The sequence below is a fragment of the Sciurus carolinensis genome, chromosome 9 (assembly GCF_902686445.1).
Source record: "Sciurus carolinensis chromosome 9, mSciCar1.2, whole genome shotgun sequence".
Taxonomy (NCBI): domain Eukaryota; kingdom Metazoa; phylum Chordata; class Mammalia; order Rodentia; family Sciuridae; genus Sciurus; species Sciurus carolinensis.
Genome location: NC_062221.1, coordinates 69,841,550 through 69,969,718, shown reverse-complemented (window position 1 = coordinate 69,969,718; position 128,169 = coordinate 69,841,550). Strand labels below are relative to the sequence as shown.

Sequence of the window (128,169 nt, the reverse complement as noted above, 5' to 3'; positions counted from 1 at the left end):
CACAAAACAAAACAAAACAAAAGCAAAATGGTAAAAAACTATCATAAATTTTATGATTAAAATGGATTAATAATTTGCCACGCCCAGTAATATCTGCATGTTTGAAAAGTAGTCCTTTATTTTTGAAGCCGCAGGTTCTTTATGCCTACAGACAGGGCTTGGTGACCCTTGTTCATGGCCTCCTTGATCCCTAGGGGTCCTTAAGTCCATAGGTTGGCCCACAGTCCACCAAGGTGTTTGGTTCAGCTTCTTGGTCAAGCAGATGCTGCTGATGAGCAGAAAATCCAATACCCTCCTCCACCCCAGCCAGAATATTTCTACCTCTTCAAGCTGCTCAGTCAAAATGGCACCCTTCTCCTCCCAAATCAAATGGGCTTTGCTGAGAGCAGACCCAAGCAAGGAAGCCAGCCAGAGCCATGCCGGTTGGCAGACACTTGTCTCTAGCAAATGTAATTAAAGGCAGCAGCAAGTAAGTGCCTATTAATTTTTGATTAGGAAAGTCAAAGGCAACCTTTGTGGACAGCAGTATCATGAAACTTCAAGTCGGTGGTGAAAACCTGGTTGTCCCCCACCATGCACACACACCTGCCATGAGTGCACGCATGCACCTGCACACACACACAAACCCAGTGAAACCACAGACCCTTCGTTGAGCGTGAGAGAGAGTCAGAGACCAGCACCCCATCCTCTGCAGGGATCATTTGGTCCCCTTCTGGTCTGTTCTGCCCATCTCCATTTACCCCAATGACTGTCTACACTTGTAATCTACTCTTATATGGACCTCAAACCGTGTACGAATGTCTCCCTAGCCCGGCTCTTCCCACACACACCAAAGTATGCTTACAAGTCACTTTTAAGATTTGAGCCCCCATGGGAAGATTAATATTCAAAACTCTCTATGGTCAATCCTTTTGAAAGGAACATACAGTGCCTCCTCCCTATATGTTTGTTTTGTAAGCCCGGGGCAACATCACCAGGTAAGAAGAGGGAAGTGGCCAGGCGCAGTGGCGCACACCTATAATCCCAACGACTCTGGAGGCTGAGGCAGGAGAATCGCGAGTTCAAAGTCAACTTCAGCAAAAATGAGGCACTAAGCAACCCGGTGAGACCCTGTCTCTAAATAATATACTGAATAGGGCTGGGGATGTGGCTCAGTGGTCAAGTGTCCCTGAGTTCAATCCCCGGTACCGAAAACAAACAAGCAAAAGAAGAGGGAAGTGGGGGCAGAGGGAGGTTGGCCCTAAGAGCTGTCCTCCCTCAGGAGACAGGGCCCACTGGCTGGTGCCCTCCTCAGCGCATCTCTCTCTCCCTCCTTGAGCCTTCTTCCTAGACTTCCCACTTTCCAATCCACACCCGGGAGCCTTCAGGGGAAGAGCACCAAGCTTGGAGTCACAGGAGCTGGAGCTTCCACAGCAGCCCTATCACTTCCAGGCTGTGTGGTCTCTGACAAGTCACCTCACCTCTCTGAACTACAGACCCATCCAGGACAGTGCTGCTTTCCTATCACCCCTGATGATTTGTTATGCAGGACCATGATGTGAGAATCCTTTTCACATGATTCACCTTCATGTAAAATGGGAGGTATTCTTAATAATAGTGAACAAATAAATTCATTCTTTCATGGATCCAAATGTTCATTTCCAAGGCTGGCATGGAATGAGATGCAGCTCTGGATCTCTAGCTCTTGCATACATTTATAGAGGACGGTGATAAATATTTTCATGTCTGTGCTGCGTGTGTGCCAGTTCCTCTAGTTGTCTGGAGATCTGCTCTTTGATCTCTGCTGTGTTCAAAGCACGGCCCCCGGGGCCACACAGATGAGGTCTCTGGTTTGCAAAGACATTGCCTCTTTCAGGATTCTGACAGACTGCAGCCTGCCTGCCTCTCAGGCTGGGCCTTCTGCAGGCGTGGGTGGTGATGAGAGTGGCCTGGAGGGGCCCGAGTGGGGCTAAGTGCTGTTCTCCCAGTGCCCACTCTGTTTGGCCTTAGAGTGGTCCTGCCCAGGAACTGTGTCGCTGACTCTGAAGCTGACTGGGGATGGCAAGCCAAGCTGTGTTGGAGATCGTGCTGGGGCTGGCTGACCTTCCCCAAACCCGGATAATCTCTCTCCCTGGCAACAGGCTGGGGCACCAAGGGCCAGTGACAGATTGTGAAATCCTGGGGCTAGGCTTTCTAGAATTACTTAAAAAGAGAAAATAGTAACAACACCTTGCATTTGTATAGTGCTTTTAAAAGAAAGAAAAAGAAAAAGAAAGAAAGAAGAAAGAAAGAAAGAAAGAAAGAAAGAAAGAAAGAAAGAAAGAAAGAAAGAAAGAAAGAAAGAAAGAAAGAAAGTCTTTAAAAATTGTTCAAGGAGAAGGCAGTTCTGGAATTGTCTGGTAAGAGTGGACCAGGTGGGTAAGGAACGTCTTGCCTTATTCTTGTCTGCTCAATGACATGGAGACAGTGTTAGGAAAAATAATAACTTTTCCCCCCACGGATGAGAATTCAGAGGAAGGGAAAACTGGAGTGATTTAATCAAGATCACAGAGCATTAGAAGCAGAATCCGACCTAACCTTCTTTACTGTTTTTTTTTTTTTTTTTCTGCCCAAATAGGCAGAGATGAAATCGAATGACCCAGCAGTTTGCTTTGTGCACCTGAGATCCTGGCGTGTAGGCAGCTCTGCACCCAATTATATACTTGGTCTAAGGCACACAGGTATCCCCCTACTTATGGGGCTGATAATAATGAGGAGGAGGAAGGTGGAACGTGAGAAAACGGAGCAGCCTCTTGCAGGGTTCTTTGTACTAAGGATCTTTGGGCAAAGCAGGAGCTGATTCAACAGATAGAGGTGGTGAGCTCACATCTGCTGCCTGGAGAGGCTCAGTTAGGGTTTGCACATTCAAAGATGGAATCCCCAAATTCTGGTCTGTGGGCTGAATGCCGCTCACACCTCTTTTTGTAAATAAAGTTTTATTGAAACACAGCCACTCACTGTTATTTGTCTCAGCCTGCTTTGCACTACAATGATAGATTTGTATATCTGTGAGGGAGATCACCTAATCCACAAAGACTAAGATCTTTACTGTCTGGCCCTGTAAGACAAAGTTTGCCGATCCCTGTTTCACATCAAAAAACTAACTCAAAACTTATCATAGACCTAAATGTAAAACCTGAAAGCATTAAGATTTCTAGAACAGAACAAAGAGGAAATCTTTGACCTTGGGCTAGGCAAATATTTATTTGTTAGAACACTAAAAACACAGTTTGTGATTTTTCAAAATATTTAAAAATGTTTTGAGAAGTTAGACTTTGTTAAAATTAATGCCAGGTATGGTGTTACATGCCTGTAATTCCCAACTACTGTATCAAAACAAAAAATAAAAAAGCGTCTTGGGACATAGCTCAATGGTAGAGCGCTTGCTTAACTTGCACAAGGCCCTGAATTCAATACGAAGTAACACACACACACACACACACACACACACACACACACACACACACAGAAGGAGGAGGAGGAGGAAAGGAGGGAGAAAATTAAAAATTACTCTTCACAAGGCATTGTTGAATGAATGAAAAGACAAACCATAGGCTATTATGAGTAGGTCACATATCTGACAAACCCTTTGTATACAGCATCTATAAACAACTCTCTAAACTCAAAAATGAGAAGACAACACAGTAAAAAATGAGCACAATATTTGAACAGACAGTTTACCAAAAATAGGTGAAGATATATGAATAACAAAAGTGTGAAAAGATGCTCTACGTCACTCAATATTAAGGAAAAGCAAAGGAAAATCTCAATGAGATGCACTATACACTGTTAGAGCTAAAATTAAAGAGTGACCAGACCAAGTGTTGGACAGGATGTGAAGCAACTAGAACTCTCACACATGCTGGTGGGAATGTGAAGTGTCACAACCACTTGGGGAAACAATTTGGCAGTTTATTAAAAAGTTAAATATACACATACCATTTCACTCCCAAGTATTTAGCTAAGAAAAATAAAAGCATATAAGCAATATGTCCATATAAAGACCTTTATGGGATGTGGGGGAAAAGGTACACTCATATGTTTGCTATTGAGACTGCAAATTGGTGCAGCCACTCTGGAAAACAGTATGGAGATTCCTCAGAAAACTTGGAATAAACCCACCATTTGACCCAGTTATTCCACACCTCAGTGTACACCCAAAGGACTTAAAATAAGCATACTACAGTGACAGCCACATCAATGCTTTTAGCTGCACAAGTCATAATAGCTAAGCTATGGAACCAACCTAGGTGCCCTTCAACAGATGAATGGATACAGAAAATGTGGTATATAGACACAATGAAATATTACTCAGCCATAAAAAAGAATGAAATTATGGCATTTGCCAGTAAATAGATGGAACTGGAGACTATCATGCTAAGTGAAAAAAAGTCAGTCCCCCAAAACCAAAGACCAAATGTTCTCTCTGATATGCAGATGCTAGCACACAATAAGCGGGGCAGAATAGAAGTTCATTGTATTAGACAAAGGGGAGTGAAGGGAAGGGAGAGGGAATGGGAATACAAAAGACAGTAGAATGAATGGGACATCACTTTCAGATATGCGTACACGACCAGTGAAACTTCATATCATTTACAACTACAAGAATGGGAAGTTAGGGCTGAGGTTGTAGCTCAGTGGTAGAGCACTTGCTTGGCATGTGTGAGGCACTGGGTTTGATTCTCAGCACCACATATAAATAAATAAACAAAATAAAGGTCCAATGACAACTAAAAAGGTATTTTAAAAAAAGAATGGTCGGTAGAGTGCTTGCCTTGTAAGCACAAGGCCCTGGGTTCGATCCCCAGCACCCAAAAAAAAAAAAAAAAAAAAGAATGGGAAGTTATGCTCCATGTATATTTAACATGTCCAAATACATTCTACTGTTACGTATATTCAAAAACAACAACAGAAACCAAAGACCTTTATGTTAATATTTTTACCAGTTTTATTCATAATTGGAAACAACCTGACTATCCATCCAATAAGGGAATAGAAAAACAAATTGTAGCATATTCATGTAATGGATTCATACTCAGCAATAATATAGGATGATAAAGTCACTTACCTGCAATACCAGGACTCACCAGGAGGCTGAGGCAAGAAGATTGCAAGTTCAAGGAGAGCCTGGGGAACTGAACAAGACCCTGTCTCAAAATAAAAACCTAAAAAAGGGCGAGGGCTATGTAGCTCAGTGGAAGAGTGACTCTGAGTTCAAACCCCAGGAGTGCACACACACACACACACACACACACAAAAATTGTAATTGTCCCAAGTGGAAGAAACCAGACTAAAAAAAAGAAAATATACACTGTATGATTTCATTTATTTAAAAAAAAATCTAGAAACTACAAATCAATCTATGGTGATAGAAAGCAGATCAGTGATTGTCTGGACATGGTGGGAGACATGGAAGAACAGGAGGAATTGATTGCAAAGGGATGCAAGGAAATTTGGGGGTGGTAATGGATATTTGTTACCTTGATTTCCGTGATGGTTCTGTAGGTGTGGCGGGGAACTGTCATGTATGTGTAGTTGGTCTTTGGATCTGTGGCTTCCACATCCACAGATTCAACCAACTAAGCACTGAAAATAGTTTTTAAAATTGCATCTGTGCTGAACATGTACAGACTTTTTTTGGTCATTACTCTCTAAATAACTGTGTAACAACTACTTACATAGCATTTGCATTGTTAGGTATTATAATGTAGAGACGACTTAAGGTATATAAGAGGATGTAAATAGATTATATGCAAATAGTAGGCCTTTTTATATAAGTGACTTGAGCATCTGTAGATTTTAGTAACCTCAGAAGATCCTGGAACCCAAACCCCATGGATATGAAATATGTCAAAACATATCAAATGGCATACTTAAGCATGTCACTTAATACCTTGATAAAGAGGTTTTTTGCTTAATTGTTTTTCTTTTGGGTACTGGGGGTTGAATCCCAGGGTATTTTTACCACTGAACCACATCCCCAGTCCTTTTTCATTCTGAGACAGGGTCTCACTAAATTGCTGAGGCTGACTTTGAACTTTCAATCCTCCTGCCTCAGCATCCCGATTACAGGCATGAGCCACCTTGTGCGGCTAATAAAGCTATTTTTTAAAAAGAAAGAAAAATCCTGAGCTTGCCCTCTCTTCTTTGAGCACTCTGGGTATTTGGAAGCAACCGGACTTTATAGTCCTTCTTCTTCCACGGTGGGCAGTGGCAGCCCCTGTCTTCTAAAGCCTTTTCTTCACCCTAGCTGATCACAGGTGACCGTCCTGTTGCTGTTGTGTGACAGGCACTACTGGAATGCCAGCTGCTAGTGTTGGAGGATCCCTGTGGCCTCCCCAGCCCACTAGGTCTGATATCCCATCTCAGAGTCTAATTTCTTTGAGCAGCAGGTGGTTGTCACCAACCCAGTGTCCATCATTCTACTGATTAGTGACAGAGAACAGAGTCTACTCCCATCAGTTGAAACAGGGAAGTATTAAAAGGTGCTGGAGACAAGTTCAAGGAGGAAGGTCTCTGCCATTTCTGCAAAGGGAACCCCTTCAGTGTGGCAAAGTGATCTAACTTTTAATAATGAAATTGCAATTATAGAAGTCCCTGTTTAGTGGGATTTCCCCCCAACTCATCATAATTTCCCAAATCCTCTTTTCATCAAGCGGCTGCTAAAACTAAACATAGAATGAGAGCCCCTTAGATAAGTTTCTCATTCCGGATTGGGGTTGGGCAAGGACAAGGTGAACCTGGAAGGCCTCCTTGGGGTAAAAAGCCATGACATCCTGTAAGACAGATGGGGATGTGTCAGAAAAGCAGAGGACAACAAACAGTTATTAGAACAACTAAAACAAAACAACAAAGACCTGACAAGGTCCAAGATGTGACTCCAGGCCCACCCTGGGGCAGCTCAGGAGACCAGCTGTCTGGTGTGCAATGAGACATCTCCTGGATGAGACCACGCTCTGCATCAAAGACACAGCATCAGCCTCCCTGGAAAATCTTCAAGAAAGCCCCAGGAGTCCTGAGTTCTAGTCTGGAGCTACTGCTAAACTCCTGTGCCTGCCAAGGGCAAGACCTTTCCTCTTCTCAGTTCCATGTTACAGCGATTCAATAAATGTGGGTGCAAGTATGATGGGGGAGTGGACCCTAAGTTTTTCAAATTGAGTTCCCCAATGGCTGGGATGTAGCTTGGTGGTACAAGGTCCTGGGTCTGATCCCCAATACTGCAAAAACACAACAAATTGAGTTCCCTGGAGCCCTGGACTCCCTGGAAATGCCTTGGGATACTGCAAGGGCCAAGGGGAGCCAGGCTAGGGGAAGCTCCACACTGAATGGTTCTGCTTGCCAACCTATTTTGTGTTTGGCAAGAAAAATGCTCTGTTGGTAAGTTCAGGGGTTGCAAAAAATTATCAGTTTGTTAGTTTTCCAATTTTCTAAATCCATTTTGGTCTCCCAGGACCCATTCCTAGAAGCTAGATTAAATGATCACATCACAGATTCTTGGAGCTCATGTCTCAGGTAGAGCCTCCTTCTGGGACCAGAACACCAATGACAAGCCATGTCTCTGTCCAGGGGCCCCTGTGGGCCCAGCAGCCTCTGCTGATTCTGTACCTTTCCCAGCACCTGGCTGCTTTTTGGAAGGTGACCCATATCCCCTCTCTCTCTCCTCATCCAACAGACCCTTCTCTCTAGCCCACCTCCCACCTGAGAAAACCCTTCCAAGTCCAGAGGAATCTTCTCCCTTTGGTTTCTTCAAGACATTCATTCATTCCATCTATGCCAGGGCACCTGTCATGGGCTGGATTGTGTCCCCCAAATGTCCTATGTTGAAATCCCAACCCCCGGTACCTCAAAAGATAACCTTGTCTGGAGATAGGATCTTTGTGGACACAGTCAAGTTAAAATAAGGTCGGTAGGTGCTGTCATAATCCAGTATAAGCAGTACCTTATAAGAAGAGGACATTTGGAGCCAGGTATAGTGGCACATGCCTATAATTCTCAGCTGGAGGCAGGAGGATCACAAGTTCAAGACCAGGGTGGGCAACTGAATGAGACCTCTCAAAAGAAAATAAGAAAAGGGCTGGGAATGTAGCTCAGTGATGGAGCATTTATTTATCTAGCTTGTGTGAGCTCCTGAGTTTAATTCCTAGTGTGGCCCCAAAAAAGAGTAGATTTGTCTCTAGGTATACCCAGAGACAAGGCCATCTGCAAGCCAAGGAGGAAGGCCTGGGGAAAGTCCCTCCCGCATGGTCCTCAGCAGGAACCCACTCGAACTTCTCGCCTCCAGAGCTGTGAGACACTAGGCTTTCTGTTGTCTCCTCACCAGTCTGTGGGACTTTGTGTGCAGCCCTAGCAAACCATACAAATTCTTTCCCTCTCCCTACCTCGCTCGCAAACCATTGAAGCTCTCCCAGGGATCGCAGGCTGGTCTCCTAACCGCTGCTTGAATGGGAGAAGGGGAAGAAAGAATGACATAAGTTAACACTTCATAATCTCAGGCAGCTACGCATACATAAGGTTGTATTTGAACAGAGGATCAGAGGCTTAAAACCATTTTGGACATCCCTGGGTGACGAGCTGATGAGCATTGTCATGGGTGGTAGTCTTTGGAGGTTTGTATCTTTTTCTCTCTTTTTGTGCATATTTGAAATTTCCCATGATAAACTGTTAAAAGGGAAGGACAGGGAGAGAGACCATCACGTCACAGCACGCGTCTAGAGGATGCCTCAGGTGCTTCCCGTCTCTGGAATTCTGTCATGGTATCATTAAGCCCCTTCTGTCCCTACACCAGGTTCTGCAGTAAGAGGCCCCTGGCCCCCACAGAAGCCATGGCCAACCTTGAGCCTGGAACTTTCCTTCCCTAGCCAGGCTTTGGCACCAAGGCTTCTGCAGCATTGAGGCAGCCACAGGCGAGCTGAGCCAGGGTGCAGAGACCCTGCTGGCCCCGAGGCCAGCGGACCTTCCGAAGCAAGGCTCATCACAACTCCGCTGCTTCGAGTCCCCCTGGATGACTCCTTTCTCAGCTGTTCTCTCTCTTCTCAGAGTTGTTTTCCCAGAATCCTTATATCTCTACCTAAAATACCAAACTTGGGCTGGGGACGTAGCTCAATAGTAGAGCACTCGCCTAGCGTGTGTGACACACTGGGTTTGATCCTTAATGCCACATTAAAAAAAAAAAAAAAAAAGAAAAAAGAAAGGTATTGTGTCCGTCTACAACTAAAAACAATATTTTAAAAAATTTAAAGTACCAAACTCTAGCTGGGGGGCGTAGCTCAGTGGTAGAGTGCACACCACAAACAAAATTAACTACTCGAATGTTATTGTTAACCACTTAAATTATTTTTCTGGGAAAGCTACTCTTGCCCACCACTCCTTCTCATCAAAAGCTCTCATTGACCCCCAACCCCAGGGTCAGAGCAAAAGAACCCATGGAAACATTACTCGTGCCATTTGAAATGTGCTCTGGATACTGTGGGGACCAGGGTGATACTCTTCCTGGTACTAAGTCGTCAGTAAATGGCAATCCCATCCTTCTCTACCTCCTGTTCCATTTGGGGGCTTCTCTTTATCTTTTCCTTTTGATTTCTCCTCTAAACTCACTCTTCCTTTAGAGTCAACACAAGAATGAAATTTCCACTGGCAAATGAGAGAAGGAAAATGGGCCTTTCATGGGACTGATTTAATAAACTCTGAAACTGTCCTTTAATTTTAGGATTATGTTCTTCTAATTTTTGGTGTTAAAAGATCTTTTAAAGAGGTTTCAAGATGGCGGACTAGAGGGTGGCTGCATTTCACGTTGCTCCAGGACGCAAGATTCAAAAGAGGAGATAGTGAGAGACTTGGGACCAACTCAAAGCCGACGGGTGAGTCTCTCCCATTGGGGAGGCGTCCCTGATGGGGCGGTAGCCCCGGAACGCAGGGAATTTGTGAAGTGGAGTTGCCCGGCGAGACGCCCCTCCCCCCGCTGGAGAGGTAAACACTGACAACTGGGATCATCGTAGAGGAGGCGGCTCAGCACAGCGCTTGGACTCAGAGCATCCACTGGGGCTCTGGGCGGCTGCCTGAGGAGGAGCTGCGTGGCGAGCTGTTTGGACTCAGAACGAGCGCTTCTGAACACTGGGGGGTTGCCCAGAGGAAAAGGAGAAGTGCAGCGGGTCACTTGGTCTAGGAGTGACTGCATCAAAAAATCTTTTATTTCCTGAAATGGTGGTATCAATGTATCACAGTGTATCTGTTAGGGTTAAACTGAAGGCATAGCAATCACCAAGTTATTAGCAAAACAGTATTTAATGCAAGTATTTACAAAAATTTATGGGAAGTGCTAAGTGCACAGACTTAGGCTGGGCTTCCAGGAATGCCTCCTGTATTAGTCAATGTTTTGTCACTATACCAAACTACCTGAGATAATTAACTTAGAGGAGTGTTTTGTGTGTGTTTTGTTTTGTTTTGTTTTGTTCAAGTATGGGGAACTGAGTCCAGGACTGCTCTACAAATGAGTTACATCCCCAGCCCTTTTCGAAATTTTTTATTTTGAGACAGGGTCTCACTAAGTTACTGAGGCTAGCCTTGGGCATTGGACCCTCCTGTCTTCGCTTCTTGTTCCACGGTGCCCAGATAGAGAAAATATTTCTTTTGGCTCATGGTTTTATAGGTTCCAGTTCATAATCATGTAGATCCAATGCTTTTAGGCCCCTGGTAGAGATGCCATTTTTGTACTGTGATTTGGATAAGTGTCCTCCAAAGGCCCCCACATTAAAGGCTTAGTCCCCAGTGCAGCACTGTTTGGGAAGTGGTGGGCCCTTTAAAAGGTGGAGCCTAGTGAGAGGTCTGGTCATTGGAGGTGTGCTCTTAAAGAACGTGTTAGGAACCCAGCTCCTTCCTCTTCCTTTCTTTTGCTTCCCAGATGCCATGAGGTGAGCAGCTCTGCGCCCACACACTCCTGCTGATTAGTTGACCATGATTAGTTGACCTCATCACATTAGTTGGCCTCATCACAGGCCCCAAAACAACATGGTCAACTAATCATGGACTGAAAACATTAGTCAAAATAAAACTTTCATCTCAGGTTTATTGTTAGAGTAATGGAAAGCTTATCTAAGGATGTAGCTCCATGGTGTAGTACTTGCCTAGCATACATGAGACCCTGGGTTCAATTTCCAGTACCACAAACAACAGCAACAACCAGTAACTGAAAACTGATGTACACAGGTGACAATGCAGGGTAGGACATGGTGGAGCAAAGTGCTCATCTCATGACCAGGAAGCAAAAGAGAAAGAGGAAGGAGGCAGAGTTCTACAATCCCAGTGGCCTAAAGGCCTCCCACAAGGCCCCACCTATTAAAGGTTCTACCACCTCTTGACAGTGGCACCCAGGGACATGGATCTTCAGGAAACATCCAACGTTGTACATCCAAACAACAGCACCTCCCAAACATGGTAGGACCAGCCAGCCTAGAGTGCTGTCGTGCCTGCCATGACCAGGAATCTAGAGAGTCAGAAAATCACCTCCACCGGCCTCCATGTCAGCAAAATGCACACCATGGACTCTGCCTCTTTCCACACACAAAACCAGAGAATGCACCCGGGGAAGGGGGACCAAGTGTCTAATCCCCTGGCTTGCCAGGAGAAGCAGCAGAAGCAGCAAATGCCCAGGTCTGGCCACAGTGCTGCCTTGCAAATCTCATGCCCATGTACCTGCAAAGCAGAGACCAGTCGAGCATAGACCAGAGCTGTGACTTGCTGCAGGGGTGGCGTGGAGTTGTATGAACCAGTCTCAGCGTCTGTCGCTGATGGTGGTTTGTTTTCACTGGCAATTCTGTGACTGATCCCCCACATTTTCCTCGTTTGTGAAATCTCAAATCCTGGGGGCAGGGAGTGGGGGTGGACTCAGTCCTCTGGAGCAGCCTGATCACAGACAGAAATTAAATTACCTAGGTTCATATGTGGATGTCCAAAAAAACATGTGAAAAGGTGCTCCTATGATCCTCAAGGGAATGCAAATTAAAGTCACAATGAAATCATGATTAAAACCACAGTTGCTCACCTGCTGGACTGACTAAAATGAGAAACAGTCACAATACCAAGTCTGCATGAAGACTTGGAGCAACTAGAACTTGCAGTCTCTGCTGTTGGGAGTGTATGTTAGGACAAAAATTTTGGAAAACTGCCTGACAGAACCTATGAAGGCTGTAAGTATGGATGGTGTCTGACATAGCAATTCAGTGTTGAATCCATCAAAAAGCATGTACAGAATGTTCACTGCACCACTGTATTTAAGAGCCCAAACCTGAATACCCAGAAGTCCATCAACATAGAATGAATAAATAAACTGGGGTATATTCACACAATGAACCCTACACAGAAATGAGAGCCAACAGACTACAACTACATGCAAAACACAAGTGACTGTCACACGCCGTGCTGAGCCCAAAAGGCCAGCCACAAAAGAAGGCAGCCACTCTATTTCTTCCATTTATAAACCACGGAGGCAGAGTCTTAGAAGTTGGCCAACCAGCTCCCTGCGCAGGCAGGTAGGAAATGGAAGGGAAGACCAGGGGCCTCTCTGGTGTTGATGATATTGTTTCTTCGATGCTGGTTACTCATGTGTGTTCACTTGGAGATTTCATCTTGCTGGACACTTACAACTCATGTACTTCAAAAAAATTTTTTTTTAACTTTTTGGTACTGGGAATTTAACCCAGAGGTGCTTTACCACTTAGCCACATCCCCAAGCCTTTTTATTTTTTATTTTGAGACAGAGTCTACTAAGTTGCTAAGGCTGGCCTCAGACTTGTGATCCTCCTGCCTCAGCCTCCCAAGTTGCTAGGATTACAGAACTGCACCACTGCAGCTGACAATATATGTGCTTTTAAATAAGTATGTTTATTTACAAAAATAAAACTGAACACTTGGCTTTAATCTTTCTCTTTTTCTCCCCTCTACCCACTCCAGACTAAGAGTCATGGTGGTTGCATTTACATAGCACCTGCAGTGTGCCAGACACAGTGTCCCCCACACTGCTGGTTCTCACAGCCTCTGTGCAGGCAGCAGGATGCTCACCCCATCTGATGGAGGGGCACCATCCAAAAATGAATGGAGAGCGGGCAAGCAGCCGAGCCCTGAATCCAGCCCAGGTCCATGGCAGCTCACGCTTCACGGTGCTTCTCCACGGTGCTTAGTCTCTTCTCCTGTCTGCAGCCTGGGTAAGTGGTCCTTTGCCAAGAATTTGGCTACCTCCCCCTCCCCACCTCCACAAGCTCCAGGTCAGTAGTGCTGAGCAGCTGCCACCATTGCCGAGCCCCCGGAGGGCAGCTTGCTGTTCCCTGATGACAAGCCTCAGGAGGCCACACAGTTACTGTCAGCCACATGTGGGTGGTAGAGAATTCCAGAGCGTGTCCTTGTCCTTGATAAGGTAATGTTTGGGGGATCCATCACTCCAGGGTCCACAGCAGCAGGGTGAGATGACTGGACCCAGGACCAGCTCCCTGGGGTGTCCTGCACTGCTGAGCTGGGTCTGTGTAGAGGAGGCTGGGAGCCAGCCCGGGTGAGAGTCCTGGGTACTCTTGACTTCCGTCCCTGGATGGCTCCTTGAGGACCTTCCTGATGTCCCCAGGAGGCCTGTCCCACAGGTTAGGGGAATCCTGTGACTGGCTGTCAGGCATGCCCCATGAGTAGTCATGCCTCACCCTTGAGAAACCCCATCCGAGCACTGTCAGCGCCTGCTATCAATGGCAGGGAGGAAGTGCAGGCATGGAGCTAGGTAGGCCTCAAAGGGGCAGATGTGATCAAGGAAGACCGTGTCCAGCCCTCCAGCAGCTGTAGCCTTGGTGACAATAGAGACCAACATTTAGTGAGCACTCGCTTGCATGGCACTGGTCCAATTTCTCTATGGCACTGTCTCACTGAGGCAGACTAGAACAACTGTGTGGTAGGTGCTGTAATGATTCTCACTTCACAGATAGGGAAACTGAGGTTCAGAAGTTCAAGTGAGATGAGTCTGGTGGTGCACGCCTGGTAAGTTCAGGAGTCTGAGGCAGGAGGGTCACAAGTTCTGAGGCCAGCCTCAACCATTTAGCAAGGCCCCAAGCAACTTAGCAAAACCTTGTCTCAAAATAAAAAAAATAAAAAGGGGTGGGGATGTGCCTCAGTGGTAAAGGACCCCTTGGTTTAATCCCCACTTCCAATCAATCAATCAATCAATCAATCAAGTGGCAGGCGCCCCCTAAGGTAGCTCACTCTTCCCACCTCTTTGCTTCATGCTCTTGTGTAACCTCCTACCATTTTGGCGTGGGCTGGGTTTATTGACTCTCTTCTAACAAGTAGAATAGGGCAAAGGTAAAGGAATGTCACTTCTGATGTTGGGTTATAAAGAGTCCATCGCCTCCACTTGCGTTCTCTCTCTCTCTGGCCACTGGCCTGGGGAAGCCAGGTGTCATGTGGTGAGGCGGTCTTGTTTAGAGATCCATACCAGTGAACTTGGAAGGTGTTCCTCTCCAGCTGAGCCTGGAGATGAGCATCACCTTGAGAGAGACCCTGAGCCAGACCACCCAGCTAAGCTGCTCCGCAGATTCCATGAGATGGTAAAGGCGATTACTTTAAGCACCCAATTGCTGGGGTCATTCGTTAGGTAGCTAGAGATAGCTAACGCACTTGTCCATGACCACACAGGCTGTCTGTAATAGGCTGGGATTGGAACCTGGGTTCACCTGACTCCAAAATCCTGGGTGATTTTAGTCGTTGTTCTTTGGTGCTGGGTATGGAACCCAGGGCTTCTTGAATGCAAAGCACATGCTTGTCCTCAAAGTCCCAGCCTCGAAGTCCCTGTCTCAAGTCATTCCACCATACTGCTCCACCCGACACCACAGAAGAAACACTGTGCACCCTGAACTGATGGTACAGCTGAGAGCTGAGCAAGCCTGGGAGATTGTTAACAGGGTTCTGTGCCTCAGTAGTCTCACATAAAATGGGATGACAATAATGCTTGATTTCACAGGGACCTTGTGAGGATGAAGCTCTCAGAACATAGTAAACACTCTGTAAGAATTAACAATTATTAGTATCAGACAAAATAATACATGTAACCATCAAGTGAAATATTTGGCTCAAGCTCCCATGAAAAATTAGAGTTCTCGTTTGTTCAATGGAGATGCGCTACTGTCCTACCTTGTCAGGATTAGATGAACGAGCCCCATGCCTGGCACATACCGGAAGCTTAATAAATGGCATCCATAGTACCTGACCCAGTCAATATTTACATATATTGGCTTTTTTTTTTTTTTTTTTTTGCAGTACTGGAGATCACCTCATGCATGATAGGCCAACAAACACTCTACCACTGAGCTACATCCCCAGCCCTATTGACTAATTCCTGAGGGCAACGCATCATGGAGAATGAGTGGCCAGTAAGTGCTGTCAGACCACCGTTAACATGTTCCACCTGAGACAGTCCACATTCCCTGCTCTGGGATCTGGGGACCAGTTGGAAGGGGAGGTCAGGGGGTGTGTGGGTTGGAGAGCGGGGAGTTCATGGGGAATTTGAGAAGAGGCCTGGATCTTCATCCTGGTCCTTGGGAACTTGCTCCTGCAGAGGCACTGGCCGCTAACAGGACCCTCGAAGCTCCAATTAAGGGATCATGTTAACAATCCCAAGAAGGAAATTGGTTCCATGAATATCCCAAGATCCCTGGGGCTGGGAGACTTAATGAGTCCCAGCACAAAGGGCACTGCCATTTCTCGTTCCAATTGGATCTTTCTGTCAATCGCATGGTTTGTGCTCCAGATGCACTCCAAAAGAAACAAACGAGTAAATAACACAAAAAAGATGGGCCTTCCTCGGCAGCCCTATGTGGAAATGCCTGGGAAAATGTGATGACCATCTTGATTAGAAGATTTGGAGATTTGTGAAATATGTTTGTACAAGTTCCTTTGCCAAATTCCTGTTGAGCTTTTTGGCATATTTGAAGCACCAAATAACATAAAGAAAAAAAAAAAAGCCACATAATCCCCAAATGATACTGGAACATACTTATAAAAAGCACATCTTCAACTTGGGCGTGGTGTTGTGCCTGTAACCCCAGTCACTTGGGAGGCTGAGTGGGGAGGATCACTTGAGTCCAGGAGTTCGAGGCCTGCTTGGAAACAGTGAGACCATCCCAATATAAGTAAATAGATAAATAAAAAACAAAAAGTACATTTTCAGAACATCCCAAACTTGATTATTTTCATTGAGGCTCAATGAAGTTGACTGTGAACTTCAGGTCAGGAAAGACTTGGGTTGAGGTCCTGGCTAGAGCAAATCACTTCTCTAGGTCTTTTTAACCACAAAGATGAAAAGATTAGGCTTGGATCTGCTCATTGAATTTCTTTCTTTTTTATTTACTCTTTTTAGCTACACATGACAGTAGAGTGTATTTTGACATATTATACATACATGGAGTATAACTTCCCATTCTTGCGGTTGTACATGATGTAGAGTTTCACTGGTCATGTATTCCTGTATGAACATAGGAAAGTTATGTCCGATTCATTCTCCTGGCTGATCTTTGGTTTTCAAATTAGGTTCCTGGAGATCCAGAGAGGTTTCCACCTCTTACATCAGCCAGAGTTACTCCCCTTTTGTCAGCCTCCCATTTTAAAGTTCAGATTCTGATATTTTGGAAAAGGGATTTTCCTACTTAGATTTAAAGGGGAAAAAAAAAAAACCTCTTGAAAGTCACTCTTAGATCATCTCTAAGCTCTTGTCTAGTTCCAACATTGCTAGAGTCTGTTCAAGAGGAATGGAAAGGGCGTTAAAAATGACATACAAAATACAGGAATCAGACTCAAAGAAGAACTTCCCTGATAGCAAAAAGCATAAATCACTGTCCCAAGTAACAGGAAAGGATAGTGGAAGAGTTTTCCCTCATGAGGCTCTTTGAGAAGAGCAACAAAAGTGTTTGGATGGTGGGAGAAACTGTCCAACCCAGGGCGAGGGGCAGATGGGCTGATTCCATGGCTGGAGGATTCCACGGTCCTGTGAAATTCCTACGTGTCCTGAGCAATTCCTGAATGGGGAAAGGCCCTGAAACACAAGGCAAAGTCCATTTCTCACATTTCCTTCTACCTACATTTACTCCTGCCAGCTAAGGGTCTACTACCTGACAGACGCAGCGGGGTATGCAGCTGTGAATGTGGTCAGACCCCTGTCCTCTGGGAGCTTCCGCTCTAGGGAAGGGAGGCACAGAGCCCAGCCTGCAAGCTTGACCGTTCAGTGGCCTTGCACTGCTGCTCCCAGGGAGAAATATGAGCCAGGGAGTCAGCCCCGAGGGTCCCGGGGTTGGCTTCTTTCATGTTTTAGTCAGCTATGACCAAAAGACCCGACAAACAATTAGAAGAGGGAAAGTTTATTTGGGGCTCACAGTTTCAGAGGTCTCAATCCATAGACAGCCGACTCCATGGCTCTGGACTGGAGATGAGGCAGAACATCATGGTGGAAAGGCATGGAGGAGGAAAGCAGCTCAGGATGCCGCAACAAGGAGCAGAGAGAGAGTTCCCTCACCGGGGACAAACCGTAACCCCCCGAGTTCACCCCAGCCATCCTCTTCCTCCAGCCGCACCCTACCTGCCTACAGTCACCACCCAGTTAATCCCTATCAGCAGTGGACGGCACTGATTGGGTTAAAGCTCTCCTAACCCCTCGTTTCAGCATTGCCTCACTCATGAGCTTCTGGGGGACACCGCGTACATGAACCGTAACACCTGACAAGTGATGTTCAAGAGCAAACCTGAAAGAGAAGAGAACTAACCAGGTGGAGAGGGAAGCTCCCTGCAGCAACTGAGGACCCCTGTGGGCTGGAGCCCCAGGAGGGTCATTTCTTCTGGTGCGCATTGTGTGGTTTCAGCTCGTTTCCAAGTTCTGAGTTGACGAATCCACCTCTGGGCGGTCTCTCCGTCCGGATCAGCCTGCCCCCAGTCCTGAGTGTGCTTTACGGCTAAGTGCACGTCAGAATCACCTGGGGCTTGTTCCTGTACAGGTCCTGGGTCCCACCCCAGAAGTCCTGAAGCAGTGATGCCGAGCGGTCCCCTAAGCAACACTCCAGGACACTTCTCTGGGCCCGTATTTACCTGCCATGGTCAACTCCCCTTAGAGCCATGCCAGTCGCTGGAGAAACAAATGGCTCCTGGCCTGGCTGGGAGGTCAGGCCAGGGGTCCCTGTCATCCTGGGACTGTGGTCTGGGGGAGAACTGCCTAGAGAGCAGAGCAGCCCCCGAGCCAGGGGCATTGGGAAGTGGGGGAAGGACACAGGCGTGAGCCATGAGCCGAAGCCCTCCACCCACCCTCGGGGCTCTTCTTGCCGGGAGCACACTTCTGAGGCCCTTGGGAGAGGGGCAGCCGGGGTGGTTGGAGTGGTGCTGTGAGTGACAGGTTCCTGGAGCCAGACACATTTGGTTTGTTGTTTAACTTTTCTCTGAGGAGTCAGGAGTCCCCTGGAAATTGTGTTCTCTGATTCTAAAGGAGACTACGTGGCGTGGTGAGAAGGGCACTGAGTTTGCAGTTGGCCAAGTCCTCACCTGGGCTGGGCTAGGCTCCCTCGCCCCTCCTCAGTGGATCTTCAGATGTGGGCTCAGTGGAGGGAGGGTCTCCTGCCTTCCCACACCCCTCACCACCTGGCAGCTCCACTGGGCAACTCCCCAGGGTGTGTGGCATTCCTTCTTAGGGGCTGCAGCCAGCCCTGCTCGGACCCCAGCCCTCTCCGCTGGGGCTGCAGGGAGGAGGTCTGGCTGCCTGGACAACTTCTGGGGAGGGGGGGGAGCTGCTCAGCTTCGGGGCCCATTTTCCAGAGAGAATAGTGTTTGGTTTGGTTGAAGAAGTCAAAGGGAAGGAAGCTGAGGGGAGGCTGGTCCCCAACAGGAGGAAGCCCCTGCTGAAGTCAAGCTCAGGGTGAGGGAGAGCATGAGGGAGGCCTGAGCCCAGCCCAGAGCCTTGCATGGGGTGGGGTGCCGGTCATCCCAGAGGATGTGCCTCTTGGCTGGGAGCAGAGTCTGTGCCGCTGACCCCCGCTGCCAGCCCACCTCAGCCACCCCAAACTACATGGGACAAAGCTCACCCAAGGAGCCCACTGGGCCTGCAGCGTGGGTGCCCAAGGGCTCCTTGGTCACTTGCCAGAGCTCTGTCCTCAGCATGCAGCACAGGGTCTGGTTTCAAAGCAATGCCCAGTAAGTCCCTCTGGTGTGGCTGACGGGACAGGGGTGCTGCGAGGCCGAGGTTAAGCGCCTGCTGCAGAGCAGGGCAACGGGGTTCAGACCTGGCTCTGCAGCTTGCTGTCTTTGGTGGTTTCCCCAGCTCACCAGGGTTTGCTCTCTCCACCTATGGAAGAGAGGTAATGCCAGCACCAGCCTGGAGGGCCCCAGAGAGAGCCAACGAGGCAGGGTATCAGAGTGTGGGCCTAGAAAGGCTGGAGTCCCCACTCATGAATGACAGGCATCTGTCACTGAAGGAGGCTGGAGAAGGTTCTGGAGCAAGGGCACCTGGGGAACTCACCTGCAACACCCAGTAGATCAAGGCCCTTTGGCCTCCCAAGGGGCTTCCTCCTCAAAGGAGGCTGAGCCATTGTGGTTTCACCTCACTGGGGGCAGACAGCACCTGTCACACAGTGTGAGCAGACGGTAGAGAAAGGACCCCCCAGCGAGAGTGCACCGAAAGGTGGGCTGGCCCCACAGGCGTCTGAGGGCCCCAGAGGGGTCTTCTCTGCCTGCTGGAAATGTCAGAGTCACCACATCTCTGCAGAGCTTGTCTGGCTTTTCTCTCTGTGGCTCCCGCCTCCTCTCGATTCTTCTCTCTGGCCGGAACCGAAGAGCCCATCAGCACTTCCACGGTGCAGAAACCGGGACAGGAGAGGCAGAGGGCAAGAGCATGCGGAAGGTGGGGAGAACAGGCGGGCTAGTGGCCACGCCACCAGCGCCTAGAGCTTTGGGTGGGCAGGACGGACCACCAGAGTGGAGGAACAACACGTGGTGGTGCCCGACGGTATTCCAGCCATCTTCCAGCTTCGGAGCCAGACGACCCCGCCCCCAGCCCAGGGAATTAGAGGCAACGACCCCATGGGAGACTCTTAGCGGCGTGAGCACAGAGTGCGCATGTTCAGTGAATATTAGCAGCGTGCTGGGCTGGGAGGGACGAGGTGCCACACTCAGCCGGTGCTGCGAGGATTGGGGACAAGAAGGTTCTCAATGGCAGAAGCAGCAGTCACTCCGGCTGCGGACAGCTCCCCCTGTGGAGGCCAGGCCAGGGTCTTAACTGGGGAAGCAGAGGCCAGCATGGGACTTGTGTGCTTGTGCTGCTTTGTTTGGGTTTGGGTAGTGGAGGGTTGAGCAGCCTAATTAAATGAAGCTAATAACAAAATTAATCTGCCACATAATTATACACATGACTGCTTTTATGCTGTTGGTAATTGATCAGAAATAGCCAACAGTCCACAAACACAAAGGTAAAGGAGGTGCCTTTCACCAAGCCAGGCCAACAGGCCCAGCGTTTCTCTCTGTCTTGTTAGCTCTCCAGGACTGTCACTGATGCGGGGGAAGTGCACCTTGGGATCAGGTTAATTGCTGCCACTTATCTGTTGTGCCTCAGTTGCCCTGTGCCCCAGAGCCTTCCTTTCATTCTTCTGGAAGCCCCCTTATCTTCTGCTCCATCCCCTTATCCCTAGTGAGGAGTCGTTGGACACTACATTCAGCCACTCCTTCGTTGTTTTTTTTTTTTTGGGGACCAGGGATTGAACTCAGGGGTGCTTAACCACGGAGCCACATCCCCCACTTTTTAAAATATTTTATTTAGAGACAGGGACTCATTGAGTTGCTTAGGGCCTTGCTTTTGCTTAGGTTGGCTTTGAACTTGTGATCCTCCTGCCTCAGCCTCCCCAACCACTGGAATTATAGGTGTGCGATATTGTGCCTGACTTGCTCCTTTGTTTCTGTTCTGACCTTCAGGCTGCCTCCCTCATGCAATTTATCAATTAACACTTACCCCCACCCCCTCCATGTGCCAGGCTTCTTACCAGGTACTGGGAAGACAGAAGTGAAGACCAGTCAAACTGTCAGGAGAAAGCTGAGAAACATCTGGGCTTATGAGGACGAAGTATTTTTGCTCCATGATGTCTCCATACACATATTATTATTTGTGACCAAGATATTTTTGTAGGACTTAAAAAGAATTTTTAAAATGTTTAAATTTAATTTTTTTTTTTTTTAAGAGAAAGATGAGTAAGATTCAGTTGTTGATGTAGATGTCAATAGCCAGGTGGAGAAAACCAGCCTCACTGTAGCTCATGTGGCAGCCTGCAATAATGCAGGAGGGCTCCACTACATTACCTACAAAGGCCATGGAAGCAGAGGAGCAGACAGTTGGCTTTTCTGGGTGAGATGAAAGGGAAACAGCTTACAGTCATTTTCATCAGGTTTCATCTTGAAGGGTGGGGAGGAGTCAGGGAAGAGGTGGGGAGAAGGGATAGGAATGATGATGGCAGCTAACATTTATTGAGCATTTACTATGTGCCAGGCACTGTTGTAAGTGCTGCATGTGCAATAGCATATGTAATCCTCACAATGTTACGGTATGATTCCCATTTTATAGAGGAATAAATTGGAGATGGTGGGTTTCTGGTGTGTTCTTCCCCCTCCCCCAAGAGATATGTGTAAATCTTAACCACCAGCACCTGTGTTTTACTTTCCATGGTTTCAGTCACCTGTGATTAAATGGAAAATTCTAGAAATGAACAATTTGTAAGTTTTAAATTGCACACCATTCTGAATATCATGATGAAATCTTGCACTTTCTTGCTCTGTCCTGCCCAGGACATGAATCATCCTTTTATCCAGTGTATCCTCCCTGTAGGGACTACCATTCTGTTAGTCACTTAGTAGACATCTCAGTTATTAGATTGACTTTCCAGATATAGCAGTGCAAAAAAAGTAACCCTTATTTAATAATGACTCCAGAGCACAAAAATGGTGATGTTGGCATTATGGTATGTTGTTCTATTTCATTATTTTTGTTAATTTCTTAAAGTGCCTAATTTATAAATTAAACTTTATCATAGGTATGTATCAAAAGGATTGGGGAGCAATCCAACCCTTAAGCAGTACATTTAAGGTTAGGTACTATCCAGTTTCAGTCATACACTGGAGGTCTTGGAATGTATTATAAACAGAAAAGAGAGGACTGCATTTGGAAATAAGGTTTATAAATATAATTATAAACCTTAAATATTTCATTTTAACCTCTTAAAACTTAAAATCAGATTTTAATTTTGGTTCCAGATGAGATAATTTTGGATTTAGGGTAGCCCCTAAATCCAGTGACCGATATTCCTATGAGAGAAAGGAAAGGAAAAGGAGATTTAAGACTCACAGGGACGCAGGGAGAGACCACGTGAAGACAGAGGCAGCGAATGGACTACTGCTGTCACAGTGGGGGAAACCTAGAGCCGACCGAAGCTGCAAGAAGCAAGCAAGGATTCTTCCCTAGAGCCTTCTGGAGGGCATGGCCCTGCCCATAGCTCAATTTCCAACTGCAGTATAACAAGCTCTCCTCTGGAGAACAGTTGACTGGTGATCACCCCATTTCCTGCCTCTCCTTCACCCCTGAAGGTCCCTCTGATCACACTAAGGGTCAGGCTACCCCTCCTTCACTGGGGTGCCCATCAGCCCCGTGAGCTCATGACCCTTTCCCTGAATTGTATGCTGTGTGGTGTGTGCCCCATCCACCAGGAATTGCTGGGCCCCAACAGGGATTGTGCTCATAGTGAGGGGAGACCTATAGGATAAGGCAGCCTCCTAAATGGAAAAATTGGGTTTCTGCTTGGATAAGGTGTCTTAGTCTGTTTTCTGTTGCTGTAACAATGTACCTGAGATTGGGAAATTTAAAAAGAATACTTTATTTTGGCTCACAGGTCTGGAGGCTGGGAAGTCTAAGAGCTTGGCCTTGGCATCTGCTCAGCTTCTGGTGAAGGCCTGCTGCTGCTTCAACTCATGGTGGGAAGCAGAGGGCACAGGCAGAGGAGAGAGGAGACTAAAACCCTGAGCTAAGGGATCCACTCCTTGAGAATGGCATGACTGTTCATGAGGGCTCTTCCCTCTGCCCCCAACACCTCCCACAAGGCCCCACCTCCCAACACTGCCCATTAGGGAACTAAGTTTCCAATACGTGAAACTCTGGAGGACACACCCAAACTACAGCTGGGGGTCTCAGTGCTTTCCCCGCCGGCAGCAAGCTGGACAGTCATGTTCAGACCTCCAGTGTCAGTGGACCATTCAGATGGACAGGGCTTCTGGTGTGGCAGGCAGAGCTTTCTGGGGTGGATAATGGGCACAATTCTGTGTGTCCACCATGTTTGGAAATTGGCTCCTTTATCCTCATCCTCAGGGAGGGCTGGGGGGCCTCGCTTCTCTAGGGAGGTCAGTTCTTCCCGCAGCAGGAAAAGCACTTGGTGCCATCCCTGCAGGTGAGAGCAGCAACTAAGGCCTGGGGAACTCAAAAGATGAGGGGGGCAGGTTTAGCGGAGGCTTGGGAAAAAGAAGTCTGGTCTGTGTTCCCCGGGTCCCTAAGGGTCCAGGCTCAGGAGCTCACCAGGCCACAGGGGCCACAGCGCCACTAACTGCCCAGCAGAAATTACTCCCACGGGAATGTGACAGCCGGCAGGCTCTGCAGGGCTGAGGAGGACTGGACTCCTGGCAAGGCACACCCAAGCAGACTGATTCTTTCTACTCTCCACCTCCTGGCCCCTGCCTGACGTGCCTTCCCCTCCCAGGGTAACCACTAAATCTCTGCAGGGCCTAACTAAGCAAGAAAGCAATGTGGCTGCATTGCGTCGGGTTCTGGAAATGTTCTTTTTGTGAGTTTGGGGCTGGTGTCAGCGCCCCCAGGTGAGGGGTCTAAAGGAGCCCACCAGCCCCAAGGGAAGGGGACCCAGACTGCAGCTGCAGAAGGAGCTGAATCCAGCACTCAAGTGACATGATTTGGGCTAGGACTGAGCAGAATGACAAAAATGGGGACAAGGTTGTAGGGCTTTGTCCTTTCGTGGGCATTTGAATGGGTTGCTCTGTGTTTCTCCAAGGCAACAAAGGCAAGAGGGTCTCACCGTGGAGCTCTCTGGTGCTGTAGAGGTCAACTTGAAGAGCAGGGGCTGCCTCGTGATGGTCAGACGAGGTGCCGACCTGTTGCCTGTGTGGTTTGGGCTATGCCATCAGTGATGCCCATGAGTGACCAGCTCAGGACCAGGCTGGGCTGCTGCAGCCGGAGGTGATTCAAAATGGCAACATGGGGCTGAGTGCCCACCTCAGGGCACCAGGTGGCCCTGGAGCTGAAGTTAAGGCAGCATAGTATACTCAAAGGGTGAAGGTTCTGGAACCCCATTGGCTCTGCCACTCAGTTTCCACATTTGTAAAATGGGAATTTAATAGTATTGACTTTGGGAAAATCAGATTAGTTAATATCCGTGAAGAATATGAGCAGGGCTGGACACAGTAAATGCTCAAAGCAGCAGGTACTACTCTGACTTGTGGGCTCCTCTTTGCATCCGGGTCTGTTCTTGGGATAGTCACTCTGCTTTTGGAGCAGAGGCCCACGGGGCAGTCTCTCTGTTCTTCCAGTCCATGCAGCTAGCTCTATCAGCTGATCAGGGGTCCTGGGGTGGGATAGGCTGACCTGTCCTTTAAAAAAAAAAAAAAAAAATATATATATATATATATATATATATATATTTAAAATAAAGGTCAATGGACCACATATTTATATGTGGTGCCGAGAATTGAATCCAGTGCATCGCACATGCTAGGCAAGTGCTGTACCACTGAGCCACAACCCCAGCCCTCTATCTGTCCTTCTTGGACTCCTTTTCTCTTTCATTCTGCCAGGATCCTCCCAGACATCTAGTCCTTTTGCTGTAAGGCCTTTTTTTTTGTACCAGAGATAGAACGCAGGGGCATTCAACCACTGAGCCACGTCCCCAGACCTTTTATTTTTCATTTTGAGACAGGGTCTTGCCCAGTTTCTTAGTACCTTTCTAAATTTCTGAGGCTGGCTTTGAACTCACAGTCCTCCTGCCTCAGCCCCCGGAGCTGCTGAGATTACAGGCATGTACCACCATACTGAGCTTACTTTAGGCGTTGTTAGGTTGGTTGTAGGATTCAAGTCCAGGTTTAACGGTTGGAGGTGCGAAGGAGCCCTTGGACAGGGAGACTTGCCTAAGTCCAGCCTGGTTTACAGAGCTCTGATGGTGACCTGGTCCTTTGTCTCTCACTGGCCAGGGCCATCTGTGCTACAACTCCTCTAGCCCCACTCCCCAGGGGAGGGGTAGCTTTGACCTAGGGAGGTTCCCATACTCTTGGACCCTCTGGTAACATTGTCATTATCATAATGCCATCAAAACCCACCCGGAGTCATGTTGCCAAAGGGGAGATGACATAGGGGTGTGGGGGTGGCTAAGCATGAACCAAATCGCTTCTTATCTCACCCTAAAGCCTCAGTTCAGCCTTTCTGGCTTTATGCTTTTGATTCCATACTGCTGGCTTTTACTCCTGCTCATGTGGGCTTGCGAGCCCCTGAGCATGCTCAAAGCTGTGGCTCACACCTCTCAAAATACCTCCTCTCCTCTCAGTCACCGGGTGTCAGGGCCAGAACTTGCCTGAGAGGTTCTCATCATTGCTCAGAGGAGGAAATGGGGATCCTGTGAGTGGCAGGTAGACAGGAGGGGACACAGGAGACTTGATACCCCAGTGGGAGGAGAGAAGGTTGCCTTCACTACTGGTACAGGGCAACCAAGGCTCTCCTGCTGGTGATCTGGGGCATGTGTGCCCAAGTCCCTGGGCTGGGCAGGCAAATGGAGGGAGGAGGAAGCATGGCCTGAGGTCCTTGCTCTTCGACACACCTGGTCCCGACACCATATCAGCCCAGTGAGCCTTGTTCCTCAAAGGAGTTTTGCCTTCAAGGGTCAGAGGCACTGCATCTCTGACTTTTGGGGGTGTCCTGTGCACACGTGCCATTCCCTGGATCCTGGAGTGGGAAAGGGTAGAGTCATGTAAGGCCTGAATGGGAGACCGTGGCCTCTGCTCTGATCTCTCCTGAAGCAAGTGCAAGCATCTTGGACCCTTCATGAGCCAGGCAAAAGTGCATTGACCCTCACAGTGACCTTGCAGACAGAAGTAGTATTCTGTCCTTATTTTATATGTAAAACAGGCTCAGGAAAGTGGTGAAGGCAGAAAGTGGAGTAGGAATCAATCTCAGGCCTGATTCCAAAGTGTCACAAAGCTCTGTTTCCAAGGAACCAGGCAGGGTTTGGGGAGGTTGGTGCTGGACAAAGATAGAACTGCACGAGCAATAAGATAGGGCACTGCAGAGGGGAGCTGGGGGGAAAGGAAGGGAGCTAAACCCAGAAGACTTGGGAACAAAGAGAGTGAGAAATTAAGGGAGGAATGAAAAAATCAGGCGCTTCCTCACATTCCTTCGCCACTGGGCAGGTACACGTCGATGCCTGCTGTAATAGAAGGCCCTAGAAGTGTGTGGCTGTCAATCTAGAAACCCCAGGGCCAGCTAGGGCACACAGATGAGCAAGCAGGCTGGTGAGGAGGTCTGGGGACCCTCCTTCAAGGGGGCAGTTCTGCCCAGTCCCCGTGATTGTGTGAAGACCTGAAGAAGGGATGAGGCCCAGGGTTGCTGGAACTCTTCATCTTTTTTCAAGAGAAGCAGGAAATTAATTTTTTAAAATGTGGACTCTCTTAATTTTAAAAGGCTGGTAACCAGAACAATGTAAAGATCCTTTTAGAAACAAATAAACCTTCCAGCCACCTGTGTGCACCCGCTGGTTTATGGCTCCTGTTTATGTGAGGGTCTCACCACTGGATGGAAATTTGGTGCAGGACGTCTACAGATTGAGGAGGAAGAGCGTGTGTTGGTGTGGGGGCGAGAACTGAGGTCTGGAGGAAGAAAACATCCAGATTTTCAGAGAGAAAGGGAAGAGGCTAGGATCAAATCATTGCTATCCAAAATGTAAAAGGGACGTTTTGCCCTTGGCCATGGAGACACTCTGCCAGCTCTCTGTTCTCTCCGGGGGCCCTCAGCTCCCCACAGAGGGACATAAAACAAGATAGGAGGATAGGGATGCAGACAGGGCCCGGGAGGCAGGGCGAAGCGCTCAGCCTCTCTGCTGGGAAGTGAATCACATTTCCATGTGATGGGTGCAGTTCACACTTTCTAAGGGAGCAAGGAGCAACCAGAGCCTGACTTTTCTAAATATACCAGCCAAGCCAAACAGCTGCCTAGCTCGGAGTTGAGATTTATGGCGGGAGGCTGGGCAAGCCCTTGGATTTGAAACTTGTGGGCTGCCTCCCATGCTCTGCTTCCCTGCGGGGTGGGGAGGTGGATGGGTGTGGGGTGCTGGTGCAGGGAGCTTGGCTTTATTCCACTCCTGGGTAAATACTTGTAGGAACCCAGGGAAACCTTCACAGGTCCAGGCTCAGCTGCACAAGCTCAGGACTTCCAGAGGGACCTGCTGGAGCCCATGGCAGACATCCCCTTCCCATTCCCCTCAGCACCCCTACCCCAGGACTGCCTGGCCAAGAGACCCCATGTTGTATTCTCCAAGCTTCCAGGTATAGGCAGTATCTACATCCTCCTCCTCAGGGCCTGGATGGGTCCCCAATTCCATAATCAGTTTGAAAATGCACAGCTGCAGTTCTGCTGTCCCTGGGTGAAGCTCAGGTCCCTGGAGGAGCAGAACATTTCCTACTTGGAACCCCCAGAAGTGCCCTGCATGCTGTCCCACAGGCTGTGGGGCAGGGGTATGATGAGTGGTCCCATTCTGCCAATTGCCAGCCATGGCCCTCTTCCTTCTTGGTGCCAGTTTTTGACTCTGTAATGGAGGTTGGAGGTGTTAACGCCTGCCCTAGGCCCCTGCTAGCTCAGATATGTTGGGTTTCCCTTGAGCATGAGGAGGGATGGGGCTTGGGACTTGGTGGCAGGGACAGCGTCCCATGGGGCTGGTGGGGCTGCTCATGTTCTCCCTGCTTTGGGCCAGAGGTGAAGCCCCGGCTGCAGTGCTCAGTGCCTGCTGCAAGGCTCAGAACAGCTGGGGAGAGGAGGCAGAGGAGACCCAAAGAACATGGGCTGCAGCTATTCTCTGAGATGCCCTGGCACCTGCACACACCTCTGCAACCCTGGCTGGGCCTCCTGTCCCGCCAGCCCTGAGCAGGGGGCTCTGCTCCTGGGTTGTGGCAGATAAGCAACCTGCAGGCCTGTAAGAACCGTGTGTAAGCAGAGCCCAGCCGCCAGCAGCTTTGCTAATGACAATGCCTGGGGACAAAGCTGGGTCTGGGGAAAGCCTGGAGCTCAGCCCACCTGCTTCATGCTCAGACCAGAGGCAGTCATGCAGGGGGCTGTAATCTAGAACCCAGGAGGTGGAGCCGCCAGGATCTTGTCCTCCCTCAGCATTCACTGTGCTGCTGGGGAAACTCTGTCCCAAAGGTTCAGGGAGTGCTAAAAATCTCTCAGGAGCCAGCTTCTAGGAGACTTATTTATTTATATTATTTATGTTTTGAGACAAGGTCTCTTGCTAAGTTACTCATGGCCTTGAACTTGCAATCCTCCTGCCTCAGCCGCCCAAGTAGTAGGGATTACAGGTGTGTGCCACCAGCCCAGGCCAGAACAAACACGTGAATCTGGTGTTCCCGTTTGCAAGCCTTCAGAATCTGTCGATTCTGCTGTGAAGCCCAGACTCTGGAACATGACCCACGATCCAAAGACCTTCTTTGAGCTGTGCCAGTTTATGTCTCCAGCCCCTCTGCTGCCCCCACCCTGAAAGTCTAGCAGGTCCTTAGGTGCTTGGTTCTGACCTGCTGGCCTTCATCGGCACAGTCCCTCCACCTCAAGGAGGCTCGTTCTCCCCGCACCTGGCTAACTCCTTCTCGTCCTTCGTTCTGCTGTGGCTGCAGCCTCACCGCCCTGTCGTGCCTGCCCAAGATCCAAGCCTGGCTCTGGTGCTCTTCCTGGATGTCTCCACGGTGCCAGGGTTGCACAGAAAATAAATAAATAAAGCAGGAGGCCAGTTAAATTTGAATTTCAGATAAATAGTGAAAAATGTTTTAGTAGGTCCTTGCAGTTTAATCATTTGCCACATCACTCTGTGACCTTGCCACCTTTCTCCATCAGAGTCCTTCATCACGTCTTTTCTTACCTGCTTCCCTGTCAAGATTGTGAGCACCCCCAGGGAGGACTTTTTCAAGCTTATGTACCACTGAAGCTCAATGCCAGAATCCCAGCTACTTGGGAGGTTGGGGTAGGAGGATCACAAGTTGAAGGCCAGACGGGGGAATTTATCAAGCCCCTGTCTCAAAATTTAAAAAAAGAAATAAAAAGGACTGGGGGTGTAACTCGACGGCCTTTTTTTTTTCTTTCTTTCTTTCTTTTTTCTTTTTTTCTTTTTTTTTTTTTTTTTTTTGCCTTGTGTGGAGACTGGGGAAGAGGGGCAGCTGAGAGGCAGGTTAGGAGGAGGGCTCTGCTGTCTTCCCACCCAGACGGTGGCTTGGACGGGAGGCAGGAGAGCGCTGGAGGAAGCAGGTAGACTCAATCTGTGCTCAGGAGATAGGATCAGCACTACTTAGCAACCGACTACAGCGCAGAGAGGGTACTTAAAGGATAGAGTGGCTGGTGATGAGGGGCATTCAGAGAAGAGGAAGAGGAAGAAAAGGAGGATTTGTGGCGGGGGAGGGGGAGGGGGAGTTTCATCCCGGATGGACTGAGCTCAGGGCGCGGAGGACTCCCTGGTGGAGATGGCGAGGGAGCTCTGGAGGAGACACAGGCTGTGGCGCAGGCGGGTCTGAGCGCACCTCCGCCTAGCACTCCATCCAGGGCAGGCAGCACCCGCTGGTTGTTGCCAGGGCCTTACGGGGCGTGGGCGCCTGCCGCCTCACCTTCTGAATTTTCTTAGATGGTAGGCAGAAGAGACTGAGAAAAGTTGGCCTAGGAGGTAGGAGAAATCCCGAAGAGCAGGCTAGCGAGAAAAAAGAACACGTCAAGAAGGACGGCTGCGTTGGCAAGGAAGGATCGCTGGCTTCCTGGGAAGGAATCCGAGGTCCTCTCCATTTCCCCAGCACGTCTTTGCTCCTCCCTGAGGAAGAGCAATGCTGATCTTATTGTTCAGAGTCAGATGCTGATGGAGCTCCATTTGCTAGTGGGATGAGGTGAGTCGATGGAATTAAGAGGCTGCATCCACGGGTGTGCGCTCTCTAACGTCTCTTCCAGTCCTAAGTGGTGAGTGCAGCAGGGCTGCTCTCCTTGTCCCTGGATGCTCTCCTGTCCCCCCTAGTGCAGGCCTCTGCCAGCCAAGGCCAGTTTTGTGCCAAGCGTGGTGGCACAGACACTCCATCTGTGTCTCCTTCCTGGGGGCGGGGTGGGTGGGGGGGTGGGGGGTGTTGGACTAGCCCTTCTCGCCATCACAGGTGTTAAGACCTGAGCGCTGGGATGGAGGGGCTCAGGGTGGATGGAGCAAGGTGGGGTGAGTTGAGCAGGACCCAGCTTCCTTCAGTCACTACCCCTCACTGGCTCATGAAATCGTTGGTTCTGGGTTTCTTCTCAGTTAACCAGAACTCTACCCTGGGCTCAAGACACAGTCAACCATAACACTTTTTCTTGTCTTCCACTGATTCTGTGTACCTTCACTGGGGATGCACAGAGGTATTGAGAATCCTGGGCCAGGATTGTGTATTGCCCCATCCCAGATGACTCTAAAACCATGCCACTATTTCTATATCCAGCAAGACTGCCCCCTTTTCAACCATAAGACAAGGACTAAAAAGTATGCATTGAATTTCATAAAAAGGAAGTCACTAGTGACCTGGAACAGTACAGTCAGTCAGGCTGGAGTGAGAGGAAGAGAAGGGCAGGTGATGGAAGTGCTTACAGCCAACTCTTCCAGAGCACAGGAGAAAGGTGGGAGTGGTGGGGGACAAGGGTCAAGGTCAAGATGGGCAGAACCGGCAAAGAGGAAGTATAGAGAAAGAACTGCAGTGATAGAGGGAGATCTCGAGGAGAGGGCAGATAAAGGATCACCTCTTCCATTGTAAAAGGAGGCAAAGGTTGAGTCCGGGACAGGCAAGTTGATAGATTTGGTAGCAAAACACTGAAGGGGATGGCTATTTTCTGTAAAACAGGAAACAGTATTCTGAGAATACTGAGAATAAGTCAGACCTAAAGGAGGATGGCATTTAAAGGGTCTCATGAACAAGGTGCCAGGCAGCCCCATGATGAGGTACAGGGAGTTGATCCTGGTTTGGGCTCTAATGGCACCATAGGGGCTGCTGGTCCCAGTCTGGTTTGCTCATATGGACAATTTCACAGGTGGTCACATTTTGCAGCCATTGGAAAGCAGCAAATGGCACACTCTATCCGGGGATGCTGACACCTGTTTTGCTTGTTTGTTGGACTGAGGACTGAATCCAACTCTGCCACTTTTTTCCTCTTTCTAAAAAATTTGTTCTAATTAGTCATACATGACAGTAAGGACTCTTTTATTCTGATACTGGCTCTTGCTAAGTTGTCCAGGCTGGCCTTGAACTTTTGATCCTTCTGCCTTTTACCTGGGATCACAGGCGCAGGCCATGTGCCTGGCTGATACTTAGGTTCTTAACTTAGCAATACATTTACATTTTGACGATGGTGGTATATACAAAACCCTTAGAAGCGAGGGGCACTCTTCCTGGATCCCAGGCTGAGCCTGCATCTCTCATTCTTCCCTTGGATGGTCAACATCGCCTGATGGGAAAGCTGCCGCCCAACAGAAAAGTATTTTTCAAGGTGAGTTCAAGGAGCCTTAGCCCCACAGATGTATTTCAAGGATAAAAGTGAAAAAGAGATTTGGAAAATACTGCACAGCACCCCCTCTTTTGGAGATTCAAGCTGCATTCATGTATTTAAAAATTGTAAAGTTAGCAGGAGAAGAACTTTGTTTCAGTGTTTAAATCACAGATCTCTCGCTAACATTCCCATATGCCCATCATCACTGAGAGCTGGCTGTGATTGATGGACATTATCTGTTTCCATAGCCCCTTGGTTATCTATTTGATAGGTTCAACATGGCTGTCATTTAAACAGCTATCTCTAGAGGAAGACTCTTCGTCTGTTAAAGAGAATAACCCAAGGCATGGAGAGAAGCATTTAAATCTGTGAGAAAACCCACAGTCCAAGAGCTAAGTTAACTCAAGTCCAGAGTGTCCTGAACACGCTGCAGACAGACATTCTCCGGGCCAGACACCGCCTTATAAGGTGGCCTGACATTTTCTCATGGCCCAAGGCGGCCCTCCAAAAATATCCAGAGACAGAATAAGAGTGGGAACTGACCTCCCTGGACATTTTAAATATTAACAAGCCCGCTCTCCACTAAAGAAGAGAACTAACACCTGCTTTGTGAGCCTGCTCCAAAAGCTCTCAGCTTTTCAAAACCTAGTAGGCTGCAGGCTCTGCATTGGGGAGGGTGCTACAGCGAGAAAACTGGGCTCAACGCATGTACTGAGGCTGCTTCGCTCTAAAAAAAAGTGTTATTTCCTGTACTCCTCCAGAATGTGCTTTAAAACTTACCTTTGCTGTATATGGACACTGCAGATTCGTGGTTAATTATCACTAGTGTGCCTTTCTGCCCCTGTGCGTCCTTGGGCTGACGCTGTTTTCCAAACTCTTTCAGCTTCCAAAGTCCAGATCACTTGGGAGGTGCTTCCCCCTAGTGGGAAGGCCCAGCTATAACAACGCAGAGACAGAAATGGCGTTCCTGGCTTTAACCGAGCGGGGCTGGAAAAGCATCTGAATTGCATCCATCCAAGGCCACAGACAGATGTGAAAGCAATGTCTTGGTAATAAGTGCATGCTCTGGAGTTAGGGGGTACAAAATGTGGACTTCCCAGCATAAGATGACTTGTGAAATTTCTGGGAAAGATTTTTTTTTTTTTTTTTTTTTTGTACTGGGGATTGCACCCAGGGGTGCTCTACCACTGAGCTATGCACCCAGCCTCTGTTTTTTATTTCAAGACAGGGTCTTGTTAAGTTGCTGAAGCTGACCTGGAATTTGTGATCCTCCTGCCTCAGCCTCCTGAGTCACTGGGATTACTGTGTGTGCCACAGTAACTGGCAGGAAAAGATTATTTTTGGTGATAAGGCTTGCCCCCATAACACTAAGGATATGTCCCAAAATAAAAAAAAGTAACTAATCCCTCACACGTTTTAAGAGAAAGTGTTGTTTGAGAAACTACATAGCTCTCTCTTCTGACTCTGGTTCTCAGTGCAGGCAGGGAAATGTTAATAGGTATGGCTATTTTTGGTAATAGTTGCTTAGAACAGTTTCTTCACTACTAAACTGTATGACAATGAGCTAGCCTATTTGTGAGGCCGGGATTTAAAAAAAATAATATGAGGAATTGCAAAGCTAGTTTTCATTCTTGTTAAAAGGAACAGAACAACATAGTGGTATTTTTGGAATGCTGTGTGTAACAGTGGGTCTCTTAATTATACCAATGGTAGTTCCTCCAGGCTAAGGCTTATGTTAACATAGTACGCATAATTGCCACAAAATAGGACAATGACAAATCCAAAAGCCCTGGTTTCTCATTACCACCCTAAGATGGTAAAGGTTGTATTTGTTGGGTAGCCTTGATTCTGAATGTGACCATCTGTTACTCAGTTTCAGTTGCAGTAATCCTACTTCTCATATATGAGAAGGCTACCTGTGAAAGGGAACCGACCGCACATGGAGAGAGGGGTACTGACTGCCGCGCGGGGAGGCCTAGGCTGTGAGCAGAGCGTTTAGGATGACGGCAGATGTTCCCACACTCTTGGGCAATGGTAACAAAAGCTCTGAGAAAGCCTGGGAACATGCAGGTGGAGCCTGGTGCTGCTGTAAAGGCGGTTCACCCAGAGAAGTAACTAGAAAGTGCCCACCACATGAAAACATTGTGAGGGGAAGAAAATGGCTCTAGAGCTGGAGGGTCAGAAGTGACCCGGCTGTGAATAACCTACCAGGGACCTTCCACCACCTCTGTGAGCTTGGCAGTGAGTTAGCATCTAGAAACATTCTGGATTAGGAGGCATTTTGAGGGTGAGGTACTGGAACTTGACTACATCTAGTTTTCATAAAAGATGAATACTGCTGGACAACAGTATCTCCCCACTCAACTCATATTTAAAAGGTTATGCAAAACAAACCCCCTCCCCCAGCCAGGCATGGTGTTGAACACTTGTAACCCTGGTTGCTCAAGAGGCTGAGGCAGGAGGATTCCAAGTTCAAAGCCAGCCTTGGCAACTTAGCGAGACCCTAAGCAATATTGCAAGAACCTGTCTCAAAATAATAAATAAAAAAGGGCTAGTGATGTGGTTCAGTTGTTAAACACCCACAGGTTCAATTCCTGGTACCAAGAACAACAACAGCAACAAAACAAAACAAAAAATAAAAAAACCCCAAAACTAACAAAACAAAAAACCTCATTCTAAGACAAGGGCTCTCCACCCTTTGCTGATTAGTTACTTACAGGAGGAATACCTTTTATCCCTCTGCAGAAAGCTTTCAGACTGACTTGGTAAGCTTGCAGACTGGCAGGGAAGGATGACTTTCTGGAAATCTCTTATGTCTATTTTTCCTGTAAGCTCAGAACCATTACAAATAGCAGAAATAGATTTCAAATTGTCAAAGAAAGAGTTGGTGTCCGTAACAGAACTGAAACTTCCACATTCTTGAAACACTGCATTCAGGTCAAATCCAGGCAGAGCACACACCAATTTATTTTGAAATGCAACACAGTTCAGTATTTTATGAATACAACTTATTACTACATTAACATTATCAGATAAAAACAGCTTTCAAATGCATGCATAGAAAGTTTAAGCATAGTCTTTGAACTCCTTATTTCTAAATATACAAAAAATACATTTAAATTATATAATTTTAGTGAATCAAAGACTTATAAAATTACAATTTTGGTTTTCACAACATAGAAAAAATACAAAATGATTATATCTGGTTGTATAATTTTTTTTTACCCAAATTTCAAAGGAGCACTGTATGTTGAATTTGATGTTTTATAATGATTTATCTGAAACTCAGAACTGAAAACAATGCTCAGTTTGGACCACATCGACACCAGCCTTTTATTAGAAACGCATAACCAACACAGCAGGGGAAACAGGAGGGCCCGTTCCTCATATGCCTCTTGGGCTCTGCACCTTCCTTCCCGTCTGAAGCTTCCTTCAGAGGCACATCCTCACCTAGGAGGACAGCGCTTCATTCCCTATGGAGCCTCTGACAGTGGAGGGGACATGTGATCCCAACCCTAGCAAATGGAACACAGCAAGATACAGATCAGCAGCTTGTGTCCATAAAGCTGCCGTGCACCTCAAAGAGTTCTCTGGGCCAGAGGAGGCCCCAGAGGGGGGTCTGCAACAGCAACGGAGGGGGGCACTGGGAAGATGGTGTCTTTGACTATGCACTGAAATGAAACCGTTAAGTCTGACAGAGTATCCCCCAAACATCACCGTCCTTGTTCACACTTCATAAGAAGATGTGACATCTAGTGGGGTTGGATGTGCTCAATTTATAAAAGAACAGCACTTCAAAGGAGAAATTAACTCGTGTTAGGAGAAAAAGAAAGTTACTGAGAGAGGTCACTGAAGGACACAACGAAGCGCCTTACTTATCTGCCTAACTATTTGAAATGCTGATGCACAAAACACACGCAGGGCTTGAGACCCTTTTTGAAAAGGGAGTTGTTTGCTGCATCCTCATTGCCAAGGTTCAGTTTGATGTGATACCACTGTATGTAACACAATATTTTCCATAAATTATGACAAATGATAATAGACCTGAATGAAACTCCCGTCCTGCAATGCTGGAAAACCTGTACTTTCCACCCCACCTTCTGCAACCACCCCCAAAACAACTGAAAAAATCCAGTTATGAGCTTGATATAATACCCAGGTTGATGCTATTTTTACAGTAGAAATACATTTTGGAAAAGTAAGAAGAGAGAAAAAGCACTAAAAAAAAAATCTTTCCCACATGTACAAGAGTAGATCTAATTTCAACACACTCAAAAGTGTTGACTTGAAGCAGAATTTTAATGTTTGATTAAAAAATAATTTATTACACACCTGCCCACATGAGATCTTTAAGCTTTTATGAAAAAAAGCATTTAAAAATTTAGTTTTAAATTATGACATTTTTCTGATATTAACAATTCTATTTTAAGTGACACTTATTCACCTAAGCTAAACTTTTAAAGATCAACAATTAAAAAAAGAAGAAAAAATGAAGAAGAAAAAACAGTTTCATAAAGATATCATGTTTATAATCTAAGCTGTGTTTACAATCTAATCTTGGGCTTTACATTTTCATTCATAAATGTGACAAACCCTTTCTTAAGTTTTAATGCATGGTTGAACAATTAAATAGCATGAAGACACAGCACTGTCTACAGGACCAAACTATTCTGTGGATGCTCCAACCCGAGGAGATTATCTGCTTTTAGCTCAGGACTGCCCACGGAGAACATGAGCCGCTTCTGAATTGACAACTTGTTGGGAATTAACACAGGACCATAGTTAGGCAAATTATCTAAACAGAATAGTGAATAAAACTTTTAAAAATAAAATAACAGGATAAAAAGCCATTCCTGAACACTTTTCCAAACTACATTTCCAGAGCAACACCTTCCATGTGCTTTTAAAAACAGACTCCCTGCTCCGATGTGACGAGATGGGCTTCGAATCCATAAATGAGAACAACTATTGGCAGATACATTACTCAGAGGTGCTCTGCAAACAGTACCGGGAAGGGTACTTGTCACTTACTAGCTATTGAGTTTTACCTCTCAGAGAACTCATTTATTAAAACAAGATTGAGGCCGAGCTCCAGGTAAGTTAGGTTCTTTACAATATACACATACTTATTAAATTCAAGCACATTTCTTAGTGGCAGGCAGTAATGACTCAATTGAAAACAAACGAAAGGGCTCTAGTGATTTTCTGATTATGGGCACTATCCCAAAGCTTCACAGGCATATACGTTTTATAATTCATTCACTAGATATGAGGAGCTAGGTCCCAGCCATAACTTCAGAGCATTCCAGAGAACAAAGTTTGCCGCTTCAAAAATACAAATAGTTTTCCAGCATGCAGTCAAGCACTTTGAGAAGGGAATGTGAAACACTGCAGACTGCAACTGAACTCCACCGCCAGCTGGGCAGTCAGCTGGTGCAACTTCTATGCTCAGACTGTAACTCTCAAGTAGTTAGTGTTACAGACCTTTATTTACCAGATACAGGAAGGACATAGAGGAGATAAAATGCCAAATCTCTTTCTAGCGCCATCATGACTATTGGGATCTTCTGGTTGGAAGAGCATGCTGAATCCAGCCAGGACATTTTATGTAACAGCCTTTTTTTTTTCTTTTCTTTTCTTTTTTTCTTTTTTTTTTTTTTTTTTTTTTTATAAAATCCCAGGCCCATGTGACACTGGATTTTGGTTTTTGTTTTGTTTTAGTATTTTAAAAATAGTTCTTACTTATATTCTATGAAACGTACTGGGAACTCAAAAAGTCTGCAGCATTTTTTGATCATTGAAAAGTTTGGTTGGGGGGGTGCAGAAAGCAGGAACTATTCAAATTTCTTGTGTTCTTCAGTATGACACAGGATCTTTCTTCTCTGGTGTATCATGTGGAAGTATAACTGGGGAAAAACTGAAAGAAAAGAAGAACTGGTTAGGGAGATCGTTTAAGACTGCAAAGACTGCATGCCCTACTTCAAGTGCACAGATGTGTGCTCCTGTCTGATCTCCTCTGACTTTCTGTCCAGCAACCAAGGAAGGTTATGAAGGAGGCAGGGGGAAGGGGAGAAAAACACTGACTTATCTTTTCCTTCTTTAGCTGAGAGGAAGCAAGAATGGTACAGAAGAACGACAGACACTACAGTCACTGCATTAATCGAGATGCCACAGAGTTGCCAAGCACACTTTTTTTTTTTTTTTTTAATTGTGTTGCTGGGGATGGAACCCAGGGCCTGGAGCATGCTAGGCAAGTACTCTGCCACTAAGCTGTACCCCCAGGCCTGCCAAATAACATTCTTTACAATCTTTTCTATCCTCTTCACATTTATTCTGATTAATTTCACAACTGGGTGAAAAATACTACTGATTTGAGTTATTCCTACTTCAAAGAGGAGGAATCTAAGCCACAGAGAAGGTAAGCAAATTGCCCAGGGTCTCACAGGAATTCACCGACAGGGTCAGGATCAGGCTCTAGCCTCCTGAACCTGAGTCTAGCCCAGACTGTTTCAGGGGTTGCGGAGGTGGGATCTCAGAAGCACTTCCTGAGAAAGGCTATTCTTTTAATGTAACGACTGACGAGGGGGAGTGGCTATAACATTTGATCTGAACACAATTCAGCCAGGTTTGGATGTAGAAAATGTCCTTATCAAAAGTGAGCCAGATGGGGCTGGGGAGATAGCTCCGTCGGTAGAGTGCTTGCCTTGCAAAGCACTCTGGGTTCAATAGCCAGCACCAAAAAAAAAAAAAAAAAAAAAAAAAAGTGAGCCAGAGGGGCTAGGATTGTGGTTCAGTTGGTAGAACACTCGCCTGGAATACGTGAGGCACTGGGTTCGATCCTCAGCACCACATAAAAATAAAATAAAGGTATTGTATCCACCTACAACTAAAAATATATATTAGAAAAAAAAAAAAAAAGCAAGTCAGAGCTAGGTACAGTGGCACATGCCTGTAATCCTAGCTACTGAGGAGGCTAAGACAGAAGATCACAATTCAAGGTCTTATTTCAAATGAGAAAATTTAAAGAGAGGGGCTGGAGATGTAGCTCAATGGTAGAGCATTCCTGGGTTCAATTCCCAGGACTGGGAAGGCTGGGGGTGGGGGAAAAAAGGGAGGGGGAGGGGGAAAGGGAAGGGGGAAGGGAGAGGGGGAGGGGGAGAAAAGAAGTCAGTATCTTAGTTACTAGACCTTCTGTTCTTGGTCATCTCATAGAATATGTGAAAAAAGTACTGGTTTTCAAATGAACAGAGTGGTCTTCTTAGAGACTGTATGGAAATGGCGGGGGTGTTGTTAGCATCTAGCATGTGGGTCAGGGATGCAACAGGGAACAGTCCCCAACTAAGACCAGCCCACTCCACAGGTCTAGTGTCCTAGGTGTGAAATGCCCGTTGGAGCACCCTGACCTTTTCAGTAACTATAAACTGGGGTTCGGTAACTGAGCAACTCCAGCTGAGATGGCTTCCCCTTCCCAACGGCTTCAGTATCTACTTTTTAGATAGTAACCTATATTCTGGGAGGGAGGTACTTTCTACTACTGCTAACTCTCCCTGGGCAGTTTCTTCCTTCTTAAGTGGATTCCAACTTGGCCAAATTTCAAACGATCCTCCCAGAGTACTCTAGGACATCAGTGGGCGTGTCAGCGCTGATGAGCTGCAGGGCAGCCGGGGTGCTGGCAGGGCTGCCATCCACTCCCCTCCCCTCCCCTCCCTATTCCCAGGCAGGAAGTTATTCAAGAAAAGACAGAACATGCAGATAATTTAACAGTGATAGGCCTATTTTGGTACAAAAGCCAGAAAACTTGACAAGCTCTATAATCTAAAAACTGCAAGTAAAGATATAATTAAACCATAAAGGATGTTAATTGTAATCATTTAAAAATGTGGGTCCAGTCACATTTCTAGATTTCCTTTAGTAGAGGAAATCGCTGTGAGCTGGGCATGCTGCGGAATCCTTCACTGCTCATGTTGGTGATCACAATACCCTCAAGAGGGTGGCTGCAGCCTCACAGCTAGTTCAGTGTCCAGGGGAGGGGGATGACCTGCAAACCCTTCACTAGGTCCTCAGGGGCACTTACAGTGAGACGATGAATACCTCATTCCCAAAGCAAGGACAGCAGCTGTCTGCAGGGTCAGATGGCATAGTGGGGGTAGCTGTGGTTCCTTCTTCCTTTTACAACTCCTGAGGCTTCCTTGGGGCCCGAGGGAAAGGAGTGTGTGCAAGAGGCCGGGGGCTGGGGTACCTGGGCTCTCTCTAGCCCTCTACTGGTGATTTCTTGGGTGGGCAGAGCTTTGACACCACCTCCACAATACTGTCTGGAAACACGTTCAGACACACAGCCACTACCTTTAACTACATTTGGCTATGCCGAGGACCACTGGAAAATCTTAATCCAGCAACAAGCTACTGAGAATTTACCTTTTGCTCTCCAAATTTGGGACGCACAGAAGGGGACAGTTGCTGTGTGTGTGTGTGCGCCTGTTTCTGTGTGCTGTGGGCGAGGCATGGTTATGGTCACTGGCAACCTGGAGAATGCCAGCTTCTTGGTGTCTCCACCTTGCTCAGTGTTTCTCAACCATTTTCGTCCATTTCTGTAACCAATTTTTACCAATGTGGGGGCAAAATGTCGACAGGACTTCGATATCAGCGGAGTCTGGCACATGCTGTACTGTACTGCAACCGAAGCAGAGCAGGCAGAAGCACCTTGCCAGGGACTCCAGGGAACACCAGTGCAAGAACACTCCTGGGGCCAGGCTCCTGGGCCACAATTTGAGGTACATGTGCAAAAATGAATCAGGACCATGCAGGAAAAGTGTTATTGATATAATACATGCACACCATCTACTTCCAATCAGAAAAGATTAAAGAACCATAAGTTGTAGAAAGAAAACCAATTTTGCTAAAGGAAATTGCATGTGAACAGCAACCTTGCTCTGCACTTTCTTCTGAGAGATACAAAGCACCGGAAAGTTAGAAATGTGTAGTTGGCAGGGATGGACTGTACAAACCAGCCTCAATACGTACAACCTGAACTACTGAAAACAGTGAGTGCCAACATACATGAGTGGGGATCTGCTGCACAAGAGGCATCTGGGCTGTCATCTTGTCCCTAGGTGGGAGTCAGGGATTTGGAGGGAATCTTTAAATCTGTATTTGAAATCCACCTTTTTTTCCTGGTCTTTAAGAATTAAGCTGCTTTTTAAAAAATTATGTTAGACTTTAACCAAGTCAAGTTTTCTTAACAAAAGGAGGCTGAGACTGGAAAGAGGAAGGGGCTGAGATTGCAGAATTCTGCTTGGGAGGACAGTCTTGCCCTTTTCTCTGAAAGACAGGTAGCCCTGAGGTCTCTGCTCTCTTTCTTCTCTATCTCTCAAGGTCAAGAAGGAAAATTCTTCAGAACTAGCTATGTTTTCCTTCAGGAATCTTATCATCACGGAGGGCTGCCTGTGCCTGACCAGCCTTGTCACTACATCAAGAGGGCATCAATGGGGTTGTGCATGTAGCTCAGTGGTACAGTGCTTGCCTAGCATGTGTGAGGCACTGAGTTTGATTCTCAGTACCACATAAATTAAATAACTAAAATAAAGGTATAAAGAAATACAATAACATTATTAAAAGAGAGAAAAAAAAAAAGAGGGCAGAGGGAAGAGGTAAAAGGCTTGGCAGAGGTTGACCACCAGGGCACAAAAAAGATTAGCAGGTGCAGACAGATTTAGGCTGGCTGGGAGCTGTTTCTGGAATGAAGGCCTCCTTCTCAGAATGCCTGGACATCTTTCAGGCACTCCGAGGTTGGCACCCCTGGTTTCCGTCAGTGTGGAAGCATGCTGTTATGGGAGTGAGTCTGCAAGACTCTCCCTTCCCTTTCCCAGTTTGCCAACCTGGTACATATCTTCTATTCATTCAAAAGCCATGTTGAACTGAAATAAACCCTGTGGTGCCCACTGGAGTAGCAGTGCTACTCTTGAGTGTGGTGAAACTGCAGCTGTGCACTGCTGCTCTAGAGACAGGAAAATGAAACTCTAAAGAGAGAGAGAAAAGAGAGAAAGTGAAAAACGATGCTCATTTCTATCACTTTAACTCTGAGACCCTTCCATGTTTGCTTTTTGAGTGAAAATCAACTACCTTTTACATATGAGAGATGGCCTTTAGCTGCATGGTTCTAGCACTAGAGAGGAGGATTTGATAATGAATAAAGACTGGAAAATGAATCATGAAGCAGGATCGTGTCCAAGAATTTCTCCAAGATAAACATTCACATGAAGTCTGGATGTAGGTTTTTTTCTCACAATGCATGAAATGCAATTTTCCACAGAGGAACACAAACATGTTGCCTGTGATTGTTAAGACTATTTGTTCAGAGAATGCTGTGGGCTGAAGAAAAATTCATCCCTGTCTGAACTTAACCTAGGGTGCAGAGGAGACTACAGTATCCTTTAAGACTAAGGTAAGATTCAGAGTTACAATGGCTGCAGTAATAGCCAACTGAGAAGAAACATTAGCATTAGACATCCTTGGTGTGCAGGAATCAATGAATCAATCTCAGGACTGACAAATGGACACCAGAACCTTCAGCAGACAGAACTATCCTCACAGAACCTCAAGCATGACTTTTCCTCTCTGCTACTATGTTCACAGGCACATTTGATTCCTGTATATTTAAATCTCCAGCAATACTGTTAAAATAACTGGAAATCATCCTGAAGGAACACTGTGTCCTATTCAGAAGGTTTGGGTTCTCAACAAGAAAATGAGAAATGTAGGAAAGAAATGTTTCTATTTTGTTATTTGTTTCTAGGTTTCCAGTTAACTACCTTAAAATGAAGCAAGACTGCCTATTTTGATACAGTAAATAATGCAAAAATCTTTTCACAATGTTTTTCACATACCATAATAAGCAGTTCTCAAGAGACAGGAAAATAAAATCGAAGTAAGGCCTTTAATAGCTCTTTTGCTTTCTGCTCAGTACTCCCCCTCCCCCGTACATAGTTAATCTATCCTGGTATTCAGTGTTTCAAACCCACACACTGAGAAGGGCTGCATTTTGGCAGCTGTATTGAGAAGGGCTCATCTTTATTCAAATACTACTAGAGAAAATTCCCTTTGACAGTCAGCATTCAATAAAACCCAAAATGTTCCCAATAAATTAAATTTACATTTACTTGGATATGCTGCAAAGACAATCAAAGACATCCAACTCTAGTTACTGTAGAGCCAAATTTTAAAATATAAATAAGTATATGCAGAACTATTTACTTACCTGGAATGTAGGAGATCATGACCAGAATCAGGAAGGCATGGTAGTCAAAGGAGAAGTTGTATTTGTTGGGTAAACTGATGGAGTACAGGCCAGCCTGCCTGACAAAGGGCAGAGCTGCATAGATTGTGAGCAGTTCTCCTGACACTCCCATGGGGTACAGAACGATGAAAAGTGTGTACCTAAAACAAAACAAAATATCTGTAATTGAGGCCAGAAGCCCGAGTTACTAAAAGATGTGCTCCTCACCCCTCCAATCGGAACCGGTCTTTTAGCATGCTATTGTTTCTATATTTCCTACTGTCTCTATATTCCTACTGTTTCTATATTTAGCTACTGTCTGACTTCAGGTTTTACAATTCCACTTTTGAAAAAGGTCAACAGTAAGTATATGTTTCTGAATGTTTTAAAACAAAATGAATGTGTCCAGTCAACCTAGCTAATAAATAATTCTTCAGAACAACTAAGATAATGCCAGATGTAAAGTCAGAGAACTAAGTCAAGCTTCACAGTGAAGGGTTCCGCCCTGTGGGCTAAGGAGTGAGGCTGGGGGATTCAGAGTGGGTTGGGAGGAAGATGTTGCTGTCTAGGAGTTCCTAGAACATATGCCAAGTCTGGTCTGTGAACTGAAAAAAGTAACACATCAAACATGTTTACTACCTTCCAAATGTCTGTACATACTATTGTGGAAAATGAAGTATATGCTAATTTTAACATTAAAAAATAAATAATGGCTTTTGGTTAGTATGCAGTTTTTCAATTTAAATACTTCCATAAAAAGGTCATGCAGTGGCATACCCTGTAATTCCAACTACTCAGGAGGCTGGGGCAGAAGAACTGCAAGTTTGAGGCCGGCCTGGGTGACTTAGTGAGAATCAGTCTCAAAATAAAAAATTAAAAGGGCTGGGGGTATAGCTCATTGGTAAAGTGCCTCTGGGTTCAATCCCTAGCACCAAAAAGAAAAAAAGAAAAGTTCTCCATTTCAAAAGAATTCAGAAAGTAGTTACCACCCCATGGAACAAACCTCGAAACCATTCTGAGGAATAAGTATTACAGATCAGGCTTTAAAACACCTTGAATTGTTTGTGGCTTCTAATGAACAATAGATTCCAAACTTCCAGGTGTGAAAACTATGCTGAAAAATCTAAGGATGAAGGGAAGACATTACCCACTGCCAACTTAGTTCACTAAGGAGGATATAGGAAAAGGAAGAATATTCCATAGGTCATGAAGAAAAATGGGCAAGACAATCTTTCTCCAGGTGTTGTGGTTCACACCTATAATCCCAGTGGCTCAGGAGGCTGAGACAGGATTTTGAGTTCAAAGTCAGCCTGAACAACTTAGAGACAGACCCTAAGCAACTTAGCAAGACCCTGTGTCAAAATGAAATATAAAAAGGGCTGGGGATGTGGCTCTGTGGTTAGGTACCCCTGGGTTCAATCCCTGGTACCAAAAATATAAAATAAAATAAAAAATAAAATGAGAGAAAGAGAGAGAGAGAGAGAGAGAGAGAGAGAGAGAGAGAGAGAGAGAGAGAGAAAGAGAGAGAGAGGGAGAGAGAAAAAAAATCTTTCCCCAGTAGTAACATCAGGGGCTGGTCTACAACATCTGCAGCCCAGTGGTCAGCTTTCCTAATGGCTGTGTAGGCTGATTAGTAGCTACTGTGTTTCCCATTTTTCCTCTTTCCTAAAAAAACATGTTTATTGCAAAAGATAATACAAATAAAGGAGTTCTCATACTTGAAATGTTGGAAAGAACTGGATTATGTCTCTAATTCAATCACTGAGCTCATACATTGTCTAGTAGCCACTGTTTTTCCTCTGTGAAAAGAATAATTTTGGCTCCAAGTACAATTTGGATCCTTTAGCTTTGTGACACCCGCTATCCCCCTGTCTTTTGCTAACTCAGAAAACTGCTTACAACTGTCTTGTGGATTAGTTAAGATAAACAGATGAACTGTCAGCTTTTTGCCTGCATCATAATGAATATTAACTGTAAAAAAATTGAAACAAAATAAAACTGATAAGCTAATACTATCATGTAATGTTTGTTATTCACTGATAATTAATTTAAGAGTCCTAGTTTCTTGGCAAAATTGAGACTGGGAGAATTAACTGGACATGGCCCAAAAAACCCCATAATGGTAGACGTTCATCAACAAACAATAAAATTTGATAGAGCAACAATGAAAAAAAAAAAAAAAAAAAAAGCTATTTTCCAACTCTCTACTGAGCAATTCAACTGAAAAGAACTGATCCCAATAAAGATGACTTACGGTCAAATGTAAAGACTCCAGGACAGTGCTTCTATGAATCAAAGTCAAGACCCTTTTCCTGGTAAAATGCACAGCCTAGATTTATTCCTGACCTCTGTCTCATACGATTTTATTTTTAGAAACTTGGAGGCAATATTTATGCAATAAAGGGCGAATGTAGGATGGATAATTTCAAAAGTTGTCTTCCCTGCATGTACTTTTTTACCTGGCCCATTTGATGAGGTAAGGCAGATGGTTTAATAGACTGAATGTATAAAAGGAGTAACGGATAATTTCCGTGATTGTCCAGGCAATAACAAACAGGAGGACGCTGTCTTCACTCTGAACCTGAAGGAAAAGGAAACAAGTGAAAGTGAACACAAGCGTTAGGGTTGGAGCATTCACCATGAGCAGGGCTGGGGGCTGGGGCCAGCTGACAGCCAGTGGTCTCTGCCCTCAATGGCCCTGGCCAGCATAGAAAGGGCTTGCCAAGTGAAGGCACATGTGCTTGTGACAGTCATTGTATGGAGCCAGCTGATAAGGAACTCAGTTCATCAACAAGTGAGAGGCACAGGGAAGGAAAGGGATGAGCCGTGGTCCCCTCTGCTAGTTGATGCAGGCGCAGTGAACTGATGCAATGGGACTCAGAAGTAGTTAGACAGGGAAGGTTGAGGCAAATTGGCAAAAAGCTTGGGATCATCACCAAGAATTTTAATGTGATTTGTGTGACAACTGGGAATCCAAGGACATTTCAAAGAAGGGGAATGTAATAATTAGAGCAGAGCTAAAGATGAGGCTCATTCACTGAGGTGAATGAACTTGGAGGAGGAGGAGCTGCAGACACTGGCCCACTGGAGGCTTCTTCCTGAGATGAGGCCTGGCTTAACTCCCTCATGATTACAGAGGTTTCATGATCACATCTACAGCCAGAACTATGCCACTGCCAGCCTCCTCTGAAGTTGTTTTTTATGCTGAAAAAACAATAATTAAAAAAAAAAATGCCCCTTAGGGGTTTTATAAGAGATATTCCCTTGCATGAGAATTTATAGTTGTGGCATTAACTTCCAGTACCTCCCCATCTCATCCTAGCTGGGATTACAATGATCGTTTGTGCTTGAAAATCAATAGTAAGAAACAACCTTGCGCGGCAATTCACTTTGGTTCCCAGGCATCCTAAGCAGTCCACGAACTGGATGAGAATAAGAAAGCCTACATGGAAAACTGAACAACTCTCCCAAGATGGATTTTCTCTGCCTTACCCTGAACACCTAACATGGCAAAAGCAAGGCAGTCCAGCCTTAACTTTTGCTTCTTTCCATCTGCAGTGTTAATGATTTTTAGCACTTATATTCTTTCTCAGAAAGTGTACATGGAGCGATCCACCTACACAATGAAATAAGTAGTCATTTACATAGCTATTAACTAAATTGCTCTGACAAAGAATTTCATAAATGCACAGTTACTATTCTCTAAAAATAATAAGAATTTTATACTGTCAAGAGCAAGAGTGCTTTTTGTTTTCCTGGTGCTTTTCATTTAGCCAAAGTCAAGCAAAAGCTAAACAACTTTAAAGCTTTCATGTTGAGATTTCTCAGTCTGTCCACAAACCCTTGCTCAAAAATCTGTCCATATTAACACAGAAATCTGGAGCACAAGGCATTCTGTGTGTGTATTCTGTAGTCCTCCTCATCTGAAGGTGATATTTTTATAGGAATGACTGAAGCCTTGTCTAAAGGCCTCTGGGATGCAACAAGAAGTTCCACCAGGAGTTTGTACTATAAGCCATCTTGAAAGTATGGGGTATGTTTTATCTATTTTTTATTTTCCAAAAGCACTTCATGCTTCTCACAAGTAGGAGGTCAATAAATATTTGTGGAGCAGAGGAATACAAATCAGGTCACTACAAGGCTCAGTTCCCTTCTTCTTGGTGCCTGATAATAATTTCCATGTAGTCTTAGTGACCTTAAAGTAGACAGGTAATAAACATAAAACCCCTCGTACTCCCACCGTGACCCAGCCTAGAGCTTGGGTGTAACTTAGGACCTGATCTTCACTGATGAACTTGGGCAATTTTCATTTCACCTGAGTCTGCTCTCTGAGCACAGCTCTGAAGATCCTGTCCCAAGTCTTTTAAAAAGGCTATGGATGAGGAGAATGGCCATTTTATGCAATAATGACTTCAGATCAATAAGAAATGCATCACTGTTATCATGAGGGAACTTGGATAAAGTCAATTATATCTGATTTGCAGATAATTATCTAATAATATAAAACAGGAGCAAAATGTGATGAATGAGTTATAAACAGTGAGACTCAAACTGATAGTTATACACTCACTTTTACAGCAACACTGTTCACAACAGTCAAAAGCTAGAAGCAACACAAGTAGCCAGTGATGGATGCAAGGATAAACAAAATGTAGCATACTTATACACAATGGAATATTATTCAGTCTTTTAAAGGAAATTCATACACGTGCTACAACATAGATGAACCTTGAAGATTATGCTCAGTGAAATACGCCATTCACAAAAGGACAAACACTGTATGATTCCACTCACATGTAGTACCTAGAGTAGTCAAATTCAGAGACAGAAAGTAGAGACAGAAGGCTGCCAGGAGCTAGGGTGGGGGAAAATAGGAAATTATTATTTAATTGGTATGGAGCTCCAGTTTGAGAAGATGAAGAAAGTTTTGGAGATGGATGGCAGTGACAGTTTACAACAATGGGAATGCACCCAACACACCTGAACCACACACCTGGAAGTGGTTAAAACGGAACATTTTATATTGTGTTTATTCTACCACGATAAATATTTTTTTAAAACAGTAAAATACAATTTAACAGGGTTAAATGTAAAGTTATATATGATTTCACAACAACAAAATGACTCCAAGCAGAATGGAGAAGATCTTGGCTTATGAAACCAAGAGATCTGAAGTTTTTGGTGGAGCCATCAGCTTGACAGGAGCCAACAGGGTATGATGGGGCTGTTAAACCAGCAAGCAAACAAGCAGTGTTCCACCCCAGTGAAACTGTAGTCCCCTCCCAACTGAATTGTAAACAGATTAGATCTCACCTAGGGGATCACAGTCTATTGTAAAACCCCTTGAACTAGTAGAGCTTACCCTGGAAAAGGGAAGAGATGTACTTTATAATATGTAAAAGGATACCATGGACCTTAGACTAATGGATAAAATCAACAGGGGGTGAAATGCCTAGATCAAAATGAAAACCTATAAAATGAACCAGCTGACTAATAACAGAGTTGGATGGTAGGCTATGGGCTTCCAGCTACTATTCCTTGGAAAGGAAAATACATATATAACCTGTACATGGAAAAGGCATGGAATTCTGCTGATGAGCTCCAAGAGCTGAAATTTTTTTAGTTGAGGGGAAAAAATGAGTAGAGACTTTAATAGTACTTATTAAAAATAATTTGCTTTTAGCAAAACCCTATCTCAAAATTAAAAGCTAAAGGGCTGGGAGTGTAACTCAGTGGTAGAATGCCCTGGGTTCAATACCCATACTGTGGGGGGGGTGGGGAGATAAAGTTGCCTTTATCAAAGAAGGCAGAGGCCAGGTGTGATGGTATACACCTGTAGTACCAGCTACTCATGATGCTGAGGCAAGAGGATCATTTGGATCTTTAATTTTAAGATTGGGCAATATAGAAAGACCCCATCTCAACAAACAGACAAACAAACAAACAAAGAGAGGAGAGAATAACTGAAAAGATCTACTGACTGCTGAATGGGTATGATGGGAATATTTCCCTGGCTACTTATTTTTCTCTCTTGATGGTAAGGACTGCAAGGATTCATGTTTCATCACTTGGTTTCCTCAGTCCCAACACAGGGATGTGCAGAATTAAGGCCCCTTAATTTGGATAACAACTTGTGTTTTTCTCTATAAAAGCCAGAGTTGAGGTCATATATACACACACATATACACAGACACAAATAAAAATATGTATAGATACACACTTTATCTTAGTACTGGGGATTGAATCCAGGGGCACTTAACCACTGAGCCATGTCCCCAGCCCTTTCTTGTATTTTCTTAGAGACAGGGTCTTGCTGAGTTGCTTAGGGACTCACTAAGTTGCTGAGGCTGGCTTTGAACTCATGATCCTCCTGCCTCAGCTTCCTGAGCCACTGGAATTACAGGTGTGCACCACCGCGCCTGGTGAGTTGGGAATATTTTAACAAGTGGGAACTTCCTGTCTATTAAGGTCAGTGATTGCATGAAAAACAAACAATTGATAGCTTCATAGAAATTTTTAAAAGCTAGTTTAGCTTAGGAGGGTTTTGAGAGGCAAAGTTCATATAGAAACTAGAAACATAATTTTATTAATTATCAAGAATAACTGGTTTAATATGTTTGAACAAAGATTTGCATGCAGATTTTATAGCAGTATTATTAGTTATAATAGTTGAAAAGGAAAAACAACCCAAATGTTTATCAAATTGGTGAAAGGATAGGCAAAATGTGATACATATCCACACAATGGAATATTATTCAGCAACAGAGTGAAGAAATATCTATACATGCTGAATAAAGATGAGCCTCAAACACATGGCCAGAGAGGCAAATGCAGATGACCCCATATTATAGATTTCATTTATTTGAAATGTCAAGTCCAGAAAAGACAAAGTAGAACAGTGTTGCCAGGGGCTGGGAGTGGGAATTAACTATAAAAGGGCACAGGGATCATACTGTGGTGATGGAGTGGTCTAAAGCTAGATTGTGGTGATGGCCGCACAACTTGATAGATTTACTAAAAAGCAATGAATTGTATGCTTAAAATGGGTGAATTTTAAAAATTATAGTTCCATAAAACTGTTCAAAAAAAGAATACGAGGTTTGCTTTAAATATATAATATTGCCTTTTAAGGATAAAAGGGACATTTAGGGCAAAGGAGGAGAAGGGAAATAATGGAGATTTATCAAGGCAAAGGAGAAGAGGGCGATTATTGAACAGTGGGTTTAGGATGTGTTGTCAAAAGTCTTCAGTCCATGTTTGGAGCTGCACGTTCACAGTGATTAGCACAAACTGGGGTGTGCAGGGGCAGGCCTTGTCACAGGGTCAGCACTGCCTGGTGCAGTGTGCCGAGCACTGGATACTCCATGCCACAGAGGCGGGTTCCCACCCCCTGCTCTGAATCGAGGAAGGAGGCGGTGCGGTGTAGGCGGCTTGTGTGATTTAGCCAAGGGAGTTTACATAGAAATTCAAGCTGGAGAAACAAATGGGCACAGGAGAAAAACCTTTACACACAAATAGCATCATATGTTTGACTTTAAAAGGCACTGGGAGTATCAGTACATGAAAAGCTGTCACTTTTGTTACATTCAAAGAAAAACAGATGGTGTACATAAGAAAACTGCTATTGTAGAAACCCTATTCTTCTTAGCACGTTGGAACCTGCTGCTTACCATTCTGGTTATTTCAAAGATCTCCCCTGACCAAGCCTTATGGTAAGCATTCTCTTTCCACATCTTAATATTCCTTTCACTAGGAAGAGAAGAGACGGAGAGGGGGAGGGAGAGGGGAAAGGAGGGATGAGAAGAGAGAAAATGAAATTGTGGCAAAAACTGAGATAGCGGGACTAGAGAATGTGCTTGGCAAAACTGTGCAGAGCATGTCTTAGCCTGTGCCAAAACAAAATTCCCCAGACATGGTAGCTGAAACAATGGAAATCCATTCTCTCATATTTCTGGAGGCTGGAAATCTGGATTGGGGTGGCAGCATGGTTGGTTTCTGGTGAGGACTCTCTTCCTGGCTTGCAGACAGCTGCCTTCCCGATGTGCCCTCACATGAGGAGTCGGGTTGTGAGTTCTGGTATCCCTATAAGGTCATCCCTCATGACCTCGGCTAAGCTCAACTATCTCCCAAAGGACCTATCGCCAAATGCCGACTCCTTGGGAGTAGGGTTTCAACACATGTATTTGCTGGGTGTGGGGGTGTGGAGGGCACTATTCAATCTACAGCAATGTTCCAGACCAGGTGTTGGCAAACTTTTCTTGTAAAGGGCTCTAGATCATAAATACTTTGGGTTGTGTACTACATGCAGACTTTAGCACTTATTCATTCATCTTTATTATTTTTTTTTTACAATCTTTAGAAATGAAAAAAGAATTACAAATTGCAGGCTTGATTTGGCCCATAGGTGAACCATTCTAGGTTCACTTGACCACCCAACTCTTCCCTTCTCGTGACCTCTTTACCATACAAATGTCCTTCTTTAGTATTCCTTTTGTGGACTTTGTGTGTGTGTGTGAGAAGAAGTGGAGTCAATATACAGTAATGTGTGCTCTCACTCTTTGTTTTAAAGGTACTAGGGTTGAACCCAGAGCGTTGCACAGGTCAGGCCCACCACTGAGCTACCTCCCCAATCCCAGTAACCCTACTCCTGATTTTGGATACATTTTTAGAATTGTGCCATTAGGTGATTTCATCATCATGATAACATCAGAGTATATTCACACAAACCTAAGTGATGTAGCCTACTGCAACCCAGTATACAGAACTGCATGTGACACTTTTCTAAGACTGGTAGCATGGATTTCTTTACACCAGCATCACCAACACATGTGAGCCACATGTGCTACAATGTGATGATAGGTCCTAAGCGGCTTTTCAGTTCCATTGTAATCTTATGGGACTGACTGATGTAGGTAGGATCACTGTTGACTGAAACGTTATGTGGTGCATGACTCTACAGCCAATGGATGCCTTGGAAAAAGGAAGTACCTTGTAAGAATATGTATAGGTAGGTTTTTCATGTTACATCTTAAAAATCTCAGTAATTTATTTGTGTGTGAGAGTTAAAATATACATAGCATAAAATTTACCATTTTTAAGTGCATGATTCATTGGTATTAAGTATATTCACCACACTGTGCAACCATCACCACTATCTATTTCTAGAACCATTTTATCATCCCATACAGAAACTCTGTACCCCTGAAAGAACTCCCCTTGCATCTTTACCTCACTCCAACCTGTATTTTACTTTCTAAAAGAATGCATTCACTTGCGGTACCCTGAATTAGTGGAACTATCCAGTATGTGTCCTTCTGTCAGGCTTATTTCATCTGGCAGTGTTTTTGAGGTTCATCCATGTTGTAGCATGCATCAGAATTTATTTCCTTTTCAGACTGAATAATATTTCATTGCATACAACCCCATTTTGCTTATTTTGTTCATCTGTTGATGAACATTTGGATTCTTTCCACCTTTTTGGCTTATTAGTTAGCCTTTTGTTGCTGTGACCAAAATACCTGACAGAAACTTAGAAGAGGAAAAGTTTATTTTGACTCACAGTTTCAGAGGTTTAGTCCATGGTCAGCTGAGTCCATTGCTCTGGACCCAAGGTGAGGGTCCACCTTGGGAGGTAGTGGGAGGGTGTGGTAGAGGGAAGCTGCTCGGGACACAGTGATGGGGAAGCAGAGAGAGGAGAGGGGAAAGGGCCTCAGGGAAGATGGATTCCTTTGAGGCAGGTCCCCAGTGACGTGCCTCTTCTAGTCAGGCTTTCGCTGTCTACAGTTACCACCCCATTAGTGCATTCAAACTAGGACGGACTAGTTAGGTTATAGTTTTCATAATCCAATCATCTTACCTCTGAATATTCCTGCATTGACAGAGGAGCTTTTGGGAGACACCTCATATCCAAACCATGACATGACTGTTATGAACAATGCTGCTATGAACACTGGTGTATCTATGAGTGGCTGCTGTGAATTCTTCTGAGTATATATTAGGAGTGGAATTGCTAAATAATATGGTAATTCTATGTTTAGCTTTTTGAGGAACTGTTTTCTATGATGGCTACACCATTTTGCATTTCTACGAAGAATGTACAAGAGTTCCAATTTCTCCACTGGTTATTTGCTTTGCTCTGTTATGTTTACAAAACAATCATCCCAATAAATGTACAGTGGTACCTTATTTTGGTTTTTGATTTGTACCTTCCTAATGACTAGTGACACTGAGCATCTTCTCATGTATTTACTGGCTATTTGTATATCTTTTTTGAAGAAATAAATAACTATTCAAGCTCTTTACCCATTTATAACACTTTTTGGCTCTTATTAAAAATCATGGAGTAAACGACAATAAAAATTATTATACCCAGTAAGTTACTGAGCTCTTACTATATATAGCCAAGCACTTTTCTTCCCACACATATTACAACATGATCCCCATTTGACAGGTGAGGAGAGTGAGGCTTGCAGAATCAGAACCCAGGTCTATGCCCCTAAACCTTGAATAGTTCTGACATCATCTTGTGTTTCAGGCCACACACAAACACACACACACACCCCTCATAACACCTGTTGTATAAGAAGAAAAACTCTTCTGAAGTTGGGAGCATTTGGAAGGAACCCTATACAAGAGGGGCCTGGAGAACAAATATGAAAATGTGATGGTCATCTATTGTCGTGAAAGCCACTGTTCTCCAATAACACAGGCCTTCTCTAAAGGGGAACACAGAATGATATCTAGACACTATGGCAACTGGGCAGAAGAGGTTTACTGAGGATGACTGAGTAAAGTATGAAAAATTACAGGTCCCTGGTATCCAGAGGTATTTTTATTTTTGTCTGTGAAATGATTTCTTATGAATCAAATGACCCAAGGCAGAATCCAATAATTCAACATAAGAAACAAATGCTAATGAATTCCCTAAAGTTAATGTGAATCTTCTTCCCTGAACCTTGCTTTGCCAATAATCTTCGCTTGTTTGCTTTAGCCCTTTTTACTTCCTGAATTTAACTTACTGTCAAGACTTGCCAAAATCTATCTCATAAGTTTCTTTTCTATCTCTGTTATGAAATAGTTAAAATACAAAATATGATTTTAATTTAAAACAGAAATAAACTCATAAACACAAAGAAATGCCTTATTAGGTGAGCTTCGTTCTAGAGAAGGGCTCACCCCAACACCTCAGACCTGGATGTCTCTGGGCAGGTATTCAGATTCATCTAAGATTCCTCCTTTCCCCTCTTCCATATGGTGGAGTTAGTAGGGCAGTGAAAACTTGAGGTGACGACAGTCTCACATAGGTATGAACCTGAGCCCTGGCAGTTGAGGATGGGGTGGTAAGGGAAAGACAGAGGTGATGGGTGGAAGAGATGGCTCATGTGGTTGGGAAATCAGGTACAGGGAATAAATTAACCAGGCAAATAAATCAATATATTAAGGAACAAGGGCTTCTTGATGTTGGAGAAAATATTTACAAATATGGAAGAGAGAATGCTAGAACATTGAAGTATTAGACTATAACTGGAGGGATCACTATGAACTCAATTTACGTGTATGAATGTAATATAGCTATGTACTTTCAGGTGTATATGTATATTTTGTCAGTACATAGGTGTATGTATGTATACATAAATACATAGAGGTATGCCCTAGCTTCCTCTGCTGAAATGGCCTAGAAGCAATGACATCTTAGTACCAGCAAGCACCTCTCCTACGTAGACCTTGGTTCCTAAACAGCTTCTTTCATTAAAAGGAACCAGGGCTACTTGACAAAGTGGTTGATTCCAGGGCTGGGGCAGGAAAAGTACAAAATGAGCCTGGAGATCTTTTTATTGCAGGAAGTAAGAAAATACTCAGTGGATGATGGAGGTAAGTGGGAAGAACAAGGAGAAACAGCTCCCACTGGCTAAATTACAGACAATTTTGACATTTACATCAATTTAGACTAATGAAGCCTATGGAAATTCATTAGTCTGAATTGACATAAATAAAATAAATGAGAGAAAGGGAAAGTTATTCTTACAGTAGAATGTCAACTAATGTGAGTGAAAGAAATGATAGAAACAGACAATCACCATTTGGTAACCATCACAAAAATACGTTGATACAGGCAGGAGTCATTCTCACGAAATACTAATCAACACAAAGAAATGGCAAAGTGAAGGTGAAGAAAGCTGGCAGACACTCCCCAGGAGCAGGCAACTGAGGTCAACAATACCAAGGGGTTGGATGGGTAGTCATGGCCCACTCCTGAGAAGAGCATACTGCCAACTCTGTGGTCTTCCCGTCACGACTAGTTATGAGGAAACATTGGATGTGCCTAGGTGAGGGTGATCCTACAAAATGTACTCTTTAAAACTCTCAAGAATGTGAAGGAGGCGCTCTTCCAGACTGAGATGCCAGAAGAGGCCTGATGAGAAAATGTAAAATGCAGGGCAGGGATACCACAGCACCACGTGACTCCTTCTCCTGTGGATCCTTGTATTTACTATAGCACAAAAGATCAGAATATTGAATATCTGTCATTCCAAAAAGGAAAACAAGACATTGTTTGGAAAGTTAGTGAAATTTGAATGGGTCCCATGGGCTGAGTGGCAGTGTTGCGCCAAGGTTGACTTTGTGATTGGAGGGTTACATGTAATTGACAAGTGCCTGAAACCCATGCTTATGTATTTAGGGGGATAGGAAACCAATAGAGTGGCCCTTGAGGTTCACAAAAAGACAACATAGAGAGTAGGCAATGACACAAATGCCGAAAAATGCTAATAATCGGAGAACCTGAATGAAGGGAATACGGGAGCTCTTTATATTGTTCTGGCAACTTTTCTGGAAGTCTGAAGTATTTCCAAACAAATGATCTTTTAAAAATCACCTAAATTAAAGCACCACTCTGGAGACAATATTAGAAGCAAAGAAAACAAATAAAAACTTATCTGATTGCTATACATATTGTTTCAGAGTATGCTGAAGAGGAGGTTATACAATCTTAACAAAGGTAAGAACATTTACAAAAAAATAAGGACACATTAACAGAGTGTAATGGAAGAAGGACTACGATTTAAAGCTGATTCTCAATTTGTATCAGCATTACTACTGTCTTAGGCCATAAATATTTCAAGGGCTGGGCCACAAACTTGCTTTGAAGAAGGGCTAGCTTAACTAAAACACAAAATCAAATTCTTAATAAATGCTTTAGATTAGGATAATAATGATGATTAAGATAATGATAGCTCCCATAGCAGGGCTAATTATTCCTTAAGTAGAATAAAAGTATGCGTAAATTTTCATCAGCTACTGTGAAACTATTTAATAAGCATAAAGAACATATTCATTTCTATGTGAAATATCAATTATATCTGTTATAAACCTCAGGACAAAGAGAAAAGACTTCAAAACAGTTGTATGGAAATTTGTCACTAAATGTTTTTGAAAAGATTATGTTACATTATAGCCAACATGTAGGAAACAGTTATTGAGCACTTACTAAGGGCCAGGTACTGTTCTGTTTTGTATGTGCTAATTCCCAGAAACCTCTGGACCATGCACAAAGGATGGCAGTTGGACAACTGAGGTGGATGAGGGGTCGCAGCACTGTGCCCTCCCTGGCCTTCTCGGTTATCCCACTCTGGTATTTACTGTCAGCCTGATTTTGTTTGGCTCGTGTGAGGCTGGAAGCCTTGTGAGGGCAGCAGCCAGGTTGTTCCTTTCTCATGTATCGGTTGGCACAGAAGACACTCAGTATTTGTTGAATGAAGAAGGAACAGATGGCATTCCATCTGCTGTCTGAGCCTACCCGTTCTCTGATGTGGTCAGAAGAGTCGGATAGGGAGAGCAGCTCTCCAGTGAGAGCAAAGCCCAGGGCCCCAGAGTTGGTACTGGGTTGGTCAGCTGACAGGCTGGGATGGAAAACACAGATTCTAAGGACAATTTTGGTCCTTTCTCTAACTTGATAAAGTCTTTTTAAAGAAAAATGTAACCAATTTAGTCAACTATTTCAAAGGGAATTTTTTTCATGATAAAAAAGATATTGCATTGTAATAAATATTGACATGGTGGTTTTATAAAGATATTTGGATTAGTATTCGTGTTTTTACATGACAATTTCATGTATAAAATGTCCTTCATGGTTCATTTATTATTATTCAATCCGCACGCAATAGGGTACATGGTGAACAAACCAGAAAATACTATTCCTTTCCTTTTTTATGGAAAATGTGGGTTATATAATGAAAATATTAATATTCATCCTCTTTAAAGGAGGAAAAATGTGCAACTATCTATGAAGATTTTTTTTTTTCACCTTCAGTGACAAAGGAAACTGGTTAAAAAATCTTACCACCACAACACAATTGAAGGACTATTTTTTGATGTGGATGATGGCCTTGGGCTCCCCAAACAAATCTTGGTCACGAAATCAATGTTTCTGAACATGCAATAGGAAAAATGTAAGCATGCAGTCAACAAGCAATGCATGATTGGTTCTGCATTTACAACAAAGCCAGACATGCAAACTGAATGTTAAAATAGTTCCCATTAGTCCAACTCTAAATGCTTATTATGTGTTCAGTTCATTTTCTGGAAAACATGAAGGAAGGGTGATATGTGCCTCCACGAAGCTAGCCAGTCATTACATCTGGTCCCTTCGCTCATCAAGGGCAACTGTGGAATCAAACAGACCTTTAAGCTTCCTGACTGCATGTCTTGTGGCAAGTGACCTGTCTTCTCTCACCACTGACTTTCTCATATGTAAATTTGGGACACTTGCCTTTGCATAGTGTTTTAGATTAGAAAAACAGTAAGTGCTTAGTAAAGTGCTTGCCACTCAATAAATAGTAGTTACCATTATTATTCCACAAAAGGAAGAAATTCAATTCACACATTTATTGAGTTCGCCTATCTATGCTAGTCACTCTGGGATTCAGTGCAACCTAGTGGCTATCTCTTAGGCTTAATTACCAAGAAAAAGGTTTTGGGCTATTACTGTTTTGTTTTTTGTTAAGAGACTCCATCTCTCTCTCTCTCTGAAAAGGTTAGTTTTCATCCACCAATTATGAGATGTCTAAGGAACTCAACAGTTGCTGGTCTTTCCCAATATTCTTTTTTAGTCCTCACCTCCAAAGTGCATATTATTTATGAAATGAAAAGCTTTCATGCAACTATCACCTTCAACCCATCCCAAGCACAGGGACTGCATCAGAATGGGATCATATGAAGTCCAAACTTGACCATATATATCTCTAAGTCAATCTAAATGTCCTATGAAGTAATATTTCCTTAATTACAGCAATAACAGCCCAGAGAACAATGTTCCCAACAACAGGTTATGGTGGCACCAAGGTTAGAGCTGGAGCGAAATTATCCCACAGGCTACCCCCAAATCTCCAAATACAGACTCACAATATGCCCCTGCCCCCCCAATATTCCAGAGGGGCAGGATTTATCACTGTAAGTGAAATGTCAAAAGAACATGAAATCGGCAATATAAGTTGTGAAATGTCATGGTTCTTTTTTGTTCTATGATAATGTAATAACTGCATAAATTTCAAGACAGAAAATAAAAATACAGGCTACAAATACCATCTCCTGGAGCAGAAATATCAAAATAGTGACCAATGGTCCTGGTTCATGGATGTTCTATTTGGACTTGCATAGCACTTTAGAAATATTTGAACCAATTTTAAAATTGGGAAATATTTACATTTAAAAAATCTGGGCTTTTTTTTCTGCCTTTTCTTTAAAAAATCTGTACTTATGCTGGATCTAGCTGGAAGTTTTTTTTTTTTTAATTGGGAGATTTTAAATTGAAAAAATCTGATTTTCTGCCTTTTCTTTAAAATATGCACTAACACTGGATCTTAGAGGGCAATCACTACTTGAGGCCCACACTAGTTGCTCTTGTAAGATGGCTTGTACCCTCCAGTTCCCTTGTCTTTCTTGAACTTTCTTTGAAAACCCACTTATGGAACAGATCTCTGCTGCCAGATGATAACCTCTGGTACAGACGGTAAGGTGCTACTATACAAATGTAAACCAACATCCTGAAAAATTCTTAAAGTTTTAAAAACTAAAGTGCTACTTAAAATTAGATTATTTTCTACACTTGGTGTTCTGAACATACTGTTCTTTGAAACAATAACCTCAAGAGAAGATGCCTTAAACTTGACCCAATAAAACAGGACCAATGCAGAAGGCAAAAGAGATGCACAAGTTTCAAGTTTTAGGTTATTCTGATATAGGCCCAGAACAAAAGGAGATAAAAAGAAGAAGCAGCCAAAGTTTGTCCTGTTAAAAAACAAACATTTACGGCAGCAATCTGAAGAAAACAAAGCTGAAACTCTGTCATGTATCAAGCCTAAAAATTAGTTTTTTCCCCTCCTAAAAGGCAAAGCGTGCCACCTGCATGCACACACGCACATGTACCAAGTCTCGCCTTACAAATTCCAGAAGCGCACCAGGGTTTTACTCCAGACTTGAAAAGGATCCTTTCTCTGGAAAATGCAGACAACTTAGTGACAGGCTTTATTATAACTTTTTGGTGATGCATCACAGTTTATAGTAAGAACTTTGAAATACAGAACTTTTTGATATAGAAAGTAAAAAATGATTACTGAATCCTCTTCCCTGAAGAATGCAAACACACTTATATATATTTAATAGGAGCAGAAAAAGGTGCAGGTATTCATGTCAAGTTTATGTATTTTAAATTAACTATCTGATATCCCATACTCATGCTTCAAAATAAATTATTTTAGAAAGCCATGGTACACAAAGGACCACTTTGGCAAAGAAGTAAGTAATAAGAGTTCCTCCTCACATATATTAAAAGTTTTCAATGAATATTAATCAATGCTTTAAAAATGCCACTCATTGTACTGTGGAGCACACCTGTTTAAAAGCAGTTTATAGGTAATAACTTTTAACTTTTCTCGGCTTTGCTGACATATTTTAGCAATGCTCACGATGCATGCCAATCATCTCACTTTTACAGTGGGAAACAAGACTTCAAACTCAACAAGATAATAACGCTGACTGTACTCCTAGGGCACCATTTAACTCAAAACAGAGAGAACAAGCATGTGACATGGTTCTCTGCAAGGGTGAACCTGGGACGTCCTACCAAGGAGAGCTCCCAGTGGAGGGCAGGCTGCAGAACTCCGAAAGGGGAGGCTTACATGGCATCCTGACTTGCCATTAGGTGAGCAAATTGTTACCTTTCCACCAGATGAGGAGCATATCATCAATGCCACTTCCCACAGCTGCTCTTGGGATTTTTTTAAAAAACCTTTGATTCAAAGAACACAGCATACCAAATGTACTTCACACATTTTCTTTGACCACTGCTTTTTTTTTTTTTTTTCTTTTCTTTTGTGGTGCTGAGAATTGAAACCAGGGCCCCACTCATGCTAGGCAAGCGCAAGCGCTCTACCATGGAGCTACACCCCAGTCCATGACTGCTGTCTTCTTTTTTTTTTTTTTAAATCATATAGTCATTCACATACACAAATGAGGGGGAAAAATGGAAACCTAATTGACTGAAATAAAAAGAATGGTAAACAAATAACATTACACCTAATAGCTAGAGTTGTGCAATATGGTAACTTACAGTCACATGTGGCTATTTAAAATTAAATTAAAATTCAGTTCCCTAGTTATCCTAATTGCATTTCAAGTGCTCAAAGCATTCACAGAGGGCTAGCAAATACTGTAGTGCACAAAGCAGATAGACAGAATGTTTCCATCAATGCAGAGTACTACTGGACAGTGCTGGGATAGAGAAGACTCACAAAAGAAAGAAGAAAAATGTTGTACCAACACCTTTCCATCATTACACAGCACTAAAAAGTTCTTTTTTTGGGCTTGAAATAAACAGTTTAAATAAGCATCTCAATCCATTTCACTTTGAAACCATGGACGAGAGCTGATATAAACTCTGGGATGCACTTACTGGTGACTCTCTACTGATAATACGACTTGTGGGCATAGTTCCATGACACTGAGCTTTGTTTCTGTGTTATTCCTGAATTCAAGCTGCTGACTCATAACTGAAGCTGAAACCAACTCAGCTCCCAGTCTGTAAATCTCATGTGCTTACTCAGAAACTATTAAGCCCAAGGTAACAATTCTTTTCTTCTTTTACTCTGGTTTTCTTTCCATGACAGTTTCCTAATGTCAAAAGTCAATCAAGCATGTGTGTTAATCCCAGGACTGCAAATAACCAGATTTGGCCGCAAACAAGCTGCCTGTTATTGGCAAATAGAATAATACATATATTACAATATGAACTGATAATATAGACATGTCTTATGCCTAAGAAGATGTGTTCCAACAATAAATTTCTTTGTTAGAAAAATAGGATATAGGAGACAGCACTGATGCATCCAGAACATCAATGAAATGAGAGGGGGCTTATATAATTCTTAAAAAGACTAATTAAAATGTAAAATGCTCCAAAAGACCTCAAACCTGCAAGTCTTAGGGCAGAGGGAAAGGAAGGGACTGATCAGTCCTTGGCCTGAGGGGACTGGGCAACTGGCAGGCCAGTCTGGAATGGGGCTGGCTGAGGCAGGTGGGCTCTAGGCCCTACAAGAACCTCTGGGGTCAGCAGGTCAGGTTCTGGCCCTTCCTCCTGAGTGAGATTTCTCAAATGAAGATAACTGTAACCTTTCAGGGAATGTGCCTGCTGTAACCGACCCTTCTCATGATCACAGTGATAACTGGGAATGGTGTATGTCAGATTTTAGCCCTCGGGGTGGAGAGCAAAAGAAATGTACCCAGAAGCGTTAAGCATCATGGTGAGGGGGGAGGGAGGGAAAAAGAGGAAGAGGGAGAGGAGGAGAGAAGAAGGGGGAAGGGAGGGGGAGACACTAACAAACCAGGGATTGAACACAGGGTTGTTTTACCACTGAACCACATCCTTAGCCCTTTTTACTTTTTATTTTGAGACAGGGTCTCATTAAGTTGCTTAGGGCCTCACTAGGTTGATACGGCTGGCTTTGAACTTGTGATCCTCTTGCCTCAGCCTCCTGCTGAGTCACTGGGATTACAGGTGTGCACCACCATGCCAGCCTTAATCATAGTCTGAACAACAAATGAGTTTCCGTGAAGTTTTCCAAGGGTTGAAAGGATACAAGACACTGGGAGACAGATGCCACATGGGATGGCAGCAGTGAACCTACAATGAGCCTAAAGGATCTACCTAAGTATTTTCCAATATTTTTGAATAAAATCTTTATACATAGTACAAGAAGATGCTGGAAATTAACAAGCAGAAAGACACTGAAAGAAAAATAACATTCCGATTTTGCCCAAATCACCCAGACTACAGGTAATGGCAAAACAAACCACCTTGTAGTGAGATAAGTAACACAATCTTTAACTGCCCAAAATTAACAGATGTGGAAATGCTGCTGCATTTGCCTAAGAGACACCTGAAGTTTGACAGTGTTTGATTAACAATAAAATAATGAAGTTTTTTTTTTTTTTTTTTTTACCTTTAGGAGTGGTGCTAATTTTAAAAATGAAGGTGATATAAATCCACCTACAGAAATATTTAAAATAGAAAGTAAGGAAGCAGATGGAATAGGATGGAGATTTTAGACATACAGCTTCCAAGGGGAACAAAGGATACTGAGTATATCTCAATAGCCTCTGCTAACTGTGATATAATGTCACTGTGAAAGGACACTGGGTTTAGAAGACAGCTTCTGGCCCAGGCCCAGTACCTGAAGAGACAGTGATGTGCTTCCTGACACAGCTTCTCATCTCCTCACTGAATGGGCGGGGGGGGGTGGTGGCTGCCCTTTCTGCCTCATCATAACCCATTCATGGCTGGCACACGCTGGGAACACCACAACTGGTCTCTAGGAATGAGGAATGTGGGCGATCACAGGAGAGAGGCTAACAAGAGGAGCAATCTTAGGAGATGGGAAAGAACATGAGCTCCCTCGAGCCCATCTGGGGAACCCAGCAGCACAGAAAACCTATAAGGCAACCAACACAAGAACAGGAATGGGGAAGTTAGGGTATTAGTTTATCTAGTGTTTTGGTTTCCATATGAATGAAAATCAAGAGGAAAAGAGGAAGGAAAAGAAATTGTGCTCCATCTATAATGAAGTAGAATTTCTTCCCATACCACTCCCTTTTTAAGGCATTTCAGAGATTGCTTAGCAAAATATTGCAAGCTTGAGATCTTGATTTCTAAACACTGCCACTTGTTTACATACATTATTCTTATCTTCACAAAAACTATGATAATAAGACAGGTCAGATATTAGTAGCTTCACCATTTTAAAGATGAGAAAAACGAGGCTCAAAAAGTTGAAGTGCTTTGTTGTAAGTAAGTGGCAAAGGCAGATCTCACCAATTCCTCTTGTAAGTCATGAGTGCCAAGCCTCCATGCTCTAGAGTATTGAATTCTGACTACCTGGAGGATAATAAAATTGTCTTGAGTGGGTGACATTTTTGGAGAAGTTCCAGAGGAGAGATGTTTGCATAGCACTGCCTCAGGTGGAAATGCCCTGCTGTACATCTCTGGGTTGCTTGGTGGCAGGGCAGTGTGAAACATATGCCCTTTAGTGAGCCCTTCCCAGCAATCCCTCTCCAGTGCAAAGCAGCTGGATTCCTGCTTCTTTCTTAAAAATTAAAAATAAACAAGAATTAGATTTGTTTCTTTGATGTGGTAGTTTCAGATCTCCCTCTGCCTTAAAGGTGGGCTCTTTAAGCCTGATAATCAGAGGAGACACTAGATTTTGGAATAGGCACCAGAAATTCCATAGGAACTTTACCAAGCAGTTTAAGGAACTCTTTAATTTTTATTTAAAAAAAACAAAAAACAAAACAAACAAACAAAAAACCCAGTTTTCTTTTTGTGTGTGTGTTTTTTTTTTGCAGTACTGGAGATTGAATCCAGGGGTGCTCTACTACTGAGCTACATCCTCAACCTCTTTTCAAAATTTTGATACAGGGTATTGCTAAGTTGCCAGGCTGGCCTCAAACTTGAGAACCTTCTGCCTCAGCTTCCCAAGTGGATGGAATCATAGGTATGTGCCACTAGCCCAGATTAAGACTTTCAACTTTAAAATAACGAATAACAGCTCTTGGATTTGGGAAAGAGATGCTGAGATTTGGTTAAGTTTCAAGTAAACTAAATAGAAATGAAGTAAAAATAAGAAGAGAAAATCAAATAAAAATTACAGCATAACACACAGGTATTTAAGAACATTTTTGAATCTTAGAATTCACAAAATTACCTGAAGAATGCAGATTTCCTGGCCCCACTCTCAGAATTTAATATTGAATGTGGAGTATGGAGCAGGACCTGGAATGTGCATTTTTAATAAACATTCTGGGTAATTCTGGTCCAAATAGTACATAAATCTATCTCAAAAACTATCTTGGAATCTTTGAAGAAGAAGGTCAATTAGTTGGACAGATTTGTTCCAGAACCACTCGAGCAATAAAAAAAAAGAGTGGGGGGCAAAGTGTTGCAGATGTGCACCAACAGAAGGCCCACAACTGATGTGCACTGATTTAATAGAGACCTTCAATAGGACAGAACTGTTGAAGAGGAGGCCCACTCCTGAATCTTAGGCAGGGAATTTCTACTCCACAGGGCAGCTGGAAAAGTCAGCACAAGGAAAATAAGGATGTATTTACATCACATTTTCAAAGGGTTAGAAGGCGGTAGCTCTGATGTGATGGGAAGACCCTGGATTCAGAAGTCTAACTCCAACTCTGCCCTTTGCTGGGTATGACTGTCACTTAGCCTCTCCAGCTTCTAAACTCTAAATGGAGGCCACAACGTACCTCCAGGGACAGTGGTCAAGAAAAAATGATATAGCTGTCTGTATATAATACATCAAACAACAACCACCAGTACAATTTTAAGGAACTTTCTTAACACTGATTACAAGAATTTTTTTTTTCTTCAGTAATAGGATTTGAACCCAAGGGTTCTCTGCCATTAAACTACATCCCCAACTCTTTCTATTTTTTTTTATTTTGAAAGGGATCTTGCTAGGTTGCATAGGCTAGCTTTGAACTTGTGATCTTCCTGCCTCAGCCTCCCATATGGCTTAGATTGCCACTGTATGCCACTGTGCCCAGTTAACCCTGATTACAAGATTTTTGTAATCATCTGGCTGAGTGGCTAGAATGGTAGATTAAGTCTCATAGAGTATAGTAGCATACTAGAAAGAAGTGGGAAACAGACACCTGGAGAAACAGAACTCACAGAACATTCTAGAAGAATGTGGAAAAATGTCCCTTTATCTAATGGTAGAAAATGATGAGGAGGAAAGGAAAGAAGGCTCAGTATTCTGGGGTATACTTTCATTTTATGCAGATTACCCCTAGTTCAGTATAGAGGTTTTTTACTGCCCTTGGGATAAAACCACAGTGGCAGCCCAGCAGCTTCTTCAACTATTCCCTGTGGCACTTCTGTTCCAGAAACATAGTAATCTTACTATAAGTACTCAGGAGAGGACTTGAAGTGGCCTTTCCAAAGGGTGCTGAGTCAGGAAAAGAACAGAACAGCGATCTATCTGTGTCAGGAATCTGGGGCTAAGCTTAGTTTTCTTTGGACAATGAAGAATATGTGCCCTTATCTTTTTCTGAAGTGGAGTCATGGTAAGGGAGAGAAGGTGGCATTTCCCAATGGAGTTCATTTTTGAAAAATGCTAATCTTGTCTCTGTTCAATGAGAAGACAAAGGCACAGACCCAAACAGAGGGTGAGGAGCAAATACCACAAGAGGCCAGTCATGGCAGCAGCAGTGGGCTGCATGGCCAAGGGGTGGGGGAGGAGCCAGTTCAGGTGTGAGACAGGTGGGAAACCCTGGAGAGGGAGCAGGTCTGCTAGATCACTCCTGTGTTCCCCACCCCGACCCCCATCCCTACCCCCAGATGGTTGTTTTGCCAGAGCTCTTTTTTCATACATTAGGGTCTTCGAGAAGAAAAAGGTGTGAAGGTTATTTGCTGAGTTAAGTCAAGAAAAAGCTTTTGAGTATAGAGATCACAATTTTTTCTTTAACATCCTGCTGACTCAGGTATCACACTAGCTGATGGATGAAACTTTCTATGTCATAAAAGAAAATTATCTGATCACCTTTAGTTCCACAGTGCTCAGGATGACATTTATGTGACTAGCATTCCATGGGGTAAAGAATGAAAATGACAAGTGAGGGTGTACATCCTACAGGGGCCTCTTGAAAAGAAACATACCTCAAATGTGAAACTAGCTGAGTCTTGACTTAAAAGTTGTACCTCAGCACATCATGTATAATTATAGAAAAACAGGGGGAATGAGCATAAGGAACACAACCAGGCCACCAAGGGTGGAGCAAGTGGAATTTACACAGAATATGATGAAAACAAAGAATCCGCCTGTCTCTCTTAGAGGGAAATATGAAAGAGAAACTATATAGTACTAAGAATTACTATGAGAAAATGAGATATATTTATTAAGCAGTAATTTCTGAGGTCAATTTCTGTTTGCTTTAGTTATATGGTTCCCACCACTAAAGTAAGCAGAGCTGGATAGAAGGAAAAGACAGACATTTATATGATGCTTCAGGAAACAGAATGAAGTCATGTGTAATGCTGTACAGAACAAACTGAATTACAGTGACTGTGAAACTCTAAAGCAAGAAAAATACCATTTGGTCAAGAGAAGGGGCTGAGGAACAGGTGACAGATAGCAAGCAGCTTGGCCTCTGAGGAGTCAAAGCAACAACCTTAGGGAGATCCAGGAAGGAATCTACTGCTATCAACAAAACAATCAATGAGGGGTTCTGTTCACAGACAAGAAGTGAGATCCTGGGTCAGCAGAAACACTAAACCCTACTTGCATGAGAAAAGATGAAGTCAGCTAGTCAATAAGGTATATATAATAACAAGGAGACTCGAGGTGATAAAAAGGCAGAAAGGATGCTCTTCAGAAAATGATATGCTAATGTTAGCAGAAATTGGGTCACTTTAGTTGCAGAGAAAAATTCTGAATATGCAAATGTAATGAATACATACTGCAAAACTCAAACATGATATATTTGAAACCATCTGCTAAATGTCAAATCTATGCATCTGGCAGGCAGGGAGGACAATGGTCAGGTTCATGTACCTATAATCTACAGACACATTTAATAGCTTTTTAAGTCAACTGGTTTTAATGATCTGTCCACGAAACGCTGGCTAATGTTATTAACAGCAATTTGACTAACAAAATTGCTTGATTTGAATTTTAATTATTTTTGAGGTACCTGCTCAGCTCCTCTGGCAGGCACACTAATAGGCAGAGGAATGGTCACGGAAGCAGCTAGAGCACTGGCACCTGGACAATTCATGTGTGACTATCTTTTGGCAAAGTGACTGAACATTCCCTAATGGACAGTACTTTGGCTTCATATACCTTCATCTACTTAATTATTGAAAGCACATATTACCTATTTAAGAATGTCAATGAGGGCTGAGTGTAGCTCAGTGGTAGTGTGCCTACCTAGCAAGCATGAGGCCCTGGCGAGGAGAGGTAAAGAGTCAATACTGAGAAGAAATTTTAGGTTACCTGAGACTAATGGGAAATAAAATTATTTTGCTTGGTTAAAATGAAAACAGTATAATACACAAAAGTATAGGAGGAAGAAATACAGGTTAAAAATGATTTGTAGAAAGGACTCATAGTCAATGAAGAGATGACATGGAATTATAAGTAATGCAATTTTCCTAACTTCATAAATAAGAGTGAGAACAAAGGGCAACATGCTTGCTGTATTAGAATTTATTTCCCTGTCTCTCTTTTAACTTTTTTTTTTTTGTTAAAGAATTGCAATGACTAAAAAAAGTATGTAATTATTTTACCTTCTTCCTACATGGGATAATTTAGACATCTTCAAGGAAGGAGACAGATCTTAAAAGGAAGACCATGGGTCTTCAAATTCCATGTGAATATAACAAAAATAATAACTTATTAACCAAAGCTGATTAAACTTTGCCTAAGAACTTACTAGTTATGTATATTTTTTCTTATGTATATCACAGATGAATAAAAAGGTTTCAAAAAACCCCATTAGTTGAAATACAAATGAAACTGTCAAATTAATCTTGAAAAACAAAATGTTCTGACAGGGATTTCAGAAGAATAGAGGACAAAGAATACACCAGACGCTGACAGATAAGCAATTTCATGAGTCCCAAAGAATCCAGTGATGCTGGTGATAGGCTATTAGGACTAGAAAACTGAAAAACGAATCCTACAGGTACCTACAGGTACTCTACCTTAAGGTGACATTAGCAAGAAATACCCAACTTAGAGAGAGTAGATTCACACCCATGGGATGAGCACTTTTGCTTCTCAATTCTTACAGCAGTGTCCTAGGCCTGCTTTGCATCCACCACCCTAGGTCCCATACCGACCACTCAGAACTGCCAGACCTAGTATGCCTGCAATTCTATTAGCCCTAGAGGGCTGGGTAAGAACAAGTTTGTTCATCCTGGTCTCATGAAGATGGAACTGCTCCAAGAGGAAACCAGAGTCTCCATTCCCACTACAAGGGTGCAGACGCCCAGAGTTTACTATGTGAGACAGAAACAAGCTGCAGACCACACCGACTTCCATGGGAATTAGATTGCAGGACTTTGCCATTTAATCAGTCTTTTCTTCAGCAACACTACAGATTTGGGGTATGTTTCCCACTTTGGCCCAATTCCTACAGTGCATGTGTACTTTTTATCTCAGCTATTTTGGTATGAGCTGGAGTCCTGTCTTTAGCCATAACCAACATGTCCAGAGGAAAAGCCAACTTGGCAGTATTATTTTATTTTACTTACCTCTTTGACACTATGTGTCACTGCCCATATTAGAAAAACTCTTGACATCACCTGGAAAGAAGTCAGGACAACGGAAGATGGAACAATTCCTGAAAGAAATTTTAGGATGGACAAATAAGTTTCATCATGTAATACATTTCTAAAACACTCAAATTTAAATGTTTATCACCAAAACCATCTTGAGCAACTAAAACTTATCTACAATTGCTATACACACTTTTTCAATGCAGTCAGTATTAAACTTCTTCCTCCCACAAAACACTAATAATATGCATGGTACTCATAGAATCTGGCTACTTAAGTCTTTCAAAACCAATTATCAAGTACTGTATTTTTTACTTTTAGCAACTAGAACAAACTACTCAACCTTTAAAATAGAACAATGAAGGTTCATTTTACAATGTGGGTTTCAAAATGAATAAATGGTGGGTAGGAATCAATACTATCTGTGTCTAATGAATGTTGAAAGCTCCTGGATATTAGATATGATACACTTTTTAATGGTTAAGTAACTTTTTATTATCTACTTGCATGTTTTGCCAATCAACATAGCAAAATCAGAGATCATTATCTTTAAAACTGTTTCTTCTTACCTTGTTCATTAAAAGCATTGATACAATTATCCTCCCAATGTCCTCAATTTATAGCACTGGATCATCTTTATTTCAGATAATCATGAAATTCTGCTAAGTTTACATTTCTTTGGCTTGCTACAACCATAATCCCTATTAAATAAAGATAAACTACCATCATTATATAGAATTCTTGCCTCCTTTCACTTAAACTCCAAAATGTCACTTTCTCTAAACACTATTTTCTCCTTATAACTTTACATTGATAAGGAGCTAACAGAATTATGGGTTTCTCAATCCAGTAGCCCTTCTCTGTTTCTGGCCTCTTTACCACCAGCAACTATGCTTACTAACTTCCTGGACCTTTCAAGTTACACGTGGGCAACTCCATGCCAGTTGGAAGCCTCAGCCTGGCTGCAGGTCCTCCTTCCACTTTAAGACTAACCTGATCTTCCACAGTCACTGGACTATTCTGGACCAATTTTCGTTCTTCCAAGCCCTCTCCATGCACTCAGACTTCTGAACATTTTTATAGTTAGACAAACTACAACTTGCCCAGAGACCAGGTACAAATCAGGTAGATCTATAAATGCCTCCACAGGTTGGCCTAAATCACTTTCTCTCTCATTAATTCTGAAATGAATTTATTAAAGAAAATTTGGGCTTTGAAGAGGGATAGTTTGGTTCCCAAAAGCAAGCAACATGAATATGTCAAGTTCAATGCTTGGTATTGGAGCCTAATAAATCTTTGCAGAATAAAAAGAATGAAAAAAAATTTAAGTGCAGTGATACATAGATAAGAGGGATAGAATTGAGACTTCAGAAATAAACCCACACATTATGACCAGCTGACCCTTAGGGACTGGACCCAGGGGTGTTTTACCACTGAACAACATCCCCAACCTCTTTTTTTGGAGACAGTATTTCACTAAATTGTCCAGGCTGGCCTTGAACTTGCAATCCTCTTTTCTCAGGCTCTTGCGGTAGCTGGGATAACTGGTGTGTGCCACCATGCCTGGCACTTGATTTTCAATAAGGATGCCAAAACAATTCAACAGAAAAATTATTGTCTTTTAACAAATGATGTTGGAACAAATAGCCACATGTAAAAAGAAAAAGAATAGGGAAACTGAACCACTTCCTCAGCATATATTAAAATTAACTCAAAATGGATCAAAGAACTAAATGTAAGAGCTAAAACTATAAAACTTTTAGTAGAAAGCATAGGTGTAAATTTTGATTTTGAATTAGGCAATGGCTTATATATTAAATATGATACCAAAAGCACAATAAAAATAAATTGGATTTCATAAAAATTAACTTTTATGCTTTTTAAGCATAAAAAGCATAAGGGTACCATCAGTAAAGTGGAAACAACCCACAGAGAGGAGAAAATATTTGCAATCATATACGATAATGGAATTATATTAAGATATATAAAAAGTCTTACAATTCAACAATAGAGAGACAAATAAATAACCCAATTAAAACATGGGCAAATAATTTGATGGGTATTTCTCCATAGTAGATATACAAATGGACAATAAACTCATGAAACATCATGTGTTATCAAGGAGATCCAAATCAAAACCAAAACAAGATATTCATACACAATAGGACGGCTATAATAAAAAGATAACAAGTGTTGGCAAGGATGTGGGAAAACCACCCTCATACTTGGCTGGTGACATTGTAAAATGAAAAAAGCTATCAACAGAATCAACATGTTTTACTGTGTGTGTATGTAAATGAAAATATCTACCTTCATAAAAGCCTGTACATGCATGTTCAGAGTGGTATTCAAATTAGCTTCAAAGTGGAAACAAAAATGAATAAATAAAAAATGGATAAAATGTGGTACATTCACATAAAGAAAGATTAGAATAAAATAAATAAAAATAAGTGAAAAGAAAAGACGTGCTGATTCATGCCACAATATTAATGAACCTTGAAGACATTATGCTGAGTAATAAGAAGCCAGTGACATAGAGCACATAGTTTGTGATTTAACTTATATGAAAAATTCAGAATAGGCAAATCTATAGAGATAGAAAGATTAGTAGTTACTCTGGGCTGGGAGGTTTGGAGGCAAATGGGGAGCAACCGCTAATGGATTTCTTTTGGGGGTAATGAAAATGTTCTACAATTGATTGTGGTAATGGTTGCACAACTCATTATACACTCTAAATGGGTAAATTATATCTGAATAAAGCTGCTATTAAAAAAATAAGTGTATGAGTGAAGTACATAGCCTGGTTATGTAATTATGTAATACAGCTAAAGAAGCTAATTAATGAGTCGAACATTTAGTGAATATACTTAGCCAGATCATACTTCAAATAAGAAAGAAAAAGTTAAGGAAAAAAAGGACTAAGAATTAAAAGTTGTTTATATGAGTAATTAAGCATTCACTGCATGGAAAGACCACCATTTCTAGTTGCCACTGATGCTTTACTTTTTTTTTTTAACTCAAAGACCAGCTCACTACATAATAATCTAATTTTTCCTTCCATTTTTGTTCTTTCTTCTTTTGCCACTAAAGTCATAGGCTGGACTGCTGCTGTTTGCAGTGGTGCTCAAAGGGTTGTGTTGTGGTGGGGACTGAGCAGTCCAGGAGCCCAACCTCAGATTTACAAGGGCAAAAACCTGATTTCATCCCACTTACCAGCAAGAACTAGGTTCTGAGAGACTAATTCATACTAATCAAAACCATAGGAGACTAGATAATAAGCCCAAATGTCAATTCACTTATTTATAATAGTTGCACAGTCTTCCTAATAACTGAATGACACAGGTTTTAGAGAACCTTATCTATCAATACTTTTTTTTCTGGTGTCAAAATCAGAAGGCTTAGTTTGATTTTAAACGGAAGGACCTGGAAGGTCTGGAACAGAGTACTGCAATTTAGCTGAGCACAAGATTATTAATTATCTTTCCTCTATCTTAAAGCATCTATTTATTAAGGTAATTTTAGATAATCTTCTTTTAAAACTGCTAAATAAAAACTATCAGAATGTTTTTAATAAAAATAAGTTTTAGGGCTGGGGATATAGCTCAGTTGGTAGAGTGTTTGCCTCACATGCACAAGGCCCTGGGTTCAATCCCCAGCACTGCCAAAAAAAAAAAAAAAAAAAAAAGTTTTAGCTGGGTGCAATGGCTCACACCTATAATCCCAATGGCTCAGGAGGCATGAGGATTCTGAGTACAAAGCCAGTTTCAGCAATTTAGCAAGGCCCTAAGCAATTTAGCAAGACCGTGCCTCAAAATTAAAAAACAAAAAACAAAAAACAAAAATGAGCTGGGGATTATGTCCCAGTGGTAAAGTACTTCTGGGTTCAATTCCTGATACAGACAAACAAAAAATAAATAAACAAATAAAACAAAAAAAATCAAGTTTTAATATCCAAAAACAATGACTTACTCTTTTGGTATATTCCTACCAGTCCTTTCATTAAGCATATTTTAAAGCAATATTATCTATACTTTTTGTATTTTGCTTTCCTCATTCAATGCTTTAAGAATTTTCTATTTTTCAAATAACTCTAATGTGAGTCATGATATTCCTTTGAGTGAATATATTACTTGTTTATTCTCCTTTTGTGGGACATTTAAATTGCCTGCAATTTCTTCATATTATAAGTGAAGGAATGAAATATTACACTTAGAATTTTTAAGGCACAGACGACCTGCCCCTCCTCCTCCCCTCCCCCTCCTCCTCCTTCTTCTTTTAAATAAAGAATTATTTCTTTGGGAAAGTTTCCCAGAAGTAGAAGTACTAGGTCAAATGGTATGAATGTCTTTAAGGCTCTTGAAAAACATCATCAAACTGCTTTCCAAAATGTTTGTCAGGAATTTATACTCCCACTAACAATATACAAGAATGTACGCCCTTGGCAGTAAATTTAGAGATTAATTAGTGATTAAAAAGCTGACAAACACTTTCTAGTTTGATGCAGATGCTGAGATGTCTTGGGCCTTGCCATCCCTAACCAGGGAACTTGCCTATCTCGGTGTCTTGAATCCCCCAAATGAAGTGGTTCATATCAACTCTCACTTGGTTTCTCTGGAAGACGCATCCACCTCACCCGTCACCCAGCAAACAGTCAGGTCCATGCCTCACAGCACACTCTCAAACTGCCTGCTTTATTGGACGAGTTAGTCAAAGGGCCAGCAGGAAGGAGAGGCCTTTCTATAAGGAAGACCACTTGAAGGCTGGAGGGTCTAAGTCTACCATTGATTTCAAGCTGGACAAACAGTAGGAGGACACACAGATGGATCCTATTATCTTAGCTCTGAACAGAACGGGCAGTCATGAGTTGGGCTTACTGTTACCATCAGGTGAATTCTGTAAGAAACTGTTAAAAAAATGTTCTATCTTATTTGTATTATCTTATAATGTCCACCTTATCACTTGCCCCTTATATAAAGCCCCAGGTGGGAAATTTGTTTTAGAGTTTAATGTTATAAAATGTTTGCCCCTTGCCAATAAGAATTATATAACTCAGTTATCCTTTTCAACTTCATAGCCACAAAATTGTAAGCCAAATGTTTAGCACACTACATTGTTTTATTCTCTGTGTGTGTGTGTTATACAAATCCTTGAGGAATGTATACCATTAGATAGAGTAAACCCTTTTTCTTTTCTACTTCTTATAGTCAATCCACTGTGTTTGCCATTTTATATACCATTATGCCTCATTTAAACATAATGGAACAGCATGTTAAAACCGATACTGCAAAGTTTTGTAGTTGATTACTTAAATTGGTGTTTTCAGATGACAGATTCTGCAATCTTATCAGTAAGCTCTCACTCGATCAAAATTTACTCAAATAAGATTTATGAGGCACCTATTATTTATTATTTTATTTGACAAATGTTTTTGGTGTACCCACTCTGTTACCAGGTATTGTCCGCCAAGCAGAGATACAATGGTGAACAAGACAAAGTCCTGCATGGGCTTACATTCTCTGGCTGTAACCTAGGTGCTTCAGTAACTCTTAGTTTTAGGAGTTTTTCTTAAAGATAATGAGAGGGTACTAAGCATTTATAAACAAGAAAATGACAATCACATCTTGGTTTCAGAAGGATAACTCTGTGAGCCGGGCAGATCTTTGGCAAGGCAAGGGTAAAACTTGAGAAATAATCATGGGAATTTATGTTGAAAGGGCAACGAACTTGTGAAGAAAACACTGGCAGATGAAGAAACAGCTGTGTGAGTGTGTAGTAAAAGCTTGTATAAAGAGAATCTGGCTTTCCCAGAACCAGGGTGCTCTGAGGACTCCCAAAACCACTGAGTCCTACAAAATTGAGCAGCCCTGGAAATCTTCCCTGCCCAGACCAGTCCTCCCTCAGATGAACTGGCAATGAGGGGCCAGGAGACTGGCCATATAGGACAAGACAATGACAAGGTTGAAATTTAAACATGAAAGACAAGGCAAGATTGAGGCTACAACAGGTCAGTGTTCAGGTGGAACTGGAGGCCACAGTCAGGGCAGGAGTCAACCACTAAGGAACCAAAGCAAGGCAGGAGATTCAAAGTCAGTTCCAGAAATTAAAGAATTAAAGTAAATGTTAACAAGTGAAACCAGATCATAGACTCTTCCCTAACCAAAATACCAATATACTGAATCAAAAATAATAACATTAAATAGCAACATCCATAACTTAAAATATTGGTAGCAACCAAAAAGGAATGGGTACAACTTAATGCCATATATTTTAAAGTGTTAGCAGAGAGAGAGAGAAAGAGAGAGAGAGAGAGAGAGAGAGAGAGAGAGAGAGAAGATTATGACCCAACTCCTCCCACAAGGTACAAACCTTTTCCCAAAAAAGTGATACTAATGAATCAACAAAATCCTGAGAATATTTGTTAATGGGCCTGGATTTGGGGAGGAACATACATTTCTGCCTGATAGAAATGGAGGCTGAAAGTGATGGTGAAGTCAGGAACATGACTACCTGGGAGCCAGCTCATCAATGCCAAGCCTCTCAGGCCCCATACTGAACTGGAGGATGGATATAGGAATTCTGGGACACAGCAATTAAACAAATCTCAAAACAGACAGAAGAGAATACATGTTTTTTAATACATAACTCATCCACACTGTTTAAAATTCAAAAAGTATAAAAAGACATGAAGAGAAAGGCAACTGATTATTAATTCCTTATCTATTATTTCAGAATATATTTAAGGTATATAAAGCAAATATGTAGGTGAATGCAAAAGATGTATTTAAACACATTCTTTTTTCTAATTTTTAACATAACAACAGCACTTCATACACATTGTTCTATATCTATTTTCTTCCCTTAATACATATCCTAAAGCTAGGTGTGGGGTCACATACTGGTAATTCCAGCTACTCAGGAGGCTGAGACAGGAAAATTGCAAATTTGGGGTCAGTCTGGGCAACAAGAATTTAAAAAGGACTGGGGATATAGCACAAGCATGGAGCATGTGCCTAGCATTCATGAGGCCCTGGTTCCATTCCCAGTACCAAATATGTGTGTGTGTGTGTGTGTGTGTGTGTGTGTGTGTGTGTGCATCTCCTGAAGATCTTCCAGTAAATGGAACAGAAAGAAGTATTCAAGGGGACAATACAAGAAATTTCCCCGAAACAAAAGAACTAACAACAACTGATCATGAATGACTAAAATAGAAATGTCTTGGTTATAAAGATAATACTTCAGGGATCCAGAACAAACAACAACAACAATAACAAAAACTATCTACAAAGTGGTAAGAAAATCACCCTGGCTTCAGACTTCTCCAGAGCAATATCTAAGGTCAGAAGACAAAGAAGTGAGTCTACAAAGGTCTGAGGGAAATAAAATAAGTTCAAGAGCACCATACCCACCCAAGATGTCTTCCTTGTGTAACAAGGCAAAAGACATCACTAAAAATAAAAGAATTGGCACATATGCTGATGTGACCTTCTTGAGAAACACACGCTGTCAGAAATTCATTCAAATAAGATAAATCAAAATAAAGAAATCAGCAACTAAGAAGTCATGATAAAGGGTCCATAGTAGGCTGGTCCATTCTGGTCACAGAAAATAACATAAATACTTATGAACCACGATAGTAAATTAATCACATAATATAAAAATGGGAGTCAGAGAAGAAAAGGTAGAAGAAGAAAGTGTGACAATACTAATTTCTTTAATAGAATTAAGAGGCACTGCTTAAATATCCTAATAGAATTAGAGATATTGCATAAAACTGAAATACAGCTAACTATAATTCTAATTTAAAATATTTAAAATCTTTTTCTTAGAGGAATTTTATTGTAAATAACTTCTCATGGTGCAAAAAAATTTATTTTGATAAAATCAATGCTTTTAATGAAAAATATGCTTTTTCTTAATAAGCTTTCCTTCTTGATTTTTCCATCCATCTTCTTTTTCTTTCTTATGCTAATATTTATGTGAACAGAAAGCTCTCTGGAATGATGTTTACCTAAAATTAATGAAGATTTGTTCTACTGGTAGAATTTAGAGTTTTTTTTCCTGTGCTGGGGATAAAACCCAGGGCCTCCCACACACAAGGTAAGCACTCTGCCACTGAACTACACCCTCAGCCTTAAAATGATTTTAAACTTTACTCTTTGTACTTTTCCAAATTGCATGAACTCCTTATATAAAAAGAATATGAATTAAAATTTCAAAATTCAAAAGTCATCACGCTTTGCAAGAAATTAAATATTCTACCACTAACAAAAACACAAATTCTGAATTTGAACCAATTCCAATTTTAACAGAGAAATTTTCTTAAATACTTTCTCTTAGCATACAATGTAATCTCAGGGACAAGAAAACATTCCTGGCCCAAGTGAAAAAAGAGTGGAAATGTCAGGCAGGAGGCAGAACAGACTGACACCACTAGGACTTGGTGACAGCAGGCTACTTCAAAGGACAGACAGAGTTCTTTTTTCCCAGAACACAGAAAACTGACCATGCTTCTTAAGGCTGTAGCACCTAAACAACCCCAGAAAACAATTTTCAATGTATTTCACATAACCATACTTATGTTATTGAGTTCTGACAAAAGAAATTTGTCTTAGACTGAAATCAATAGCTAAATTATGGTACTTATATGATAAGCTATGGATTTATTTGAGGTTGGCATTTCTAAGACATGAACTCAACTGTAAAAGGGCACTGCATTTTCTTTGTGCTAAAAGAACAGCGTTACTAAGTACATTCATGCTTCATTTTTACAAAAATGAAATGAATATAAAGGGAGAAACAAGAAATCAAGTAAAACGATACTTCATGTGTCACCAATGGTAATAAATGTTGTTAGAATTAAATCTTTTCCCTTTAGGTGACAAATAGTCTCTTAAACAGTACAGAGGTGCTTCTCAAAAGTGGGGCATGTATGCCCTAAAGATGTGTAGCAGGGTCCCACCAGGTGTCATCCTACCAGTGGTCAACCTATTCAAACTCACCAAAACAAAAGGAAACAAAATCTAGTGTGGGCAGCTCTTCATGAAGTGAATGTGCAGAGTGAATGGTGGTCTCAGGTCCTGGCCTCTTAGCACACTGCCTGCAATTCTACTGTTCAAAGATCATGCAATTTTCACACAACAGAGCCCCAAACTGTGAGCCAACTATTTCATATGGCATTCAAAAGAAGGAAAAACTCACACTTTCAACCTTGCAGGAAAAAGCAGCTGCACTGGACTTAGAAAGATGATGATACTAAGTTGCATTGTGATATAAGATCAATTTAAGGCATTTTTCATGGGAATTTTACCCTTACATAAGCAATTCTACTTTCAAGAGACAACCACAGGCTATACACAGTGCATCCTGGAATACTGATTTTCCCTGAAATTTTTAGGGGAGATCCATTTTTAAATTAAAATATAAAAAAGGGACTTCAAAAGTATCTGTTTTGGGCAGGCTATCTTGCTTTTATTCTCAAAATTTCTGGGGTGGAACTAGATTCCTCACTGCTGTTAGGGAAACTTGGGGGAAGAAATGCTTGAAAAACACTATGATACATGACAAGAACACAAGGGTGGGCATTGGGGAAAATAAGGAATGGCAACTTAAAACCATGAAAGAAATACTTAAATGGACACAGAGGGTTTGTACACTTGTTTGGGTGGTACTTGCCTTTTTTTTTTTTTGAGCCATGTTCTCATATATTAAATGTTTTTGACTACCCACCATGCTAGGTCCTAATTCACCAATGTTCTTTAACTGTTTACTTTGTCTCAGATGGTCAGCTGTCAAAGTTTCTGCCACTAACAGCTTACTCTTCCATTTAAGTTAGGGTCTTACATGTAAAAACTTTTCAGTAAGTTGGTTTCAAGAAGGAGTTCAGAGGCCTCTGAAGGAAACAGGCCTTTTGAGGACTGCATCAAACAGTCAGAGGTTTTTCACATGCTTGTTTATTAGGGATCTCCATTCTGAAAGTCAAATACAGAAATTAAATACATGACACATATCCCCAACCTTTCTGAAGATAACATAAAAGGGTGTCACATTTTGAAAAAGATGAAAATACCACATGCCATTCTCTAAGAGGGCACAGTGAGTCAATTATAAGTCACAGCAACTCTGTATTATAGTTGGCATTCCCATGGCAAATTCCCATCTGATTATTTTTATTGTGTACAGAACTTCAGGTATTTTAGACCAGACTGTTAATTATAGCCTTGAAATAGGTTCATATATATTTCAACAGCAAGACCACAGAGTTAGTTTCTTAAAAAACAAAGAAAGAAAGAAAGAAAAGAAAAGAAAAAGAAAAAAACTAAGCCAGGTGCACTGATGCACGACTGTAAACCCAGTTACTTAAGAGGTTGAGGCAGGAGGATTGCAAATTCAAGGCTGGTCTCAGTCATTTAGCAAGGCCCTGTCTCAACAACAACAAAAAATAAATGAAGGAGTATGAATGTAGCTCAGGGGTAAAACACCTCTGTGTTCATCCCCAGTGTGTGGGAGGGAAGAAAGAACTGCTACATAGCACTTTTTGCTAATGCACAAAATCCTAAGCATCCTGGATAATGGATAAAAAACTTTTTATGAGGATGTCTTTTATTAAATTTTGTTTCAATATACTTTTGAAAATTCTTTCATGTAAAGCTTTTTCAAAAGGTTGAATCCAACTCAATGGTCACTTACTTGAAATAACACAAGATTCAAAGATTGAAAGATTAGAGTCATCCTCATTTGATTGACGAAACCAACAATCACAGGATTTCATTTAAGCAAACCAAGAACATACTTCTCTTGGCAATGTTCTACCAAATTATGTGGATAAGAAAGAAGCTTGAAGAAAATGAAGTTTAACTTCATCAGACATTTGTAAAACAAGGCATCTCTGGCAAAGTTCTACTTAAAGAGTAAGCAACTGCAAGGGTTATGCAGTGCTAAGAGTCTTTGGTTGTTAAAGAGCTGGGATGCAACTAAGTGTTCAGGTGCAATACCTGGTAGACATGACATGTGGAGAAAGTACACTGACTTGCTAACATTACATAGATAGCTGAGCACAACAAATTAATATTAATGTTTAACATTTGGTGGTCATTCTCTAAGAAGGATAATTATTGATCTTGATCTTTATATAGCTAGAACAGAATTAAAATACTTGTAATCAATGTCTGTAATATGAAATATTTGCAATGTAAAATGTTTGCAACTAATATGACAAGAGATTAATGTTTAATATATATATAAAGAATACAACTTTATATATATATTAATGTTTAATATATACATAAAGAATACAACTGTCTTTATCTTTTAAAAAATCCAGACCTTTGCTCTTCCAGGGATACCTCTCAGACACCTATACCCATGAAGGCTTTCCTACTATACAATCCCTCACAAAACAAGGCTTTCCTGAACCCCTGGTAATAGAAGTGTTTACTTTTATACCAAGAAGGTCTTGGAAGAGCCCAAATCTGCATGTGGCGTGTACCTAGGCAGACTTCAAGCTCTTGTGTTGTGAGAACTGAAGTTCTTATGAGGCTGTCAAAAATGTAAAAATCATGTCAGCAGGACCTACAGTGGTTCCATGTGTGTGACAGGATCAAGCATGCTTTCCTCACTGAGGAGCCGAAAATCACTGTCACAGTGTTGAAGGCACAAGCACAGAGTAAGAAAACTAAATTTTAAAAAATTCTTTCTAGCTGGTCATGGTAGCGCACACCTATAATCCCAGTGGCTCAGGAGGCTGACCCAGAAGGACTGAGAGTTAAAAGTCAGCCTCAGCAACGGGGAGGCGCTAAGCAACCCAATGAGACCCTATCTCTAAATAAAATACCAACAGGGCTGGGGATGTGGCCCAGTGGCTGAGTGCCCCTGAGTTCAATCCCTGGTACCCCTCACAAAAAAAATCTTTGTAATAAATGGTGAAAAGGTTAAAAACAAAACAAAACGACACCAAGACCCTAATGAGCAATGGGCGCAACTAACACAGAAGTGAATATAATTGGGCTGAGGTTGTGGCTCCGTGGTAGATCGCTTGCCTACCATGTGTGAGGTACTGGGTTTGATTCTCAGCACCACATATAAATAAATGAATAAAATAAAGGTCTATCAACATCTAAAAATATTTAAAAAAAAAGAAGTGAATTAAACATATTCAATTGTACAATCAGCAAAAAAGCAAATAAATAGCTGTAATTTTATATGATTAAGTTAATGAATAATCAAAAGAATCATAACATCCCAAATGTTGGTATTATGTTGAACCACCACATTTACATTTTGCAAATGGGCACAATCCTTTGGCAATTGAATCTGGCGATATTTTTAAGACTTAAAAGAATGTTCGTGTACTTTGAATTAATAATTATACATGAACATGTATCTTAAAGGCATAAACCAAAGAATAAAAAGTGTACCTATCAACAGAGATGCTAAGGGTATAAATATAAAGCAAAGACTAAAAAGCATACAGATCAACAGAAATATTGGTTAAAAATTATTTATAATATTTAGAAAATGACAACAACCTGAAAGTTCTCTACTAAGGATGACATGACATATCCAATTCAATGAGATATTTTGTAGCAACTTAGAACTATCAATGAATACAAGAAGATTCTGAAACATCTCATCATACCAGAAAGTAGAAAAATATTAAAGATAACTGGGGGTGCTGGGTTGCAGCTCAGTGGTAGAGTGCCTGCCTAACACAGGTGAGGCACTAGGTTTGGGCCTCAGCACCACATAAAAACAATAACAAATAAATAAAATAAAGGTTAAATTCCTGAAGAAAAAAAAAAAAAAGATAACTGGGGTCCTTTCCAAAGGGACTCCCAAGACAATATGAAGATGTTCCCAAGTGTACACAATAGTGCACACCTATAATTACAGTTACTTGGGAGACTGAGACAGGAGGATCACAAGTTCAAGACAAGTTGGGCAACTTTGCAAGACCCTGTCTTGAAATAAAAAATAAAAATAAAAAGGGCTGGGGGATGTAGCTCAGCGGTAGGGCATTCCTGGATTTAATCCCGGGGAGGGGAGCAGAGGAGAGGGGAGGGGAGGGGAAGGAAAGGGAGAGGAGGAGAGGAGAGGAGAGGAAAGGAAAAGGGAAAGGAAAAGGAAAAGGGAAAGGGAAAAGGAAAGAAGGAAGGAAGGAAGGAAAGAAGGAAGGAAGGGGAGAAGAGAAGAGAAAGAAAGAAAACACACACACATTCCTATTGACCAAACACACACCAACTTAACATCAAAAAGAATAGTTACAGTGCTCACTTTGGCAACAACATACTAAAACTGGAACAATACAGAGAAGTTTAGTTGGGCCCCGGCACATGGGTGACACACAAATTTGAAAAATATGGGTGACCATATTTTTAGGTCTGCTTAGAGTTGTTTAAAAAAAAAAAGAAAAAAAAGGGTATTGCAATGGACCAAATACATCAAATACATTAAACTTAAAACCCCAAAAACTTTCGTTGTCACTTTGATATGCTCTGATATTTTCTGTTGACGGGGAGTGTGAGTGTGTGTATAGTTATCAGGGCCGTGTGTGTGTGTGTGTGTGTGTGTGTGTATCACTACCTGGGTTAGAAAACTTACATTCCTGCTTGTGTAGGAGAAGTGTGTATAAGGTAACACACTAGTCCTCATTTTGTTTTAAAGTATAAACTGACATGGAAAAAAGTAACTCACAAACTTTCACTTGTCTTCTTTACAGGATTCTGGGAAACCAACACATTACTCTAAAAACTGATAAACTAGATTATACTGAGGGGAGGGAGGAGAAGGGCGGAGTGGGTGGGGATATGAAGGACGGTTGAAGGAAACAACCATTATTACCCTATATACATGTATGAAAAAAAATTTTTAAATAAAAAAATAAAATCGATAAATCAAGAGAAAAAAATCAAAGTTATAAAAAAACAGTGTTATGTCACAGAAACAAGGGAATGGGGATCAGCAATAACTGAATGGGTGGGAGACAGACTCCACTGTACGCACTTTTGTATCTTTTTGAATTTTGTACCATGTACATGAATTAACTACTGAAAAAAATAAGCTCGTTTAAGTATCGCTATAAAGATTATGTAACAAAATGGAAAAATGATGTGTTAAAAAAAAAAGCCCTAAGAATCTAAATAATAGCCATTGTCATTACACTGATATAGACAATGTAAGCGTATGGACTAGCTCTGGAAGGAAACAGAAAATTAAAATTGTTGACTGAAATGACAGAATTTAGGGGTATGTTTTCTGTTTATTAAAATGAATTCCATTGTTATATTTATAATGCTATTTGTCTAATAAATAATGTTAATGTGTCCAGTAAATAACTTCAATGGAAAACACAATATTTTTGCTCTCCCAGTTATCCACTCTGGGAATGGTAGGAAAGCCTCCCAATAAGAACCTTGAGACCACAATCAAGGCCCTGAGAACCACCTGGGAGTAACTTGACTCTATAGGCAAGAGATCACAGAAGGAGAAAAGAAAGGGTCTCCTGAGGGCTGTGCACATGGTAGATGTGAAAAGTACAAATGACTTAGTCCGCTCTACTTCTGCTTCCCTGCACTGACATGGGGGTGGTGGCAGTGGTGGCGTTCCCTGAGTAGGAGGCCAGCAGAACATGGAAAGAGCCTGTCGACAGCACATAAAAGACACACACTGAAAACACTGCCTGCAGGAGGAGTGAAGCTTGTCAAAGTACTGCAGAGGCTGGGGAAGTGAAGAGAAGAGAAAGAGCAATTATAATCTGAACCTAACAATTCCTTGGCTAATTTTAACTAGAGAGGTGGAATATATCTGCAGCTTGAAAACGATAGGCAAATGAGTGTTCAGGTACAAAAAAGACCCAACCCACACAGAACTTTAAATGGTCATTGCAAAAAAATGTATTTTTACATCAATCATCTGCTATTATTCTGATAATTATCAGAATTATCATTTGTGATTATCAGAATGATCATTTGTGATTCCTCCAAAAGTAAATAAATGGCCTCAGTGAGAAATAAGGAAATCCTGGGTCCAGAACAGAAGTTTATACTTCTTGTTACAAGATAAAACCAGGAAGAAAAAAATAATGCCAAACTATTTTAGGAATGCTACTTTAAAAATTTTCAGTTTTTAATAATGAAAATCAAATATCAACTTTTTTACTTTGGGGGGGTACTGGGAATTAAACTCAGAGGTGCTTTACCACTGACCTACATCCCCAAATCATAAAAAAAAAAATTACTTTGAGACAGGGTCTCACAAGGTTGTCCAGGTTGGCCTCAAATTTGTGACCCTCCTGCCTCAGTCTCCTGAGTAGCTGGGATTACAGGTGTGCACAACTATACTTGGCTTGTATTTACTTTTTAAACACTGAAATGGAGTTATTTAGCCAAAATTTTCCAGATTTTTATGTCAAATGATAGCTCAGATAATATACTTATTCACATTGAACTATGTTTACAAGTATTTCCTAAAATATATTATTCTAAAATACAAATAGAAATAAATCTCAAGATGATACAATCATTATTTCTGGATAATGACAGCAAGGGTGATTTTTACTTTCCTCTTTATGTCTTTAATGTCAGTTGATTTTTTTTAACAATGTGTATGTGCTACTTTTACATTAGAAATAAAGCCTTTTTACTGAAAACAAACAAAAAACCCAAATTTGATTTAATGACTACCGTATTATAAATTGTTAAAAATCAAAATGGGTACAATTTCCATTAAAACGATGTGCAACTATTTTTACAAACAACTGATATACAATCATTTTTAAAAAACCAAACAACCAAAAACTCAAAATCAACAACCACATATAACCAGAAATCTAAACTGAAAATGGCTTTTGGACAAGTTTATTTATTCAAGAACCCCTAATACTCCAGAAAATTTTGCTAGGAGGAAAACAAGATCGTGTACAAAGTCACTGCTGAGATTTATGACCTATGTATATTATCTATGGATGAAACAATGTTTTTGCTTCCTAACTCCCCTTAAAAATATAAACCAAAGCTGGGCATGGTGGAGCACACCATAATATCCCAGTGGCTAGGGAGGCTGAGGCAGGAGGATCACATGTTCAAAGCCACTCTCAGTTACGGCAAGGCACTAAGTAACGCAGTGAGACCTTGTCTCTAAATAAAAATACAAAATAGGGCTGGGGAAGTAGCTCAGTGGTTGAGTGTCCCTGAGTGGTACCAAAAAAAAAAAAAGTATGTGTATATATATACACACACACACACACACACACACACATATACACACATATATGTGTGTGTGTGCATACACACGCATATATACATACACATATATATGTATATATACATATATGCTTTTATAATATATACATACATATGTGTATATAATATATAAAAGCAAATTATTCACACCAAGTATTAATATCAATACCAAGTATCCACTATAATTCTACTGCCAGGTGGAAGGACTTGTGGATTGCTCCACTGACTCAGAACTTTAGCAGCCATCCAAAACTAAGGCAGACAATTCTATTTGCTTACTTACCCACTGTGTCGTCTCCCTCCCTTCCTCACTAACAAAACACTGATCTTATTTGGGATGGTAAATAAGTACTCCCTGCTAAAACACTAGGTTCCTTGGAATTCCCTGCAGCTCAAGGCAGCCTTGTGGCACAGTTCTGACCAATGAGAAGTAGTTTCCAGAAAGTTTTGCTTGTGTAGTCACTTTCTGCCTAGAATGTGGGCATGATACCATATAACTTATCATGTCTTATAGTTGTGGGACCACAAGCATAAAGACAGAAATCAGGATGGTAGCTCAGGAAGATTAATTTTTTTGTAATCTAGGGAAAAATAAATCCTTATTTGGTTAAAGCCACAGTAGTCAGAGTTCTGGCTTGTATGATCAAATGCAATCCTCCTCATTCTTTTATAGCTGAGAAAAGGAACACTAAATCTTAAGGAAATCTGGCTGGACTTAAGAGGTCAAACTAACTATAGCAGAGTGCAGAGCTAGGTTAACACTTTTAGAGCTATTTCAATTATACTTTTCAGCCATGGAAACTATCATCATTAAGAAAGAAGATGGAATTTGGTATAATAATTTCTTCTGGTGAGTAATTTTCTGAATCATCTATAAAACCAAGTTCATATTTGAAAAAAGTCACTAGTATTTTAAAAATTTTAAAAATCTGTTTCTTTTGTAATTTCACACATGGTATTCATGAGCATCATTCTGGAGTTCAAGAATGTGACAAACTCAACACCAGGTCAAGCTCTACCACATACACATTGAGCATAACTACTATAAATAGTTGGTTGCCCTTTAATAAATGATTTTTCTTTAAAAATGATGGAACTGTAATTACTTCCCCACCCAGATTATTTTAAGAAAAAAAAAAAAAAATTCAACCCACAAGCACTATACTCTAACCTTCTAGGTAAATCGGCCACAGATCCAAGATGGAAATGTATAGAAAGGAGATAACTCTAGAGAGCTAGGGAGTATTATTTCACTTGATTCTTCATAGCAAGTAAAACATGTACAGAATTCCTTTGCTTTGAACTCTAAAGAAATTTAATAAAGATTCATGGACTGAATATGCAAATTAACCTTAAGGGGACTGAACACAGATCGCAGGTTCCAGAGAAAATTTCTGTACACAGTGTAGCAGCAGGCCCTTTTCAGGTCAGCTTCGGAATGGAAAGGGAGGCACTTCGCTTAAAGTGCACCAATATGAAGCTAGAAGCCTTTCACTTGCTACCCCACTACCAGGGAGGTGGGGGAAGGATCTGTACTGAGAGTCATTTGCTCACTTGGCTCTTGCTATGTGTCCATATATTATTCCTAAAGGAATTTCCAAGATAACCAGAAATGCTGTATTAGCTGGGATTTGTTAGTCCAAGCATTACTTTGGGTTATTTTTAGAGTTCAATAAGGAGAGGAAAAAAATAGGTGATACTGTTGCTCAAACTACAATAAAAGCTAATATTTATTCAGGTAATTCCATGTGTTTTAGTCAGCTCTTGTATTGTTGTGACCAAAATATCCCACAAGAAAAACTTAGAGGAAAAAAAGTTTATTTGGGGTTCAGAGTTTCAAATTTCTCAGTCCACAGATGGCTGACTCCATTTCTCTGAGAGAAGGTTAGATAGCACATCACTGGGCAAGGGCACAGAGGAGGAAAGCTGCTCAGTTCATGGCAGGATCAAGAAACAGAGAGAGGGAGGAAAAGAAAAGGGGCCACAAGAAAGATGAACACTTCCAGGGCACACCCCAAGTAACACACCTCCTTTAGTCATGCCCACCTACCTCTAGTTACTACCCAGTCATTTCAACTAGGATAGACTAATGAGGCCACAACTTCTGCAATCCAATTATTTCACATTCCTGCGTTAATACAGGAGCTTTTGGGAGACAGCTCATATCCAAACGTAACACCATGCATCAGGCCTGCTGCTGTATCATATGAACTAATTTCCTTGTCACACAGTCCAGTGAGGTAGGTGCTGCTATTTTCCTCATTGTACAAACACACAAGAAGGTAAAGACCTTGTACTTACTGAATCACAGCAAGTGGTAGAACCAGAATCAAACCCAGGAAGCATGGCTTCAGAGTCCAAATTCTTAACTACTAAGCTATAATACCTTCAACCCCAGGAAAGAAACAATCACATGAACAGGGCAGTGGTGGAATTAAACAAATTCTCTGCTATTCCTCCCTTCAAAAGGTACAGCTAATTCTCTTCCCCTTGAGTGTGGTGTACACTTGGGAACTTGCTTCTAATAAGAAAAAAGCAGAAATAATGGTATATGATTTTAAAGACTAGGTGATAAAAGGTACTGTGGCTTCCTCCTTGCCCTCACTCTGGGGAAGCCAGCTGCTATGTAATGGTGGACTTTCCTGCAGCCCTATATGGAGAGGCCCAAGTGAGGAAGCAAGACTGCCACCAGGCACCTCCAGTTTCAGTTAATCTCAGATGGTTACAGCCCTGGACAATATTTTCACTGAAACAGCATGGGAGACTGAGCCATAACTATCCAACTAAGCTGTCCCTGAAGTCCTAACACAGACATGGTATATAAAACACAGTGTTGCTCTGAGTGACTCAGTTTGGGGATTATTTTTAACATATGAACGGAAAACTACTACTACAACAAAAAATTTTCTACAGAACCTTTAATCAGAATCATATTTCCAATATCAAACCATATTTAGGTAAGCTACCAGTTATGTAATTACTTAGTGATTTTGTGTATCTGTTCATTCCCTGGAAGCAATAACCAGTTTGAGCACTACAGAAGGTGAACAACATATCCTTTATATCCCTTCAAAAGCATAATGAATTAAACTAATTAATTTCTGAAATTCTATCCTACTTTTCAAAAACAGGGGCTAGGGTATAGCTTGGTGGTAGAGTACATGCTTATTAGCTGAGGTGAAGGCCCTGAAAGGGTCAAATAAACAGACTATATAAAAGTTGAAAGATTATTCCTGACTTAAATTATCACATACCCTTTCTTTTTCCCCTTTTTCTTGTAAGTCAATAAAGGAGCAGTATATTCTACTTCCAAAAATCTATAAGAACAAGCTGTCTATTTGATTCCCGACAGTCTATTCAAGGTGCTAATCTGCCATTATTTATAGACCCTTGATTCCTTTCTGAGCAGCTGTCATTAACAGAACAATTTAGGAATTCAAAACACTTTATTCAACTCAACTGCTTCTTGGAAATATTAGTCATGCTTCTCAAGACTACAACTGTGATAAAAGCTAAAGATGAACCAAGTCTCAAGAAGGCTGTGAAGAAGAGCCGCCATCAAAACACCAAGATTAGCTCCTGTTCACTGACTGACATTCATTTAAAGCCTTCATTCTTTTTTTTTTTTAGTCACTTTTTCCCTAAATCGGATTTATTTATTTATTTATTTATTTATTTTAATTTATTTTTATTGTAAACAAATGGGATACATGTTGTTTCTGTTTGTACATGGAGTAACACCATGCCATTTGCGTAATCATACATTTACATAGGGTAATGATGTTTGAATCATTCTGTTATTTTTTCCTTCCCCCCAGCCCTCTTTTCCCACTATACAGTCCCTCCTTCCTCCATTCTTGCCCCCCCTCCCACCCTCCATTATGTGTCATCATCCGCTTATCAGTGAGATCATTCGTCCTTTGGATTTTTGAGATTGACTTATCTCACTTAGCATGATGTTCTCCAATTTCATCCATTTACCTGCAAATGCCATAATTTTATTATTCTTTATAGCTGAGTAATATTCCATTGTATGTGTATACCACAGTTTCTTTTTCCATTCATCATTTGAAGGGCATCTAGGTTGGTTCCACAATCTGGCTATTGTGAATTGAGTAGCTATGAACATTGATGTGGCTGTATCTCTGAAGTATGCTGATTTTAAGTCCTTTGAGTATAGGCCAAGGAGTGGGATAGCTGGGTCAAATGGTGGTTCCAGTCCAAGTTTTCTAAGGAGTCTCCACACTGCTTTCCAGAGTGGCTGCACTAATTTGCAGCCCCACCAGCAATGTATGAGTGTACCTTTCTCCCCACATCCTCGCCAACACCTGTTGTTGCTTGTATTCTTGATAATCGCCATTCTAATTGGAATGAGATGGAATCTTAGGGTGGTTTTGATTTGCATTTCTCTTATTACTAGAGATGTTGAACATTTTTCCATATGTTTGTTGATTGCTTGTAGATCTTCTTCTGTGAAGTGTCTGTTCATTTCCTTAGCCCATTTGTCAATTCGATTATTTACATTCTTGGTGTAGAGTTTTTTGAGTTCTTTATAGATTCTGGAGATTAGCGCTCTATCTGAAGTATGATTGGCAAAGATTTTCTCCCACTTTGTAGGCTCTTTCTTCGCATTGCTGATAGTTTCCTTTGCTGAGAGAAAGCTTTTAGTTTGAATCTATCCCAGTTATTAATTCTTGCTTTTATTTCTTGTGCTATGGGAGTCCTGTTGAGGAAGTCTGGTCCTAAGCCAACATGTTGAAGCTCTGGACCTACTTTTTCTTCTATAAGATGCAAGGTCTCTGGTCTGATTCCGAGATCCTTAATCCGTTTTGAGTTTAGTTTCGTGCATGGTGAGAGATATGGGTTTAGTTTCATTCTGTTGCATATGGATTTCCAATTCTCCCAGCACCATTTGTTGAAGAGGCTATCTTTTCTCCATTGCATATTTTTGGCCCCTTTGTCTAGTATGAGAAAATTGCATTTATTTGGGTTTGTGTCCGTGTCCTCTATTCTGTACCATTGATCTACCTGTCTATTTTGGTGCCAATACCATGCCATTTTTGTTACTATTGCTTTGTAGTAGAGTTGAAGTTCTGGTATTGCGATACCCCCTGTTTCATTCTTCCTGCTAAGGATTGCTTTAGTTATTCTGGGTTTTTTATTCTTCCAGATGAATTTCATGATTGCTTACTCTATTTCTGACAATGAGTTTCAAGCCTCCAGCAGGCGTCTCAGGATGGGTTTTGCCCCACCTAAAGATCGGAGCTCCGGCTTCCAGGATGATCCAAGATGACTGCTCTGGCTTCCAAATGTGTTGGCAAATGGGAAGCTGCAACTCAGGATGTGGCCGTGGTCAGCAAGAGGTCCTGGAGACGGGATGCGGTTGGTCAGGTAGGGGTCCTGGAGGTCAGGTGTGTTTGGTGTGGTTGTGGGATCCTGGAGGCTGGGTGCAATCAGTCGGTCTGGGATCCCGGTGATAGGGCGCAGTCAGTTGGTCTGGGAGTCCTGGTGGCAGGGAGCAGTTAGTCGATGTGAGGGTCCCAGAGGCAGGGAGTGATCGGTTGGGCTGAGGGATCCTGGAGATGGGGCTCAGTCAACCGGCCAGGGGTCCTACGGGGCCTGGCTGTTGTCTCAAAATGGCAGCAGCCACGTGTAATCAAACCTGCAGGTACTGTGACAGTGAACTTCCAGGCAACAGCAGGCTGCTGGTGCTCTACTGGCGGTCAGTGATCAGTTTGCTGACTGTTGTCGGAGGATTGGGAGGTGAACCTTGTGCATTGGGTGATGGATAGCTGTAAGGCAGGTGATGGACAGGCGAGAGGCAGGCAAATGGCGGATGATAAGTGCCTGACAGTGAGCAATCTGCATTCAAAAAAGGCATCGATATGCTGGCAGATTGCAGGTGATCACAGCAGACAAATGGGGTAAACAGCAGGGGATCGATAAGCAACAAAAATGCCTTATCAAGAAACAGATATCCTCTGCTAAAAGCCTTCATTCTTAATCATTCAGATTTCTTTTATCAGGCTTGAGGCTGTCTGGGGGTGTTTTCTGCCCCAAAGTTGTAAGTGTGGTCTTCAAGGTACAACAGAGCTATCATCTGACAACCCATGTGTGCTCAGAAGACAAATATTGGCCTATCTAACAGTACAGAAGGAAAAAATGGGGAAAATGGTATGTCGGTTTCTAATCTAGAAGTATTTGATACTTTGCCCACTCATGCATCCTCCCCTGCCCGAGGCTTTAGAAATGGACAACCTCAAGTTGTTCCGTCCAAATCTCAAGCTATCTAAAGGAAGAGTAGGGACACGACCAGACTAGTGCCTGAGAAGTGAGGACAGCAGATAGTCAGAGCAGGGAATGCAGAGGGGATAATTGGGGAAGTAGAAAAGGAAAAATGGAGATAATGTGCAGAAATGAAGAGGCAAGAAAAATACAGAGGAAGAAAAAGCAAAAAAGAAAGGGGTAGAGAGATCTTAGAGTAGGTTACAAGAGCCAAGAAGACTTAAAAAACAAACAAACAAGGAGAGGCAGAGAAATAATGTTCTCTAAAAGAAAAGAGGCAGAGAGAAAAGCAGAGGCAAATGGTGAAAAAAAGCAAAGGCTGACCCCCAGGACTTTCTGACTGGGAACCAGAGAGATCCTGGTGGTCCCACTAACAGGTCCAGAGAATAAAGGAAAGGTCTGGGGTAAAATGAGGGAGGTTCTGTACATGTTGAGTACGTGTTTCTGCAGAGTACCAAGAGCAGATGTTCAGGTTGGCAGCTAGGACAGAAACTCAGGAGGATGGTGTGGCCCAGAGGTGAATAGGTGGAAGCCACTAAACCCCAGAAGAAATGGAGCGATTACACAGGGAGACTGTATGAGAAAGAAAAGTAAGATTAAGAACCAAAACCCAGGAAATATCAAGGAAAAAGAATCTCAGCAAAGGTGAAGATGGAGGACTGGGGTTGTGGCTCAGTGGTAGATGCTTGCTTAGCATGTATAAGGCCCTGGGTTCCATCCTTAGCACCACATAAAAATAAATAAAATAAAGATAGTACGTCCATCTACAACTAAAAAAAAAAAAAAAAAAAATGTGCAGATGGCCTAAGACACAGGACAAGCTGGGACAGAGAATGGTGGGGGTGGAAGAATAAATGACTTCACCTTGAGGGGCAGCAAGGGAAGTGCTGTCCTCAAGCACAGTCATGTTTCCATTAAGGTAAGAAAGTTAACAGAGTATTTTATGAAGACAGAGGCAAGTCTGTTCACAATGGAAAAGTGTTCCAGAAAACAGCGACCTCTTTTTTGTACCCCTCTACTGCACCTCTTTGAAGTTAACCTGGGCATAGAGCTTGCCTGTTATTTCTCTGCTTCTTATCTGTCTCCTGGGTTCTAGAGCACACCCAAGAATGGTTGAATTTTGTATCCTCAATTTTTGTCAGTGCAGCCCCTACCACCAACACAAACTCAATGAACGCTTGTGGGTTTTCTGGAGGGCAACTGGGAGATCTGCACTAGTATAAGTATCAAAATGAGATTACCTTTGACTTATTTCTAGGAATTTACCCAAAGGCCTAATCACAACTGTACAAAGACAAAACTATAGGTACAGTTATAACCTACACAATTTAAAACCACCTACACTGTGCAAGGCCCAGGATTTGAACTCCAGCATCACAAAAAGAAAACAAAACTCCACCTACGTATATTCAACAAATAGAGCACAGTTTGGAGAAAAAAAAGAAAAACAAAAAACAATATATCTAGACAACTAATACTAAAAATTCTCCAAAAATCTACAGAGATCAACAGTAACAAATAAAACCCACATAAAAGTCATACCCTTAACACAATTAAGTCATAGACTACTATGAGCTTTAATCATTTGTAAGTTAAAAACAAACAAACAAAGCACCCAAATTCTAGCACAGCTATCTCTTAAGTCCCCACTGCAGAACTTTGTGCAAACAGAATTTGGAAAAATGGCATAGAAGAGAGAAGAACAAAACAACAAGCCTATATCTGGTTAAGTCATCCCTGAAGGAGACAGTCTATCCTTAAGTATGAAGACACTGAAAATTCACCCTTTCAGCCAGATCACCAACTGCAAGACTCGATCTGCAGGACCTAAGCAACAATCTGGGGGGCAGAAGGTGGGGGGGAACTTTCTACTAGAGAAGAAATGGGTAAAAAAAGAAGGAAGGGGCGCCCTCTAGTGACTGACTGGTAACAGAGGAAAGAGGTAAAGAAAAATTAAAAGGGACTTAAATCCCTTCCTAATTGACCTCTTCAAACAGAAAGCCATCCATCTTTAGGGACTGCTCTTCACCATATTTACAGGTAAGAATGTTTTCAAACTAGAAACCCTGTAAATCAATTCAAACTTCCAAATCTGTCCACAAAATGAATAGATGAAAGCATTTATAATCATATAAAACTATTATCAGAAGAAAACAGAAAAAAAGGACCAAAATGTTTTGGCTAATGAAAATGCCCTCCAAAAAATAACCACAAAGAAAATAAGCACAATGACCCAAACAGAATTAAACATCCTTAAATAGGTATCTGGGATATTAAAAAAAAAAACTTTTAATCTTAAGTCTAAACACTGAGACTAGAAATGGACAAAAAAACAGGCAGAAATGAAATAAAAATGGAACTTGGTTAAGAAATGTAAGAAAAAGACAAAATTGTACCTGAAATGTAGCCTAAATTTCAAGGTGCCCAAAGGAGAACAAATTCAAATGAAAACTTAATAACACTGAAGAATGGAAGCAAAATAATGAAGAGAATGAAAAGGGACAAATAAAGAAGTAAAAGAGATCTGAGAGAAAGGAGCTGAAAGTGAAGACAGGCAAAGATGAGTCAACACAGGTATATTTGTAGTTCCTCAAAAAGAAAAAAGGCAGAATAATAAAACAGAACTAAAATGTAAAACTAAAATCCAAACACACTTCCCAGAAAAAGAAGGCCCAAATGTACATATTGGAACAGCTACTGAATGTCTGGGAAAACTGTCTTGTCAATTCAGAGGGGCATATCCTACTAAAACTATTAGACCTAATATACGTATTCACACACACACAAATCAGGATTTTCAGGTAAAAAGTCCAAATATCTCACAAATGCAAGATAATTATGTTGGCATCAGACTTCCTAGGAGAAACATACAAGCAAGGCAATAATGGAGCATTTTCAAGAAATTCAAGGGAAGAAAGTATGAACCAAGAATTTTCTAGCTAGCGAACAGGTCCTTCAAATACCAAGGCTACCAAAAACTTCTTAAGTAAGTACGAACTCAGATTATACTACATGTACAAGGTAAGCCTACAAGTCCTTCTTGGGAATCTTTTTGGGAGGGGAAATCTGCTATGGGTCCTGGGCATTCCTGAATATTCCTGCAAGGTATGCCAAAGATCTGACAGCCATCTGCCAGTTCATTTCCTAGGGTTGTTTTAAGGAAGTAATCTGGAGGGATAGGGTAGCATCTTCCCCTGAGCAAAGAGCTTCCACTTAAAAGCAGTAGATTCTCCAAGTTCTGTATTCCTCTTCTGTAAAACAAAACATTGCATGCACAGACATTCATATGGACCCACCTGTGTCATCTCCACCACGTGTGTGACATGAAAAACCAATGCAAATGAAGAGGAAACTCCAGCTGCTTTTGTTGTGAATAACAAAATCCTTTGTCTCTGACCCAAGTATCTTCTGCCAGCATCCATGAGACAGTAACAAACTAACTTACTACCTTGTAAATAGGATAAAATCTCTGATGCTTTTTAGTTCCTAACACTACTAGAGGATGAGCTTCATCCAACTAAAAGGTGATGGTAAATTAGAACAATACCTGACAGTGAAAACTGAATGTAGTGTGAACTTTAATAAGTGTGGATTTAAGACTAAAAGGACAGCACAGGGCAGAATATGATAAATATATGTTCTAAAAAGGTAGAAATAATGCAAATAAAGGAAATGAGAGAAGAGAAAGGGTAAGAGGAAAGAAAATAAGTTCACTGCTGTATAGAGTATAGGTGGGCATCAAAAGATTGCTTTAACAAGCTAGAGAGTAAAATATTAAATAAGAAAAAAGAGGACTAGGGCATTTAAAAGAGTATAATTATAATAGTAACCACTAGGACAATCAAAAAGAAAATTTTCTACATACCTAAATAAATAAGAAAATACATCAGTTAGGTAAACACAGCAAATATAACAGAGTACATGTGGAAATTACAACACAAACAAGGCTCAGTAAGACAAGCATACTTGTCATATCAATAACTATGTATGGACTTAACTCACTTATTAAAACAGAAATTTTCAAATTGGTTCACAAAATAAGGCTCACCTCTATGTTAATACAAAAGTGACTCAAAAGGAAGACAAGTAAAAGAATGCACAAAGGTGCATCATGCAAATGGGGGCAATCATGATCCTAGTATTTGACAAAGAAGAATCAAGACAAAAAACATTAAACCTGTTAAAGACAACATTTTTTAATCACAAAGTCACAGTTTATGATCAAGTTATAACAGTTGTAAACATCTAAGCACAAAATAACACAGCAACCATTTTTGCTAATGCAAGTGCTATAGAAGATGCTAGGACAATTAGAAACATTAATAATTAGAGATTTTAACATTGTCACTCTCAGTACAAGGCAGGACAAATGGACAAAAATAAGTAAGGATACAGATCTTCAAAGATATATATATATATATATATTGAATTTTATACCTTCATAGTAAAAGTGAAGTAGGAAAAGTACAATCCTTCAAAATTGGGCAGGAAGAAAAACTGACCTAAGAATAGTTTTATCTTCATGAGTAAAGAACATAACGAAGACAGAGACACATCGAGGAAAGAAAATTTCAGACCAATATCCTTAATGAACATCGATGCAAAAATTCTCAACAAAATTTTAGCAAATCGCATACAAAAACATATTAAAAAGATAGTGCACCATGATCAAGTGGGTTTCATCCCAGGGATGCAAGGTTGGTTCAACATCAGGAAATCAATAAATGTCATTCACCATATCAATAGACTTAAAGTCAAGAATCACATGATTATTCGATAGATGCAGAAAAAGCATTTGATAAAATACAGCATCCCTTTATGCTCAAAACACTAGAAAAAATAGGGATAGTGGGAACATTCCTTAACATTGTAAAGGCCATCTACGCTAAGCCCATGGCTAATATTATTCTAAATGGTGAAAAACTGAAAGCATTCCCTCTAAAAACTGGAACAAGGCAGGGATGCCCTCTTTCACCACTTCTATTCAATATCGTCCTTGAAACTCTAGCCAGAGCAATTAGACAGACCAAAGAAATTAAAGGGATACGAATAGGAAAAGAAGAACTCAAACTATCCCTATTTGCTGATGATATGATGGTATACTTAGAGGAATCAGGAAATTCCACCAGAAAACTTTTAGAACTCATAAGTGAATTCAGTAAAGTAGCGGGATATAAGATCAATGCACATAAATCTAAGGCATTTTTATACATAAGCGATGAATCTTCAGAAAGAGAAATCAGGAAGACTACCCCATTCACAATAGCTTCGAAAAAAATAAAATACTTGGGAATCAATCTCACAAAAGAGGTGAAAGACCTCTACAATGAGAACTACAGAACACTAAAGAAAGAAATTAAAGAAAACCTTAGAAGATGGAAAGATCTCCCATGTTCTTGGATAGGAAGAATTAATATCGTCAAAATGGCCATACTACCAAAAGTGCTATACAGATTCAATGCAATTCCAATTAAAATCCCAATGACGTACCTTACAGAAATAGAGCAAGAAATTATGAAATTCATCTGGAAGAATAAAAAACCCAGAATAGCTAAAGCAATCCTTGGCAGAAAGAGTGAAGCAGGGGGTATCGCAATACCAGAACTTCAACTCTACTACAAAGCAATAGTAACAAAAACGGCATGGTATTGGTACCAAAATAGAAAGGTGGATCAATGGTACAGAATAGAGGACACGGACACAAACCCAAATAAATGCAATTTTCTCATACTAGACAAAGGGGCCAAAAATATGCAATGGAGAAAAGATAGCCTCTTCAACAAATGGTGCTGGGAGAATTGGAAATCCATATGCAACAGAATGAAACTAAACCCATATCTCTCACCATGCACGAAACTAAACTCAAAACGGATTAAGGATCTCGGAATCAGACCAGAGACCTTGCATCTTATAGAAGAAAAAGTAGGTCCAGAGCTTCAACATGTTGGCTTAGGACCAGACTTCCTCAACAGGACTCCCATAGCACAAGAAATAAAAGCAAGAATTAATAACTGGGATAGATTCAAACTAAAAAGCTTTCTCTCAGCAAAGGAAACTATCAGCAATGCGAAGAAAGAGCCTACAAAGTGGGAGAAAATCTTTGCCAATCATACTTCAGATAGAGCGCTAATCTCCAGAATCTATAAAGAACTCAAAAAACTCTACACCAAGAATGTAAATAATCCAATTGACAAATGGGCTAAGGAAATGAACAGACACTTCACAGAAGAAGATCTACAAGCAATCAACAGATATATGAAAAAAAAAAGTTCAACATCTCTAGTAATAAGAGAAATGCAAATCAAAACCACCCTAAGATTCCATCTCACCCCAATTAGAATGGCGATTATCAAGAATACAAGCAACAACAGGTGTTGGCGAGGATGTGGGGAGAAAGGTACACTCATACATTGCTGGTGGGGCTGCAAATTAGTGCAGCCACTCTGGAAAGCAGTGTGGAGACTCCTCAGAAAACTTGGACTGGAACCACCATTTGACCCAGCTATCCCACTCCTTGGCCTATACCCAAAGGACTTAAAATCAGCATCTTACAGAGATACAGCCACATCAATGTTCATAGCTACTCAGTTCACAATAGCCAGATTGTGGAACCAACCTAGATGTCCTTCAATTGATGAATGGATAAAGAAAATGTGGTATATATATACAATGGAATATTATTCAGCCATAAAGAATGATAAAATTATGGCATTTGCAGGCAAATGGATGCAACTGGAGAATATCATGCTTAGTGAGATAAGCCAATCTCAAAAAACCAATGGACGAATGATATCGCTAATAAGTGGATGATGACACATAATGGGGGGTGGGAGGGGTTAGTGTTAGGGTTAGAGTTAGGGTTGGGGAGGGGGGCAAGAATGGAGGAAGGAAGGACTGTATAGAGGGAAAAGAGGGGTGGGAGGGGTGGGGGGAAGGGAAAAAAATAACAGAATGAATCAAACAACATTACCCTATGTAAATTTATGATTACACAAATGGTATGCCTTTACGCTATGTACAAACAGAGAAACATCATGTATCCCATTTGTTTACAATAAAAAAAAAAAAGAACATAACGAATGTTACACTGGAAGTTGTAGCTAGTGCAATAAGAAAAAGAAATAAAAGGCAAGCAGATAGATAGAAAAGAAAGAAATAAAGCTATCTTTGTTAAAAGTTGACACGAATGTTTGTATACGAAATCCCAAAGAAACTACACAAAAAATCATGGAAATATAAGCAAGTATAAAAGGTCTCAGGATATAAGGTCAATCCATAAAAGTCTATTGCTTTCAATATATAAGTCACTAGATTTTGAAAGTAAAAAACAATACCATTTATTATAACACCAAATAAAAATACTGAGGTATAAATCTAACAAAACAGGTATGGGATTTGTATGTAGAAAACTGCAAATCAGGGCTGGGGAGATAGCTCAGCTGGTAGAGTGCTTGCCTTGTAAGCACAAGGCCCTGAGTTCAATCCCCAGTACCACAAAAAAAAAAAAAAAGAAAACTGCAAATCAAGATAAAAGAAATTTTAAAACATCTAAATAAATGAAGAGATATTCCATGCATGTGGATTGAAAGACTCAATATTTTTAAGCCTGACTCTTCCCAACTTGATCTATATATTCAACACGATCCCCCCAAAAATATCAGGAAGCTATTTTGCAAATGTTGACAAACAGCCTTTAAAGTTTATGTGGAGAGGCAAAGGACCCATACAATACTGAGAAGAAAAAATAAAAATAAAGAAAAATAAAAAAGATGTAAGACTATTACTACCACATTTCAAGACTTATAATCAAGGCAAAGTTCTGGTATTATTAAAGTTAATAGACATGCTAATCAACAGAACAGAGAACTCAGATATAAATCCATATAACTGATCATTCACTTTTGATCTCTGACAGTCCAGAACAGATCCATAACCAACGGTCCTTTGAAAAAAGAACAAAGGCAATTCAATGGAGAAAGGATAGTCTTTTTTAAAAAATGGTACTGGAACAACAGATGTTCATACACAAAGAAATGAACCCAGACACAGACCTGCTCACAAAAATTGACTCCCCAGACCTATCTGTCAATGGAAAACTATGAAACCTCCAGATGAAAACACAGGAGAAAAATCTATGTGACTTAAACCATGACCCATGAAAGTAAAAAAAGGTTATGACATACTTTATTAAATTAAAAACTTATAAAAGACACTATTAAGAAAATGAAAAGACAAGCTATAGACTGAGAGAAAACATTTGCTAAGCACATATCTGATAAAGGATTTGTAGCTAAAATATGGAAACAATTCTTAAATTTCAACAAGAAAACAAGACAATTAAAAAATCAAAGGCACATGGCTACAGTCCCAGCACTAGGAGAGGTTGAAGCAGGTGGATCACTAGAGCCTAGGAGCTCAGGGCCAGTCTAGGCAATATAGCAAGACCTTGTCTCCATATAAAAATAAATAAATAAATAAATAAATAAAAAAGTATGAAAAGATACACCACACTACTCATCACTAGAGAAACAAAAATTAAATAACAGATATGACTTATTCTCTTTATTAATATATTATTTAACCATTCAACTCCTGCTACAGTCATGAATCAGACCATCCTTTGGCTAAAAGATGATTTATACTTTCAATGTGAGATTTAATAGAATTTAGTCATCTCAGTCTCTAGATGGTGTTTCCAATTTCATTAGGCTAACCTGGCTTTTGAAGCTAAGAATAAAAATGGAAACCGTCTCAGCAGAGAACTGAAACACACCATCCTTTTCATGAAGGATATAGCTCTTTTAAATTTTAATAATATATTATATCTTAAAATTAGGAAATATTTGCAAAATAATCTCCTACAGGGAAATGTGGAAAGATCCAGATTTTTATTACCTCAAATGTTAATGACCAAGTCAAGAGACAGTGATAGAAAAATATCCACTTTTCCCTTCTCTAGCCAAGTTGATTATTCCTTGATTTCTGCTATTGGTTCATTATATCTATTTTTATTAGAAGGCCTCTAGAAGTCCTGTGACTTCCTAATACAAGAGTGCCATCTAGTGATAACCAAGGCAAATGAACATTACAGAAAATTGGTGTTTCTTGTACAATTCTGCTTTCTGGAAAGACTTTCAAAATTTATCAAGGGAGAAAAATGACAGTAAAACTATTATACTGGTACTCCCTAACATTCTGGCTTTTCCCATCACCACTCAGATCAGTGGTCTCTAAAGTGACATAGTTACTGTTCCAAAGAATTTTGTATCATCAGGTCATAAGGGATATTAGAGATCAAGTATCTAGTCCAATACCCTAGTTTTTCAGATGTTAAGACTAGACTCAGAGGGAAGATGCCTGACTTTTTACACAACCAGGAATGCTTCCAACAGGTTTGCCTAAGCTGGTCTCTGATGGATAGAGCATACAAATTATCTTATAAAGATGAGATTTTAAGTATCTTTTTAAAAACATGCTTCCAGTGACACCACCCTTGATTATTCCTATAAGAGCAGCAGGGAGGAAATTCCTGGGCTCTCTTCATGGCCCAGTACTTGGGCACTACTTACCGAGTGCCTGCTAGGTGCCAGGTGGTGTCTACAAGCCCTAGGCAAGCCTCTAATGTCCCTATGTAGGCACTCTGGAGTCTTAATGAGCACGATCTACTTCTCTCTCCTTTCCCTGCATCTCAATACATTCACACAGAGCATGGAACAACCAGCAGAGCTTGGTGTTCCCAGCAAAGGAAACTGTATGTACAAAATTACAGAGGTGTGAAAAAGTGGTTTATTCAGAGAACAGGGGATGAAGCCTTGTATATCAGGAGCAGAAGATGCTGGTGCCAACACTATCTTTCCTCTCTCTTCTCTCCCTGTTTGGGTAAAAACGGATCAGAAGGCAATAAAATGAACTAGAGCCAAGGCAGATGCAGGCTAAGCCAGGCAGGTTTGAAGGGCTTAAATGAGTTATGAAAGATTAAGATTTGAATATGGCCAGTATGGTTTTTTGGTTTTGAGACAGGGTTGCGCTAATATGCCCAGGTTGGTCTTGAACCTAAGAACCTCCTGCCTCAGCCTCCCTAGAAACTGGAATTACAGATGCAACTGTGTTTAGACCTGTCAGTATGGTTTTGGTACAGTTTTGGGGTCAGAATACTGGGAAACTATGTACTTGAATGGCAAAGGCAGAATTGCAAAGAAGGGCAAGACTGGCATTGGCAACCTCCGTCCCAGGCCTGCTACCTCCCACTGTACCCAGGCAACTCTCCAAGACTGAGCCTTAGATGCCTCAAGGCAAGGGAAGAGGCTCTCCTGCTGGGTAAATCTGTGTTGTGCCCATTTCCCCACCTTCCCCCTAAACACATTAAACACCACTAAACACACCTCCAGGCAGAAAGCAACGTTGGAAACTGAGTGAGAAATGTTCTTACATTTGGGAGAAGGATGGAAATGGGCTTGGGAAGAGGTGGGTGGGAAGGTGTCCTGCCAAGAACAAGGCTTAAAGAGAAGCAGCAAGGAACATGGAGGCCATGCCAGCACCCAGTAACTAAAAGGAGTCAAGTCTCAGGATCAGCAACTCATTCTCTGGGAAAATAGCAATGTTTATTCTGTTGTATTTTAGATCATTATTTTCTTGTTTTTATTCCTTACTATTTGGTAAAAATTCATTTTTAAAATGTCAACTAGGCTAAGTAGAACAAAAGAGAGCAGTTTTGAGTCTGTAATTCCAGCTACTCGAAAGGTTGAAGAACGAGGATACCAAGTTTGAGGATAGGCACATTCTATCACAAAAGAATGGCTGGGGGTACATATAGCTCAGTGGTACAGCACCCCTGGATTCAATCACCAGTAGTGCAAAAACAAAGCAGAGAAAGCAGTTTTGGTTTTATACCCAGTTAACCCTGAAGGCTGGGTAGAAGTGTGAAAGCAGACTTCAGGGTGAAAGAACTTTGAAGGAATTTGTCCATGCCCTTCACCATGACCTCTTCTGCTGAAACACAGAGGGTTGTGTCTGGTTTGAAATAACAAGCAACAGCAGTTCCTTAACAATACTGCACTATTAATGACTAATAAATGCTCAACTCTCTCAAAATGGGGTTGGAGGTGCTGCAAATCAAGAGAGGATTTAGTTAGCTCCAAACAGCTCCAACTGAGGGGAGGGAAGATTTTTGAATCAGAGTAGATGGGGTCTCTGCAGCATCAGCTCTACCTCCTTATTGGTACTATTGATTACCTATTAAAATCAGCTTGGAGCAATATTCTATAACTAATATTAGGGGGATTGTGAATTTTTTGAAATTCACTAAAAATTTTTTTTCACTTAAAAATTTTTAATAAAAGGTACCATCAGTTTGAGAAGTACAAGTTCAAGTTCACATGTGCAGCAAATATTTGAAACCACAAATCCAAGGTATCTAGGTGAAAGTTCTCTTATCTCTGTCAAAGAAATCAAAGTGCTAACATTCAACTTTCGACACACTACCCTCTGGACAATGACAGCTCCTATTTAAATATGTGCTCCATAGTTATCAATCAAAAGGAAACTTACAAAATTATGTACATTGACTGGGTAACTTCCAACAAGATGATACAGGACATGATGACACCAAGTGCCTAATATCATGTCTTACCAAGTGCAACTTCATTTCCAGTCTCTTTGCCTGTAACTTCCACTCTAACAAAGAGGGGACAGGGACCACCTCTGGGCAGTTAGCTAGGAATCACCCCATATCTCAATTTGAAGACAACACAGAGAAAAAAAGAGTAATTCTTTCAATGCAAACTATACTGCATAAAGAAACCATAGTTCTTGTAAAAAACATACCTCAGGGTGGTTCTGGTGCTTCTGTTTGTGGGTTGTTTTTTTTTTTTTTTTTTTAATTCTCATTTTGTAAAGAAAAAATACTGAATAAATATGAAGCACTACAAATCTTAGATTGCGGGCTGCAACCTCTGCATTTTAGAAAACCTGTTCCTGCATTATGAATGGAGAACAATCAACCTACTCTAAAAAAAAAAAAAAGGCTCCAAAGTCCTTACTGACAAATTATAACAAGAAAATAAAATGATTTACATTTATATGAATCTAGACTTATGTTTCTATGAATCTATAAATCTACATATTGAATATTACACTAAAAGAATACAACTAGCATTCTGTGACATTATAAAGCTTTGGTTAATAATGGCAGCTACCATTTTATTGGGTAATTTTCAACACAGCCATATTTCAGACATTGTGTTAAAGATTTTTCACACATTGTTCCATTTAATTTTCACAATACCCTTATAAGGTAGGTATTATGCCCCTTTTACTGAGGAAGAACAAGATGCACGAAAGTTCAGGTAATTCCTAGAAGTCACACAGCTAGTAAATAACCCAAGTATTATGGTTTGGATCTTAAATGTCCCCCAAAGACTGATACACTAAAGGCTTGGTCACTAGCTTGTGGTGATACTGAGAGGTGGTGGAACTTTTAGAAAGTGGGGCCTAGAAGGAAGTTAGGTCACTTGGAGGGGATACTAGGACTCTGGCCTCTTCTCTCTTCCTGGCTGCCACAAGGTGAACAGAGTTCTACCACACGTCCTCCCCGTGTTGTATGCCATCACAGGCCCAAAGCAACAGGGCCGAGTGACCATGGTCTGAAACCTCTGAAGCTGTGAATCAAAATAAATTTTTCCGGGCTGGGGTTGTAGCTCAATGGTAGAGCGCTCGCCTGGCACGTGTGAGGCCCTGGGTTCGATCCTCAGCACCACATAAAGATAAATAAATGAAAGAAAGATATGGTGTCCACATACAAGTAAAAAAATTTTTTTTAAATAATTTTTTTCTCTTTATGAAATTACTTAACTCAGATACTTTGCCACAGCAAGAGAAAGTTGACTGACATGCCAAGTCTGACTGAGATCCATACTTTTCATTACTTTAGACGCAAACTAAAACATCTCAAGGTTCTAAATAAGTTTCTAAAAGACTAAGCTGTTGTAGAGAAAACTTAGAAGCACAGGAAAATAAACTATCATTTAAGTCTTATGAGTAAAAAGTAAAAATAAAAAAATAAAGCCCTACCTCTAGGCTAATGTTAGAAACAACCTATTTATTATTGTTATCAGTCATTTTTTTAAGGGCCCTAAAACACTCTAGAACAAGTTTTAGAAATCTACCAGACCTTGGTTAAGATCATTATCCAATGTTCACCAAGTTCCTACTGGGTGCATGTAGTGTCATGTGCTGGGACACAGGCACCAGTAAGGAAGAGCTCTTGCTTTACATACATTCAATGGTACTGGAAGACACATGAGTGTGGTGACAGACCACACACAATACAATGTGGACAGTATAATTATCAAGTGAGGTGTGGGGTCTTAAAGAAAAGGGATGAATAGTACCTAATCTGGCTAGTGGGTGCTACAACATATAGTGGAAGAAGAGCAGCGAAGAGGCCGGCTACCTAAGCACTCTGATCATCCAGGCAGAGAGCAAAGCCTGGCTCAGACAGAGAAGAGAAACAGTGCAGTGGCATGGCACATGGGGGCTGGGGGGCACAAGAAGGCCTGGGACACTGAAGTGAACAGGGGGAGGCTGGAGAAGTGGGGAAGGGCAGGGTCCAGATCATAAAGAAATTTAAACCAGTGAAGGGTTTGAAGCAGGGGAGTGATATGTTCAGAACTGTCCTTTGACTCAAGTCTACAGGGATAGTGTGTAAAACAAGGATTTTGGAGTCATAAGGCAATAAATTCAGCTCCTGGCTATAGGGCTTATTGGCCTGTAAAGTTTTTCTTCTCCCTTATTTTTTTAATTGATGAATAAAAAATTATACAACTATACATCTATAGTGTATATGTATATGCTGTAGAATAGCAAAATCAAGCTTACTAAAATATGCATTACTTCACCTATTTGTGGTGAGAACAGAGAGAAGCCTTGGCCTTGTCAACCAATAAATGGGAAGTAAATAATAAATGTAAGGCACTGGGACACAGTACACACTCCACAATTGTGGCTCGTTATCAACAGATAAGCCTTGAAGTTCAGGAAGACCTATATGAGAGTCTGGATGAGACATACTGAAGTCTTCAATAGGCAGGAAAAACCAATACTATCAGAGAAATATTAATGGAATAAAAGTGAAAAAAATCTAATTCTGGCCTGGTTGTAGGGATGTGGGCACACCACTAATGAGCTCCATCCAGGTCTAAAGTAGATGACTGAATGACTATGATTGTGGTTATGGCTGGTGGCACCCCTGACAAAGAGAACAGATAGCAGAGCAAGTTAGGGAGTCAGGGTCATGCTGAGGAGGAGATGCCTGTGTACACACAGGAGTAGGAGAATTCAGGAGATCAAGGGATGAGTTTGGGGACTAGGTGCAAGTGTGGCTGGGACTGAGAACAGGGTGTCATGAGTATCTCATACCAAGAAAAGGGAAGAGATCACCCAGAGGATGTGCTCACTCAGAAGAGCAATGAGCCAGGAAAGAACCCAGGGAACACCCATGATCAAGGGACAAGGAAAGAAAAAGAGGCACCCAGGGAAGACAGAACCACAGAGGACAAGAACAGCAGGGGGTGGTACAAAGGAAGCTAAAGGAGCAGGACCTCAAGAAAGGGGGGGCTTCAATGGGGCTCAGTGCAGCTGAGAAGACCAGTAAGTTCCAAATGTGCCCTTGCAATTTGGCAGAAACTGTTGTTGATTTAGGCCAGAGACTAATATTCATCAGACCTGAGGGATAAATGCTCAACTCCTGGGGTATGATGTAAATGGCAATAAGGAAGCAGAAAGAGTACCATAAATCTGGTGGAAGGGACAGAGATGAGCTGGGCGTGATGGCACATGCCTGTAATCCCAGCAGCTCAGGAGGCTGAGGCAGGAGGATCTCAAGTTTAAAGCCAGCCTCAGTAAAAAGTGAGGTGCTAAGCAATTCAGTGAGACCCTGTCTCTAAATAAAATACAAAATAAGGCTGGGGTTGTGGTTCAGTGGTCGAGTGCCCCTGAATTCAATCCCCAGTATCTTCCCCAACAAAAAAAGGGACAGAGACACGAATCATGTAATATAAAGAGTAAGATGTTGGTTCAAAGGTCAGGTTAAACATTTAAGACAGAGCAATCTGAGCAATCGAAGGACTGAGAAGGACAGATGACAAAGGGGGAAAATGCAGGAGAGACTCACTGACAAACAAGGTCTTTGAGAAAAGGAGAGGGTTCTGTAACTGTCTCCCACATGTCAGATGCCACATGGGTCCCTGGGGATGCATGGATGAGTTGCACAGAATTGGCCCCCAGGAGTATATAGTTTGATGGGGAAGCAAAACTTGTCAACAAGACCGCTGGTCAGAGTGTGGCATGGATGCTAGTCCTCAAGATACAACATTATAGAGGCCCAAGGGAGTCAGTTTGCCTCTTGTAAAATGTGAGGGACACAAAAAGGTAGACAGACATCAAATCTGCTAGTGCCTTGATCTTGGAATTCCTGGCCTCCAGAACTATGAGAAGTAATGTTGCTTATGAGCCATATTATTTATGGAAAAATAGTCCTCAACTTATGATGGGGTTATGACCCAATGAACCCAACATAAGATGAAAATATCATAGACAAAAAATGCATTTAATACACCTAACCCGCAGCACATCATAGCTTAGCAATACAGTGCACTGCAGAGTATAGGTTGTTTCTTTCAGGATCGCCTGGTTGACTGGGAGCTGAGGTCCGCTACCACTGCCCAGCACTGCGTGAATATTGTACTTACATATCACTAGCCCCGGGAACAGACCGAAATTCAAAATTCAAAGTATGATTTCTACCAAATGTATATTGCTTTTGCATCATCATAATGGTGAAATATAATATACACATATATAATAAAAACATATATATAATAAATGTATATAAGCTGAGCCATTGTAAGTAAGGGATGGTCTGTACTTTGTTATGGCAATCTACACGGGCTAAAGTTCTCAAAAAATATGTGTCAAGGAGCTTTGTACAGAGGCAGCTGAAGGTTAAGAGAGTTGGGGAGCATGGAGTACAGGGTTCAATCATGTGGAGGCCTGAAGTGGTTCCAAAACTCTCTTTGGCCAAATATATCTCCCAATCTGTCAGCTTATGTTTAAAATTTATTTAACCACTTAAGATGGGATACAATTTTTCATCTAAAAATTGCAGATAAAGGACTAAAAAAGAAACATGTGTAAGCCTGTACACAAGCTAAAACCATGTGTCATAAAGTAAAATCAGTCAGGCAGGCTCTGCAGTCAGACCTGGCTCCAACAATTTACTGGCTGTGGAACCTGGGCTGGTCACTTAACTTCTGGGAAAGCAGAGCATGTGACAGATGAGCCCCTAACCCATTTCACGATCTATTATTCAAGGATTCTAAAGCACTATTTCTTAATCTTTGGGAGATCTCTGAGAATCTAACAAAAATCCCCCTCAACCCCAAATGAACAGACACATGCATACAAAATTCTGCACATCCTTCAAGGGGTCCCTGAACTCCATGCACAAACCCCAGGTAAGAAGTGGGAAAGAGCAGAGGAGCAACTCTTTATGATGAAGATATCATAATAGTCATAGGGCCAGGTATCACAGTGACCTCTGCTGCACCCACAGTGGACAGCCAGCTGTCTCCACCTATGAGTCTTTCTCAATTGTAAGTCTCCTCACCTCTGAAAACTTGAGTGCCAAGTCTAATGCCCTGAATACAGTAGAAGCCCATTTAGTTGTGAGTTCAACTGACCAGGACCATAATGGTTTGGATCTGTACTTCTCAAGTTTTCAGACTTTTGGTGCTTCTGAATGAGTATCAATTTCAAATTCTCCTCTGACAGACAAATTGGAATGGGCTTTCTCTGTGGGGTCAACTTTCCCAAACTGATTTTTAATTAGACAGGTCTAGCTACTACATACTAGAAGTTATGGGCAAAATGTGATGACTCTCCCCTCCCAACAAAAAGAAAAAGGAGGACTGGGGAAATAGTTCAGTTGGTAAAGGGCTGATCTTGCAAGCACAAGGCCCTGGGTTCAATCCCCAGCACTGCCAGGGGGAAAAAAAAAAAAAGAAAAGAAAAGCAAAAGGAAGACACACTGGATCTGCTTTTAGTAGAAAGTTCTTACATTTGTATAGCAAACCCTTTATACATTCATTTGGGAAGGAGGCATTATGTGCAGTAGTCCCATTTTAAGGATAAGGAGAGATTATGCCATTCAAGTGATGACAGAGGGCTTTCCAACAGAGCCCAGCATCAGGATCCAAGTCACATTATGTAAACATCCAATGTTTCTCCATTATCCTTATACCAAGAATACTGAAGACAACTCTTTTAAATTGAGAGAAAGAGCTGTGAAAAATAACATGCTTGGGGAAAACACTACTTACGATTTTAGAAAGTCATTCCAATTTGAAAAGTTTTTATACATCATGATTAAATGATTTCCTTTTTTCAATATTCAGTAATAAATATTCAAAGAGAATCATCTATCACTTTTTTTTTTTAAAAAGGGCCCAATTAACTGTATATAGCAGAAGGAAAATTCCTTACTTACCTATAGCACAATGTAAAATCTAGAGGGGAGAAAAAAGAGGGAAAAGAGAATTAGTAAAAAAATAACAATATTATAGTTCTATTTCATATAAACTGTTCTTTCAGTAATAGAGACATGCCTACCAGCAATACTGATTTTGAAAAACATTTCATTGTTAAACTTTGCTGTATTTAACAAAATATAAATTCTTAATTGTTTGTTCATTTTTACTTTGTGTATCTTTGGGAGATATCATCCTAAGGAAGATTTCATCTTCACCTCATGGTTTGTCAGATGTCAAGGACCTCTTTTATAATATATAAATTCACAACAGTAGTTAGAGTACAACATCTCCCATGTCCCATGTTCTGCAGAACAGAACCATCACAGGCTAAGGAACACACAGTATGAAGGGCCTTTGTTGGCTCCTCTTGCCTGGCAGGCCCTTCAACATAGACATTTATTCTATGAAGATCCATCCACAGTACCCTTCCTGCCTCATTCAAATACCTTACTGTAGAGGTGTTTCCTGGCCCAACTTCTCACCCTGTGCCTTTGAGTTCCAAGTCCATATTGCAAACTGCCCTGGACATCACCAATAGCAGCTCAAACATGACTGGATTAAATGGGAAGCACATCTTTTCCTTCCTAAATTTCTGCTATGCTTTGTTGCCTTGTGATCACCTGCCTCCCAATCTTTCGGGTTCACCTGCTCCTCACCCACAAGCCCAACTGTTTTCCAAGCCCTGTTGATTCTCCTGCGGCCTGTCTTCCCTGTTTTTACTTCCAGTGCCTTGAGTGTCATTGCCATCTACATACTCTATCTCAATGGCAATGGCAATGGAGCTTCTTCCAAATCCCCCTTCCACCTCATTCTTCATTTACCACTGTTTCAGCTCTGGTGATAGTGGTTTAAAAATTTTTTTTCTAAAGTAATTTGAAGCCATCTATAAGATTGATTTAATGACCATAAATTTTCTAGATGATAAAACCTAAAAGCAATTATAGTGCCTTTTAAAACTTTGACAGAATTTCTCTAGCAGTCATTGAATTGTCTGATCCTAACAATAACCCTGGCAGATAGGCAGGATAGATATCTCTACTTGCAGATGAGAAAACCAAGGATCAGAAAAACTGAACAACCAGTTCAAGGCAGTAAATGATGGCCAGGATCAAAAACCTAAGTTTTTTTCCTACTTTTCTGCTTTTTCTATATTATTTCATTATACACTAGTTGAGACATCTATCTGTACAGGCTAGAATCATAACAAGACTTACCTAAAATATGCCTGATGAGACTGTGCTCATAAACTATTATTTCACTAAGCTTTTATTTTGTTTTTGGTGGGGTGGAGAGGGAGAGCGAGCTTGGGTTAAAAAAAAAATCAAGCTGCAAAAATTTGCTGGTAACTGAGAAGAACAGAAGAATTGCCATGCTGCAAATCATATAATCTTTTTCAGAAGAAGACACAGCTAAGAACTTCAAATGTGTCAATATTAACAAGATAAGCTGAACCTCCTACTACAAAGTTGAGGAAAAGTAAAAGATAAACCTAGATTAAAATGAGGGATGAAGACTTAAATGAAGAGCATCCTTCAAGATAAGAAGACAGATGGCAGTGCCTATTCCTGTTATGTGGCAAGACATTCAGACTGCTGATTAATGACAGGACACCACAGGAAGGGACTGATGGCAACTCAGGGTTATCATGCTTTCTGGGTGTGACAGGACAGTAGGTCTCAGCCCAATCAGAATGAATTCCCCTCTTTGAATCATAATCTTATAATAATGCCTCCTTTACCAACCTGAAATAAAATTCATAGATGATATGACCTACCTACACAAAAAGGTTTTTTTTATAATATCCGGAAATGTAAAGAAGAAACAAAAAGAAAGTAATTTAATTTTTTAAATTTATATTTCAATATGTAAATGTTTGGGGATATAAAGACAATGAAAAGATCAGATGTACATAACTGACGTGTTATAAGTAAGTTTGGATTTCAAAATAAAAATTACCGGAAACCACTTTGGAAAAGTACAGAATAAAAAAGCAGAGGTACAGACTAACAGTACAAAAAGACTATTAAGTAATAATGGCAATGTACCAAAGTAGAGAACTGAAGAAGTACATTATCTTAAATGAGCTATGATTTATGTATTTATGTTTGTATGCATTTATTGCAGTGCTGGGGATTAAACCCAGGACCTCATGCATGCTAGTAAAGTGTTCTGCACTAAACTACATCTCCTGCCCAATCTTACTTATTTATAAAATGGGGGTTAAAATAATCTCCTCAGTTATGCCATGGGGGTGGAATACAAAGAAAGTATCACAGAAAATCTATCCTTCTATCTTGAAATCCTGTAGAGATATACAACCAATGTCTAGTCTAAAAAAAGACTTTAGAGACTTTACTCTCTAAATGGTGGAACAAGGAATAGAAGATGAATTAGAAGAAATGAAAAACCATGATGCAAGAGGCAATAAAGCAGTGCATAACTGACTGGGGCTAATTTTAAGATAAACTGAAAAACTACAACTACCCCAAAATAAAATTTCTATTTCACAACCATGACTTATCATTATACACACAGAGGCAATAATAGGAAATATCATTAGTCTATATTAAAGAAAACCAATGAGATCTCTGCATTTCAAGTGTCTCCACTAATTTAATAATTGAAATCTGAGCAGAAATCTCAAATCTCATATTATAAATTTTCAATCAGGCTCATTGCTTTTGCAGTCGTAACACTAAATCACTGAAATCCTTTTCAAAAATATGCAAGTTAGAAATGGTATAATACTTTCAGAACAGAATGTGCAGAGTGAATAAATTATTTTGAGACAATATCTTTATCTCACTTAAGCTTCTCTCTTCATATCAATGGTGGTAGTAGGTAGAGTTCTAAAAATGATCCCACAAAATTATTGTTCCTTGGCTACTCAAACACCAATCTAGGCACTGCAGCATAGCGTTTTTGCAAATGTAATCAAGAGTCTCAAGTCAACTGATTTGAAGGTATGGAGACTTTGTGGGTGGACCCGACCCAACCAGGCAAACCCTTTAAAATCAGTTTTCTTGGGCTGGTGGTAGAAGGGAAAATCAGATATAGTCCAAGAACAAGAAAGATTCAACACTCCATCACTGGCTTTGGGGATAGAAGGGACTGTGGGAAAGGACTGGAGAGCAGCTCCTAGGAGAAGGGAGTGACCTCCAGCCAACAGCCAGCAAGGAAATGCAGGCTTCAGAGCTTTGACTATAAGGAAAGGGATTCTGCCAATAACCTGAATGAGCCTGCAAGCAGATTATTTCTCTGGACACTCCACATAAGAAACCAGCTGGACTGGCTGACTCTTTCAGTTTTGTGAGATACTGAGTGAGGAACTCACCATACCTAGCTTCTGACTTACAGAAATGCGTGCCAACATGAGTGTTGTTTAACGTGCTAAGTGTATGGTGTTTTGTTACACTGTACTTCATGGATTTAATGTGATAGGGTACAGTGATTCTCCATCTGTCTTTAAATTCGAAATTCAGCTGGGTATGGTAGTACATGCCTGTAATCCCAGCAGTTTGGGAGGCTGAGGCAGGAGGATTGTGAGTTCAAAGCCAGCCTCAGCAACTTAGTGAGATCCTAAGCAACTTGGCAAGACCCTATCTCAAAATAAAAAATAGAAAGCGCTGGGGATGTGGCTCAGGGGTTAAGCACCCATGGGTTCAATCTCTGGTACAAACAATAAGATCAAATGTCAATTCATTTATTTATAATAGCTGCACAGTCTTTCCAATAACTGAATGACAGGGGTTTTAGAGAGTCTCATCTAAGTAATACTTTTATCTGGTGCCAAAATCAGAAAGCTTAATTTGACTTTAAAAAGAGTGACCTGGAAGATCTGGAACAGAGTACTGCAATTCAGCTGAGCACAAGATTATTAATTATCTTTCCTCTATCATAAAGCATTTCTTTTTAAAGTAATTTTAGATAATCTGTCTTCTTTTAAAAAACACTAAACAAATCTATCAGAATGTTTTTATTAAAAATAAGTTTAGTAGAATGAAACAGTATTACCCTATGTATATGTATGATTACAAGAATGGTGTGAATCTACATTGTGTACAATCACAGAAATGAAAAGTTGTACCCCATTTGAGTACAATGAATCAAAATGCATCTGTAAAAATAAAAAAAGATTTTAATAAAAAAATAAATAAATAAATAAGTTCTAGCTGGGTGCAATGGCTTACACCTGTAATCCGAACAGCTTGGGAGGCTGAGGCAGGAGGATCTCAAGTTTAAAGCCAACCTCGGCAACTCAGCAAGGCCCTTAGCAACTCAGCAAGGCCCTGTTTCTAAATATAAAGAAGGGCTGGGGATATTGCTCAATGGTTAGTGCCCCTGGATTCAATCCCTGATACCAAAAAGACAAAAAACAAAAATCAAAATTTCTGGGAGAAAAACATCTGACTAGCCCAGTTTGGGTCAGGTATGCACGCATGGATCAGCCAGTTGGGGTCTGAGAGGCAGAGTCAGGGAACAGAGTTGTAGATGCTATAGGTCTACATCTATAGACCTTGAACACCTGGAGAACTTCCAGAGAGGACAAAAATCACTGAGCTAGGCAACTCCACAAGACATATCAACCATGTTTATTTTTACTATACAGGGGTCCATAACTAATGTGAGTTATGATTATTGATATTGAATTCATCTTGGAAATTACTGAACTATATGAATATCTGATTCCATTTTTGTTTAAAACTTACCTATGTAACATGTAGTCTTGAGGGAGAGAAACCAAAATATTAACAGGGGTTATGTTTAGTCAGTGAACCTTTAACCTATATGCATTTTCTTCTCTATATTAATCTGGATTTTTTCTACAATGAACATGTTACTTCTTATTAGTAGGAAATACCTTTCCCCTCTCTTCTGGTGTCTACGAGGAGGGATTTCTACCAAATATTATTGGTATTTCTCCATCCTTTAGCTTCTTTGCCTTGGGAAAGGGATGATGATTCATCTTAGTGGCAAACTGTGGGAGAACAAATGAGGTGTGCTCAAATCAGCTCCACTCTACAGGTTCCATAAAGAACCACAGTTCCGCCTTGGATGGAATGGGTGGTGAGTCTAATTCTGGATTTCAATAAGCAAGCCCACTTGGCTCACACTCTAAACCATGTCCTCCAGTTTAGATTTCAATACTAATAAAAGTGATTTTTAGGATCCTTATGTAACTCCCTTGAGTTATTTCTCAGTGTTCAGAACCTAAACAAGAAATAGACCATTTATTGAGCTTCCTGAGAGATGCCAAACAGGTTTTCAAAATCCTTCCACATTCATTTGTTTTAAAGGAAGTAACAAGTGAAATCTTTTTAATTATCAATATTTTCTCTTTGTTACTTAATTTCACCTTTCTAACTATAGTCATAATTTACTAATCCATTATTGGCTTAATTTTCTTATTCTAATAGTAAAATGTCACATAAGGTCACATAATTTTACACTAGGGAAAAAACTTAATCCAGTTTAATTCAGTGTGTTGACTACACATGTAAATTGAAGTCCAGAGAGGTTAAGGCCAACGTCACAGGGATAAACAATAGCAAAACCAAGCCTCAGTACCCAAATTTCTTGCTACCAATGTTTTTTATGTATACTGTGACATCTAGTAAGTATAATCCTATTATTGCTTCTGCAGCATTTCTGCCAGTTTTTCTACATATTTTGTTTCTTTGATCAGAAAATCATTTATTCCTCAGTTGATTCCACCAACATGTGTCTCCCTCCTTCCCACTACCTGACAAGCAGAAGTTGAGAGTTTCTCTGGTTTGCTCTGAAATCAACTTTATGTTATGCTAGGATTGGACAGTCCTGCTTTTCTTAATGTTTGGTCATAACACTGGATTGTCTCTCAATAAATTTAAGTCAATCTCTTAAAGCAACAGATTATTAGATTTTGTTAAAATCAGGAACCACCAGTACACTTTATTTTGATAAATTTCATCAATCTGTTTGCAGAAACATTAGAAACAATGCACTTGTGCTTATGCTATCATCCTATAGGTTTATGATACTCTTGCCATTCTCTTTTTAATTTAACAGGATTGTATAGCAGATATAAAACACTATTTCTTGTTTAATCAAAAGAAAAACTATCCTTTTCAGAAAATTGCTTTAATCTCATTTTCCTCATTTATCTTTTGTTTTCCATTTTATTATTTGTAATATTTTATTTTAAATATACAATACCACTATTCCACAGAAAGCAGCACTGGCAAAAGTTTGATATGTTCCTTACTTTTTCCACTATCTTCAATTTTTTCCTACTGATTTTCCTCATCTGAAAACAACTACATATTTTAATTATTCTCATCACATCTTTTACTTATGAATTAAGATGGTTAAAAATTCTGCAGAAATATAAAAAACACTTGTTTGTCTTCCTTTGCTTACCCTCCTTCCCACTTCATTCTATGCTGACAAAATCTGATATTATCTAATGAAATTCCTTCCATATGGACACTGTGAAACCTGTATTATAGTCTAAAGTTATACTGTCCAGTGCATTAGCCATTAGCCATGTGTCTATTTAAATTTAATGAAAATAAAATTTACATAATTCCTTAGTTCCACCAGCCATATTTCAAGGGCTTAATAACCACATGTGACTATGGCTACTGTACTGGCAGCACAGATTTGGAATACTACCACTACAGGAAGCTCTACTGGACCGTGCCAGTCTTATGACTTAGTTTACCAATTTACAGCATAGTGAAATATCCTCTGATAAAGTTCTTTCAGAGTTCCATTACTTTTGTAGGTGTTTGCAACATCTCCATTTTTAGGAAATTGCAAGGTCTGTTACCCAAGAACCTAATGCTTTCTCCAACTCCACAAGGATATTTTTTCTCCTTCTAAGAAGGTCTATGTTTAAGGGTCCAAGTTGCTTTTATGATTACATTTCTAAATCTTCTCTTTTCTCTTGAAAAAAAAATTTTTTTTTTTTTTTAATGGTTCTAGGAATTGAACCCAGGGACCCTCTACACTGAGCTACATCCCCAGACCTTTTAATTTTGAGAGAGGACAAGTTGTCAGGGCTGGCCTCCAACCTGTCATTCTCCTGCCTCATCCTCCACAATAGCTGGGATTAAAGGTATATACCACCTCATGCAGCTTGGAAATTGTTATTTTTGTTTTGAGTTTAAGAACTTAACAAACAGTGCCCAGAAAAGGAAAGGATTTTTTTGACAAAAGAACTCTGTAGGACTCTACATACTCTTAATAGCACACTGAGATGGGTTTTCAGTTCAGAAATGTCTTCTATAATCCTTTTCCCTAATTATTTATAAGTGAATACATTTTTACCACTCCTACTTCTAGTACCTTTATTTTTTGAAAGCAACAAGATTCTCAATCAGTTTTGAAGGTACATTGGTTCCACTACATTATTTACTGAGTTTCACTACTTTTCTGTATGCTTTGTTTTCTTCTTGTTCTGACATTCATGCACTCATTACCTAGTCTACCAATATATAGTATCTCGGTTGTGCCTGGCATTCCAAATTTTGTAATGTCCTTTTTATGTTTCAGATGGTGAACTCTGAAAATTTCCCAATGGCTTCTGCTCTGTAATCTATTTGATCTGAGACTATCTATGACAAGGAACCCCTGCCTTTCCTGAATCTTTAGGCTTACCTATTTCTGTGCACTGTGACCTCTTTCCTGCTGCCAGTGATATTTTTAGTTCTTTTTTTTTTTAATTTCAGCACACTCTCTTCTACAGTCATTAGCTCTCTCTCACCTCTTTGAACACCATATCAATTTGCTTCTATTTGCTTGAGTTGTCAAGCAATGAGGCTTGTGTGGGTGGGCTTCTATTTTCTACAGGCTCCCTCTTCCCTTCTAATGTTGTGACACTTATTAATTACACTCAGATTTATTTTCCCCCTCTGGTTCTCACTCCCCTCGCCACCCAGCAGTACTGAGAACCGAACTTATTTGAGTTACCTCCCCAGTCTTCTTACATTGTTTTGTTTGTGATATCAGGAATTGAACCCAGGGGTACTCTATCACTAAGCTACACCCCAAGTCCTTTTTATTTTGAGACAGGGTCTCACTAAGTTGCTAAGGGTTTTGATAAAGTGCTGAGGCTGGTCTCAAACTTGCAATCCTCCTACTTCAGCCTCCTGATCACTGGGATTATTATAGGTGTGTGCCACCACACCCAGCCTTACATTGGTTTTGAAGTTGATTTTTCTGGGATTTACTGTCCTAGTTTGTGTTAGATGTCTCCACTATGATTTGCTTTGCTAGCTTTTCATAAATCTCTTTCAGAGATCTATTTTCTCAAAAGGAATCTTTGGAATAAAGGAACCCAACAAGTGCCTGTAGCTTGAGTTTCAGAAGTTCCTTCTTAATATATAATTGTAAGAAGGAAATTAGCATGCTTCCACAAAGAGGAAAAATATTAGAGACAGTCATGTCCCAGACCAGTTCACAGAAGCAAACTTGAAGCACAGTACTGTTTTTAACACCTGAGAACCTAACCACCTAACATCTCCATGGGAGTGGTGGGGGGAACACATCCAGAGTTTGGAGCCCTCTTCTTCTTAAGGACACTTCAAGTACTTAAGATTTTGTTCAATTTTAGAAAAATATCTAGAATCAATTTCCTATTTCAGTAAGGATTTGAAGAGAGCGGGATATAAGGCATGAAGATTCTGACCAGAATAGAGATGGGGCTGAGCAAGCGTTAGTGCAGTTAGAAGACCTGACAAAAGTGGTTTGCTGTCCTTCACTGCCCTCCAGAACCAGTTCTGCCATTTCAGATAAGCTCTAGGGAAAGATCAGAAATGAGACTGGGATATTTTTTCTTTCTTTCTTTCTTTTTTTTGAAGATAAGGAAGTAGAAGGATCTGGAAGAGAATGAAAAGGAAAGGAAGTTCCAGTGATTCATTAGGTATTCCATCTAGGACAGCAACAGAGGTTATTATGCAGGTTAAAGTGGTCTGTATCAGGGACCGGGGTTGTGGCTCAATGGTAAAGTGCATGACTAGCATATGTGAGGCACTGGGTTCAATTCTCAGCACCACATATAAATAAATAAATAAAATAAAGGTCCCTTGACAACTAAAAATTTTTTTTTATTTTTAAAAGTGGCGTGTATTAGTCTCAACAGGTAATATGCTTGCAGTACAACCTTAACCCATCTGAATCCTCACTGTCAATCACATAGGCAAAGCCAATCATGAGTGTTTGAAAGTATCTTTGCTATAATTAGTCTTATATTAACTAAAGATACTGAGAAATCCAAATTTACTCAGAAATCACTTAAACTGCCATAATGTGGCATTAACCTAATTTTTAATCTCTACTGACTAAAGCTAGAAAGTTAGAAAGATAGAGTCTATCTTATCAATGATTATCATGGATCAAAAAAAAAAAAAAAAAACCCAAATGAGGTAAAAAGGAAACTTATTCACAGCTCATTATGATGAATACCATTTGTTTTATTTATTTTGGCAGTACTGGGGATTGAACCCGGGGAGTGCTACCACTGAGCTATATACCCAGACATTTTTATTTTTTATTTTGAGACAGGGTCTTGCTAAGTTTCCCAGGCTATCTTCAAACTTGCAATCCTCCTGCCTCAGCTTCTGAATTGCTGGGATTACAGGTATGTACCACCACACCCACTTGGATAAATACCATTTTTAAAAAAAAAATGAGATATAATTTATATACTATAAAATTCACCCTTTTAAATTGTACAACTAAATGGGTTTTTGTATGTTTACAAGGTTATGTGGCCATCATCACTATTTATTTCAAGAACATTTTCATCACCTTAAAAAAATCCTGTATGTGCCCCTTAGCAGTCACTCCCCATTCTTCCCCCCTCCCCGTAACTCCTGGCAACCACAAATCTACTTTCTCTATGGAGTTGTCTATTCTGGACATTTCATATAAATGGAATCATATAATTGGGGGCTTTATTGTGAGTCTGCCTTCTTTTACATAGCCTGTTCTTAAGATTCAGCTATCATGAAAATTCAAGGGACAGCAACAAAGTAGAGGAAAGGGACCAGGGGGAGAAAGGAGGAGAAGGGAAAGGGAAATACTGGGGAATGAAAATGTACAAATATGTAACAATGAATCCCACTATTATGTTATAGTGTACTAATTAAAAAAAGGACAAAAAGAGGTACAACCAGGTATAACATGTATTAGTAATTAATTTGTTTTTATGGTATGGATACATTACATTTTATTTATCTATGAATAGCATTTGAAAATGTGCTTTTGCTGCCTATGTGAATTACTCAGGATTACTCAAGATCCAATTAAAGATGATACATTATTCAGACATTTATCTATTGGCCCACAGCACTAATTATCAATGCTGATTATTGAAGTCAACTTATAAATTATATCATAGCTGGGTATGGTAGCACATGCCCATAATCCTAACTACTTAAGAGGGTCATTTGAATTCCAGGCCAGATTGGGCAATATAGTGAGACCCTATCTCAAAAACAAAAAATAAATATCATTATAATCTTCATTGTATCATGCATCTTGTGAGTATTTTGGTAAATACTTCTTGGATTTTTTACCTACCAACCTTTTTCTGCCTCTTTCCTCCAACCCTTTGGTATTTTACAGTAACCTTGCTCCTGTCTATAGGTGACTGGCCCAAGAATAAACACCTGACTTAAGTAGGATCAATAAGCCCCTTAATGGGAATACAGAATTCTGTTTCCAGCTAGCTGCCCTCCTGATTGGAGGAGCTACAATCTCAGGAGATCTGGTTGTTACCATTATCTGTCATGTAGACTAAGAAGCTGAGAAAATTAGTCTTCAGGAACATAACACAACAGAGAAAGAGAGAACAGTAGAGATAAAAGAGTAAGAATGACTGGGTTCCTTGTGGAGATTCAGCCTCCATCCAGTTCTAGGTCCTTCCTAAGCCTCAGCTATATCCCTGCCTTTGGCTTCTATGGGATTCCCTATGCACTTACAATAAATCCCTTTTGCTGTTTAAATTAGTTGAGGTTTCTATCACCTCCAGTCAATAGTCCTAATGTAGTCATCCACACAAGAGATTAAGCTCCTTTTTAGCAAAGGCTCAACCTCCACTTATTACCCAAACATATTTAAGTTACTACCTATGGAATAATTTAGAAAATTATTATAAAAATTACTCAAGACATTCTTGGATAATTATGCAGAAAACAATTAAATTTGTGTTCATTTCATTGAAAATCTACATCACTGTATCACCAACTCAATATATCTTTGCATCCATTTTGCAAAAAATCATTTAATTTCCTCAGAAAGCAAGCAAGCTTCTTTTTGTATTACACTACTACATGCAGATTTATAATTGCTTGGTGTTATAAGTCTTTTTAAACCAAAATGCTATAATCTCCCTAAGAAAATTTGAAGTTTCTTGAGAATAAATAATTGCTGTTTCCTTTTTAAGCCAACTCCCATAGACCCTATTATTTAACATCCAAGCATTCAGAGCTATAAATGAGCAGCTGAACTCCCTGGATTTACCTTCTCCTCCTGGAAACGTGATGTATTATATAGCACTAATAATTCCCCTAAGAACAACTTGTTTGTAATTAACCAACACTACACACAACTACAGATTATACAAGGCAGGTGACGAAATACTTTTTAACCAACCACACAGGAAGTGCGTCTTAGCAAGCCTGCTCTACTGCCCAGTCTGGGGGTTATGCCATCACTCACCAGTGCAGTAGTAATTCCCTGCACAGACCTGGGAGTCTTCACTTCCTTACGTACAGTTCTTTTCCCAAAATCAAATCCAGAATTTGTCACTTAACTGGTTCTTAGTGGGGATAATAGGTATAAAACCCAAAATCCAAAATATTGTCTTAAACCGCTATTAAAAATTCAATAGGGATGAACACACTAATCCTTCAAAGTCTAAGATTTGGTTCCTGAAGTGGATTTTCTATCACACTGTTTAATGTCCCTTCCTTTCCTAAAACATACTTTACTCTTTAAAATTACATTTCTAATATTACAAAGTTTTAAAGAGACAAAATTCCCTTTAAATTATTGAAGCATTCTAGTTGGATATAACTCCCTAATACATCAGTACTGGGGCAGTTTCTGATGATCTTGACCCCAAATTTCCTTCTCTGTGGCTTGAGGGAACTGTGTTGGCCAAACCTCTCAGACACAAAATTCTTTATATTTACTACTATCTCCTCTCAAAAAAATTTCAAGTCTGTAAGTTTAAAACACAAAAGGCTCACACTAGGATCGCTAGTTCTCTTAGACTCAAACTGTTAGGGGCTGGGCACAGTGGTGGCACAACTGTAATTAATCCAGCAGTTCAGGAGGCTGAGGCCGGATGATCACAACTTGGTGAGACCCTGTTTCAAGATAAAAAATAAAAAGTGCTGGGAATACAGCACCTCTGGGTTCAATCCACAGTACTGCCAACAAATAAATAAAACTGTTAGGGTAGAAAACTGTTTAGAAATCTGTTTTATCCTAATTCTTTTCCAAATAAGAAAGATAGATAAGAAATAAAGGAGTTGCCCAAATTCACAGAGAAAGTTGGTAAAACCAGTATAGTTAGAGAAAGGGACTTAGGATACCCCACTGGAAACTCATTTCATCATACCACCCACCTGAAATGTGTATGGGCAATCCTGAAACCTCTCTGCTTTCTAGGAGAAAAAAAAAAAAAAACCCACAGCTCTCTGCTTTTGAAATTGAGGGTGAAACTGCTTTTGAGTCACATCTGATTTCATGGAAGTAAATGATTTTTTTCTTAAATATCATTTCATAGTTCAGATTCCAAAAATTGCCACTGAGGTATATGTCATGATAGGCTTGCCCTGGAAGCTAAGGGAAATGAAACTGAGTACTGGATCTTTCCTACAATCCTAAGGTTTTTCACCACAATGAACTGTGGCAGTTACTGATTTTGCGTGCCCAAAGATGTCCCTATACCTCCTTTCCCATTAGCAAAATCTACAGTCCCTTGGCCCAAAGGCTGGGTATGCATCCTAAGCCTGGCTAATCAAGTATTGCAAATCACTGGCAAGAATTTAAGTTGGTAAAAGTAGGGCCAATCCAGAATCCTTCTCCAGAACTGTGTGTGACACAGATGCTGTGAAAAATGAACTTCCTCTCTGCTTCCCACCATGTGGAGAAGCTGTGTAAAGTAGGACCTGAGACCGGCATTCACAGGGAAATAGAGAAAAGCAGAAAAAGAGGGTCTGGTGATGCCAAATCTTCGATTTTCAACCCTGAGCTGGACTTTCATCTTTTAAGTTAACCCTGTATCTTTATCAGTTACAGAAACCAGTACAGTCCTTTTTTGCTTAAAATAGTTTGAATTGGGTTTTTGTCATGGGTAACTCAAAAATTCTGACTTATACTTACCCCAGGAAATAAGACCAGGCTAAGTATATAACTTCACTATTTCCATTATACAGTCCCTGAAAGTCTCTGAGTTTGTCAAAACTTACATTGCCCTTTATTCTAGGGAATCAATAAACTGTTAATTTTTTTTTTTTTTTTTTAATTTGGATGCCTTGAGTTAGGCCCTATTCTCTTTCATCTCTGTCACTCCTAACACCCTGTGTACCCTTTTCATCATATGGCTCCGGTAAGTATCTGAGTTTCCCAATATTTCCCTAGGATATTCCTAGAATTTTAATAATTCAAATATAATAAACATAATAGAAGTTGAATATAAAATATGTGCCAAATAACACTAATTAAATGGGATTTTACCTTACCAAAAAAATAGTCAAGTATCATTATGCTGAGACAAAACTCAAACCAAACCCAACAGAGATATGGCTACTTTAATGTAATTTAGTACCATGTTTTCTACTTTGTAACAATCAAAATCAATAACAACAAATCTCAAACCTACCTCCAGTAAGGCTCCAGTTTGGAAGAATTTCAAAGGCTTTTCAATTGAATAATAAAGGCTATGGTAGCTCCCCTTAGCCAGGTATGCTCTGACCAAACCAACTGCTATAACCAACCACCTATTAAAAGAAAAAAGTAATGGGGTGGGATAAGTAGGATTTAAGAATACAGAAAAACACAGCAATAACAGAACCTGCTAAAGGTGACCTCAAGAACCAGTGACCCTGGACTTATTTAACGCTGTGGTTTGGATCTTAAGTATCCCCCAAAGGCCCAGGTGTTAAAGGCTTGATCCCAGGGTGGCACTATTGGGAGGTGGTGGAAGCATTCCGAGGTCAGGCTCAGAGGGAGGTATTTAGGTCACTTGGGTTGTGCGCCCCCAGGGCATTGTGGGACTCTGGCCCTTTCTTGGACTCTCTGGCTCCCTGGCCATGAGGTAAGCAGTTTTGCCCCACCACACTATGATGTGTTGCCTCACCACAGGCCCAAAGCAATAAGGCAAAATGATCGTGGACTGGAACCTCCAAAACTGAGCCAAAATAAACCTTTTATCTTTATAAGCTGATTATCTCAGGCATTTGTTATAGTGATAGACTAACACATTGAATACAGTTCTCAAATGAAAAGTTGTAATGCACACAAGTGTTGTACCACCAATAGCATCCCACCATGAAGGCCTGGCACCTTACCCACCTCCAGCTTGACTTTTTGACAAACTTGTTTGTTAAGAACAAGACCAATATGAAGGGAATAAGTTAATATGGTCCTTATACAAATAAATAAATAAAGTAGGTTCCAGAAAGCCTAACACAAGAGGGAAAAAAAAAACTGTTCAAGGAAAATTTTAGATGCCCATGGAGTTAGAGTAACAGAATGGAGAGAAGATGGTTTATATTATTTTTACAAGTTTCTCACTGGAATATTCCCATACCTTAAAGCTTATTTTAAAAATTGCAAAGGAAATAAGAATAAAGGATTGTTTTTTAAAAATAAAGTACTTTAGCTTTCCCAAAACCAACTCAGAAAAGACAAATCAATAGGCTTTATTGACTTAAAAAACACAAAATGGGAATGCTCAGGCATAATACTAGGAATGCTACATTTTTGCTCTACTTTCCTTCTCAAGAATAAATATTAGGCCTTGTAATTTTTTATTTGTTAAGTTTTATATTGAAACAAGTGACCTCTACTATATTAAGTTATGTCTTCTGGAAGGCATGTACCTAAATTGTACCTTAATGTGCAATCTTAACTAGGTCTACAAACTTTTATACAGAAATATCAAATAAAAGTTTATAAAAGACGAAATGAATTCCTTAACTGTTTAACTGGTCCAGCCTGACAATAATAATTACTGCTCTAATTTATTGGCAGTATTTTAGAGCCTTACTTTATTCTCACAATCTCAAATTCTTTTCCTTACTGAAGGCACCACTCTATACATTCCACCTCATTCTCTTTACGTTCATCACCCAGGAATAAAGGCTCCTTTTTTTCTTCTCTAGAGCACCTTAAAATTTTTCTCCAGGGCAATGCTCTTATCTGTCAATGTCCTTGCTAGGACAAGAATTTTACTTACCACACAGACACACACACACAACAGATTCCTGAATGTTCTTGTAAAAATCAACCCATGAGACCATGTATGTGAAAAAAATTAGTTCTTCATTGACCTGAGAAAAAAATGTTCTTTACTAACTAGATCTATGATCTCTCAACACCTACCATTTTTAACACTAGCCGTAAGCCTATGATCCTCCCGGGAAATATTATTTTTTCATGAAAAAAATCAAAGTACTAAACTGTAAGTATATATTAGCATTTGTGTAAATATATATTAGCATGTGCTGGTATCAGCATCTGAAAGACACAATTAGGTGCCTCCAGGAAAGGAGTCTGTGGAAAGGAACGACAGAAGGAAGATTTTCATTGTATGCCTCTGTGTATATTTTGAATTTTGAACCCTACCAATGTATTACCTAATTCTAAAAATGAATCAGATCGGATGTTCACTGTATAGTTCCCAAAACTTTTCTGTATGCTTGAACATTTTCATAATAAAATTTTGAGGATAATTTTTACAAATGTATACAATTAAAAAATTCATAACAAATGGCCTGATCCTGTAATCCTCCTAACCAAAACCATGGGATCAAAGAACTGCGGAGCTGAAGGAACCCTGAAGATCACCTAACCCAACTCTAGTTCTTGAAGATGTTTAGAGGAAAAATCGGAGGCCTAGAGAATGACGGCGATTCATTCAAAGTCACACGACTAATGCCAGAACTAGAACTAAAAACCTGCTAAGAAATGGACCGAAACGAGGCAACACAAGGGGTCTACTCTCCCCTTCCCCAGTAACTCTGCCTTCCACTCCCCAGCTTCTTCCCTACCCCAAACCCAATCCAGCCTAAAAAGTCTAAAACTCATCTACAGCACATATCTAAAGCTCATGTATCTGGCCAAAAACTTTGAACGCTTTCCCACTATCTTTCAGATAAAAGCCCAGCTTGCATTTTGAAAACAGCCGCCTAAATGAATGGTCACTGCCGACACGGCTCCCTCCACTCCCCCGGCCTGGCACAGCTCACCGTGCGTGACTAGACCGCTGGGCTGTCCTCCGCGCCGCGGGGTACCCGCCCGCCGCCCCTAGACCCGCACCTGTGGCCGGCCGGCCGATCCCCGCGAGGCCCTCCGGAGCCGGCGCCCGGGCAGCCCCTCCGCGCGTCCCCTCCGAGCCCGCGTCTCCCGCGCACGGAATTCAGCGCCCCCCACGCAGGCGGAAGCTCGCGGGCAGGGACCCGGGCCGAAGCGGCGCCCGGCCGCCCTCTGCGCCCAGGTGCGGGTCCCGGCCACTCGGCTGCACTGCGCGCGCGGGCCGCCAGCCGCAGAGCTCCTTCCCCGCCAGGCTAGCTCTCCGCCACCCCAAGCCCCAGCCTCACCCCGCGGTCATCACCACATTGTAGATGACCAGGTACGCCGTGGCCAGAGGCCCCGGGCCCTTCTTCTTCCGCGTGCCGCCTGCTTCGCCCGCCCCGACCCGGCCACCGCCGCCCCCATTCCCTTTCGTCGCTGCAGTCGCCGCTGCTGCCGCCATATCAAGTGCCCGCAGCTTGCTCTCCCTGCGCGAGCACCTCGGACCCGACTCGGCAGGACGAGGGGGCGGAGGGAGGGATGAGAGGGGCGGGGCCGGGCGCGGGGCGGAGCCGGGACAGCGCCCACGGGGCCGCCATCTTGGATAAGGGCAGAGACGCTCCTGGCACTCCCGCCCCTCGGCTTGCCTCAGTCGCACCGCCATCTTGGATCAGGGAGATCCCCGCCTCCGCCGCGCTTCTGGTACCCTCCGGCGCCATCTTGGATTAGGTCAATGTGGCCCTTGGCCACCCTTGGCCCACATCTGCTGTTTCAGCCCGCGGGATGATTTGTTGTAACTGGCCGTTGGCTCTCCTATAACCCCTGCCTCCATGTTCGATCAAAACGATTATGCTTTCTTTCTCTCGCCGATTCTTGGCTTCTCCCAGTCTCCTGATTTTCACCCCTGGACACAGGCCCAAGGAGCCTGCTGTTTTAGATGAGGGTAATTGACACCTACTTGACTTCCCATCCAGTCCAGAAACCTTAGCAACTTAGCCAGACTGTCTCAAAAATAAAAATGGCTGGGACTGTAGCTCAGTGGTAGAGCGCCCCTAGGTTCAATTCCCCAGTACCAGAAAAAAAAAGTATTCATTTCAACAGGTATTTATGAGTGACTACAAAGTTACACTAGGGTTTATGGCACTGAAAGAGACTAAAGTCCTCAGTCGCCCAGAAATTACATAAAAATAGCCAGATGAAAATAAACATGTACTAGTTGATGAAAAGTTATATCAGATAGGAAATTATTGCAATAATCTAGGTCATAGTGATAATGGTTTGGACCAGAGAGAAGTAGCAATTGAAGGGATGAAAATTGAATCCAACTCTGTAAATAGTTTAGAACTATAAGATTTGTGGATATAGTATTAGATTCGAATGGAAAATAAAAGAGGCATTAGAATAACTTGGAAGAAGGAATTATAGAAGTGATTTTGAAGGCAGAAATAAGGAGTTTTGTAGGTATTGACTGAAATCTTTATTAGATGCCCAAGTGGAGGGACTGAGTAGACAACTGGATTTAGAGACCAAGGCTCAGGGAAGAAGCAGATTTGAAAAATGGCGATCCTGTTGACTTATTTTTTTGACTTTAAAGAGCAAGTTAATGGGCCAAAATTGCACGTTGTTATCAGAGGGAAAAAAATACTATTTTTTGCAAAAGAAATAAATGAACCATTTGCAAAACAATCATCTAAAAGCTTCATTCATTCAACTGACTTTTTCCCAATATAATCTACTTAATGGGAAAGTGGGAGGTACAAATGCAGTTGGAAATCAATTTAAAACTCAGTGTATCTTCTTGCAGTCACTTAGGCCCAACCCCCATTTGTTCTATAGTACAGAGTGATCTTTTCCAAATACAACTTTGTTCATGTCTACTACTTCCTCCACCCCATCTCCTTAAAACACCTAAATGACTTTTAGTGACACTTAAGATAAAGTGTAACATATTTAATGTGGCCTGCATAATCTGGCTCCTACTTCCCTCTTCAGTCTCACTTCACACCATGCTTTCCCTAGTCATACTAGGTTAATCTTGGGTCTTCCAGTGAGCAAGGCTCTTTTCTACCACAGAGACTGCACATGCTGTTCCCTTTGCCTAGAACAATCCCGTCTCTGCCTTCCTTCTGATCTAAATTCTGTAGTCCCTTTCTCAAGGAAAGTTTCCCTGGATTTCTGGAATGAATCCCTGCTATGGCCTTCAAATACTTCTCATCATATAATTCTCAGTAATTTCATATTTAGTCATATTATTTCTCTCCCCCATAAGACCACAAGTTTTAAAAGACAGGTGGAGATAAGTCAGGGACTACCCTGGTGAGACAAAAGGCTAGGACAACAAAATAAGCCCTAGGTGTGATAAACTGTTACCCTTTGTATCATGGCTTTAATTTTTCTTTTCTTCCTGGCCCTGTGTTCTTTCAATGAGACCATGATAAAACCACAGAAGAAGAATTTTTGCACAAGGTGAAATTGTTCCTGAGGAAAAACCTAAATAAACCCTCCAGTACTTGTTCTTAGTCAGCTTAAAAATCACTAATTTTGGTGGTCACACAGCTGGGCCGTGTTGTTTGTTTCTCACTAGCTTTGCTGTTAATAACACCTCT

The 128,169-nt window shown here is 41.3% G+C and overlaps 1 protein-coding gene and 2 non-coding genes across 4 annotated transcripts; 2 read left to right on the top strand and 1 right to left on the bottom strand.

Annotated features, from left to right (window-relative positions):
- Nucleotides 1–34,774: 34,774 nt before the first annotated feature.
- Nucleotides 34,775–126,086, bottom strand: Hacd2 (3-hydroxyacyl-CoA dehydratase 2). Of its 2 annotated transcripts, XM_047564773.1 has the most exons (8): nucleotides 125,872–126,086; nucleotides 122,931–123,048; nucleotides 109,009–109,027; nucleotides 68,923–69,011; nucleotides 45,563–45,684; nucleotides 43,086–43,264; nucleotides 41,707–41,847; nucleotides 34,775–37,748 (listed from the first exon to the last, which is right to left on the bottom strand). In XM_047564773.1, the coding sequence occupies exons 1-7, from the start codon at nucleotides 126,024–126,026 to the stop codon at nucleotides 41,729–41,731; spliced, it is 801 nt and encodes a 266-aa protein (XP_047420729.1). In that variant the 5' UTR covers nucleotides 126,027–126,086; the 3' UTR covers nucleotides 34,775–37,748; nucleotides 41,707–41,728. The 2 variants fall into 2 exon arrangements, with proteins under 2 accessions (XP_047420729.1, XP_047420730.1); XM_047564774.1 differs by lacking the exon at nucleotides 41,707–41,847 and having other exon boundaries at nucleotides 125,872–126,078.
- On the top strand, nucleotides 72,538–72,610 carry Trnav-cac (transfer RNA valine (anticodon CAC)). The gene has a single exon. It is a non-coding gene; the product is annotated as a tRNA-Val (tRNA).
- LOC124993820 (U6 spliceosomal RNA) lies at nucleotides 82,209–82,318 on the top strand. Its single transcript, XR_007110343.1, has one exon. It is a non-coding gene; the product is annotated as a U6 spliceosomal RNA (small nuclear RNA).
- Nucleotides 126,087–128,169: the final 2,083 nt, after the last annotated feature.

What these genes read in the sequence shown, in the direction of transcription:
- Hacd2 (XM_047564773.1), bottom strand. Translation starts at nt 126,026, where the DNA reads ATGGCGGCAGCAGCGGCGACTGCAGCGACGAAAGGGAATGGGGGCGGC. An exon ending in AATGTGGTGATGACCGCGGG is followed by an intron (nt 123,049 to 125,871) that starts GTGAGGCTGGGG and finishes TTCTTTTAATAG; the next exon opens with GTGGTTGGTTATAGCAGTTG. An exon ending in TACCTCATCAAATGGGCCAG is followed by an intron (nt 43,265 to 45,562) that starts GTAAAAAAGTAC and finishes GTTTTGTTTTAG; the next exon opens with GTACACACTTTTCATCGTTC.